The 144,179-nt window shown below is 44.5% G+C and overlaps 1 protein-coding gene across 1 annotated transcript; it reads right to left on the bottom strand.

The window, feature by feature from the left end:
* Positions 1-24,351: 24,351 nt before the first annotated feature.
* On the bottom strand, positions 24,352-120,253 carry LOC147730376 (serine racemase-like). Its single transcript, XM_086955182.1, has 9 exons — positions 120,140-120,253; positions 70,845-71,031; positions 69,904-70,027; positions 69,528-69,631; positions 39,561-39,680; positions 38,374-38,448; positions 28,537-28,746; positions 25,847-26,507; positions 24,352-24,770 (listed from the first exon to the last, which is right to left on the bottom strand). The coding sequence occupies exons 1-8, from the start codon at positions 120,148-120,150 to the stop codon at positions 26,307-26,309; spliced, it is 1,032 nt and encodes a 343-aa protein (XP_086811308.1). The 5' UTR covers positions 120,151-120,253; the 3' UTR covers positions 24,352-24,770; positions 25,847-26,306.
* Between the last annotated feature and the right edge of the window lie 23,926 nt (positions 120,254-144,179).

The raw sequence follows: 144,179 nt of genomic DNA, 5'->3' as shown, positions 1-144,179 counted from the left end.
CCTTCTTGCACGTCTCCAACACGGTCCTTCTTTCGTACACGTTCCTGTTCTAACTGGTTTCTAACCCACTCTTTTATACCCCACTTCCACCAATCTGAGTTCATTCATAGTCTCCAGTGTGCTCCCTTTCTGGTCCACACATCTTTCAACCAATCCATAACCACATTGCTGAGTCGGTTTAATCTACTGATCACTCAATTCATCCTAGTTTCCCTTTTACTAATTAGAAAATCTACTTCTACCAATCAGCATTTTCTGGTTTCCGAACCAGGTTTCCTCTGGTCCTCCTGTCCTCCAGCCAATCACGTTCCTTCTCACCAGCCCGGGGTGCCGCCTTCTGCCTGTCCTGCCTGACCTAAGGCATAAAGTTATTTCTCCGAAGGGTCAATCTCTCAATCACGTAATTCCAATCTAAATAACGCCTAGTTTCCATATTTCTAGTTCAAAATCTACTTCCACCAGTCAGCATTCAGACTATTTTCCAAATCAGGTACCCTCTCTGGTCCTCCTGTCCTCCAGCCAATAACGTTCATTCTCACCAGCCCGGGTTGCCGCGTTGCCTGCACAGTCATTTGACAATTACAGAATCTTCCTTTTTCAACTAATTCAGCCCGTGACAATGCATCACCCCCAAGTCATCCGCACAGTTTGTGGCATATTCTACACCACTGTAAACTCCTATCACTATGGGTGCACGGACCTTTTAAAAATCAAAGATTATATCACCATGAATTTCACGTAAATCGGCTGTATCCTTTCCTTATCTTAAACTTTCATTCAACCTGTTTGAAGACAGTACTTTGTGTTCCTCTCATCCTTCTTGTTCCAGCAGTTACCAACCATCGTACAGATCTTCACTATTCAACTTGATATACATAACCATAAACTATCAAAATCAACATGACCAACCCCCAGTAAAACACCATATCCGTGTTTACTACTAATCCTGTAATATAACTTCTTTTTTTTCTTCACACCACGTTAATTTTCCACTTAGAATTCCGTGCCATCCAACTCAAGTTGGCACCATATAGGACCAGGTTGGTTGATAGAGAGGGGGTGACTGTACCCAGATAGAAAAAATAGAAATCACAGAGATTCGCTTATTGACAGGAAGAATTGGAAAATGATGCTTATGCTGGGTAATGTTATTTGATACAGTGTTGAGAAGGAAGAAGGTATTGGAGTTGGAGTTGGAAGAAGAACATTCAAACGTACCAGACATGTAGGGATTAGTTGTTGCGAACATACATTCAAATTAATGAGGATTTTGGCAAATTTTACGGGGGAAAGAATCTGCAATTCCAGGAGTATATTTTGTTTGTGGACACAATGCTTATTTACAGTTACCTGCTGATTGGGAGAGTATTTGCTATTTAGCATTATTATTTCCTAAAATGTACCATGTGTATAGTATAGATGCATTAACAAGGACACCAGCACTCAGACACACAGGTAGTACAGAAATTGAAGTTTAATTAGTAGGAGACATATTTGGTGCAATCATTCCACCTGTAGGGGTCCTAATAAATGATGAAAAGATTAGGAAACTATCGACTGTTGTTCATAAACTGGCAACCAGTACTTCTGGAGTTCTATTAGTAGTAAACACTGAGCTTGTAGCAATTAGATCCATGGTTTTGCAAGATCACCTAGCTTTAGACATTTTACTCTCAGAAAACGGCAGAGTCTGCAAGATGCTCAAATTAATCCACTGTTGTTCATTCATATCTGATGTGAGTAAGAAAATAGAAGAAAAGTTGCAAAGAACATTTTAGAATTGAAACCTGAATTAGAAGAAATGGAAATACCTAGTAATTTAGAAAATATGGGAAAAGGAATTCATACAATTGGAAAACAAACGAAGGAGGAGGTATTTTGAAAGCTATACTAATTATAGGGCGCTGTTTATTATTTTTATTTGCTTTATTTACAGGCTGTAGGTATTACTCGCACAACAGAAAGGATAGAGAAAGAAATAAAATATTTGAAAAAGAATTACAACTAAATAATGATGATTACAGAAAGTCATTCAAAATCCAAAGTTTAAAACGATAACAACAAGATAATGAAAGTGGCCTTTGAGCACAACACATGTGCAATCAAGATAATGTGATGGTTAAGATAACCATCAGATGGGGGAATTGAAGAAGCTCAATCAATCAATCAATCAAGAAATTTGTATAGCGCGCTACTCACCCGGAGGGTCTCAAGGCGCTTTGGGGGAGGGGGGTCTGCTACTGCTCGAACAGCCAGGTCTTGAGTTGCTTCCTGAAGGAGAGGTGGTCTTGGGTCTGACGGAGGTGGATGGGGAGGGAGTTCCACGTCTTGGCTGCCAGGTAGGAGAAATATCTTCCTCCCATGGTGGCTCTTCGGATGCGTGGAATGGCGGCGAGGGCGTGGCTGGTCGATCGTAGCTGGCGGGTGGGAGTGTAGAAGGTCAGGCGGTCGTTGAGGTACCTGGGTCCCAGGTCGTGGAGCGCCTTGTGTGCGTGGATGAGGAGTCGGAACGTGATTCTCTTGTTGACGGGGAGCCAGTGCAGGGCTCTCAGGTGTCCGGAGATGTGGCTGTGGCGGGGGATGTCCAGGATGAGTCGTGCGGAGGCGTTCTGAGTCGTGCGGAAGCTAGCTAAGAAACAAATCTTTTGGAATAACAGCTATCTGTACATTGATTAACATAAACATTTAAAGTTAAAATGAGGTGCATTTAAATGTGCAAACTGCACTTTGCAAACATGGTTATTTGTTTAGGACGCAGAATCAAAAGATCAGATGTGGTTCAATCATATATATATATATATATATATATATATATATATATATATATATATATATATATATATACACACATACACATACATACATACATATACACATATACACATATATTCAAAGAACTCCGTTTCTTTCTCGTCTGAAATCCTCCAGAAAAACTAACACGGTCCCATGCAGGTAGTTTGCAAAGTCTTTAATATGCGTGCAACACAATCTCCGCCATGACGCGTTTCGGGCCCTATGAGCCCTTGATAACATAACGTTGTCTGGCAAGCCCCTCCCTATAAAGTGCAAATGCAGGTCACCTGACCACTGGGCCGAAGGACATAAACAACAGACTTCCGCCTAATTTCAGTTTTACTGTTTAGAAAGGTATTAACCACTTTAAAATGTTAAATATTTTAGAAAAAAACCTCTCAATAAAAAACACACCACTTCAACCAGTTCATAAAAATTACAAATGGGGGTGGGGTCGCACACTACTCACTCGCCGGCGGTGTCGCCCCTAAGGACTCTGGTAAATGTAGTAAAGTGTTCGCGATGCATCATCTTTCGATCTTCCGCTATCTTCGCTATCCCTGGACACGTGTTTCGGGGTATTACCCCTCATCAGCAGGGATAGGCCATGTACTGGGGTTGCCGATGGCTGCCAATATCTGTCAGGTATAGTACCACTCAGGCGCGTAGGTGCGGGATCCCAGGGCGGGATCCCAGGCTCGTCAGCCCGCTGCTCAAGGGAGCTTTAAAGTTACAAATGGGGGTGGGATCGCACACTACTCACACACCGGCGGTGTCGCCCCTAAGGACTCTGGTGAATGTAGTAAAGTGTTCGCGATGCATCATCTTTCGATCTTCTGCTATCTTCGCCATCCCTGGACACGTGTTTCGGGGAATTACCCCTCATCAGCAGGGATAGGCCGTGTACTGGGATTGCCGATGGCTGCCAATATCTGCCAGGTATAGTACCACTCGGGCGCGTAGGTGCGGGATCCCAGGCTCGTCAGCCCGCTGCTCAAGGGAGCTTTAAAGTTACAAATGGGGGTGGGGTCGCACACTACTCACACACCGGCGGTGTCGCCCCGAAGGACTCTGGTCAATGTAGTAAAGTGTTCGCGATGCATCATCTTTCGAACTTCTGCTATCGTCGATGTCTTCGCCATCCCTGGACATGTGTTTCGGGGTATTACCCCTCATCAGCAGGGATAGGCCGTGTACTGGGGTTGCCGATGGCTGCCAATATCTGCCAGGTATAGTACCACTCAGGCGCGTAGGTGCGGGATCCCAGGCTCGTCAGCCCACTGCTCAAGGGAGCTTTAAAGTTACAAATGGGGGTGGGGTCGCAACCTACTCACACACCGGCGGTGTCGCCCCTAAGGACTCTGGTGAATGTAGTAAAGTGTTCGCGATGCATCATCTTTCGATCTTCTGCTATCTTCGCTGTCTTCGCCATCCAGGACTCGTGTTTCGGGGTATTACCCCTCATCAGCAGGGATAGGCCGTGTACTGGGGTTGCCGATGGCTGCCAATATCTGCCAGGTATAGTACCACTCAGGCGCGTAGGTGCGGGATCCCAGGCTCGTCAGCCCGCTGCTCAAGGGAGCTTTAAAGTTACAAATGGGGGTGGGGTCGCACACTACTCACACACCGGCGGTGTCGCCCCTAAGGACTCTGGTCAATGTAGTAAAGTGTTCGTGATGCATCATCTTTCGATCTTCTGCTATCTTCGCCATCCCTGGACACGTGTTTCGGGGTATTACCCCTCATCAGCAGGGATAGGCCGTGTACTGGGGTTGCCGATGGCTGCCAATATCTGCCAGGTATAGTACCACTCAGGCGCGTAGGTGCGGGATCCCAGGCTCGTCAGCCCGCTGCTCAAGGGAGCTTTAAAGTTTCAAATGTGGGTTGGGTCGCACACTACTCACACACCGGCGGTGTCGCCCCTAAGGACTCTGGTGAATGTAGTAAAGTGTTCGCGATGCATCATCTTTCGATCTTCTGCTATCTTCGCTGTCATCGCCATCCCTGGACACGTGTTTCGGGGTATTACCCCTCATCAGCAGGGATAGGCCGTGTACTGGGGTTGCCGATGGCTGCCAATATCTGCCAGGTATAGTACCACTCAGGCGCGTAGGTGCGGGATCCCAGGCTCGTCAGCCCGCTGCTCAAGGGAGCTTTAAAGTTACAAATGGGGGTGGGGTCGCACACTACTCACACACCGGCGGTGTCGCCCCTAAGGACTCTGGTCAATGTAGTAAAGTGTTCGCGATGCATCATCTTTCGATCTTCTGCTATCTTCGCTGTCTTTGCCATCCCTGGACAGGGCTCCACAAATCCACTCGCCCGCTCGCAAATGCGAGTGAATTTTCTGCAGGTCGAGTCAGTTTCAAGGCCTACTTGACCGGCCTGGCGAGTGCCTCTGAGGTAGGTGCAGTAGCAAGTGGAAGGCTCTAGGTGGCAGCATTGCGGTGCAGGGTGCGGTGCGCGATGAAAGGCTTAGGGGGCAGCATAGCATGTATCATGCACGCGGGTGCGGTGCGCTGTGAAAGGCGTAGGGGGCATCATGCACGCATTGCCTATTGTTTGGGTGCCAGGGCCGTCAATCTTGTAGCGCGCGAAAGCGCTACCAATGACGGCCCTGGCCTGCCCCCGCGCTATGCTGCTTAAAGTGCAGCAGTGACGTAGCACGCCACCACGCGCTCGCCTCGGTGGAGTCGGGACTCGGAGACGTGCAGGGCGATTTTGGCAGAGCCTGAGGTGAGTCCGTTTTCACATTAAATTTCATTTTGGCCCGCCGACCGCAAAACTTATCTAATCGTGTCACTTTGATGAGCACAGCACATGCACAGATTGAGGCTTTCAACCCCTGTGTCATACGTTAGTCTACGGTTCCACATAACTTACTGCCACCACACCCTTGGTCACCAAGATCGCAGAGCTTGGTTACAGTAACCTAGGTTAGCAGCTCTCCTAAACATTCGGGTTGATGTGAAATAGATCTTCCTCCTCTGGCTTGATGTTGAAATGACCTTATCTGAACGCATGTTCTTGTTCTGAAGCTCAAACAAAGCTGGCTCGACCAGCTCCCTGAATAAACTTAGCCTGCACCACCTTGGGCACATACTACTTGCCAGACCCGTTCTTTCCACTTTGGAAATGCGCTGTATCAGGAAAAAATTAAGTATGGTTCTGCACTTCAGTGTGGTGGGTGTGATTTGTTAAAGTTTCGTTAATCGGCAAAGGTTGTACCTACTTTAAATCATGAACGCGTGCATGCCCTTAGGAGCTTCAGGTCCGACTTTGCAAGCTGCTTGTTCGTTGTAACCACGTGCACTGGGATAAAGTGTTTCAGAGGTTTGAGCTAGTCTACATGAGAATGCTTGCGACTCTGCTTTTTTCAGATTCAGAAGTTATTGGTCTTTACTTGTAACTGTGTTGTACCTCCTGGTGCATGACGAGCTGTTTCCAACCCACTAATAGCTAAAGTAGGGTGAAATCATCAGCCTAACTGGTTTAATAACCAAAGGTTAATACTAGTTTATGCTTAACAGTGATTGCTTTAGAAACGCGTTTGAGGTGTACTGGAGCGAATGGCTGTGCTGCACATTCATTGGGCAAAGCAGGCCACACATTGAAATTGGACTACACATAGCTGGGTGACTCTCATGGAAAAGAATGTGGAAGGCTGGCACTGGGTACTTTTTTTTTTTATGTCCAAAATTCAATAAAAGAAATTTGCAGACTGCTTTTTTAAAAATAGTTTTATTGCATAGTATTACAAATGCAGAAAAAAGGTTTAAAAAAAACCCCCAACAATTTTATACGTTAACGACTGCAGTTTCCATAAATAAGGACGACATTACATGACTGTAATTGTGGGCAGAGCACAGTGTAAGAACCCAGTGCTATCAAACCTGACCGAACATCGGAGTGTTTTATTAATTCATTCATAAGGAGTTTTGCACAGCGCTGACTACATTTACCCTGCAAGTGGCTTTCATACCCCCACAACAGATGTATTTACTGTTATGTTTAGCACGTATTTGCGCATACGTTCACCGTGCATTCTTTTCAGTCCGTGAGTGATTTATTAATGTAATTAGCAGCCTGTGCCTGCAAGTAGACTGCTCACCTCGGGCTCGGTGCGATAGTGGGCATTCAACCTAATGGCGGATGGAGATCTAAAATGTAATAATGAAAATGGACACTCCAGGCACCATTAATAATACCGAGGGAAACTTTTTTTTATTGTTTTGAAATGTGTATATCATTTTAAATTTCTTGTACTGGCAATTACTATTTACTCATTTGCGAGTAGTTTGGCATTTATAGGATATTAGGATATAGGATTTCTGGATATGTCGCCCTTTATCTGGTATCTTTCAAAAGGTGTGCCCGGCGTGTCTAGGAAGAATGGTCGTATCAAGTCTGGCAGGTTCATATTTTGCTGAAAATCCGACCATATCCAGTGGCCACATTATCTACATGTCAATATACTGCAATGTTTTTTATACACAGTGCTTGTGGATGCAATATTAATGATTATCATAGACTCCTCCACCCCATTCCATATATTTTTTTTGTTGAATTAAAGCTGTTGCTGCTAAGATCGTTGCACCCGTTATGCAGCAGGTATTTCTGGGGCAGTGACAAGAAGTGCCAGCCTGATATGTTGTTGTATTTAAAGTTTATAAGTAAGGTATTTTTTTCCCATGTATGTTTGCAGAAACCTTCCCCACAGCACTTTGATACACATACATAGGGAGGTAAATGGGTGAAATTTGGCGTTTATTTGGGTGGCCAACGTTTTCCTAGGTTGTTGGCGCTGCAAATGTTTTGAAAAAAGTCCATTATGCGATCAATTGTGGGTCGAGTGCATTGCTGTTAGGTCGAGTAGAAAAGTCTACTCACTCGACCTGCAGGTCAAGTGAGATTTTTTAGATTTGTAGAGCCCTGCTGGACACGTGTTTCGGGGTATTACCCCTCATCAGCCAGGGATAGGCCGTGTACTGGGGTTGCCGATAGCTGCCAATATCTGCCAGGTATAGTACCACTCAGGCGCGTAGGTGCGGGATCCCAGGCTCGTCAGCCCGCTGCTCAAGGGAGCTTTAAAGTTACAAATGGGGGTGGGGTCGCACACTACTCACACACCGGCGGTGTCGCCCCTAAGGACTCTGGTCAATGTAGTAAAGTGTTCGCGATGCATCATCTTTCGATCTTCTGCTATCTTCGCCATCCCTGGACACGTTTTTCGGGGTATTACCCCTCATCAGCAGGGATAGGCCGTGTAGTGGGGTTGCCAATGGCTGCCAATATCTGCCAGGTATAGTACCACTCAGGCGTGTAGGTGCGGGATCCCAGGCTCGTCAGCCCGCTGCTCAAGGGAGCTTTAAAGTTACAAATGGGGGTGGGGTTGCACACTACTCACACACCGGCGGTGTCGCCCCTAAGGACTCTGGTCAATGTAGTAAAGTGTTCGCGATGCATCATCTTTCGATCTTCTGCTATCTTCGCTGTCTTCGCCATCCCTGGACACGTGTTTCGGGGTATTACCCCTCATCAGCAGGGATAGGCCGTGTACTGGGGTTGCCAATGGCTGCCAATATCTGCCAGGTATAGTACCACTCAGGCGCGTAGGTGCGGGATCCCAGGCTCGTCAGCCCGCTGCTCAAGGGAGCTTTAAAGTTTCAAATGTGGGTTGGGTCGCACACTACTCACACACCGGCGGTGTCGCCCCTAAGGACTCTGGTCAATGTAGTAAAGTGTTCGCGATGCATCATCTTTCGATCTTCTGCTATCTTCGCTGTCTTCGCCATCCCTGGACACGTGTTTCGGGGAATTACCCCTCATCAGCAGGGATAGGCCGTGTACTGGGATTGCCGATGGCTGCCAATATCTGCCAAGTATAGTACCACTCGGGCGCGTAGGTGCGGGATCCCAGGCTCGTCAGCCCGCTGCTCAAGGGAGCTTTAAAGTTACAAATGGGGGTGGGGTCGCACACTACTCACACACCGGCGGTGTCGCCCCTAAGGACTCTGGTCAATGTAGTAAAGTGTTTGCGATGCATCATCTTTCGATCTTCTGCTATCTTCGCTGTCTTTGCCATCCCTGGACACGTGTTTCGGGGTATTACCCCTCATCAGCAGGGATAGGCCGTGTACTGGGGTTGCCGATGGCTGCCAATATCTGCCAGGTATAGTACCACTCAAGGGCGTAGGTGCGGGATCCCATGAGCAGTGGGCTGACTGGTGCAGACTGGCGAAAACAAGTCAGGAACTACTGCTTGGTAGCTAGGGCTTCATTAATAAAGCCACTACTGGCATCAGTGGTGATTTATTAATGCAAGATGTTTGGCACCAAACACATTAAGAATCAGTGAAGAGATCCTGGAGTTATGGCCAGCAGTAGGCGTGACTTACCTACCTTATGCAGTGAATAGGGGGCACGGCACACAGGGCTGTGTGCCATGCCGACTCTTTGGATTTCTCTGCACCAAGATACACAGCCTGCAATGGCAGTATGCATAGTCTTGGAGAAGGGTCCCTGGGGTGGCACAACCAGTACTGTAGCCTCAGAGGACCCTCTTCAGTACCCCTGCCTTAGGTACCAGGGGTACCTCTTACTAGGAACTTACAGGAGTAACTGAAGTTCTGCCAATTGTGGTGCATTTTTAGGGAAAGAACACTTGCACTGGGAACCTAGTCAGCAGGGATCGAGTACTCTTCAATCAAAGTTGCATCAAAAGCCAGGCAAAAAGTGGGTCGGCGGGTACTGCATCAAAAACCCTGTTTCCCACAGTAACCCTGTATTCCCCAATGAGGCTACTAGCCTTTCCACAGAAAAAAAAGAAATTTGTTTTTTTTTACTTTTAGGACACATTAAAATATATGTCCTACATTTTAATATACAGCACCCTGCCTTAGGACTAGATAAGCTTGCTGTGTGGGACTTATAAATATTAAAAAGGGAGGTCTGGACTTTGTCATTAGTTTAAATAGCAAAACCAGGTTAACAGTTTAAACTGCTCTTCCGGTCTGCATTAGAAAGCTGGGAGACATGTTTTACTTCGTGCCACTCAGGATGGCATAATAAGCGTTGCAGCCATTAGGGACAGCTTAATTTACAGGTTCTGGGTACAGCTGGTACCATATAAGTAAGTTAAGTTATGCCAATTGAATAGAAGCCAATCAATCGTTACACTTTAAAGGGTCAGAGCACTGGTACTGAGGTCTGGTTAGCAGGTCGAAACACCAGCAGCATCAGTTAAAACCTTTGGGGCTGATCATGCAAATAAAGAAGCATTTTCCTACAGATCTGCTAAGCACTGTACAAGGAGCAGCCTCTCGAACAACTGGAGGCTCATTCCACTAGTGCCTAGATTGCAAGTAGTGTACTGGCACAGAGAGTGACTATTCTTTACATTTACCAGGCTGTGACATTTGCAGCAGTGCACATGCTCACAAAGTACTACTGCCATGGCATCCAGGTCCAACTGGAAGGGCATTTCGCCTGTTCAGTCTTGCAGGACTTTTTGGTCTGAGTCCACTCTACAGACCTTGGGAGGTACTGCTTTGGTACCTTTTCTAAAGTTGAGGAATCTGAGGTTAGAAGTATCCATCAGAAGAACAGATTACTTACATTGGTTAACACTTTTTCTGGTGGATACTCTAACTGTTGATTCCTTGCTGCCTCCCACCGCCTCATTCTTCTGGAGTGGTATTTAAAAAGGTACAAAATTAGAGATCTGCACACAGGTGTCTTCTACTGTTTTGTGCTCTGCTTCCAAGGATGTCGAAAAAGAGTCCATCAAGAAATGGGTATTGCCTTGCAGAGGATCGCACCTATATGCGGCACCAGTGCCACTCCATCACTTCCAGGGCGGAACCGGGCCCCATTGGAGCCATACAACACCACCTAATGGTGCTAAGAAGCACAGCTGTGGAAACTTCCAGATCCTGTCTTGTGCCTGGAGAATATTCTAAAGGTCAGCAGTCTGTAGTTAAAGAGAGTATCCACCAGAAAGAGCATTAACAAAAATAAGTAACTTGTTTTTTCTGTGCACTTATTGGTTTTGAGTCTGGCGATACTGCTAGTACAATCCTGTGAAGCTGTCCAGACATCTTGCCCTTACTTACCAGGTAACATGGGATCCCATTATTTCCCACAGCAGGTTATAAAGGTGGGGTGGGCAAGCAAAGTAATTCAGTGGAGTTCAACAAGGGTAGAAGTTATACTTTCGATTTTCTGAAAACATTTCATGTGGCAGCACTAATTCAGGAGATCTAGAAGGGGCTCAGGTAAGACAGCCAATAGAGTGCTGCCACAAGCAAGCAAAGTCAGGATCAGCCTCTGAAATCATCCTCTCTAGGAGAAAGTTTTCATTCTGGAGAGCAGGGTTGGCTGCCAGGTGGCCTTTGTTTAGTGTGTGCACAGTGTCCAGAACCAAAGGTTGGTAGTGATGCGTCAGTCCTGGGATTTTTCACTATTGACGAGTCTAGAGGCCTCCAGTTTAATGCTATCTAGAAACACCTAGACATGTTGTTGTCTGCTGGCATAACCAACAAGACCAAACCCCCTCTAGGTCTTGTTCAGCTTGAGATAGAATTAGGCATCCAAACATCAGTGAATGTGAGGCAATTCCACAGTCAGATAATTTTGTGGCTTCACAAGAAGTCCAATTAGAGCTGGATGTTACCTGCATGATTCTGATGGTTTTGCCAGATGTCAGACTCACAGAAACACCGTTAATGACAGGTTGCAGTTCGGGGGTTGCAACAGGTTAGGAGGATGAGCTTGGATCTGGAGAAACCGTCTGAGCCCTTTTCTTTAAATAAGACTCAAGCCACCACCGAGCTATGCAGTTAAGGCCCATTTAGAGTGCCAGGGTCATGATGAGGGCTTGATGGCTGAGAGTGTCGCAATCTATAGAGAGATCAAGTGAAATGAGAAGACAAAGGTCACTGTTGCCTATGATATGAAGAGCATCGACATTCACATTTGTAATTCCTGCCTCCATTGGTTTAGGAGTCAATCTTATCCTGAAACTGGTTAGCATTGTTTTTTTCAATGGTCATCCTCAGAAATGTCAAGTGTGCGATTATGCATGGTTTAGGAAGTCAGAAGAATCCATGTTCTGCTTGGTCATGAGGCATGATCTGTTCCGCACCGAGGGCACCATAAAACGGTCCTTGCAAAAGGGACAGGTTGATGCTGTTTAATGGTGGTGTCTGTGCTCATCTGGATTCCCCGTTCTTCTTCTATTGACAAGATGCTATCATAGGATATGCACAGAATGCAATACTCCTTAGTACCAATCCTACTTTGAAATTAACATTGGAGCTTGAAGCCCTGGAGGAGGATGAACATTCACCCACCTACTGTGGCATGCTTCATCACTGGGTTCCTCGTCTAGCACTGGGAAACAGCCATCTGCACAAATGTATTCCCTTTGTTTTCTTAGTTGGTCTGGCTAATGATGAAGGGTGATGTATTTCTATTCTTTATGGAAACGCTGTCATTTGTGTTTCCATCAGACCTAAGGGGGAACATAGATTACGACGCGGTTTTTACACCGCAGTGCCTTTACCCCGCAGCTATTACAACGCAAGTCGTTACTACGACTTGCGCTGGATGGCGCTGTGAGATAAGGAATCTTGCAATTTTATATTCCAACACCTTCCCTACTGTTACGGGGACTGGTGTTGGCATATAAATTTATAAGATTCCTAAATCCACGCCCTACAACGCAAGTCGTTGTAACGACTTGCGTTGTAAGACTTGCGTGGTAAAGGCATGCGTTGTTACAACATGCGTTGTAACAACGTACATCCGACCTAAGTTCAGATTGTGTATGTGCTGGTCATAGTTATGTATATTTTCCTTTCCATATTGCAGGATTCAAATCAAGCAGGTCAGGTTACGCGCCCATCAACGTCTTGCCTGTCGACATGTTTCAGCGCTCATTGGTATCCCAGCCTGGGTCCTTCTTCAAGACAGTGGGTCTGAATGGATTCAGAGTATTAATGGTGAGATATAGTGGGTGTTACGTTCCAACAGCAGCTCTTGCTGGAATCAAATCTGCTTTACCTTCAGTCTAGAACAGAGAAACAGTGGTTCCTAATACTTCATTTCACGTGATTAAAGGTTCTATTATTACTCAAGACCTGGTATTTGGTATCCAGTGTACCCCAGCCCCTTGAAGAAACAGCACTTCTCTTTCAAATATGTTTATTTATCAATTTAAAACATATTAGGAAAAGATCATGCGGAAGGACACCAAAATAAATGTATATATATTTACATACTAGTTTTCTAATGCATACATATATGCCATATCTATTATACCGTAAATACCAATATTGTACAGGTAACTGAGTGTGGTCATGATAGCACAGTGCACAGGTGGGGTTGGAGAAATATATATAGACAGTACTTGTACAAACGGAGTACAGGCTGAATCAACTGAAATGCAGATCAGAGGGCAATAGTTCATCATCAAGACTCTTGTATGATTCTCTAGATTCAGTGTGGTGGGTTTAACATCTATTGTTGTTGAGATTGTGCCACTGCTGAAAGCATAGCAGGACTGCTAGACGGTGCACAGACAGGATATCGAGTACAAAATATTGAGTTGCTCAAATATCGAGTTGCAAATATCGTGGGTCAGAAATATCCACAGCAAGAATAACGATGTCAAGAATATTGAATAAAGGTAAGTAATATCGATTTAAAAAATATCGAAGTGTTCAATACCTTTTGCTAAAATAAAGTTGTTAAAAATATCGTTTTTTATTGTTATGTATTTTAGTATATATTTTATATGTATGTGATGTATGTTTTTGTGTATAAGAATTGTCTGTATTTTGTATATATATATTACGTTCTCAGTAGTAATAAAAAAAAAGATAGATATATTTTGCGCTTTTAGTTCTGTAGCGGATTGTGGGTTTATAGGGGGATAGGGTGGGAAGTAATTTAATAATATTACATTTATTTTAAAAAATTTCATTTGAATTTTGCGCTTTTAGTTCTGTAGTGGGTTGTGGGTTTATAGGGGAATAGGGTGGGAAGTAATTTAATTATATTACATATATTGATTAATTTTTATTTATTAACATTTCTTTGATTGATATTTTATAGTGTTAAATGTGTAAAGTAATGTATTATTAATCAATTAATATTTGGTTAATTCATTATTAATTAATTACCTGTTAATCAATTATGGTCATTGTGTAATTAATGTTTGATGTGTGTTGTGGTGTTTATAGGTGTAAATGGTGGGAAGTAATTATTTTTAATTTTGGAATTAATAATTTGTTGTTAATTCATTTTAATTAATTAATTTTTAATTCATTTTGGTAATTGTGTAATTCATTTGAGGTGTGTGTTGTGGTGTTTATAGGAGTAAAGGGTGGGAAGTAATTTATTTTCAATTGATGAATTAATAATTGGTTAATGAATTTAAATTAATTAATTGGTAATTAATTATGGTAATTGTGTAATTAATTTTAGGTGTGTGTTGTGGTGTTTATAAGTGTAAAGGGTGGTAAGTAATTTGTGTTTAATGAATTAATATATAGTTGTTAATTTCAATTTCAATTTCATATTCAGCTTTATTCGGTGCACGTAAAAACAACCATAAAAGCATATAATTCTGGCAAAACATACCTATGATACATCATAAATAAGATTATTATGAATGACAATTTATATAAAATAACAAATCTGGATACTAATACATGTACAATACATAAAATACACAATACTATTATATACTATTATCTAACAACCATAAGGATTGAAGGCAAATCGAGTTTTATGCTGACGGCTTTATAAAAGAAGGAAATAATTCATTCTGATTTTATGTGCCTGTGCTTATAAGTGCATATGTAAAGTGCACTATGCTGTAATGGTCTTTAGGCATTTCACTAGTCAATGTGGGAGATTGAGAACTTGTCATATTTTTACGGAACGGGTGTAAGGTGGTAATATCCAGAAATAAAATCATAAGTGCATGAGATTACATAAGTGCGAGTGCCTTATCTTGTTAGTATTAAATACAAGGGACCAACAATTTTCATCCACATTTTCATATTATAATACATCCAGATATGTATATTCCTTTCTTTTTCTGATTGCAAGTTGTAAATATCGGATTACAGAGTTTATGATTTTCGGATTTCCCAGACTACAAATAAAGTTAAAAGCTTGTTTATAGTTAAAAAGCATATTTGACAGAAAAAGGGGCTTCAAGATTAGTTTCCGGATATCTCTGTAAAAACTACAAAACAGAATAAAATGCAGAGTGGATTGAGGGGTTTTCCCGTCACACAGGCAATTTGGTAATTTATGATGCCACTTTTCCATTTTTTTTTTTGGTGAACCTTTATTCGTAGCAAATGTGAGTACAGGGATGGGCCTACAACCATCACGGCCGGCCGCTAGAAAAATCAAAACATTGCAAGCAATACGCATAGTGGCAACAATTCAGAGCACAGGATAATACAATAACAGTACAGAATTTGGAAGCGGACACAACAGCTCGGGTCAGGATATGAAAGGTTCCTTTACAAATAAGGAACTAAAAAGAACTGTCGTACAGTCTCACCCAGTCCCGCGATAGTGTACAAATCAGGATAATTGGAACAAGAGCTATATGAGGGGGGGCACCAGGGGAGAAAATATACATAACAGGAGAAGCGAAAGCACAGCCCCATCGTGCAACGAGTCTAAACCCCGCCCTCCAACTCCAAACACACCGCAAGGAACACGAGCAACGACGACAGTGAAAGAAAGGAAAGACTAAAGGGCCATAGAAACAAACACTAATCTACACCCACCCCGCAACCCCCCACCCTGCACACCCGCAAAAGGTCATGGCCTACCCCCCAGCCGCATGCGTGTCGCCCTAATAGAATCCGAAATATAGAAAGATAGAGAAAAGGAAGGAAAAAGAAACGGAGGAGGGCCCTCATCGCACCGCCCGGCCCCGCCCTTCACCCCAACACTACGGAAATCCCAAAAAGGAAACAATACCATTAGGAAGAACAACAAAACCCAGGCACAGGAACAATGAAATATCAATCAAAGATACCCACTACACCGTCTGTCAGTAATAAAGCAAATAGGTTGCAGGCCACCTCATCCCTGACCCTGTCTGGCAGTAATACTGCCTGAAGTCTTTTCATTAATCAATGTGAAGCACAATCTTGAAGGTCCAAACAGAATGAATGGGCCCGGACGGGGCAAAGCCATAAAAGAGCATAGTAAGCCAAAGTCATCCAAATATAGATAGAAAAGATCTGGCAACAACAACGCTGGTCCCGTGAGCTTCCAAAAGCAGGCACAAAAGAACAGCATCCAGGAGAGAAGAGTCAAACAGTCCGGCCACAGCTGCGACACACCCGGGCCAGTCCAAGAAGGAAAACAGCGCTCCACCCCCAGCCGCCAGTCGAACATGTGTCCCAAGGATATAGCCATACAAGCAATCAAGACGGTCCGCACGGGCACCGAAGCCCGGTCTCCAAGCGGCCCAAGGCATGCCCCGAGGATCCAAAACCCCCACCATGGAGGCAGCAACAAGTTCATCGGCCGATCCCTGAAGTAGAACCGTGGCCTCCATAGATGGCGAAACAGCAATGGCGTCCAGCCTTGCACCTAGGTCTTGGGCGTGACAATCAATAGTCTTGTGCAAAACTGTTAAGGCAGCCAACACGTCACGTAGTGTGAGCTCTGTCGTGCGTTGCGGGCATCTCGACTCCATCCCTGCAACAGCCGCCCGACCTGGACGTGAGCCGTGAAGAAGGGCACCAGCCGCCATCTTAAGCCAATCGGCGCCGTCCCTCTTCATATATTCAGGGACCAGGCCTCACTGTGAGGGCACCGCAGGATGCATCCCAAGGGCAAACGAACTGTGGGGCAGGTTCCGGAAAGGAGAGCCACCAAAAGGCTAAAGTCCCGCCGGGCCCCGGGGGTCGCCCACCTATATCAGGGCAATCTTTGGTTATGCCCGGGCAGCAAAGGTTGGGGAGGGGGCAGGAGTCAATCGCCCCCTCCGATCCCACGCCACCACACTGCCCCTCGAGGGTCTCCGTCGAGCAGTTCGGGTGTTCACCGCTGGCAGCGGTCTTTCATATCATCGGCCCCCACCGGCAAGGCTCCCCTCCGCCATCAACGGCCGTTGGTGCTGCAGCTGTGACCGGAGGCCCCGCCTAATCAACGCCCCGGGGATAATTCCCAGGATCGGCGGCACGTAGGAGCTCCGGAAGCGAACGGTAGGTGATTGTTTTCTTTCCTTAATCAAAGTATGCCTCCGTGGGCCAGGATATTCGGCAGGATAGACGTGTGGGGCGAAAGGACGCACGGAGCCGAGCCACTATGCGGCCATTTCGGATGCCTGCTTGGCTCCTCCCCCACTTTTCCATTTTTGGGAATGCTACTAAAAGATGTAATGTACTCATCCTTAGCCTGATCAGATAGAATCTATGTTGGATATTTCTCTCCAGCACAAGATATGGCTGTAGGGTCGTCATGAATGGGCGTTCACAGTAAGAAACAGCGCAGTTGTTAATTAATGTTAATTAATAGATAATTATTTGGGGTAATTTAAAAAACAATGTGTTATATTTACTATTAAAAGGGTTAAAGGGTGGGTATTAAATACATTTTAATTATTTAATTATTATTTGTTAATAGTAATTCTTTTTAATTTTAAAATACGTTTTAATTGTGTTTTATTATTTCATTGTTTAATTTAGTTTTGTGTTGTGGAAATTATTGTGTTAAAGTGTGTGTAGTAAATTAAAGTTTATAGTTTTTTTCATTACAAATATTTTTTAATTGATTATTAATTATGTTAAATATGTAAATACATGTAAAAAACATTTGAAGTGTTTTGTTATTGGTGTGGTGTTATAGGTTAGGAAATCAAATAAGTACATTTATTTTCTAATTAATTGTTTTGTTTGTAAACATTTTCTAGTTGAAAAGAAATAGTTGTGTAAATATATTTATTATTTTCTTATATATTAAGTTTTTGTAATATGTAATTCATATTATATGTGTTGTTTTTATATGTTTAATACATTTAATTTACATTTTTTTGTATTGTTTAATAATTATTATTGTTTTTATTTTTTAATATATTAAAATGTTTAAGTGTTTGAGTGTGGATAGTAACAAAATGTCTATGGTATACAACACTTTCCCTACTGTTACATTCACTTGAGTGGGAATAGTATTTTTACCCCTCTGCTAACCAGCACTTTCCCTACTGTTGCACTCATTGGAGTTGGAATAGTAATTTTTACATCACTGCTATCCAACACTTTCCCTACTGTTGCAGTCTCTGGAGTGGGAATAGTAATTTTTGCCCTTCCGCTATCTAACACTTTACCTACTGTTGCAATCACTGGAATTGGAATAGTAAATTCTACCCCTCTGCTATCCAGCAATTTCCCTACTGTTGTACTCACTGGAGTGGGAATAGTAATTTTTACCTCTACGTTATCCAACACTTATCCTACTGTTCCACTCAGTGGAGTGGGAATAGCAATTTTAACCCCTCCACTAGCCAACACTTTCCCTCCTGTTGATCTTACTGGAGTAGGAATAGTAAATTTTACCCATCCCCTATCCAACACTTTCCCTACTGTTGCACTCACTGGAGTGGGATTAGTATTTTTCCCTCTCTGCTATTTAACACTTTCCCTACTGTTGAACTCACTGTAGTGGGAATAATAATTTTTACCTCTCTGCTATCCAATACTTTCCCTACTGTTGCACTCACTGAAGTGGGAGTAGTATGTTTTACACCTCCGCTATCCAACACTTTCCCTACTGGATTTTATGTTACAGACCCCCTGGCCCTAGAACTACCTTCTGTCATGATCTACTTACACTCCTAGAGCCTTTTATTAGTAAACCCAACTTTACCCTTCTGGGGGATTTTAACTATCATTTGGAGAGAGATGATGACAACGATACCATATCTCTGATAGAGCAACTTTCCTCATGCGGGCTAAGCCAGTTGGTGAATGGTCCTACGCATCTCGCCGGACATACTCTAGACGTCATCTTTTCCAATGATACCAGACTATTGACAGGAACTCCTATCCCTCTGTCATAGTCTGATCACTGGGCAGTGCCATTCTTTCTCAATACGACTCCCTCCGGTCCAAATCAAGCTAATAGGAAGATATGGGACTTTAAGAGAAACTATAGCGAGATTTCAAATATCACCCTTGCCCCCTTCATTACAGATATAGGCTCTCCCCCCGACTCGAATGAAGGCGCTTTGAATCTATCAAACGGATTATCTAAGGCAATGGATGCCTTAGCACCCCTTAAAAAACACTATTCCGCCAGAAAGACCCCCTCATCGTCCTGGTTTTCGGAGCAACTAAGACTCCTACGGCAAAAATGTAGACAGAAGGAAAGAGCATGGTATGCCTGCCTCGACCCCCTGGGGAAGAGGCAACATAAGTCAGCATTAGGAGAATATAAAAAGGCTATAGATGAAGAAAAAAAGAACTATTTCAGCGAAATCACCACCTCGCTGAAATCGTCAAGGGATCTGTTTAAAATCATCAACACTCTGTCAACCCCTAAAGTCATTGACTCCATTGCTGAGTCACAGGAACTATGCGATAATATAGCAGACTTCTTTCATTCTAAAATTTCTGACATCTATCTATCCCTCAAAACTCTTAACAAGGAATTGGATATTAACAAGGCACTTCTGCCCTCACCCTCACTCCCCTTAAATAATGAGCCCTTGGAGCAGATTCATTCTGTTTTTCTAGCTTTCCCCTCCTAACTCAGAACGAACTAAGTATCCTTCTGGATGCTACTAAATCAAGTTCACCTCTAGATCCCTGCCCCTTAAAAATATTGAAGGCATGTAGAGAGGTAGCCCTCCCTCCCCTCCTAGAGGTTATGAATCAGGCCATCCTTGAAGGATCCTTTCCAACTCTATGGAAACTGGCAGTTGTTAGGCCGCTCCTGAAGAAGCCATCTCTGAACCCAGAAGTATTAAAGAACTTCCGACCCATATCCCTACTACCAGCCCCGGCCAAGATGCTGGAGACCCACTTAAATCGTCATCTGACTACATACCTAGAAAGCAATGGTCTCCTTGACATTTCCCAACATGGGTTTCGGGCTGCTCACAGCACCGAGTCAGCACTCACGGTTGTGACAAACAGCATCCGCTTGGAGGTTGATAGGGGACAGACCACGCTATTGGTACTCTTAGATCTTACAGCAGCATTCAACACCCTATCCCCTTCAATCTTGGTTGATCGGCTGAAGGGAATAGGAGTGAGGGGAAGCGCACTAAGTCTCCTGTCCTCTTTTCTTCATCAGAGACAGCAAAGGGTAAACTTGGTAGCTTTCTGTCCCCTTCTAAGGCCGTGCAATGTGGGGTTCCTCAGGGCTCCTCTTTGAGCCCTCTTATTTAACATCTAAGTAACCCCACTTGCTGAGGTAGTAAGATCTTTTGGGTATCAAATCCTGTCATATGCAGATGACACCCAGATTATCGTATCCACCACCCTACCTACCATAGAAGCTGCCTCCAAATTTAGAACTTGTATGGAGGCAGTATCAAATTGGATGGTGCGAAACTACCTAAAACTGAATGGGGAGAAGACGGAGGTTCTCATCTTTGGGGGAAGCCATGACATCTGGTCAGGGGACTGGTGGCTACCAGCCTTGGAAAATTGCCTTCATCCCACCAACTCGGATAGGAACCTTGGTGTTCTAATAGACCCAGCCCTCTCTTTTGACCCTCAGGTCAATAGAACAGTATCCACCTGCTGTAACATCTTTCGGATGCTTAAAAAGATTGCCCCATACTTGTCGCCTGATGCACGCAAGCAGTCAACTGTGGCCCTGGTTTCTTCCAGGTTAGATTACTGCAATGCGCTGTATGGGGGCATCAATAAGAAATCCCTCCATCGCCTTCAGACTGTTCAAAATGCTGCAGCTAGGATGGTCCTAAACTTACCTAGGCTTTCATCGGTAACCCAAGCCAGGAAGGATCTCCACTGGCTTCCTATACAAGCCAGGATCTCCTTTAAGATCATATGTCTTGCACATAAAGCTCTGTTCGGCGCTGGTTCGGAAGGCATAAAAACCCTCATCAGCCCCTATATCCCTAACAGAACGCTCCGGTCTTCCTCGAAAAATCTCCTCGCTGTCCCCAGATTTAAAAAGACTAGATGGGGTGGTCGACCCTTCTCCACTATTGCCCCGAAATTATGGAATAGTCTCCCACCTGAATTGTCTAGCCAACCCTCTCTGTCGATCTTCCGGAAGCTCTTGAAGACTTGGCTCTTTTCTCAGGCTTTCTAAACCTACTACTTGCTGTATCTGCCCTCTTGGCGCCTATTTCTCTGTGTAGTTATGCGCCTTGATGCCCCTCCGGGCTAAGTTTGCGCAATATAAGTCTTATTCCATTCCATTCCATTCCAACTCACTGGAGTGGGAATATTAATTTTTACCTCCCTGCTATCCAACACTTATCCTACTGTTGCATTCACTGGCGTTGGAATAGTAATTGTTACCTCTCCGCTATCCAACATTTTACCTACTGTTGCATTGACTGGAGTGGGAATAGTATTATTTCCCCTCCGCTATCCAACACTTTCCCTACTGTTGCAATCACTGGAGGGGGAACAGTAATTTTTACATTTCCACTATCCAACACTTATCCTACTGTTCCACTCAGTGGAGTGGGAATAGTAATTTTTACCCCCCTGCTATCCAACACTTTCCTTCCTGTTGATCTTACTGGAGTGGGGATAGTACATTATACCTCTCAACTATCTAACACTTTCCTTACTGTTGCACTCACTGGAGATGGGAATAGTATTTTTCCCCCTCTGCTATCTAACACTTTCCCTACTGTTGAACTCACTGTAGTGGGAATAATAATTTTTACCTCTCTGCTATCCAATACTTTCCCTACTGTTGCACTCACTGGAGTAGGAATAGTATTTTTTACCCCTCCGCTATCCAACACTTTCCCTGCTATTGAACTCACTGTAGTGGGAATAGTCATTTTTACCTCCCCGCTATCCAACACTTATCCTACTGTTGCATTCACTGTAGTTGGAATAGTAATGTATACCTCTCCGCTATCCAACATTTTACCTACTGTTGCATTGACTGGAGTGGAAATAGTAATATTTCCCCTCCGCTATCCAACACTTTCCCTACTGTTGCACTCACAGGAGTGGGAACAGTAATTTATACATTTCCACTATCCAACACTTATCCTACTGTTCCACTCAGTGGAGCGGGAATAGTCATTTTTACCCCTCTGCTATCCAACACTTTCCTTCCTGTTGATCTTACTGGAGTGGGGATAGTACATTATACCCCTCAGCTATCTAACACTTTCCCTACTGTTGCACTCACTGGAGTGGGAATAGTATTTTCCTCCTCTGCTATCTAACACTTTCCCTACTGTTGAACTCACTGTAGTAGGAATAATAATGTTTACCTCTCTGCTATCCAATACTTTCCCTACTGTTGCACTCACTGGAGTGTGAATAGTATTTTCTACCCCTCCGCTATCCAACACTTTCCCTACTGTTGAACTCACTGGAGTGGGAATAGTAATGTTTTCCCTTCCGCTATTCATCACTTTCCCTACTGTTGAACTCACTGGAGTGGGAATAGTCATTTTTACCTCTCCGCTATCAGACACTTATCCTACTGTTGAATTCACTGGAGTTGGAATAGTAATTTTTACCTCTCGGCTATCCAACATTTTCCCTACTGTTGCATTAACTGGAGTGGGAATAGTAATTCTTTCTCCTCCGCTATCCAACACTTGCCCTACTTTTGCTCTCACTGGAGTGGGAATAGTAATTTTTACCCCTCCGCTATCTAACACTTTCCCTACTGTTGCATTAACTGGAGTGTGAATAGTATTTTTTCCCCTCTGCTATCCAACACTTTCCCTACTGTTGCACTCACTGGAGTCAGAATAGTCATTTTTACCCCTCCGCTATCCAACACTTTCCTTACTGTTGAACTCACTGGAGTGGGAATAGTAATTTTTACCTCTCCGCTATCCAACTCTTATGTTACTGTGTAGTCAATGGAGTGGGAATAGTAATTTTTACCCCTCCGCTATCCAACATTTTCCCTAGTGTTGCACTCACTGGAGTAGCAATAGTAATTTGTTCCCCTCCACTATCCAACACTTTCCCTACTGTTGCTCTCACTGGAGGAATATTAGTAATTTTTACCCCTCCGCTATCCAACACTTTCCCTACTGTTGCACTCACAGGAGTGGGAACAGTAATTTATACATTTCCACTATCCAACACTTATCCTACTGTTCCACTCAGTGGAGTGGGAATAGTCATTTTTACCCCTCTGCTATCCAACACTTTCCTTCCTGTTGATCTTACTGGAGCGGGGATAGTACATTATACCCCTCAGCTATCTAACACTTTCCCTACTGTTGAACTCACTGTAGTGGGAATAATAATTTTTACCTCTCTGCTATCCAATACTTTCCCTACTGTTGCACTCACTGGAGTGGGAATAGTATTTTTTACCCCTCCGCTATCCGAAACTTTCCACTGGAGTGGGAATTGTTATTTTTACCTCTCCGCTATCAGACACTTATCCTACTGTTGCATTCACTGGAGTTGGAATAGTAATTTTTACCTTTCGGCTATCCAACATTTTCCCTACTGTTGCATTAACTGGAGTAGGAATAGTAATTTTTTCTCCTCCGCTATCCAACACTTGCCCTACTTTTGCTCTCACTGGAGTGGGAATAGAAATTTTTAGCCCTCCGCTATCTAACACTTTCCCTACTGTTGCATTAACTGGAGTGTGAATAGTATTTTTCCCCTCTGCTTTCCAACACTTTCCCTACTGTTGCACTCACTGGAGTAGGAATAGTCATTTTTACCCCTACGCTATCCAACACTTTCGTTACTGTTGAACTCACTGGAGTGGGAATAGTCATTTTTACCTCTCCGCTATCCAACTCTTATGTTACTGTGTAGTCACTGGAGTGGGAATAGTAATTTTTACCCCTCCGCTATCCAACACTTTCCCTACTGTTTCACTCACTGGAGATGGAATAGTAAATGTAATTATTTTGCTATCCAACACTTTTCCTACTGTTTTATTGATTGTATTGGACAATTTAAGTTTAAATAGTTTTCATAGTTCATGTTTTAATGTATTGTAGAATTTTTTAATGTTTTAAATTACTTATATATATTTTCGATTTTTGTAAAATATTAAAGTTTTAAAATAAATTAGAGATAATAGTTTATTGATAAAATGTATATATATGTATAAATTATTATGTTTGTGTGTTTATTTTTATTTAATTGAGTTTATTTGTAATATGTTGTAAACATGTATATTACATTTAATTTATTTTGCTAAAATTAATATTAAATATATATTTTATTTTATATATATTTTAAAATCGATAATTTTTACATCTATATGTTTAACTTCGATGTTTTTGATTCAATATGTTTGTGCTTACCTGTGTAGGTATGGGAGTCGATATTTTTGTTATCTATATATTTTTCTGATATCTTTTACATCAATGTTTTTTACATCAATATTCTATCACTGAACCCTACTAGGCATGGGCTCTTCCTCATTAGTTCTAAGCATACTATGACTCTAGCCATTGGGCCCTTTGCTGACCAAGTTACAGGGACTAGAGCCATGGCCTTTCCCATTAATGCTAAAAGTGTGACGTGGATGTCGGCTGTTGACCTGTGCAATAATTGCTAAGTGTTTTACAGGAACCCTAACTAGGAATTCTTCATCCATGACCATTGTCAGTGTGGCCGGAATCTAATGTAGAACCCATCTACACCACTACCAATCGCCATGATGGAGGAAAGTCCTTAAATTCTAGCCCCAATCTGTAACACTCAACCCATGTGAAGATAAAAATCCCTCTGGCGTACCAGCATGCTCCCATACAATGGGAAGTATAGCTCAGTTGTTGGATTCCAACCAGCCCGAGCACTGCAGGAACGTAGCAAGCACCAGTCACCTTTCCCTGCCCACTGACCACTCACAGGACAACCACTATGAGTAAGACCATGAACCTGAAAAGAGGGTGGTTTGAGGAGACACCAAGTCTGCCACCCTTGTGAATCACTAGGATACTGCTCCCTTCTTCCTCCACGCTTCTGCACCTGTAGGAAAGACAACCTTTTCATGTAAACATTTTCCACAGGGTAGGTCCCAGCCCCTTTTGACCATGCCCTGACACACACACATAAACAACCCCTCTTACCGGTTTACAGCGCAGGCTTTGCTTCGTGAAGGCACTTGTAAACACCAATGCAAGAGCACTGGAACGCTAAATCATAATGCAATGCTCTCAAAATAAAAACGGGAGCTCTTAATCAGTGTCCTTAGTGAAAGGGGAAAAAAGGACTTTTACAAGTACCAGAAAAAAACCCCGTCATGAAACTGGGATCGGAAGGGAACCGGGACTGTTTTCGCAAGGAGTGGAATCCCAAACAAACCCCAGCGTCGGAGGCACAGCTATCGCGGAGTGACCCAAAACGTCACGTCCGCGAACAACGACGTGAACAGGCTTCTAACCAAGACGCGCTGAACACAACCGCGGCTTCCTGACTTTCGGTAGCAAAAGCCTTCACTGACCGAAAAAGAAGACAACTAAAGGAAAGTGAACGGGAGCCCCCGGACACCCACCACCCCACTACGCTGGGTAGGGAAAGCAAGGGGAAATAAGGGAAACACCAACCCGGGACCCTACGCTAAAGTACCACAAGGAGGGGACAAGGACGGGAGAAGGGAACAGAATGAGTATTGCAAAAAGCAACAGGGTTTCTTCTCACGAGCCCGTGAAGAAGACGGGGAAAAAGGTTTCAATCGGCAAAATAGCGTTCTCGAACAGCAGCCAGCAACCGGAATCCAAATTTAGGCGATTTCAAGCAAAGAGTAAAGGTAGGACTACTCTTTTATCCTACAGGTCATTGATCATGTGATACCACGGCATGGTCACTGAGAAAGGACTAGCTGCCCAAAACCCTAACACCAGTCTCCTAATGCTGACTGCTCCTGCTTAAGCTGGGAGTGAGGCCTCAGCACGGATTAGGTACTTCCATGAAGCCCAAAACTTGAAATGTTTTGCATGCTTTATAAAGTGTTCGAAGGATAATTTATTTTAAAATCCTGTACGGAATGGATATAGTGAACTAACATGGTTTATGTCTCTAGTGATTGGTGATTCCTGACTTTTCTCTTTAAAGGGGGAGAAGATATCTTGTTTGGTGGGGACAATTACAGTGCATGAACGTTTGAAGGAGCTGTCTTGATACTAGTTGTAGTGGGCTCCGCTCTCATTACCAGGTGAAGAACAGAATCTGATTGGTGTTTCTTCATTACATTCCATGATTTGACATAGATGAGGGAGAATGTCTGATTGAAATCTACATTGCTTATTTTTAACTTTGCAATCATTGCCTGTATATCCTTATTTTATTCTTAAATGATTTTCAGGAAGAAGCTGTGTCTTCGGGGGTCTGAAGCCAGTCCAAGGCACCCATGTCTACGTTTCCTCCACAAAGCACCACACAGATGTTCTGCATCTCCCTAGAGAGGGCCTGGAAACGCTGTGAGAGCACAACTGCCACTCCAACACCCGCCGTGGGTTCGATAACCAGCTTCATCCGCTCCCACACCAGCTGGGTCGCCCGCTGTTGGGACAGAATAGCAAAGACAGCAATTGGTTAACACTCTAGCAGACACTACAATTTGAGACAGAGAACCCACAGAGATGGCGTTGAACACTTTTGGAAAGAAATTAATTCAGATATACTAGCATGGAGAGGAACCATATTAGTCATTACTGATGCTAGAAACTATCACATGACACATTGTGGACTAGCAAGTAAGAAATCAGAGAATAGAAAACAAAACAAATTAAATATTATTTTAAAGAAAACAGTGAGAACAAACCTAGGAAATGTGACATTATCTTCACTACTTCCATATCTCAAAAATTATTTTATTTAGATTATATCTGAGGTGAACAGTCCTTTGATTTAAACTATTAGAAGGAAAAGTTCCCTGATGACAACAAAATGTCTCAAGTTACAAGCTCACCACTGACTTCTGATGTGATTTACAGGTCATAAGTTTGAATTCCATTAAATCCTTTCATCCTTCCCAAGTGGATCCAGAGTGTGCCATCAAACTGGTTAAAGATAAAAGAGGCTGTATACAGGCTTATGGGCTCATTAGTATGCGCCCACCATACCCCTGGGGAATGGGACTGCCCGCAATGCTTGCGACGGTCCCGCACCAACAAGTAGAATTCGCCCGCCACAGTGGCGGGCGCATCCCGCATTTGTAACATTGGGCGCGCGGTGCTAAAAGCACTGCCCGCCGCAATGTCCAAATGCAAGTTGTGCGTTTCAATGCACAATGTGACAGGCACCGCGCGGTGCCTGCCACGTTGCACATTAAAATGCAGGGGGGTACCATAGGTACCCCCATGTGCACCCCCCACTCCCCAGAATCCCTGGGGGCCTGCTACGGGCCCCCATAGTTGAAGACTGCATGCCAACACTGACACGGAAAGGCATTCCACCAGCATGATGCTAATATGGATGGCGGTGCCTGCAGGGCACCGCCACCATATTCCTGGGCTTTTCCACCCGGTAGACAATCGGGCGGATTGCCTACCTGCGGAAAACCGGCGGGCGGTCTTCCCGTCCGCCGAGGTCCCCTCCGCCATGGAATTTATGTGCGGGTGGTGGTTTTTGGCGGGCGGATCGCCACCGCCATAAGGGTGGTGGCGATCTGCCCGCTATCTTAATGACCCCCCCTAGTATGGCAGAGGTGCAGTCATAAATGCTATAAAACACACATTATTACTAATCGTATTTGATAGGAACTGCCCTCATTACCAACAATGCATCTCAAGATGGTTTAGTGCAGAGGACACTTGAATTTCCTGTTTTGTGCAGTATATAACAAAGGACAGTTTTAAGGCCACATGTAAGTGTTTGGTTTATTACGGCATTGTCGGCTAGTTAGACATTGGCTTTAACTGTGTCCCACAAACACTAGAGAAGAGGCGCTATTTGGTTCTTGGAGTGGGGTGGGCAATTGCCAGTATCAAGCATGAAAAGAACTCAGCAACATGTTATAACTTGTGCTATTGCTTTGCATCCTTTCCCTTACTTACCTGTTCCCTGCTGCTCAGCCAGTATGACTATGATGTGTGTGGAATGCTGGAGTGCCTGATGTGGTTGACAGAGAGACAGTTGAAGTGTGTGGGCTGAGGAGCAATGATGCTGCTCCTGGTGGGGCTGAACTTCTTAACTTGTACTTACCATCTAAACCTGTAACTAAGCCTAATAGAACCCCTACTTATAACCTACTTCATGGCTACCTTTGGACTTCTTTTGGATTGAAACATAAGTATTTTCACAATTCTGTGAATTTTCTTGTTGACTGTTATGGGACAACTCCATGTTACAATTATGCTGACCAGTCTCTTTTAAAGCGATTGTTTCAAGTGTGCTTCTCATGAGTAGAAACACACTTAAACTGTCCTCTTTCAGCACAGCAACACAATTTTTTTGCTGCACTTCAGCCTCTACCACGTTGGTGCTGGTTTAAATATCACTGTTAAAATTCACCCAGGTGACAATATCTACCGCCCGGAGACAGAATCTCTTGACTCACATCGGCAAAGTTACATGACCCAGTCAATACCTTTATTTCCTCCTCACTAACTGTGAATACGTCATCCACCAGACTGCGGATTACGGGCCAGGTGCTAGCTCCAATGCTTGTCTTGATTGCATCAGCAATGGTTTCTGGGGGTGTCAGATTGGGGGTCAGTCTGTCGTTCAGCTTTGACTGGAAGCAGTCATCTGCGTTCTTGGGTTCAGCCGCGAACACCTTAACATCTGGCCTCAGGGCCTGTGGAAAGAATGTACTGGTGAGGATGTGAAAAAACACGAAATTATGGTAATGAGGGAAAAGCAATGAACACACACCCTCTGTTCATGAAGTGAACCCAACCAAAAGTAGAGGATAAGAGCTCTAACAGTGCCTCAGGGGCAAGTGCCACTGCCTTCTCACTGAAAACTGCCAGACACCTATAGGGGGCGCACGGGGCAAGCAGGGGCTACTGGGTCTCAAGCAAAGGGGTTGTGGTCATTTGTCTGTGCTGTACTCTGGCTCTGTAAAACAGGGCCAAGAACAACCCCTTCAGAACTTGACTCCCTTTGGTAGCGATGGCAGGCAGTCAATGGCTTCCAAGGCAGGTAGAGTGTGGGTGCTCGTGCTCAGGAATCAACTAACAAACAGCAGCGCAAAAAGTGATTATCCAACCCAGTGCTTTACTTTCAAGAAGAAAAATAGTTAAATGTACACTACAACCAGGGCTTTAAATGGGCGGTACTCACCGGTACTGAGCAGCGGCGCTTCTTATTTGTATCCCTTCAAGTACCGGCACTTCTCCCCACGCCAAGGAGAGCACTGGTACTATTGTCGGATATATTGTTCATTGCCATTTCTGCGGAGGCAGGGTGGCGCCTGCCTCTATCATACTCTGACAGCCAAAGTGCCCCTGTAGCCTTGTGCTGAGCCCCTGAGGAACCAGAACCGTTCATCAGCAGCTCAGTTGCATTATGTCTCTCACGTGTAGGTGTCGAGAATTTTACCTTCACACTGAGCTTGAGAGAGCAGTGTCAATATCATTCACTGCTCTGTCAATCACATTTACACTATGGTGTGCATTGTGCACACCCTGGAATCCAGGCGACCCACTGAGAGCGGCAATTAAGGAAGCCACGGGAGGTAAAGAGGTAAAAATATCCTTTACTCTGCGTGAGCCTTTTGTGTGAGTGTTTGCTTGTGAGTGTTTAACGGCTTGTGTTTGCGTTTATGTGTAAGGGAAAGAGGAATATATAGAGTCTGGAAAGTCTAAGAAGGTATTTTAAAGAAAGTGTGCGGACTGCTTTGTATGTGCATGTGTGCTCGGGCCTGTGTGAGTTTGTCCGCACACGAGAATTTGAGTATTTAAGCCCAATGCAAATAAATAATAATAATCAGAGCCACTGACTTTATGCGTTAGGGTTGATTAAATTATGCAACAACAAAAGGCAATTTATGCTGCGTAATGCAGAATAGTTCCTGATTGTATTACTTCATTACTTTGTAATTTGTATACTTGTTAACACTGTCTGGGCATAGGTTACCCTCCAGTTTAAACATAGCAATAAGCAACAGGAAGGTGAGAAGTCAACCAAAGGTCAACCAAAGGGCCTTCCACTGCGCAGCAGCATGCTGGTACGATTTTACTAACTTTTGAACTGTCTGAGGTAGAAACAATGTTAGTTTGTTAAAATCTGAAGATTATGCATCAGATGATGTGGCAAATGTGTCAGATCCATAATTTATGTGAAAAGGAATCGCATAATTCTACTTTCCTGACAAGAACAGTGTGGCATCAAGAAGCTGCACTAGATAAACAAGTACTGGCAAATGGTAACGCTAGTGCAATTGTTAATTCAAAAAAGATTATTGCACACAAAAAAAGAAAACATGCCTCCTATATGTGGTGAGCTTAAGCATCCTAAAATTAATTTAAATAGAAAAAGGATTTATCATTGCATATAATTTAGCAGTATCAGTGCGCCCTATCAGGCATTGGAATTAAAATAGTTTTTTGGTTGGGGGTGGGAGAAGTTTAATACAGCGCAAACTAGACTCCAAGGTATTAGAGCACTTTACATGAGCACCAGTTGAGTTACAGATGGACACATTAATTTTGTTGTGAGGCATAGGTAGATTTATTAATTTGCCCAGAATCACAGGATGTTAAGCATGCCTGTCGAGACTTGAACCTGGTTCTCCAGCTTCAAAGTCAACTGCTCTAGTTGTTTTGGTAACATTCTCTCCTCAACTGGTTTAGAACCCCTTTTTAGTTTTAATATACATCACATGGAAGTATGATTCTTATTAGTGCAAGGAAAAGCTACATTGGCCTTAATCACTGAAACCTGGATACCTATTTTAAACAAACACAGGCGCATATTATCAAGAATGGCGTAAAAATTATCACCGGTTTAGCGGCAGAAAACTGCTGCTAAATCGGCGACAATGGGCTTGATAATATGCCCTGGAGAATTCCAATAGAAGCCCATGTTCACACCAGAACATGGACTTCTATTGAAATTCTCAAAAAATGCATTAAAAGAGTGCCGTAGGTTGTGGACAGAGCGTCCACCCCCCCAAAATGCGGAGTGGGCGAGGCGCTTAGGACCCGGACTTGCATGATCCGTCAGGATGCCGGCCTCACGATTGGCAGGTGACCGGAAGTGCATCATCGCTGGGCACCGCCGTCAGGATGGCCTGGGTGGGGTATAAAGACCCTGTGCCCCTTTCTTACCTGGCCATCCCAGCGGCGTTGAGGACCGGCACCTGCAACCAAGACATGTCAGCAGGCAGAGAGACTTGCAGAATCCATCCTTTGTACTTAATGTGTTCTTTTAGGTTGTCTTTCACTGTAGACAATACGCCCCTGTTAAATCATCAATCTGAAAAGAAAATGTGGGTTGTGAGCTGAGATTCCTTCTGTGTCAGAAGACACCACAAGTCAGTCAGTCTTGAATATTTGAGGCCACAAACATATTTCAATGTGTTACGTAGGATAGGTAGAACTAGGACTTTAGAAGTTCCTAGATGGTCAGTGGCTTCAAGCAGAGGGTGGCAGATGCTAAGTATTCTAAAGTGTGGTAGCAGTAATGCATGAATAGTAATACTGTTCAAATAATGTAATGTCATCTTTAGGGATAACTGAGCTAAAATAATGAGATGTGCATAGTGTTACAAATCAATAAATCCGTATTTGTAAAGCGCAAACTACTCACCCTTACGGGTCTCAAGGCGCTGGGGGCTGATGTGGAAATTAAGTGAGCTATTGCCCAGAGTCACACGGTGCTGAGCTGAGCTGCCACTGGAACCAGGGATCGAACCGTGAGCCCTATGCTCTGAAGTCAGCTACCCTGGAGAATATTTAGCTACTCACCAACTAACGATGATGTAAGAAGACCAGGTGTGAGGGAGACATGATTACACATCTGCCTTAATGCTTGGCTGTATCATGCCTGGGCTGGGAAATTCATGACTCATAAAGAGGGATAGCTGAAAAGTTTGACATCCCCCTACCAGACGCTAAAAATGTTTGACATTAATTTGTTTCCGTACCGCTTAAAAACCAGGGACTAACACAGGTCCCACCCATCCCTGCGTCTACTATGCTCTGCACACCCGCTGCAGACCCAGAATGACAGTGCCCAAAGTAACATACTAAACTACCAACACCCAGAATACCACAGTGCTGAGATCTCTTTGCATATAATAAGAAATGAGGATGAGCCCTCTAAATGAGGATCGCTTCAAAACTATGGTGCTAAAGGAGGGACGATGCCCAGGTCTGTACAAATACGGTTTGGTGTTACCTGGTTTAAAGAGGTAGTCTAGGAGTGTGCATGTTGAAGCTGCTGTGACATGGTTTTCCCCGGCAACCTCCTTTTATGTAGTAAAGATAGGTGGAAGGAACATGGCCACTTAAATTACAGACCCCAAATGTATACATGTCAACATATAGGGAATACCTAAGAGTTATTAGAGAGATACATTTTAATTGTATTTACTGTTAGCTTTCTTGAGAATGAAGGAAAAAGGATGAGAAAGTTAAAATATAATTTAAAGCTAAAAGTCTTCCCTCTGTTTCACAAGTTTTTGCATGCATGCCATTATGAACTAAGTGCTATTCTTCGTGACCTCATCCTGATCTTTTCGTGGTCTGTGTTCTCTGTGAGAAACAAGGTTCCGAGCAAAGATCTGAAATTCCAGAGGCAAGGTCTAATAGGGCTGAACCAGGACCCCACATTACTAGTACAAGATAGTACAATGGTGGCCCAACATCACTCTGTGCTGGCCTAAATACAGCAACGGCTCATGATCAGACAAGGAAGTTTAAAAATCACAGTGTTGAGCAGTGTGAAAACATTTCTGGCCAAAGACCACACAGAATATGTCAAGATCACTTTAAGTGCAATGGCCTGCATACATATTTTAGTGGTTCATAACAGCAAAATGGCTATTAATTACTAAGCATGTGTTATGTCACATGTGCAGAGGGAATCTGCACATATGGGGAATTTGAGATTACTAACAAGGACAATGCAAATACAAAATGAATACACATCAGATGGAAGAAGTGCCATTGTATCCTATCTCACCCCTAGCCGCGCCCACTAGCCACACCCCTAACTCAATTTGATGAATACCTGCACTTATTTTTTTTCCATTTAAAGCACTGACTACAACTAAATACTACGCACACAATACAGGCAAGTGTCCTGGTGGCTGGCGTTGGCTGTGCCTTTACTCACTACATTCCCCCGTTTCCCTCCTTCTAGAACATGCGGTTCCCCCCAGGGAAAAAGTTATAGTGCGATTAGAGATTCCCACAAACCATCCGGCCACACCCCATTGTTATATTGAAAGTGTGCTCATCTCTCACACTTTAAAGTTTGTTCTCAATGAGTGATGTCACGCTTCCTGGTGCCTCCCGCGTTGCTAGGCAGCAACCCAAATTCATCCCGTGCCGCCTCTTTCCCACTTCTATGGAGGGCATGCGCACTGGTGACTGGTGAAGCTTCATCGGTGCTTCAGACACCTGCGCCGCTGTCACGTCTTCGGCAAGGTTGCTGCTGGCAGGCGGTGGCCTCCCTGGCAGGAGTACCTAGCTGTCTTTGCAGATGTGGGATCACCAGTGCTTTAAATGGGCCAGTACTTACCGGTACTGAGTACCGGCACTTCCAAATTTTTGGGCCGTCAGTACCGGCACTTCTCTGTATCCAGGGAGAGTACCGGTACCCTGATCGACGGCAGGCTCAGGTTAGGCATCTCCTCCAGGGCAGAGCTTCCGTGCAGCTAGTAAGTTAATGAGCTGTTAAGTAGCAGCCCTTCCGCCGAATTACTGCTGAAGATTCCAGAAGCACCCATTTCATTGTTCCAAAGCTGCAGGGGTTTGAGTGGGCATTTGTCGCACTGTGATTAACAGGGTAGGGTCTCTAGACAGACCCTGCACTGTCAATCAGGTGTGCAGCGACCATTCAGATGAAAATGCTTTATTTAGCCCCTTACCCCCACCCCTCCCTCAGGTGCGTGAAATGAGTTGGGGCCTCCAGTCACTAATCCAGTCCCATTTAGGTATGGCACTGGCCTTAGTAAAGTGAGTGGCAGCACAAGACAGTCCTCTTCCTCTGTCAGTTTTCTTTTCAAGTTTTTGTTCAGCACAGGAGCTGCTTCCCTTTACATGATAACAGCTACTGACCTGGGCAATTGGTTCATGGGTGTGAAGTTAGCCCTGCCCTTAGGGCAATGAATAGCAGGGAACCTGCAGCGCTCCAGGAAACTGGTGATGTATTTGGTTGGGGGAAGGACAAGGTGAACATAGAGAGGAAGGGGGAGGAAGAAACGTAAAGAAGTGAGATGACAGGTGGAGTTAGCATTGCCACCTTTTCAGATAAAAATGACAGATATTTGTTGAGTTCTGAAATCATAAATGGGTTTAGAAATGGTACTTTAACAAACATTTGTGTAAAGTCAAAACTCTGGTACATTTCTTGTTAACTTTATATATATATATGAGTGTATGTGTATATATGTGTGTGTGTGTATGTATATAAGTGTATAAATGTATGTATATGTACACACACACACATTATATATATATATATATATATATATATATATATATATATCGTGAACAAGGCAGCAGTGGCTGCTGAATCGCGTAGATGTTAACCTCGTTACAATAAAAGCACAAGAGTGTCTGAAATCTTACCTGGAGTGCCGGATGATTATTTGTTGAACTACGGATGGTCTTATACTCGATATATATATATATCTATATATATATCTATATATATATATATATATATATATATATATATATATATATATATATATACACACACACACAAATAATGAAATATAGCAGAACAAAATAGTGGCCAGGTGGCAAACTGAGGAGATGAGTACAGCATGGAGGGGAGAACTGGAGTCAAGTGGGGAAAAAACTGTGAGAAAATGTAAGAGACTTGTTGAGAGAGTAAGGCCGAAGTAGGAGTAAGAGAGACAGGAATCACGAGAGAAGGTTAGAGGCTGGGTAAAGATGAGAGGCAAGTGGAGGGGATATGTGGATGTAAAAATACGAAACCAGGAAGAGACAGGAAGAGCCTGGTCTTATGAAAGAGTGCAATGGCAGCTCTTTGAATGGGCCAGCACTCACAGGTACCGAGTACTGGCACTTTTTTTTTTATTACTAAGTACTGCACTTCTCTATTGTGAGGAGAGTACCGCTACGCATGAAAGGTAGGCGGATTGGCTGCAAGTGCTGGTGAGCACTAGGCTGTCAGCGTTGGAACCTATCTGACAGCCAAGGCCCACTGTATTCCTGAGCTGCAGCTGAACTATTCAGCATGGGCTTTTTTGCATGATGTCCCTGTGTTCACCATCACACTGTGTTTGACAGTGGAGGCCCCATTTAGACCCTGTGCTGTTAATCATATTCACACTATTATGTGGATTTGTGCAAACACAGGAAGGAGACAGCGACTTTTAAAAAAAGCCATGGGAGGTAAGGAGTTTAAAATGGCTTTAATCACACCCAAGACTGTGTGTGAGTGTTTGCATATGGCTGTGTGCTTGCCTGCTTGTGTGTGTCTGTACTTCTGTGACAGAAATAGGGAGAGAATTAGAACATGCTCAGGAGATATTTTAAGGGGACAGTGTGGAATGCTTTTGTGTACATGTGTGCTTGTTTCTTTCTGTGTGTGTGTGTGTGTGTGTGTGTGCGCACGCTTGAGAAGTTATAGTATTGTGCCAAAAAACAACAAATAACAGAATGGCATTAAGAAGCAGCAAATATTACAAAACAAGGAAATGTTAACATATCATCCTGTTTGGCTCACTTTTTTTCCATTTAAAGCACTGGGGATCACCCTCAACAGATGGGCAGGTGATCAGTGTTCGTGGCGGACCCGCAAGGGCAGTCTGGACATACCCATGTGCTGGACAACTTCAGGGGTAACAAGGTCAACCGCAGGCCCGCTTCTTATGGAATCACCTTGGGCCTGGCCAGGCTTTTTGTCTTTGGCACAGCAGCATATTTCAGACACAATTATCTTATCACCACAGTGTAGAAGGTCTAGCCGCATTTTTCACTGTTTCTGCCTGGAACTGCGAATGGAGAGCCTGGTACCTGCTGACGCTCAGAGTACTCAGTTCACTCCCCTCTTTCCTCCTCTTCTAGCAGACCCCTACCAACAGAGGGGTCGGGCTGCTCCTGGCTGTTGCTGGATAGACCCTCCTCTTGAGGGTTGGAAGGCTCCTTCACTCCCTCAGCAGGCATGCTGTCTTCTAGGCACTACAGGGCAGGAAAAAAGCGTCTTCCAGGAAGGATTAGACCTGTGTGTTGTCCCCTCACCTCTGCGAAGGTGGTTATCAGACAAAAACTAGCAGTGCTCTCAGGGCTCGAGTGGTACCACGCGGGTGGAGCGTCCCCCCACTTCTTTTAACTTATTTTACTGGGTGGACGCCGTCCCCCCTGCCCAAAAGCAGGACTGGACAATGATTGCGTTACTTACCGGACCGGCCGCCCCGTCGATCTCCCAACCTTGACGTACTTCGTGCATACGTTCACTCAGTTTCTTATTTCCTTTACAGAGTTTGCCAGTGAAGTGCAGTTCTGTTTTCTCGTCTTTCTTGGAACAAAATGGTTTCCCTTAAAAGGGGAATTGCAGCATTCCCTATGAGTGTTTTATTTTCCATTGATAGAAGTCTATGTTTTTAAACTTTCGTGACGTCATTTCCTGTTGTGACGTCACTTTCTGTCTTTGAGCGTCCCCCCACTTCTTTATTTAGGACTTGTGCCCTGAGTGCTCTGATTACTCTGCAGAACACTCCTTTCCTTGGTCATACAACACTCGCATCTGGAAAAACAGGTGGGTCAGGGGGTCCCACTTTTTTCAGTCATGGCAGCAACAGATGTGGATCTATAGTCTTCAATTGTATGACAGTTGATAAGAGTTCCGAACGGGATGCCCCAAATATATCTTACCTGGAGCCTCAAAAATCCTTAAGATAGCAGTGGATTTATGGTAGGGGGGGTGAGGGGGGGGGGGGTTCTACTGGGAAGCAAGTGTTATAGAATGTGGTCAGTGCGACGTGGATGTTGTACTGCATTTCTGGCTCTTCCAAGGTGGATTATCACAGAGCTAAGTTAGCAACAGTGGATTTCCAAAGACATATTTCCTTTGCAACATTTGGCCGGCAGAATCGGGGCAACCTCACACCCTTTATGCGTATAGGACTCTCTGGAAAAATAGTCCAAGAAAGGTGTGGCTTTCAGCAAATTTCAGTGCAAATGTATGAAGCCTCGTCAGGCGTATGTTGTCTCTCCGTCCCAGCAATGAAAGCTGTGACATCAGATTCCTAATAAGTTAGGAAGGAGAGATGGAGGACAGGACACCGGAGTTAGGAAAGATTCAAATGAAATTAGTGGAGATTCCAGTATTTTAATTGCAAGATCTTTCTTTTCAATCCACTTCAGTCATCCCCTTAGCATATTCCTTGACACACCATTGCATTTATGGAAAAATCACATAGAAAATGAGGTCCAGATTTATAAATATGTCGCACAATGCAATGCAGTAAAGCAACCCGCTGCATTGCCCGACAGGTGACGGCAGGAGTGCGCAATAACTATCTAGATATTGTGCAAACCTGCCCTTGCGCTCGCAAACTCAGACCGGTCTAACGCTCACATGGGCACCCTTGCGCTGTGGTGCAAGGGCACCTGCCTTACAGGCAGGATTGTTTTTGTGCAGGAATGGGTCCCTTCCATCCCACAAACAATCCTTTGAGGCCTGTTCCTCGTTCTCAGTGAAATGCAGCGCACTTAGAAAGAGGAAACAACGAGGAGAAATAAAGATATCTCTTATCGTTGCATCTCTATCGGGAACGAGTACAATTCTGATGCATTCCCACACGTGCCAGTGTTGGTAAACTGGGAATGCATCAGAATACATGGGTGAGAACACACACGCTCCACCCGTCTAACGCGGTCCCTGCGCAGTGCAATGTAAGGCAGAGGCTTGCGCTGCCTTGCATTGCACCAGATCTACCAGGCTGCGCACCTCTGCGTGGCACGGTAAATCGCACTCTAGGCTTTGCATCGGTATGAGTAGCGCAAGGGAGACACAAAACCTTGATTAATCCGGTCCTGGATGTGACTATGGTGAGGCAAGATCAGAGGCCACAGGAGGAGGGGCGCTCATACAAGGAGGGATCTTTTGAGAAGCTTTTCCAGTCCTGCCTCTTGTTCAATCATGTCTCAGCAGCTTGTGAAAGGGGGAGAGTGAGCACAGAGTACTTGAATCAACACAAAGGTAATGTTCTCTACTGTAACACAAGGTGGCAAAAGCAGATACTCAGTGTCTTGTAACAGTAAAGGATTCGTACCTTGACAGCAACTGCTATTCCAGCCAGCATTCCTCCTCCACCCACCGGAACCACAAGTGCATTCACTGCCGGCACCTGATGGAATGCAAAGGAACAGCTTGCTAAGAAGCCTAATGTGAGCAGCACAAAAGAAGATCACAGTGTTTTAGAGATTAGAGTGTAATAAGTGCTCTGTGTCTTAACATACATGTTGGAGAGCACTGTGAGGTCAGTCTGTGGTGTGAGCAATGCATCCCTTCTTACAACTCAAAGGTTGTAGGTTTAACAGAGTTCTGTGTGCCAGGGCAAATGGAGCACTGGTTTTGAAGAAGGAAGGTGGGGGGAGGAGAAGAAGGAAGGAAGGGGGGAGGAGGCGGAAGTAAGGAGGGAAGAAGGAAAGATGGGGGGAGGTTAAGATGAGGATGAAAAGGGAGGAGGAAAAGAAGAGAAAAAGAAAAGAGGAATGAAGGAGGGCAGGAGGTAGAAGGGAGGAGAGAGGAAGGGGGGAGGAAGGCGAAGGGTAAATGAATGAAAGTGAGGGAAGAGGAAGGGAGGACAGGTAAAAGTCAAAGTATATTTGATTTTACTTAATAAAAACCATAATAATGTATACAGTTCAATCATTAAAGTTACAAGTTCACTGAATATGTAAAACACTGATTTCTAACATTAAAAGCCATTTGGACAATTTCGTTTTAATCAGAACTAATTGCACATAAATTGGTAATACTGGTATATTAAAATATTCATATCCATCTAATCTTATATAAAGGTTTATCAATTCATTAAACCAATTCTTCCTGCTTTAAACATACTAAAGTGTGGTCATATTCGTGCAAAGTCCCCTCTTATCTTGGGTTAAGTAAAGATGAAGCAGTGCACATCCTGTTCCTTCTTTTTAAATGTGGTCACATAGTGACTCAATAAAGTGCAGAAAGATTTAGATTAAGTCACTCCATAGTAATACAAACTTGTCAGGTTAAAAATGTCTATAGCCAATTACAGCTGTGGTGATCAAATTGGGTTTGGTTGCCATTTGGGAATATATTCTAGTGTTTGACCCAAACCAAATTGGAAATGGAGGATAGGAAGAGGAAGGGAGGAAAGGAAAAGTAATGGAGGAAAGGAAGAGAAAGAAAGCAAGCAGGCAGTAAGAAGGGGGCAGAGGAGGAGGAGCAGCTTACTTTTACAAGCTAGTCTTACTGTACCTGCTGTAGTATCTCGAGGGCAAGTGAACCCTGTCCAGCTATTACTGCTGGGTCCTGGCTAGAGTGCACCAGGACCCCTCCTGTTTCTTGCACTTTGTTTGCTGCTGTGCGCGTTCTGGACTGTAGAAGGAAGAGCAGTCGGGCATTAATGAATTAATGAGCACTGTCTACAATCCAAGAGTGATTGGCAGTGAGTAGTACCTTCATGAGCTCAGGCTTTGACACCCACAGTGTAAATTCCCCGAGTAGGTACACCACTGTTTCATTTTATGCATCACACACAACATTTGCGTCTCACATACTACACAGAATAAGTGCAATTCACATAAAAAACACTGAAGCTCAAACTATTTAGTCGCAAACAGTAAAAAAATGTTTATGAAGGATAGGAGAGAGGTTAACATGCGGTATCCTTTCAAGAGTATCTCAGCCCTTTACAGCTTCTCAAGTGTCAAGTGCCATTTTGGGTAGTTTCCTTTTGCTTGTTGGCTTCTGCTTAATTGCATTTAAACCAATGTCATCCATCTTGAGGAGGGTTGGTGATGGTGTTATGGGAGTGATGAGACCAGAATGATATTAGTATATTTTTGTTGCTATTGGGATTAATCTCCCAATCGAATCTACACCACTGGTAGTAATTCTGGGGAATGTCCCCCCACTTGCACAAGGTACTCAGGAGGATTTTTCTCAACTTAAGAACAAGGTTACACATTGGTTATCGCGTAACACTCCTGTGGGGCCAATGGTGGAAAGTAACATCATCATGGTTCGCAGTGTTTGTTGGATAGGTAGTTCAAGGAAACCTAGCATTGCTGTTAATTTCAACAGCCCTCTCCTTGTGGGTAATATCCTAAGGAGTGTCTTCTATGAACAATCTCTTAGGGACTCTGGTATCCAGATTCTGCCTTTGTTTTTTTTTTTACAAGGCTGATCGTTCAAGGGGCTTTAATCCTGGTGTGCCCTATAACAGGGGGAATCAAAGACCATTTTTACCTATTGGGGTAGTCAATTCCAATCCTATGGGGGGGATGTCGAGCCTGGCTGGGCTCTGTGTTACCCCCCGGCTAGAGCTATCAAACAGATTTTCAGCCCTTTCAAGGTTGGATGAGTGTAATTGACTACTTATTAGCGCTGAGCCTACCCGAGTCTTTTGCAACCAATTAGAGCCCCCCTGCCCTAGTATTTGTAGTGCTGTGCCCTGTAGGATGGAGCTGACGGGGACATCTAATCCCCAGCAGATGGTGTCACCCCCAGTAGCACCATAGGGGGTGATTACCTCCTCAGTTGCCTATAATGTTTTGTCATGGATCTTAGCAGGTTTGGCAGAGAAATTCCAGGAGCCCTTGTGGGTGCAGTTCATCAGGAAATTCTCTGTTATTTGTTTGAAGGAGACATGGCAGGTCAACTGTGACCTATTTTTGGAGGGATATAAAGCTTTCTTTGTTCTTGCTTCCCCGTCAATTTGTGGTAGGGCTAGGGGTGGCTTGGTTATATTTATAGCACTGGCAGTGAACTGTAGGATCCAGCATTCTCCTACCTCGTATAGAGACTCTCAAGCTATTATTTTAAGGAGAGGTAATGATAGTATGGGTATTATAAATTTTTATAACGCGGTAAGCACTCAGGGGGATTGCAAGATTGTTCAGTTGTGCTGCCTTTTAAGGCAGTCTTGTGTTCCGGTGGCCAACAAACGTATGGTGGCAAGGGATTTTAATGTGCACCCATGTGTATGAGCGAGTTGGGGTGTGCTAGGATGTGGGGCTTTCATTTTGAGCATTCTGCCCAGGGGGAAGTACTCAATAACATGCTCAACGAGTTTGATTTGATATCATCTATGTCCCTTTCCGCTCCCCTTAGCAAACAGCCCGTCCCGTCATTTATAGGACGAGGGGACGGCTCTTTTATAGACCATATTCTGTTCTCAGCTGGGCTCCAGTCTAACTTTCAGGGTTCAGAATCATGGATAGTGTGCTCAGTGATCATAACCCCACCTGTGGGAACCTTGTAGGTCGGTTGCTGTCTAGTCGAGACAGGATGACAGCACCGGGCATGTTGAGACCTACAGATAGTAGGTGCCGTCTAAAGTGGTCCCAGGTCTCACCAGATTTATTCTATGCCAAGGTACAAGTGGTCTGTGCACCTGAAATTGCATCTTGTTTGTCTCCTTGCTCCCTACCGGGGGGTGTTCTTGAGGCCTTTGAGGGTATTATCAGCATGGTTGGGGCTCTGTTAAGCGCAGCCACCCATAGGATGGTATCACGTGACCCCAGATGGTTTGATTCTTGTTGATCTAGGGCTGGTAGAGATCTAAAGGAAGCCTTAAAAGTCACCCCGAGAGAGTAACTTTGATTCGTGCCCATCGCATTAAATATAAACAGTCACTGGCCACTCGTAAGGGAGAAATAAAAGAAGCAACATGGCAAGAACTGTTGGAGCCCAGTACTTTAGGTAGTAGCTCTAAGTTTTGGGGCATTATTAATCGTCCGCTATTCGAGAAGGACGGGTCTGGAGAACTAGACACTAATATAACAGAAGATGAATGGGTGTCTCATTTAAAGTCCATTTTTAAAAGTGTTACAGATCTCCAAAAAACACAACCTAAAGACCTTAACAAAATCCCTGTTACCTTCACACAGATTGAGGTGGAGAAAGGCATTTTAGGGCTGTCATGTCATGTAAATGTAGAACGAAAAAGATGCTGTAGTCGACGTTTCGGTTTGTGATGTCGATGAGACCGTCAGACCATCTTCAGGACAAGAGGTTGATGGAAATCCCTATACATCCATCAACCTCTTGTCCTAAAGATGGTCTGACGGTATCATCGCCGTCACAGACCGAAACATCGACTACAGCATCTTTTTCGTTCTACATTTATTGTTTTTGAAGAAATTGCTCATTAATTAATGTTGGCATCCTTTGTATAGATACTTGAAAAGATGTTCCCATAGAATTTGTGTAGGCTAATTTATGTGATCTCACAATCTATGTTTGGTTGTTCCAAATCCCCAATCCCTGACTTTTATTTATTAAATATATGTACATTTTGAAGTAGATTTTGTACCCCGTGTTCTATGTTCTAATGATTCATTCTTGTTTTCATTGAAGAAATTGATGATAGTTTCTAATTGCTGGTCACCACTAAACAGGGTGTAAACCTTAGATTTCTCTTTAAATAATTTTAAATAATTTTTAATAACAAAATCCCTTGTAGGCAAACTTCCTTTGTTTATCTTTATCGCCCAAAGCCTCCAAGGGTGTACTGGGTTACCCACTCGTTTCAGAAATTGGTTTTCAAGAAGGGCGATCGTAATAGCACTTTGTGCTATAGACCGATCTCTCATTGACCCCGTGGTAAAGGTTGTGGATGGGGTTTTATTGAACAGACTAGCTTCCTGGGTGAAAGAGAATAAAATCCTTGCAGATATACAATATGAGTTTTTGTCCAGGGCATTCTACCATAGCCCAATGCCTTAACCTGTACATGATCCTGTGGAAGTACACTGTCGCTCGCCAAGGTACGATCTACATGGCCTTCATGGATCTTTCCTCCGCTTTTGACTGTGTCAATTGGGGGAAACTGTGGCAATCCTTGAGGGTCATGGGGGTGGAGGCTAGCCTGGTAGCCTTCTTTAGGGACCTGCACAGGGATACCAAGGCCAATATTAGGTTTGCCCAGGATCTTCGGGTCTCAAAGGATTTCAAAATCGAAAGGGGAGTACGGCAGGGATTTATCCTGGCCCCATTTCTGTTTAATTTATACATTAATGACCTGGAAAAGCTTTTGGTAGAAACAGGGGACGACTTTCCTTATGCAGGGCGAAGAGGACTGCCCGTCCTGCTATATGCGGATGACACAGTCCTCTTAGCAAGGACGCCAAGGGGTCTCCAGATGCTTCTTGACACATTTAGGAATTTTATGGTGGATCGTGACCTAGCTGTTAATAATTCCAAATCAGATATCATGCAGGTCGTGATCCGCCCTAAGAAGCAGTACCCCTTTAAAGTGGCTGACGAGAAAGTACCTTTAACCCCGATTTTTTTATATATGGGTGTTTTATTAGATGACCACTTGAACTGGGGGGGCCTTATTCAGAGGAAAAGGGGCAACTCATAAGGGCAAATGCAGCTATTTTCTACTTTGCCGTAAAAAGGGGTAAGCGCCCTATTGCGGCCTTGTTGAAATTATACCAAGCCAAAAGTGTTGCTATTGCCAGTTTTGGGAGCAAGCTATGGGGCTATGCTGTAACTGAGGTTCTCCAGGTGGTGGAGAATAACTTTTTAAAACAACTCCTTGGGGTGCCTAGAGGATGTTCAAATTTGGTGGTACACGAAGAAACGGGGTTACCATTTATTTCTGACATTCTGGCCTTGCGCCCTCTGTTGTTTTGACTTATAACCTGGCTAAACAAAGATCTAGTTCTTAATCATCAAATTTTGCGAGAAGTTCTGAGCCTTGAACACTTGTTACGCATTCCATGGTTAAAGTATTTAAAGGGATGTTTCGAAGAGTTGGGGCGTCCAGATCTTTTTTTAAAGCCTGATTTTATCATGGTTGCGGATGTAGAATTTGTAAGGAAGTCTTTTTCCTCCCTTAAAAGCCCCAATAGAGATGGGTTCGAACTGTGCAAACCGAGCGTCCGTAAATTTGTGATGCTAAAACCGACGCCAACCACTGAACCATCCTGTGGCTGCGACAGTGTGTCTCCACAGGATTTGCTGCACTTTATTTTTTTCTGTAGATTTTATGGAGTGCCTCGTATGTTTTTTTTAACTCCTTTTTTAAAAAGGTTGAATTTTATACAGGTACACCCAGCTCTCTTTTACCTACAAATGTTGAAACCCGAATGTATTCCACTTGTTGTAGGCTTTTTGAAATCCTCGCTGAGATCTAGAAATTGTATAGAAAATGAATAACACCTCAATACCAGTAGGCAGCTCTTTATCCACTAGCTATGAATTTGTACGTCCAATTACTGGCAGCCTGTTATTTCCCACGCTTTTAATATTGATTCTGATGTATATATTTTTTCTGTATTTTATTGGTGTGTCTATTACCATTTATACCATGAATTGTATGTTATTATATTTTTAATGGTGCTGTATAACTTTTATGGTTTTTGTTTTTAAACCGAATAAAGTTTTCAGAAACTGAAACTGAAACCAATATAATTTGTAATTCATTTATTTTTCAGACTCAAAAACCACAATTTTATGCAATGGTAATAGGTTGCACGAAAAGAGCATAAAATTGTGCTTTTTGAGTCTAAAAAAATTAATGTATTACAAATGATATTGGTTACTCTGGCGCTTCTGTAATTCTGTGTTCTAAATTAACACATGCTTTCATAATATGCTTGTGATTGCAATACGATAGTGGTTTCTCCTAGGTATTCTATAGCAGTGTTGTAGATTTTTACATAACACAAGATCGATTAGAACAGTATTCAGTTTACGTTGAATTAGTCTTGGACCATTCTTACATTCCCGCATTATACCCAGGTCCGGTGATTATTGGGTTACCCCATTTTTTATATTGGTCAGTAACAAGAAAAGCAGTGCTTTGTACGTGCACACCTCCAGCCCTGGAGGGGCTGGTCTGACAAAATTGTCAGGGGTGCTTTGAATTCCCAGTCCAAGCTTCACATGCTTTGCGTTTTTAGGTCTCGTCTAGGCAGTGCTTGCGCAGTCTCTTGGAGACATGCTATATTCAGTATTGGTGAATGAAGCTCCGCCCACCCATCTTTGTAATTGGCTCCTGTCCCTGTACTTTTGAATCGTGACTCTACATAGGTCAATAGGCTTAGTAGTGGCGCCATCAGTTTGTAATTATTGCGCCTGTCGCTGCTCGCTCCCGCAAGGTAAATTCTCTGCATGTACTAGTACTCTTTAACTTTCGTGGCCGCGCTTGTCTTTCAGCACTTGTTCTATAAGCTACTGTGCTTGCTGGACTCGAGCGCAATCCTCAGGAGGTGCTTCTAGGAGCTGCAGTTAGTGCAGGGACAAACTGCATTTTTACAGATATTTTATTTAAATGATTATTTACTACAGGTAGCGCTCAGCAGAGTGTTTCTGGGGGTGCTCATAGCATGCAGTAAATGCAGATCACAATAGCAGGTTTCTTGAGAAAATAACTCTTAGATGCCACATGAATATGGGGCATATGTATGAAAAAACAATTTTGCGATTCTCAAATTGCGATTTTTAGAGAATAGCAATTAGAGAATCGCAAAATGCAATGTAAGTAGGATTTGCTAAAAAATTAGCGAATCCTATATATTCCTTATTTGCGAATCGCAAATTGAGATTCACAAATAAGGAATACCTTCCAATTCATTCCTATGGGCTAGGAGGCCCATAGGAATGAATGGGAAGACATTCTCAATTTGCGATTCTCAATTAGAGAATCGCAAATTTAGAATGCAATTTAAAGGGTGCCAAGGTGTCAATAGGACCCCTGAAATATGCATGTGTGCTCATGTGGCACACATACATGCCCTAATTGGCACTTTGAAAAATGCAAAAAGTGCATTTTTCAAAGAAATCGCAAATTATCACCAACTTGAAGTTGGTGATAATTTGCGATTCCTTAAGGACAAATTGCACTTTTTCTGTGCTTCTTACATTGCATTTAAGTAATCGCAAGTTGCGATTCCTTAAATGCAATAGCAAAATAGGGAATGGCCAATTTTGCGAGGCAGTTTTTCTTTCATACATACCACAAAGCCCAATTGCAATCGCAAACACCAAAATTCTGTGAATTTCGGCGTTTGCAATCGCAATTTGAAATGGTACATATGGCCCTATGTTTCTTGAGCAGGTTGGCCACCGACATAACAGGAATCAGTCCTCGAAGGATACAGCATCTCTCTCTCCTGTGAGCATTACATAAAAGCTGTTAGTGTCTGTCATTTCATTCATTTGAATTCTTTATTCGATGATTAAAAATCACCATAAAAGTACAAACAGTCATTATACATTAAATTCATCCCTTTAAAAACAATCAGTCAAGTTGGCATGTAACCCAATGTGAATACAGCAACAAAATCCCAGTAAAATAAGTAAACATTATGATCCATTAAAACCAATCACTGAGTTCTAATCATCATCGCCCCCTCTCCTGTAGTTACTCTTAGTCGTACAGCTACTTTAATAAAATTAATTATACAGCACAATGTTAGTTGGTCCGAAGCTTGTTGTAAAAAAATCAAGGCCTCTTTTGCGCATTTGATATTTGATCTTTTTAAAATATCTGCCAAAAATCTACGTCTAGGTTCTGAATAAAACGAACATATTAATACAAAATGAAGGGAATCCTGCGGAGACTTATTGTCGCAGCCGCAGGTTCCCCTCCGCTCAATAGTGGGTAAGTACGCTAGTGGTGATCCAAATAAATAAGGTAAAAAATTGAGCCTAAAACGGGTCATAAAAAACCTTTCCTGTGCGTTATGTAGCAAATATAAATAGGGTTCCATTCCTTCTGTTATCTTTACAAGGTTGTATGCACCCACCGTGATTTTAGCCATTTCTTGTTCTGCTCTTTGTTCGGCTCTGAGCGCAAAGAACGCTTTTTTAACAGTTGTCTTGTGCTGAGGGATGATCGCAGTTGGGCCATTAAAGGGATTCCCTAGGCCTAAAGTTGCCAATACTGATTTTACGTAACTGAACCACGGGATTCGCGACCATTTTTCTCTGCCCAAACAATCCTTCAGTATTTCCCTGCTTAGGATCGCCTCTTGGTTTGTCCAGAGCTTTAGCCAGGCTAGAATTGGCTTAACCTTTATCGAATCTTCGAGATAGACGATCCCTAACTCCCTGTGTGCTATTGAAGCAGTTACGCTATGTGGGACTTTCAGGACGGATCGTAGATGTTTATTCTCCTCCCGCTGAAGATGACAGACATTAGCAAAGCCCCACACCTCTGCCCCATAGGTAACTTTAGAGCAACATATTGAGTTATATAGGATCATTACCTGTTCGATACACCATCTCCCCAACCTTCGACCATAACCGGCTATTGCTCCATTGGCCGTGATCAATTTACGACAACGATCCTCTATCAGGGCGTTAAAATGTAGTAACCCATCAAACAAAATGCCTAGATATGAGAATGACTTAACCTTCTCAACCTTATGACTCCCTATTGTAAAAATAAATTTCTTAGAGGTTTTTTTTCCCGCAGTTAAAACGTAAGATTTACTCAAATTAACAGAAAGGTCTAATGAACCCATAAAGGAAACAAAACCATCAATTAAAATCTGTAGACTCTTTGGTGTGCGCCGGAGTAGGACCGCGTCATCTGCGTAAAGTAACACAGGAACATGGCGTGACCCTACTCGTGGACAGTCGGCTCCCAACTGTAAAAGATGCTGTTCAAGGTTGTTAATATAAAGAGAAAATAAAAAAGGCGCCAAGATACAACCCTGACGGATCCCACTATTACATTGGAAGGAGTCTGTGCATTCCCCTTGGATATTATACCTAACTTGTGCAGATGTGTTGCTATGCAATTCCCTTAATATGTTAATGAGACCATGCTCTATCCCCAAGGTGATCATCATGTTCCAGAGATTGCCTCTGTTAACATGATCAAAGGCAGCTGCCAGATCCATGAACCCCAAATAGATGGATTCTTCACTAGCCATGGTGTATTTAGCTACTAGCATATAAAGGTTCAAGCATTGGTCACTCGTAGAGCGACCCCTCCTGAAACTGTACTGCACGTCTGAGATGATATTATTTGTTTCTGTCCACTCAGACAGCCGGTTTAGTATCCCCCTTCCCAGGATTTTAGCGGAAACGTCGATTAGTGAGATGGGGCGATAACATTGTGGGTCGTCCCTGTTGCCCTTATTAAAAATGGGGACGATGGTGGCAGTGGACCATGAAGGCGGTAAGCCACAACGGGTTGCAATGTTAATGATTCTCGTCAATATAGGGGCCCATAATTCCACTGAACTAAGAAACAGGTCAGGCGGAATTCCATCTGGGCCAGGCGCTTTATTTTTTGATAGCCCCTCAATCTCAACCATAATTTCCTTTAAGGAGAAAACTACAGGCTGACCTTGAGCTGTATTCCCTGTATCGTACTGGGTGTCTGTCTCATGGTTATATAGGCCCCTATAGTGGGTAATCCACATATCAGGCGTGATGTTCGTTCCTATTTTGGGGGCACAGTCATCCTGGAATGTAGGTCTGTTTATAATTTTCCAGAATTCAGTCATGTCCCTCTTTTCCCCAGCTTCTCTCAGGTCCGCCCAACCTTCTGCTTGTAAAACCTTTTTCCTCCTGCTCAACTCGTTTTTATATTTTTTCCTGCAGGACGCAACCCGAGTAGCATCCCTGGGCTTTGCTTTAATGCTATCTTTGAGATCCCTCAGGGCTTTGGAGCAGTCTCGGTCGAACCATCGCGGCTGACTATCAGTCTCTTTTGCTGGGGCTCTAGACCTTAGCAACCCATCCACCAGGTATACTATTTGCTCAAATGCTGTGAGTAATTGCCTCCCTTCTATTCTCTCATCCAAGCACGCCTCAATGAGTGTTTTCCCCTTGTCAATGAGTGATTCGTAAAACCTTTCCCCATTGATCTTAGACCACCTTAGGCGTCTGCCCTGGTCAGTAACCTTCTCAGTAACCGCTACAAGCTTTTCCCTTGTTGGGGCGGGCTGGTATAATATGTCCAACGTCAAGGGGTTGTGGTCACTAAACGGGTTCCATTCTATGCCTACCCTAGAGACTCTATTTATAATAGTCCTTGAGATGATGATATAGTCGATATACGAAGAGCATCCTCTCCCCTTGAAGGTAGGTGGCAGGGACTCTTCCTTTAACATAGGCACCATATCTAAGGTGTGGACCAGATCCTGGTTTAATAAAAATTGTGTTAAAGCCTCACCTTCTTCGGTGTGCTCAAAATGAGCCCCGTTGTCCTTTGGGCATCGCGACCATATTGAGTCTATTGGAAAAAGAGCTGGGCAAAGATGACAGTTGAAATCCCCTACAATTATACTATTTGGGGTATGAGTTTTAGTTTTACGGGTGGGGGCATGGCAAAATCTATACTCCAATTCCCATATCAAAGCATTACATCCCCCTCCTGCAACATTGTTATACACGTTCAGTATTGTCAGATTAAATCCTTTAACCATGAGCTGCACCTCTTGGATATCATGAGAGTGGCAATCAATAGTTGACCATGTACCAGGGAGGTTCAAATCCACATATACAGCTAGCCCACCCATTGCCTTGCCTGATCTAGATTTCCTTGCTGGAACAAAAAAACATTTATATCCCTGTAAATGTAAAGAGTGGTTGTCAACAGCCCAGGTTTCCTGTAGACAGAATATGGGGAATTGGTGTATAAACTGGCACCATTCTTCATTACTAATTTTTGCGGCCAAGCCAGCAATGTTCCAAGACACCATTCTAACTGCCTCGTTGGCCACCTTGGCCCTAGTGTCACCCCTACCTAAAGTAAGTATGTTGGCTAGTTGCCCCTTATCTATGCTCATACTAACATGCACTGGTTTTTAGGGATCTTTAAGCTTTGAGGGGGAAACATAGTGCCAGTCTATGAAAGTAAATATACGAGCCAAGCAGACTGCAATAGTGCAACCCTGTTGTGTACATATAGTGAAATCCTGAGAGGACCTCTCCTGAAGCGGCTAGCGGAAGTGAAGACTTCATAACATTCAATTCTCAGCCTCTCCATAGCGCCAACACCTGATACTCCACCTTGAACGTGCTAAAAGCTTAAATTCAGATAGAGCGCTTGAAAGAGTTAAACCCTGTGGTCATTCACTCCTGGGTCGTGCCTTGCGAGCGGAGAGGGGGCCATGGATTGTTGCTGATCTAATCTTTTCACTTCACACGTCCCTTCAGGCCCTATTTTCCCCTAAAGCTGTGCTTGCTTTGGGGTGGTGGGCAGGGCTCAAGTCGGCGTACCACAGGTTGGACAGCGTCCCCCCACTTATTTTACTGGGAGCTCGATAACTGGAGCAAATGGAGCCGCACATTAACTCTTTGGTCTCTCTGGGGCGAGATCGGAGCTCATTCAGAACACTGCTCACGCGCTGGCTTCTCTGATGCAATCGCATCTAAGGGGTGAGCTAGGGGAGGCAAGGAGTCTGATGGTGCAAGCCACCTTTTGTGATGTCACTTCCTGTCATGACGTCAGCGTCCCCCCACTTCTTTTTTTAGGACTAGTGCCCTGGTGGTGGGACTGTGTGTGGGGGCAGGGAAAGGGGGGTATAGGCGCCGAGGGAATAAAAAGTCACCTTTTATTGTTATCTCTGCCTTTCAGTAGTTTTTGTTTGCATTCTATATACACAGTCGAATAAGTGCTGAATAGTTTGGAGAATACAATCAGCTCAAAATGTTAAACTGTTAGAAAGAAAAACCTGAAAAACGTATTACACAAAACACATCTAAACTTCACATTACTCGTATGTTTGTGACAAGAAAACATCTGAATTCCTGTTCTGTATTCCTGTCTAGGCTACGCACGTACAGGCTTGTAACTGCAGACAGAATTTTAACAAGCATTTGCAATGCAATATGTCTCGCATTTACGCAAGTTTAAGCTATTGGCATTGTAAAAGACAATGCCTATTAGTTTTGTTTTTTAACCCCTTTGCTATGGGGGTTATTCCCTGCTGTGCTGGGGGGGAGGAGGGCGCGAACAGTGCCCCGGTGCTGATGACGAGCTCAGCTCGTCATCAGCCACAGTGCTCGTGTGCTGATGACGAGCTGAGCTCGTCACGGCCACGCCCGTTTCTTAGAACGCTAGCACAGCAGAGGAATTAGCCCCGCGTGTGAGCGTTCTAACGGCCATGACGAGCTCAGCTCGTCATCAGCACATGAACACCGTGGCTGAGCTCGTCATCAGCATTGGAGGGGTTAAAACATAAATTAAAGGGATTGTAATTTACAATGCCAATAGCTTAAACTCACGTGAATGCGAGACCTATTGCATTGCAAATGCTTGTTTTAAATGTCTCTGGTGATGTCGGGGGTCACGGCTTGAGTCGAAGTAAAGAGCTCAAGAGACATGATGAGAAGGAAGAGGCCATCCTCTGCTTTTTCGATATTGTGTATCTGTTAGTAAGCTCCAAAAGTTGGGCATTTCTATCATCCGAACCATGGTGAGTCCTCTAAGCACGTCACATTCCATACTTTTCTTTGTGCTCACCAACAGCTCTATTTTCCAGACTCAACAGGCTTTAAAATGTATACCAATTTCATGTTTGCGTTTTTTTTAGAAGATCGGATTTAGCAAACAGTTGTTTTTAATAAGAAGCATTAGATTACGGCTCGGCAACTATTTATAAATAACAATTAGGTGGCCGCAAATTTTTTTTATTGCCTGCAGGTAATTTCTTCTATAATGTGAGTAGATGAGGTGCTTGTTTTTTAGGTTGAGCCTAGAACAGTGCATGCACTGTGGCTCGACTTATGGTAAAGGGGATCTCGAAAGTGCTACCCAGGCGTTTGCTGGCTGGCTACAAGCTTGAGTGCATGTGTGCGTGCACGTGCGGCCATCTGCCTTTCCTGCCTTTCCTTTGTTGTCATGGGTAATTAAACGCCTCACTCCGGGCACCCTTTCATGTCCGGCGAGCAGGGAATTGCTTTCCGTACTTTTTCCTTTCACCTCACACATATTAATAGATTCGGTCATGGAAACAAGAACACCGCGACGAGATAAAGATTGTCATTATAAAAGAACGCATGCGGACCATTAGCAAACATTTGTTTGTTATAGCATTCAAGATGTTTTCTTTTAGAATGTTCGAGATGTATTCTGCATGTGATGTCACCATGTCTTTTAGCTCCGGCAGTGGCACTAAAGTCTTTGAATTAGGGAATTTCCATCTAGACGTCATTTTTGTTGCACACTTAAATTATTCTTCCATGTGTGCACACGTCTGTGGCTCTGGCACACTCTTTCCCAACATCACATCATTGCTGTCATTCTACCACCACCCTGTGGCCTGTATGGTTACTTTGCTTTGAGTCCTCTGTGTGGTTGCATCCGCCATGAATAAGAGTTCCAAGAGTAATTCTACAGACGTGAGACCCATTGGTATTTGCTGAATGACGTAGTGTCTGTCTCCTCATTCCACGATGGGCATCCTAAATACAACTGCTCAAGATATACTCTATGAGTTAGAGCTGCCATCTTTGAAACAGGGGAAACAAATTTTGAACCCTGGCTTGGGCACAACCTCCTGTCAATCTGGAAAAAGCGCATAATCTCTCTGTGCACAGTAAGAAAATAAAATGTGTAATGTAAATTATTTATATTGTAAAGCGCTCTAATGTCCTTTGGCCAGGCTTACAGCAAAAAAAAAACAAAAAAAAAAAAAAAAAAAAAAAAATATATATATATATATATATATATATATATATATATATATATATATTTTTTTTTTTCAGTTGCAATATCATTTAAGTTGTAGTGTACTAGTGTCCATTGACCTTAAAACAATCTTCGATGACCGCCATCCACAGACTTATTTTTAAGTAATTCCCTCACCTCATGCTATTTGCTGTTAAGATGATCATTCCGCCTCCTATGGAGCTCTTGTGTTGAAATGTATGAGGGACTATATATAATATATGAAAAGTGCAATCATTCACCATAGATTTAATTCTGTATCTTATAGATGCATTGTATGCCCCCTAAAAAAGAAAAGTGATTGCTGGTAAACATCCCTATTCCCTTGAGTTTATCGTAATTTAGGGAGTGTGAGTGCTAATGTGGGCTGGAGCCAATTTAGCCTGAAGGAGTTAATCACGGAACTAAACTGCGAGCGGTGTGGGTTGTTTGTAGATGAAATTTTGTCCTGATTCCGTTCTCTTAATCTTTTTTCTAACTGTACTCCCTAATCCCCCCTGTTGTGCCCGCCTCCCCATCATCCTTGCTCGCGGTCCTCCGCTCCCTTGTTTTTCTCCCTCCATATTTGTTTGCTTGTCTGTCGAACCTTTCCACTTAATAATTTATCATATATTAAAGATCGTGAATTTTAATTCAACTGCCAGAAATGTCAAATGTAGCAAATATTTGTGTTGCCAAGATGCTTTTTGAGCACTGCTTAGGTTACCTTTGTTCATTGTATGCCTTTGGCATGTGTACACATTTTAAGTTTAACAGTGTACAGGCGACACAAACGTTACTGTTTCCTTATTTGTTTATCCGTACACGTGTACCGGAATTCTGGAATGGGCACACACTTGTGGAATGGCACTGTGGCTGTGTTGTATTATGCCCCAAATAATGGTGGCACGCGGTAATAGAGAAGAAGGCAGAGATCACTAGTTTGCTTTACCAGAAACGTGATCCTTTAACGTGATCTCGTAAAAGTTCGGGCATTGGAGAAAAAATAAATATTAGTGAATTTAAAGGATGTAGAAGTTTGTATCCCTGGTTCTCAATTAACCCTTGTCCATTACTCTTTGATGTTTATTCCCCCAACTCCCTGGTCACAGCACCTGCACTTTGCAAGTTTAAAGAGTTGTGCTGGTCTGTTTGTCATAATTGTGCAATCTGGGTGGCCCTTTCTTTTGGCTACAGTAATTGGCACTGTTAATATCCTACAGCAAATAGCGCACTCCCTAATACTGAACTTATGTCGGAAGAACTCATGACCAAAGCATGAAATCCTGTGCTGAGTGCATGAAGTCAGGCCGGTCCTCAGTAAGAACCGGTGTGAACTTGTTTTTGAGCAAGTCTGTATTTATCTAAAGAACTATCATCACATTCCTTAAATCCGTAAAAGAAATATTGATATCATTTTTCTCTGTTTTGTTTGTTATGGTTGGGATGACTTAGACATTTGTTTGGCACCCAACTTGCGCCTAAGGAGGGCAGGTACCCACTTGCTTTTTCTATTCCGTGGCAAATCTTTAGTCTGAATGGACCATTTCATTTGGTAGCAAATCCCCCTGTGTTTCTTTTAGTCATACTGAATGCATTGCAGTGCTGGAAATGGAAAAAGTATATTCCGAGAGACCATAAAGTGAGGTCATGCTGTGGCAGTGGGAAAGGGGTGGAGTCACGAGAGTTGGAGGAGCCATAAAAAGCTTAGTCTGACAGTTAATTTATATGTTATTTTAAACTCTGTGGTAAATAAATTGCCAATAAACATAAATGTGACAATTAATCTGTTCTGGCTTAATTAGACGCAAAGAGGCTTCATTTTAAAGTATCTTATCAGGTTAAGAAACCTGCTGTATCGATCTTTGTGTGTGACGATTGATAGTCAGATAACTGTGGTGGTTAACACACTTGCTGGAGATATCTGTGTTATGTCCAGTCACAGCTTTGACTCATAATGGAGCATAAAGGGTTGGTTAATGGGTGTAAAAATTATTTTTTCTCAGTCTTTCGTTATTCGGGGGCTACTAAAAAGGGCTCCTTTGGGCAGTGATATACAGCCAGATTCATGAAGGTAAAATCGGCTCGCAAATGGCCAGAATCTGCGAATCTGGCCCTTTGCGAGCGCTTTTATTGCATTTCGGATTCATCATTCCAAATGCAATATTCTTAAAATCTGAAATCGCTAAATTGCGAGGAATTGCATTTAAGGAATCTCTATTTGAGATTCCTTAAGTGCAATTCATAAACCATTTTAGAATTGCGAATTCGCAATTTTTGGCCGCTATTTACCGCGAAGTCTGACTTCGTGGTAAATAGCGAAAACTTAGAAAAATGCTCTTTAGTGCATTTTTCTAAGTTGGATGTTACACACACACATGTCCAACACCAGTGTAAATCACCATTTCAGGGGTGCTACAGGGTGCCCTTCGGACACCCTGGCACCCTTGAAATCGCTTCCTTTTTTGCGATTCGCTAATTGCTAATCGCAAATAAGGATTGACTCCCCATTCATTCCCATGGACCTTTGGCCCATAGGAATGAATGGGGAGTCATTCCTTATTTGCGATTAGCAATTAGCGAATCGCAAATAAGGAAGATGTAGAAATCGCTATAAATTTTGCGATTTCTACATGCATCCCATTTTGCGAGTCTTAATTAGCGATTCCGTAATAATCGCTATTAAGGACTCGCAAAAGAGGAGCATGATGAATCTGGGGGTTAGTCTTATAAGTACAGACAATCCCAATAAATGTGTTACATTTGTGTTTCCTCAACCATGCAGTCTTAAAATGTAATGCCTACCAGTATGGATGATATGGGATTCTTACACATTGTAACGCTCATTGTATTGTGTAACACCCTATATTGGGATGAGTAGTGCTACAAAAATGAAATGTAAAATACATTAATATGTGCTATTTAAATCAGTATTCGTGTAATGACTCATACAGGCAAATACACGTAACATTTACAGTGCATGCACATCTCTTCCATACAGCGGTTGAAGCATTGGCATAGCCAATAGGTCTCGCCTTTTGGACCTTATAAGTGTTTCACCATGCAACAGTTAATGTTGTTGCACCAGGGATATTGTGCTGCATAACTAAATACTTAAAATGTCCCAAAAGGTAAACCTATTGGTCTTTTGCTAGGCTCCATGGGGCTGCGAGAGGGCAGTCTTGATCGCTCCGGGCCGGCAGGGCAGCATGCTCAGTCGTGGACTTTTCTCTTTTAGCACTTTTTCTCATCTCTTTCTCCTCTTTTTGTATTTTTATTTAGCACTGTTTCTTATCTCTCCCACCATCTCCCCTTCACTGGCTGCCCACTCGCCCCTTCACTCTTCCTCTCCCTCCACTCTCTCCTCCCCTCCCACTTTTAAGAACCCATATCATGCTCTAGTTTACTTTGTCTGCCATTTATTTTCTTTTGTTATTATTTCTCAGCACCCCTGCCAATGGTTAATTATAAAGTCAAACTGAAAGGCACATTTCATGCCTGCGGAGGGAGAGTATCGCATAAAAAAGCTGCTTTAAATCCATTCTGTGCACCATAGTGAAGCCAACAAACAGATCAAAACGTGCCTAACAAAAATGAACATGTCCTTGTGTAACGCTACTGGTGCTATGTAAAGCGCTCTGATACCAGATACCTTCGGGTCAAGTTCGCGCTTTATAAAACTCTGTAAAAAAAAAAAAAAAAAGATCATTAAGCACTCGCCCAGCCCCCTCTAAACACACTGGAGTGCCGCAGCTTACAGACCATTATGCATTCCTGCTCTGCAGGCTGCATGTCATGAGACTCGCCTTTGGCGCAGGTCACAAGGCAAAAGAAAATAAATTCTAGTTTACCTACTTTATTGTGCTAGTTAATTATTTGGCAGGCTTCCTTAACTAATAAGCTAGATCGTGACGAAAAACAGCTTTAAGTTCTTATGATTCATTTAGGGCGGTCTAAAATGCTATGCTTCTTTTGTCTGTGTGTGTAGAGTTTCTATCTGTTTATTTTATTCTACCCATGGTATAAACCTGCATAAAACTTGTAAAAAAATATAAACTGTTGTGAGTAGCTATGTACAGCAGTGCACATGTAAAGCAATTTGGCAGCACTTTGGCAAAGGCATCTCAACCTACACCCCTTCCTTGCTTCTTGGATTTTCTTTTATTGTTTATGCTACTGCTGGGATATTTTTTACAAAAAACAATGCTAAGAAACATTGTTATTTGCAATCACGTTACTTCTAACTTTTACTAATGCGAGACCAATTGCATTGCAAATGATTGTTTGTTTTGCTGTGCTGACTTTTCACTGCAGAACAGACCAACAGTTTGCAGATGCCTTCAGGGCTTGATTGAGATTCGCTGCAGCCAGCTGGTATATGAGTAAAAATCAGCTTTCACACCTGACCACACCATCCACTATTTAGAAACACTTCAAGAAACAGGAAACTTTAATTCTGGTAACCTTTTCTTTCCAGGCTGTTTTACCAAGACTTTTTAGTCAGTGCAGCTGGCTGTGAAGGCCGACTCCCCACCTACTCTGCCTTGTGTTTCTTGTATTAGGAGTGCACTCTGCTGACCTCCATGGGGTTGTTTCTGTTATGAGCAAGACCCTTCATGTTAACGTCTGAGAATGAAATCCACCCTCATCGCTCATGGGTCGTTCATAAGCTCAACACAACTCTGGTTATTGTACATTTTACAATCTTATTCGTTCAAAGCTCTTTCTTTGCACAGCATTTCATATGAAAAGGTTTGTCTCAAATTCTATGTCAGGACAGGAGGCTCCGATTATGCTTTCTCATTTCTTTAATGAAATGCTCAGCAGCCAATAAAAACAATCAAAAAACTACATTTCCCATGAACACTAGGGAATGACCATAGAGATTATGCTATAAAAGGTCCAAACACTAGTCCTTCTTCCTCTTTCTTTGCTGCTCCGCAGCCAGTTAAGTCTCTTTACCTTTATTCTGCTACTTTTGCTGATATTGCTGTGTTGCTATCGTTATTCATACACTTGCTTTGTATTGCGCTGCTTTGTTGCTTGTGCGCGGTGTTTGTGTATGTTTTTTCTGCACTCCGGCTCCGCCTGTTGTGTGTGCCGGTGTTTTCTTTCGTCCGTTGGCGGTGTGTCTTCTTGGGAGCGTGTGTTCGCCTCCCTGCGCCTGGCCGCTTGTGCCCGGTTGCTGTAGTGGAGCGGGAGCAGGGGTCGTCGGCTCGCACGGAGAGCGCGAGCGCTCTCGAGCCGGTGTTTACAGTGGCAGCAGCGTCGCGCATGCGCGCTGCGTTATTTCCAGCTTGAGGTTCTGTTTCTCCTCACGCCGGTTAAGTGAAGGACCGCATTGACAGCGCTCACGCCCACAGCCCTGAACTCTCGACCCCGTTCGACGCCGGAGCACAGGAAGGTGCTTTGGTAGTTATTTGGTGTGCATAGGCTCTGCCTAGAGTGATTTTTGATCGGCATGCTTGTCTCCCTCCACATTTAATTTATTTTTCTTGAGTTTAAACTCGCATTAGCCTGCTTTGGGGTTGTCACTCCCCCTTCATTGTATCTTTGATACTCCATATCTGTGCCAGTCATCTTGTGGGCTCTGAATATCTGCATTCCAGTGCAATGGCGGATTATTATGACGCAGATGATGACTGTTTCTATAATGATGAAGAGGATGACACTCTTGAATATACTCTGGTGGAAGAATTGGATAAAGGTGTGCAGTTTTCTGTTAATAAGGCGCTTGTTCGTGCTATCAATCCCCTAAAGCACCATTTGAACCAGTATGCTATGCAGCAAGGTTGGTTGCCTCCTTCCCAGAAGTCCACCAAATCACCACATAATCCTCATAAGTCTGACTTTCAGAGGCTAGCGAAGACTTTGGCTACTGAGGCGTCTAAGTCTTCAGCGTCACGTTTTGCGGAGGAGTCATAACATGCTCAGGCCTCTTCTGGTCAGGACTCTCCCCCTCCCAAGAAGCGTCTCCGCAAGGAGCATTTTGTTGACGCCCCTGAGCGTCCTTCCCTGCTAAATTTTGAGCCGGAGGACATTGTCCACCCAAACTCATCATCGTGGTTGCCCGCTCCGGCAGTGGCCGCTTATATTGAGGCACATATTCGTCAGCCATTTGAGGCGTCAGTTCGGGCCAGGCTCCGTTCCGAATGCCCGAGACCTGACCTTGCTGATCACCTGGCCGAGACTCCGGAGGTGGACCCGATGATGGTCACCTACCTCAAGAAATATTCAAAAGATCCTAAGAAGGGCCTGGACCGTTCCTGGAGGTCCTGCCAGGATAAGTTGCTGGACATGCTTGGTCCCCTTTCCAAAATTCTGGATCTCGGCTTCAAAGCTAAAGAAGCTTCAGCTCTCGTGGACCCAGACGAGCTCATTGAGTGGGCGCAGAGGGCTGTCTGCCAGCTGGGAAATGTGAATTGCGCCGTTTCTGCGGAAAGGCGTAGATCCATTTTGCTCAAGTTGGATCCCAAATTGCCAGAATTGGCGACTTCAGAATCAGGTCCAGAGGCGCAGGGCCTCTTGTTTGGTCAACCATTTTTAAAAGAACTGACAAAATTTGTATCCGCCTTCAGCGGCATTGACAAGGCACAGGCGTCCTTGCGCCGGGCCATGCGTCCGGTTTTTGCCAAGGCCGGACGACAACGGGGACGCTCGTTCGGCCGTGGGTCGCAGCAGCAGTCCCAAAGAGGAGCCTCACAGCAGCGTGGTGGACAATATGACACGGGATACTCCACTCGTGCAAATTTCTATCCCTCCCGCAAAGGAAAGGGTCAGTACGGAAAAGGTCGATCAGGTGGACAACAAGGCCACTACCAAGATTCCGGCGCTACAGGTGAGCCTAATTCAAGCTTGCGATGTGATGTTGGGGGGCAGGGTGCAATTTTTCCTAAACAATTGGCGTATGATCTCCAACGATGCATGGGTGCTAGAAACCGTTCAGGGTTTCAAAATAGAGTTCTATCACCCATTGCATCAGACCCGTCTTCCCCCACCTTTGCCTTTTTCCCGTCGCGCGCAAGCTTGTCTCTCAGAGGAAATCGAATTTCTCCTCCAGAAGGGAGCGATTGTTCCTACCGTCCGTCATCCGAAGGGCTTTGTCAGCTCAGTCTTTCTGGTCGAGAAGAAAGGAGGCGGGTCTCGCCTAGTTCTCAACCTGAAACACTTCAACAGCGGGGTAGTGTACAGACACTTCAAGATGGAGGGCATCCATCTTTTACGGGATCTCCTTCGGGAGGGAGATTGGATGGTACGTCTGGACCTGAAAGACGCATATCTTTCGATCCCGATTTACAAGCCCCATCGTCGATTTCTACAATTCCAGTGGCAGGGGCGTTGGTACGAGTATCAGGTTCTCCCGTTCGGCCTTTCGTCGGCACCATGGTGCTTCACGAAACTACTGAGACCAGTTGTGGAACATCTTCGGTCGCGGGGGTCAGATTGATCATATATCTGGACGACATTCTCCTTATGGCGGATTGTCCTTTCAGGCTTCTGCAACATCTGAAGTGGTCCATCGAACTCTTGCAGTCTCTAGGTTTTCTGGTCAACGTTCAGAAATCGGTTTTGGTCCCCACTCAATCTATAGATTTTCTGGGCTTTCTGATAGACTCGGTGACTTGCCAACTTCTCTTGCCCGGTCAGAAGCTGCGCTACATCAGGAGGGAATTGACGTCAGTTATTTCCAAACAGACTGTGTCGTTGAGGTCATTAGCACGTGTGGCAGGTCTTCTAGCGTCCTCCATTCAGGCGATCTTTCCCGGTCCTCTACATTACAGGGCGATGCAACGCCTGAAGATTCAGCATCTCCGAAAAGGCCTCCGTTATTCGGATCAGATTCCTCTCTCAGAGGAAGTGCGGGGGAGATGCAGTGGTGGCTGGACCACATGGAGGCCAGGAACGGTCGAGCCCTGTTCGGTTCGTCTCCGGAACTGGTGGTCGAATCCGATGCCAGTCAGTGGGGTTGGGGAGCCCGTTGCGGGTCTGTCTCGACGGGGAGCCGTTGGTCACCCCAGGAGTTGTCTCTCCACATAAATTGTCTGGAACTCCTAGCGGGTTTCTTTGCGATAAAGTGTTTTTCTCCCCTTCAGACGAGTTGTTGCATTCTTCTCCGGATGGACAATGTGTCCGCAGTCCGCTATGTCAACAAGCTGGGCGGGATTCGGTCCAAGGTGTTGGCGGAGATAGCCAAGGATTTTTGGCATTTTTGTCTGCAGCGGAAGATCACGGTTATTGCAGAATATCTTCCGGGTCGCAACAATCAGGTTGCGGATTGGCACTCCAGACATCTTCGGGATTTCAGCGACTGGAGGCTTCACCCTCGAGTCTTCCGTGCCATTCTTCGGCAGTGGGGCCAGTGTCACCTGGATCTGTTTGCCTCTCGCCTCAACGCGCAACTTCCCCGGTTTTACAGTTGGAGACCGGATCCCTTGGCTCTGGCCACGGATGCTTTTCTTCAACAGTGACCATCGGCTCTTTGTTATGCGTTTCCCCCATTCATGATGCTTCCCAGGGTGCTTGCTTACACCAAACGGTTTCGAGCGGAGCTGATTCTGATTGCTCCTCTGTGGAGGGCTCAGGCGTGGTTCCCGGTTCTCCTAGAGATGTCTTGCGAACCTCCACTCCTTCTTCCCCTGAAGTGGAATCTGTTGCTGGATCCTCTCGGAGATCCGCATCCCCTCATTCTGTCCGGCTCTCTCCAATTGCTGGCATGGCGAATCTCGGGGATCGTTGGACGCTCCCGGGCATTTCTAGCGACGCTGCCAAATTCATTAGTAATGCCTGGTCTCCCAATACTCACAAACGATATCGAGGGGCTTGGAAGCGCTGGTGTGATTGGTGTGTTCAACGGGAAGTTGATCCCGTTTCAGCGGATGTCAGTCTAATCATTAATTTTTTGACTTCCTAGGCCACCTCCGGTCTGGCCTATCGGACAGTTAATAGTTTTCGTTCCGCTATTTCTGCTGGCCACGTCCAGATTGATGGCAAACCTGCTGATGAACATCATTTACTTTCCAAGTTGCTTAAGGGGATTCGTCGAGCGAAACCTCCCACTCCTAAATATGTATCTTTATGGGATGTTTCTGTTGTCCTGAGGTTTTTGGAAGCTTGGCCTTCTAATCTTTTGTTGTCTCGTAAGCAGTTATCTGCCAAATTGACCATGTTATTGTGTCTAGTATCTTGCAAACGAGTTTCTGATATCCGCGCTTTGGACCTTGCTGGTCGCAGTTTCACCCCTGAGGGTGTTACGTTTACTCTCTCTAGGAGGACTAAGTCTAATACTTCCTCCATTACGTATCCTTCTTTTCCTGACTATCCCAATCTTTGTGTTGTCCAGTGTTTGAAGGATTATGAGGTGAGTACCGCTTCTTTGCGTACGGACATGCAAGGTCAATTGTTGATTGCCTTGCAGAAGCCTTTTCGCCCTGTGGCACCGGCTACTTTGGCTCGCTGGGTGCGTTGGCTAATGTCCGAGGCGGGCATTGATGTTTCTGTGTTTGGGGCACATTCTGCAAGAGGGGCAATGGCCTCTAAGGCTTTTTCCATGGGTGTCACTCTATTCGATATTATGAAAGCTGCAGATTGGTCTTCAGACTCTGTTTTCAAACAGTTTTATTATAAGCCTATTGTTAGTGTTGCTTCTGTTGTGGTGGATAAGCTTTAAGCAAGCATAATCGGAGCCTCCTGTCCTGACATAGAATTCAAAATTTGCAAACATTCGTGACAAGAATTTTCAATTCTATTAAGGACTAGGAGGCGAGGATTATCCCACCCTTTTTATGACTCTGTTGCATGGTTATGTACTGTATAATGATTGCCTACTGATACAGGTCTATTTCTCCTTGTTTTTTTCCCCCCCTGACTTGCTTTGATTTTTTCTCCATTATTTGGATGTTACGGCTCTGTATCTTTTTCAGGTTCAGACCAGAAATGAGGTTGTTCATCTTCTTCGAGAGTCTCCTGTGTTTCCTAGTTCACGGACCCAGGGTTCCTCGATCTTCTGCTTCAAGATCCTTTAAATTTCTGCAGCGTGTTTGGAACTGTTTTTGTTGATTTACTTGGGATTGTTTTTCGATATGGAACTGTTTCCACAAAGAAAGAGGAAGAAGGACTAGTGTTTGGACCTTTTATAGCATAATCTCTATGGTCATTCCCTAGTGTTCATGGGAAATGTAGTTTTTTGATTGTTTTTATTGGCTGCTGAGCATTTCATTAAAGAAATGAGAAAGCATAATCCTCGCCTCCTAGTCCTTAATAGAATTGAAAATTCTTGTCACGAATGTTTGCAAATTTTGAATTATTGCTGTAATGTGATATGGCTGCTGATGGCGTGCTGTTTGTCTGCTGCCCGTGGGCTTCGGTTCAGTTGATCGCTGGGGGCATTGACGGAAAACTGCCTTCTGGTGCAGCTGCACAGCAAGGTTAGTGGGATATGGCCTGCGGAGGTGATCAGGCCATTCAGTTAATCAGATCATTTACATAAACGAAATCTCTCGACCGAGTGGCCAGGACACTTCTTTTGGGCGGTACTAGGTGTTTAAATGATGACAATGGACTCAGTATTTCAGCTGCTTATGCATCTTTCCAGGAAGGATGGGTCATTTTTAGCGGCCGGTTGTGCTGTCAGCATTCCAGCCCTATATCTACATCTTCCAGGAGGGTGATGCATGTCTTATTTGGTGATTGTTAGCTCAGCATTTCAGTATTATATGCATGCCTTCCAGGAGGGTGTAACATATTTCAATTAGTACTAGTTGGCTCAGCATTTCAGCTTTCTGTGTACATCTGTGATCTGTGTTAACTCATAATTGTACCCCACGCTCCCCCTTTGCTCGCATTGCCCACAAAGTAACAAAGACCCCACAGGACTCACCAATCGGGTGAATCTAGCGCCGCCTCACTCCCGACCGCCATTTTGGGTGTGCCTTTTGCCACACCTTATTTAAAGATCAGTATGCAGGCGTGCAGCGCATGCGCGCAGCGTCGCGCCGGAGGAGCGCCAGAGGAAAGCCCGTCTGTGCCCGTCCGTGCTCCGGACGGGCTTAGGGCCAAGACCGCTGCTTATTGTAGGTATTCCAAGGACGAGCTATTGGCCATAGGTAAGAGTGTAGAGGGAATATCTCAAAATACTCTACCACAGTCCGCTGTAATGCTGGATTGTGGGCTGATCAATAGTAGATCCCGAGTAAAACATCACCTGGAAGTATCAGAGTTGCTAAATGACATGGACCTAGATGCCCTATTCATCACGGAGACGTGGACTACTGTGGACACCTCTGTTGAGCTGGGCTCGTCATGCCCTGAGGGGTACAAGCTATTTCATAAACCTAGGCCACTGGGAAGAGGAGGAGGGCTTGGAGTGATCTATAAAGATAAGTGGGACTTCTCCCCTCTACAGATCGATCGGGTGGTGGGCGTAGAGATACTGGGGTTCTCCCTGCAAGAACCAAAAGGTAGGATCCTGACTGGATTGATATGTTACAGACCACCTGGTGCGGATACACAATACCAGGCGCTGTTCGACACCATTGCTGCCCTTGCCTTGTCCCACTCCAGAATGTTGATCCTGGGAGATTTTAATCTATGGGACAATGGGTCCCTTGGGAGCCACCTGAGGGATCTGAAGGACAACTGTGGAAACTGGGGTCTTGATCAGCTGGTACAGAAACCAACCCATTCAGGGGGACATATCCTAGATATGGTCTTCGCCAACCAGACTGAGACTAGGATGGTTGATATCCTACCTCAGCACTGGACCGACCACTCCTTAATCCACTTCCAGATCTCCATACCCACTGAGGGAAACGGAAGTGAGCGCCCGGTGACTTATAGGAAGGGACGGAATTGGTCAAAATTACCAAAGGATAAAACAAAGCCTATTTTTATGAGCAACGTTTCCTATGATCCAGAGGAATCGGTAGACCTGAACTATCAAAAGTATTGTAATCACATCATAAAGTCCCTGGATAGACTTGCCCCTCTGAAAAATATAAAGAATAAGAGGAAACCATCTGCTCCCTGGTTTAATGAGGAGCTGAAATCCCTACGCAATGCACGCCGACAGGCAGAAAAGAAATGGCGTAGATGCTATTCAGAGCTGGATAAAAAATTGTTGAAAGTGGAACAGGCAAAATATAAAGGAGCTATTGCCAAAGCTAAGGCACTCTTCTGTGCCACTACTATTCTTCAGTCCCCTAACAGTACTAAAACCCTTTTTAATATCATAAGGGATCTCTCACATCCCACCTGTACGAGTAATAAGGTGGTTGCTACTCAAGAACTATGTGATGTGATTGCGATCTATTTTGAGGAAAAGATTGCTAAAATTGTGGGGGGGCTGAAGGAGGAAAGGGACAGCTGCAAAAATGCAGTGGCACAGACAGAAGAAGAGGAACCTCTACCAATATTGTCATCACTGGAAAACTTCACCCCTCTTACAGAGGAGCTCTTTTTCAGTCTGGCCCAGAATGTGTCATCTGGGTCACCTCTAGACCCCCTTCCGCACAGGATCTGGAAGGAATATGGGCCAGAGCTGTTCCCCTGGATGCATCAGATTTGTCGCCAATATCTTGAGGAAGGCATAGTGCCGGAAGCATGGAAGCAGGCAGTGGTTACCCCCTGCTTAAAAAGCCTTCGCTGGACCCTACTATTCCGGCACATTTTAGGCCCATATCCCTCCTGCCCTACCCGATAAAAATTATGGAAAAGGTGGTCAGTAGGTCCCTGTCAGGATATCTGGAAGACAACTGCCTATTGGACAAGGACCAATTTGGCTTCCGCCCAGGCCATGGAACAGAAACTGCATTGGCAACCATGTTGGACACCCTTCGAATGCGAGCCGACAATGGCAACTCCTCAGTCCTGGTGCTGTTGGACATGTCGGCCGCATTCGACACGGTTAGCCATGCAGTTCTGCTAAGTAGGCTGGAAAAACTGGGCGTGAAGGGCAAGGCCTTGAGGTGGATACAATCCTACCTGACAGGTAGACAACAGGTGGTGACCCTAGCACCCTTTTCATCTCCCAAGTCCCTGGTCAGTACCTCAGGGCTCCTCGATCAGCCCTATTCTTTTTAATCTTTATCTGCAGCCCCTGATACCCATGATTAAATCCTTCGGTATAGATGTGATAAACTACGCCGATGATACACAACTGGTGTTCTCCTTAGAAGGAAGACAGGCGGTGACCATGGAGACCTTTCAGAAATGCATGAGCAGGGTCTCCAGGTGGCTGACAATAAACTCCCTTCAATTTAATGAGGAGAAGACAGAGGTTGTCTACTGCTCGTCAGCTAAACTGAGTCAACAACCTTCCCATGAGATCAGGCTTGCGCCGGGTGCTGAACCTTGTATCCCAGTCAAGACCGTGCGCAATCTAGGGGTACTGTTTGATGCGGATCTCCAAATGACCTCTCAGACCAATAAAACCATCAGTGTCTGCTTTGGACTGTTGAAAGCGCTCAGACAGATTTTGCCCCTTCTGCCTGATGAGTCTAGACCGCTAGTAGTTAGGAGTGTGATCCTGGCCAGACTGGACTACTGTAACTCTCTATATCTAGGGGCCCCCTTGTACATCCTACAGGGGCTCCAGAGGATCCAGTCTATAGCGGCCAAGCTGGCACTTAAAAGACCTCGCAGTTCCTCCACTACGTTGGCGCTAAGAGATCTACATTGGAGTAGAGTTGCTTTTAAGTCCCTATGTATTGTGTACAGAGCCCTGCACAACACGGGACCGATCCCTCTACAGGAAAGGCTCTCCTGGTATAGGCCTTCCAGGTCCCTGCGCTCCTCTAGCCAGGGTCTGGGGGGCTTTGGACTGTTGAAAGCGCTCAGACAGATTTTGCCCCTTCTGCCTGATGAGTCTAGACCGCTAGTAGTTAGGAGTGTGATCCTGGCCAGACTGGACTACTGTAACTCTCTATATCTAGGGGCCCCCTTATACATCCTACAGGGGCTCCAGAAGGTCCAGTCTATAGCGGCCAAGCTGGCACTTAAAAGACCTTGCAGTTCCTCCACTACGTTGGCGCTAAGAGATCTACATTGGAGTAGAGTTGCTTTTAAGTCCCTATGTATTGTGTACAGAGCCCTGCACAACACGGGACCGATCCCTCTACAGGAAAGGCTCTCCTGGTATAGGCCTTCCAGGTCCCTGCGCTCCTCTAGCCAGAGTCTGGCAGCTACTACCAGGATCAGGAGATCGAGGATGGGAGGCAGAGCTTTCTGCATCTCCGCTTCCAGGCTGTGGAACGAGCTTCCCCAGAACATCAGACAAATTGACACCCTACTGGGTTTCAGAAAGAGCCTGAAAACATGGCTGTTCGCCAAAGTCTAATCCCAGTGACTCTATTTAATAGCTCCGGCGGCTGTTCTATATGTCATGACAGCTAGTGTATTGTTGTACCATCTGACAACTTCCTGTTTGGGCGCCAGGATACCCATAGGGTGACAGTTGGGCGTTACAAATAATAAATACAATACAATACAATACAATACAATACAATACATCTATTCCCTCTGCCCCCCCCCTGAAAAATACATGTTAATATAAATCTTGCGTGTTTATACAGTGTGGAAAAAACTAAGATTAGGAACTTTGGGTGCATTTACAGTGATGCCTCTATTCTACAGCAACTTGAGGCATATCAGGGCGACATTAAACTGTTAGCTTTGCACCTTTTATCTGCTGCTGCACTGTGTATCTTTTGGCACACTGCTTTATTTCTGTTAATGATCCACCTTCCATCAGTTGGACTTTGCATCTGTTAGCACAACACCGTGTATCTTATTAGCGCATCACGTTGCATCTCTTAGTGCTCTTGCTTATCCCATTCCACCTGCCCCCTCTCCTATGTTGATGCCTCCACTACCCCTCTCCCAACAGAAAACAAGCATTGGCGTAGGCAATAGGTCTCGAATTTGGGCCCTTATAAGAGTTTAGTCATGCAGCACATAGCCCAAAAATAATAATTTTAAAATAAGAGCGTGGGTGGGACTAGGGGTCAGCAACTGGAATGGGAAGTGATCAGCAGCGGGCGTCTGAGAGAGGAAATCCATGGGAAGAGGGTGGGAGCATTGTGCACAAGTGACAGCATGCACAGGTGAACGCGGGCTCACTACATTCAGTGGTGACAGAAGACTCACTACAGCAGCGTGTAGCATTGAAAGCGAGAGTTGCACTGCTCGTACAGGTGCGAAGCCTTGGACAGGAAGTGCCGGGCACTGAAAGCTTGGCAATATAAAATTCCCGCACAACTGATCGCACAATGACACAAGGCACTGCTACAGCCAATGCCCACATTGGCCACCCCAATAAAAACAATGCAGTTTACACTCTCCCAGTGGGTCAATGATATGCAGTGCAACTTGTGACAATACAAGCCAATTTCGCGATCCCCCCTCTGAAAGATACTCGTCCTAGTCTCAACTTTAGTTCCTACCGATGGTACAGTGGGGGTACTCTAGTCCAGAGAGGTACGGCGCGTACCTAATGACGTCAACGCGACAGGTTGTGAGGCGTCTTTCAGCCGTTGCCATCTTGTAAGGGACATGCTTCCCGTTTCCACAGTGGGTGGGTCAGGCAGAACGACTTGTTAATGCAGCCCCTCAAAAGCAAGACTCATATAGTTCCAGGGCTCAGTGGTGGCAATTCGGGCTGCTTCTTGGCTTATCCAATGTGATCGCAGATTCAAACTATTAGCCCAGAACCCTGCCTTTAACTCTGCGGGAGCAGTGTTCATGCACAATAAAACATCCCATTCCAAAATGGCACCTCCATATGCAGAGCCTGCGTCCCTATAAGAACAGCACTGCCCGACACTGGTCGCTTATTAGTGCGGGGCAGCATGTGCACCGTGGACTCATGTTATAATTAACTTGCCGCTGCACTATATGGCCAACGGTTGCACCAAAATGACGATTGGCTGTCTAAGCGCATGCGCTCAGTTGGTCAACCATGAGAGTACTAGTAGCAGCCGCGGTTGGTTGAGGAGTACCTGCCGGGCGGTTACGTGGGGAGGGGGAGGGGCAGGGTGGGGGGGTAGTAATCTATGGATTATGGAGGTTTACAGGTAAGTAAACATATTAATAAATTAAACGAATTTCGTTGCGCACACTGCATTGCATTTGGGGATAGTACGTTTTCCCTACCTTTTTTCCATTCTAAACAGCAGCAATGCTGCTGTATAACATAGCAGAAAGACATTAACAAAGCCAAAAGCCCTCGCATAGACGCAATCTATTGGCTTTATCAATGCTTGTAGTTTTATGAAACCAAATTGACCAAGTGTCAAAGTAGGGCTGATCTTAAGAGAGAGAACTGTGGTTGTAAAATGCATAGCACTGCCTACTCTACAAAAAGGATAGTTAACTTGACAACAAGCATCGTTTACCAAAAGCCACCACTGACTACAAACATACTTACAGTAAGCAATTGTGGTACAGTCTGTGAATTGGTGGATGGATGCAGAGGACTACAGGGCTTGGCAAGTTAAAGCTGACAAGTCAATGATTACAAAGAATAATTGTACTTATTTTGATGGCATATGACACACAACCCAGTACTCGTACACAAAAATGCCTATTGCTTTGTCAGCTACCTCATCGTTTGGCTCGCATTCCACCACCTGCGCTCCGTAACCCAAGATTGCCGCCTTCTTACAGGATGGTGCTGTGCTTGGAACCACGACGTATGCAGGAATCCCTAGAATGGAAAAGGCCAGTAAATCAACTATGAATTATGACAGATATTTGCATCTGATACGGACTGCCATGTCCTTCTAGCATAGCCTTTCCCTGCAGATAGTGTGCCCCCATGCTCATCTGATGCACCTATGCCCACGTCAGCTGCAACAGTATAAACTATAGAATTCAGTGCTTCCTTTGTATTTACAATAATTCTTCTCCTCTCTACAGCTGCTCTGTTTACACTTCTCTTGTCCATGTAAATTATTTTAAAGATGCACGTGGTCCAACCTGACATTTTTGCTGCCAGGGCAAGAGCCTGTCCGTGGTTCCCGCTGCTGTGAGTCACAACAGCCTTTGGCTTTCCTTCCTCTCCAGCAGAAATACTTCTAACTGCATTCAAAGCCCCTCGGATCTGGAAAAAACAAAGTACAATAACATTTGGGAGTGCAAATATATCTGCTTCTACCAGTGCTACCAAAATGAGATAAAGGAATAGAGAAGACCAGTGGGCGCAGAAATGAATGGAACCAGGGCTCAGGAGATGAACAGCAGGGCACTTGCAGAGGCTTATTATAGGGAAGGGGAGTGGTGTACAGATGAAGTGTCCAGAGTGGACTGGGGCAGAGCTAATGGAGACAGGCGCAGGTAAGGGGGGCCAGGATTCGGGAATAGGTAAAAGAGACCAGAGTACAGAAACACTTTCAAATGTTTTTAGGATAGGTGAATGGGCGGGGTAAAATGCCCAGGGTAGATTGCCTAGTCCTGCTCGCTTTTCAAAGGCACTGGCCTATTAAGAAAAACCTCTACTTAGGTGTTTGGTGATTCGTGGTTAAGGTATATGCCAGAAGGTGATGATGCTAGGGTAACTGTCAGGGGTCGAACCTTGGTGCCAGAGATGGTAAGCCTTGCATCTTTTTTATGACAGGCACTCACACTTGAGTCCCCCTTTATCTTATATTGATGCCAGAACCTGTCTTTTTTTATACCAGGGAAGGTCCTCTGAGAATCCTTGTGTAGAGCAAGGCCTGTCCCCTATTTGTTTTCGTTTGGATTCAGAGCTTGTTCTCCTTGATTCCTACCCAGAGTCCCAAGTCTGTCTATCTTGTGTCTTTGCTGTCATGGTTGTTTGGACTGACTTTGTTGCAAGAGCATTACTTCCGTTAGTCGCAATGTCAATGCTGCTGTTCTTGAGTCTTCCTTTGCTTGTGCCTAACCTCCTCAATGCTTACCTTGAATGATCCTGTCTTCTGGAAGATTTCACACTTGAAGAAGAGGTTGCGGCCTGTGGTCCGATTCAGACTAGAGCTGGTCAAAACTGGGGTCAATTGAACCTTGTCCTTGAGATATGTGTGAGCTTCTTCCACATCCTTAAGTGAGATGCAAAACGGGGAGTCCATATTCATGTGGTAGGTAGAGCTAAAAAGGGAAAATAGAGCTTATTTATTTCAGGTGCTTAACAGAGTTCGGCAATGCCACCTTTGCTGCCAGTTTATAGCACTAGCCTGCTGGGAGGACAAAGGGTCATGTTCAAGCATTTGCCAAAACAACGGTGTCTGGTCCCTGCACAGAAGGAAGATTGGTCTGGATTGGACTGGCTGGGGGCACATGCTGTGTTGGAAATTCGCTTTGTAAGCTAACCAAATGCCTGGAAGCTGGAGTAGAGGTTTTACTCACAGCTTGGGGTGGTTCGAGCATGAGAAAGTGCAACACGATGGTTCAAGAAGATGGCTGGGGTGCTGCGTGAGTCATTGATCCCTTTCATTTTTAATCGGGATTATTTTCATGAGCTAGTGGCTTCCCTTCAATACTCTGCAAAAGCCATATTCAATTAAAAGATGCATAACACATTGTCAATGACTGACACCGTGCAAACATATTGATTCCAAGGTGGAGGGTTCTATAAAAGACTATGGCAAGCACTAGCAAAGTGTAGGAAGTTAGCGCTGTATATACTATACCAAAGTAAGATACAGTGTGCACAGAGTCCAGTGGAATCCCAAAGGTAGGCAGAGGTAAAAGTAGATAATACCGTACTCTCTATTTGTCATAGTGTGGGCGAGAATTAAGGCTTTATCAGAGGATAGTGTTAAGCATTTATTGTACAAACTCAGGCAGGAAATGATGTCACACACTCAAACACTGACCAATATGTTTGTATAAAAATATTATTTGGTTATTTTATTTCTAGAACCAAGCCAGGCCTGTTGCAAGTAAGTGAAATAATACTTTGCAAGGTTTATGCAGTGAATTACAGTTGAATGCAGGTACAAATGCAGTTGGTTGATTTACAGGTAATTTGTAATCAACAAGAGAGAGAGGGTTATTGGAGAGAAAACACTCTTGGTCCCCCAAATATGTAGTATAAACAATGGAAGAGTGTGACTACTAAGAATTCAAGAAAGGGAGCTTAGGGATAGATGTATAAATATGTTTAGATGTATATAGAAGGCCCTCACTCACCAACCTGGTTGGTGACATGCTTCATCAGCGGGCCCCACCGGGAAAGACCGTGTGCCTCCCCGATGTGCTTCGACGCCAGAGTTGCTGCGGAGTTTTTTTTGTGTTTTGTGAAGGGTGAAAATGTGATTTATTTACAAATGTCTTGATTGTGTCACAAAAAATATTTTTTATTGGGTGGCCAATCAAACATATTAAAAACAAGGTGTGGGAAGGGTGCCAAATTGATTGTTTGGCTGCTTCCTCTTAAGTGGGGTCAACATCTTTCTGCCATCGTGGTGTTAGTTACCTGGCATTCATCAGGACCTAAGTGTTGTACCTCGGCGGTATGAGTGCGCTAAGGCCAACACTGACCTGAGGACGTGAAAGTGAAAAAATGAAAAAGTGTAATTAGAAGAAAAAAACAGGGGTTACCCTCTAATTTACTGGTAAGTCAACAGTTCAACATTACTTTTCATTAACTTTATAGATTACTGTGCATGTTACTTCTTGGATTACTTTTTAAGTTACTTTTGCTAATCAGTGTGATATGCCTCAATATCACACTGAGAGATTCCCTAGACAAAAGGTAAGTAATTCAGGTTTTACACATATGCAGTTTTTCTAGGTTCCATACAAACCAGCTCCACCCTTAGAAGACTTTTCAAAGAAAAGCAGTCAATGCAATCCTACGTGAGGAAATGAAGTTATCGGTTTACAGGTAAGTACTTGTTGGTGGGAGTTGGGTTTCTGGGGTTAGAACCTGTGTTCCCCCAGGGTCAAGGATGCACTCTCAAAGCACCCTCAGCAGCACTGGGGCAGCCAGGTGCAGAGTGCTGAGGCCCAATGTTATCCAATGAGAGATAGGGAGCCTCAGTTGGTGGCTGCTCACGAGCAGGCCACAAGGTTGTGGGAGCAAAGCACCTGGACTTAAGCTTAAGCTCAGGGCAAAGGGGGAACCGAGTTAGCACACAAGGTGCACCCACAGTGGCCATGGGGAGTTCGGGTGCAGGGTGCTGTCTTGGCGTCGGATGCCCTGTTGTTTTCAATGAGGTTTACCTGTTTTGGATTTTGGCTGCAGGCCCGGTCCAGAAAGTCTTCCCGGAGGAACCAATAACTGGACAGGTAAGTTGGAGGGCGCAGGTACACGTAAGTGCACCTCAGGTTCTTTTCTCCGGGGCGCGTGGGGGATGGATTCAGGGGTGTCTTTCGAGGTCGGATTTCAGCTAACTGGGCCACTTGCGGTTGGTGGGGGGCCTCATGCAGAGGCTGCAGGCAACGTCAGGGAGTCCTGGAGGGGTCAACCAATGGTGGACTTAGATTCTGGAGCGCTGGGGGACCTCACTGGGACTGGTGGGCCACTCGGACTCGGGCCCTAGGCGTCAGGTGCAGTGTTGGTTCCAGGCACCGGGTTTCTTTGTCCTCAGCAGGCTTAGAGTCTTTCTTGGTTGTTTCTTTTAAACAGTGCCGCTGTTCACAGGAGGTCCAGTCTTTGTGGAAGGCAGACAGTCCCCCCAGGGGTCCTGGTGGTCGCTGGCTGCAGGACAAGGTGACTTTTGGTGCAAGATCTCTGGAAACTGAAGACGGGCCAAGTCAGTTGTTCTCTGCGGTCTCCACTGCTGGGCATCTTCTTTCATCCTTCTTCTTCGTAGGTTGCGGAAATCTGTCTTCTTGGTTCAGGGAAGCCCCCTAAATACTGTATTTAGGGGGCGTTTTAGGGGTGTTTTAGGGATCTGGAGGTCACTAACCAATGGGCTACTGAACTTAGGGTGACTACACTCTTGGTGTGTGACCCCACATGGGGGAGTTGGCACAATCCCTTATACTGATTGGAGAGTGTTGGCTATCTGCAAGATGGCGGGCACTGAAGAGTGGACTTCATCTCATTTCCCCCACCTGAGGGGTGGAGTTGGTAGATGTGGGAACACCTTCTGGGCTGTTCTAATGTTGTCTGCCTGTCTTCTCACTGGAAAGGAGGGGAGACAGGAAGGGGGCCTGCTCTTGATAGCAGGAAAGGCTGGGGGGGGGTCATGTTACAAAGGCGGCAAGGCCTTTGAAGCTCCCCTGCCACAGATGGCTCTTCCTGACTTGGGGTAGGTGTGAACACCTCCGCTCAGGAAAAGCTTTGTTTCTGAGCTCAGCAAGCGAAGGCTCCCATCCCAGGGGTCCAGAAACTTGACTTATCTTGTGGACCTCCTTGCTTCTGCAGAGCCGCAGATCTCCCCTCCTTGACCAGTGAACTGGCCGACTGACAGGACAGGGAGGCTCTCGGAAACAATCATGGCTCTGCTCACCATTAGCCTACTCAGAGCCTGGAGCAGTTGTTGTGTTACTAGAGGGGCTGATGCCGGCCACCTCACTCTTGCCGTAACTCCAACACTTCTATCGGACAATGCTAGCCCCTAGTATATCACTGTGAGCCTTAAATAAAATAGTGAAGCCAGACACCACAAGGCATAGAGATTGATGGCTTCCTCATAAGATGAAGTTAGTAGTATCATATCTTTCCTTGTAAAGCGCTCTGATACTCTAACGGGTCATGTTTGCGCTATATAAAACTTCAAATAAATAAATAAGTAGTGAGACAGTATGCAGTGCACTAAGTCAGTGCACTAGACACCCTCGGCCGAGTGTGTGTCTCAATTAATGTGTATCAATTGTTAATTGTAAATTAATTGGCAGTGCATGATCATGCCGCTGCCTGCGGTCAGTGGGTGCTGGTCTTACAGTGTGTGTCACATTACAACAGTTAATCTAAAGTGGCACTATTTCTGGATGCTCAAATGGGTGTAATTTATGAATATTTAAATGATTCTCTCATCTTCATTGCTTGATTTTACCCACGAGAAAATGTCACTCATAGTCCTTGAAATGTGACTCATAAGTACACTAAATTATGGGAATGTCACATATCGCACCTTGGCAGCTATGTGTAATTTAAAAGAGAAACTTTGCCTACTTTATGTGAAAAGCTAACTGTCCCGGGATGGTTAATTCCGAGAGCTGAAATGCTTCAGCAGCTGCAGCGGGAGGCAGGGAGTCTTCTCTGCTATGAACCCGAAAGCGAACGAACAGACTGTCTGTTCATTAGCTTTCAGTTTCATAGCAGAGGAGACTTCCTGCCTCCCACTGAAGATGAAGCATTTCAGCTCTTGGAATTTGCTTTCTTTCAAAATTACAAAAGTATGGGCATGTCATGCCCCATTAATTGGTAAATAATGAAAGGTGAGATCTTAGGATGGAGGGCCCACCCGCCTGAGATGGCGTCGGGGCGGGCCCCACAGATTGAAGAACTCTGCCTTGGAGATTATACGATATGACTTACGTAACACGGGTGATCATGTCTCATGTACAGATGACTTAACAAAGAAAGAAAACCCTTGCTCTGGGAGAGGGTGGGTAGAAAACCATAACACAGAGGAAAGACAATGCACCTGGGATACTACCTTTTCCTAAAGACAACAGTGGTCACTGGCTGTTTACTGTTGCGTTTAGGTGATCTACATCACAGGCCTTGGCTTATTCGCTTGGTTCTGCTTACCAAAATATATAGTTCTAACTATAGTTAAGCCAAGCCATGGTAGAGAGAGCATCATTAATGTCTTCCCAGTTGTGAAGAGAGTGACTTCCGTCACAGTAACAGTCCTTACGCCAATGCCAGTGAAGTCAATGAAAAATCTCAGGATTGTAATTGATGAGGAACCCTTTTTCGTTTTACAGATCACCAAAGTTACCTCTTGTGCTTCTAAAAATTCTTCATACTATTGTACCATTCCTAGCGGAAAATACACATAATCTTATCTTCCAAGCTGTGGCAAGCTCTAGGCTTGACTTGGCAAACACTTTGTATTTGAGCTACCAGCTTATGAAGCTGATACAAATTGCTGCAGCCTGGCTCTTACTCAATTTTCCACAGTACGGACCCCATTTGACCTAAGGCAGACCAAACATTGACTCCCTGTTCAGCAATGTATTCTTTTCAAAAGACCATGTTGTTATTTTAAGGCTCTCCAAAACATGGGTCCGGCTTTTTAGAGACAACCTTTTCCTGGTAGTTCCCTAAGCCAATTATCACTGATTTCAAGCTAGATAAACAAAAAGGTTTTTAACAAAAGATAAAAATAGAAAAAAAATAACTTTTAGCTACCCTGTCAGCCTGAACTGTCAGAAGGCTAATTAGCACACCTCTTTGCCTGTTCTCCTAGCCTGAGCTCGGCCTTGAATATGTGTGAAGAAGGTGTAAAGTGCCTCCCTGGAGAAAACAATAGGCTGACCTGAATGGGCTCCTCCACACTCCACAGAATGTGCAGAGCAGGAGCTGTGGGCAATGTTTTTTACACTTCATCATGAAAATGCCCTGGCAAATGCCATTTTGGGCCTGTTTGCAGTAAATCAATCCCAATCTATTTTACCCCATTGGTTACGACATTCATAGAAATCATTCCCCCCACTAAATAGGGGCAGACATAAATGCAGAACTTCCAGGCACCCACTTCAGAACACTCTCTGGACCTGCAGTAGATCAGAAGAGGACTGGACCTGCTTGTATCTGAGTGGAGCCCTGAAGGATTGGACCTGCTCCCTCTTGTACTCAAGACTAAGAAGCTGGTTGACCTCCTGTGTGCCTACATGGAGACCACAACCTGCAAGACACCTTTTCCTGGTACATCGCAGCTGACCAGTGAGTTATGGTTAGTCTTTTCTTTATGTTATCTTTAGCATAGAAAGTAGATATTAGGAATGTTAGAACCGAAGACTGTGTGATGTTCTAGGGTGGGTGGTTATTCTGGAGCTGTTGGTGGTATTCTTAAGAAGCCAATAACGTGTCTGGAATCGCTGTTTCTGGTGCATCTATCAAGATAAACTAGAGGCAACTGGACTGGGGCTGGACCCTTCTGTTGCCCTCTACCGGACATGCTGTGAGTCTCAAAGTGTCTTCCCTGAGGTCCTGGAGGGGTGTTAGAAGTGTTTGCCTGCGGTTGATTCAGTCTTAAAAGACTAAATCAGAAGGAAAATCTTTGACTGTGACAAACCTGGTTGGTGTACTCAACACACACTCCATCGCCAAAAACTGAGCTTAGGTCCTGCTCTACTGAGCTTAGGTCCTGCTTAGAAATTTCTTTGGGCTATTTCAACTCATAGCTTTAAAAATTGATATCTCCAGATCCCCTTGTTGGATTTTTGTCCTTTTGATGTAATTTTGTTAATTAAATATTGCTCTATTTTTTTTATTTGGTTTGGGCATTTTATAGTTTTGCATTTTGATTTATTTGCTGTTTTACTACTTCATACATACTTTACATGCTGCCCTAAATTAAGCCTCTATGCTCTGTGCCATAGCTACCAGGGGGTTGAACACAGGTTATTTGAGTGAATTTGAGAATTCACTCTGACAAGGGTTGTGATTATTCCTTGAGGTGGAAAGTCACCCACCCCAAATAATAATTACACTTTTTACAACTTGGAACTGAAACAAATGTTCAACCTATTTGCTGCCCGGCAGCAGTCTAGTGTGTAGATGTAATGGACTCTAAGCGAAGTGGCATCTCCAGGGTCAGTTAAGTATACCTTCTGCCACAAATGGAGGCTGAGTGAGTGCAGCAGCCTGAACTGCATCAATCCCCCATCTCAATAAATACCTCGGTCTGGGCTTTCATGCAACACTTGGAAAGAGATAAAAGATGAGCAACATATAGTATGCTCTTAAGTCAAACCTGGAAAAAATATACCTGTTGCTGTGCTTTTACATATGTGCTAAGAAGGGTGGAGAGTAACAGGGATGTGGATGTGAGCATGGGCATAGGAAGTGTGGGGGAAGCAAGGGGTATATCTCCCCCAGATTTTGGAGTAGGGGGTACACGGGGGACAAAAGATGGAGGCAAGGGGGGCAAAATAATTTCCCATCTCCCTTCTGTGATTCTAAGGGCAATTAGCGCGCGAAAGTGCTATTTATAATGGCCCTGCACTTGACCTGTGACCTTCCTCCAGTTACTGGTGATCGTGTGAATCAGCTTGGGCTGCTGCAGCTTGAGGTGCTGTGAGCTGGGCTGGGCACTGTCTAGAGTAGACTGTTGTCTCCGGCCACCCCAGAGTTTTTCATAGGTCTTTAAAGACCATTGACATCTCTTTGGAACTGGTTAAGGAGGCTTTATTTGTTCAATGGTTCCAGTACCCGTTGGTTCCCACTCTGCCTATTGACTAACCTTACATGTGCATTTTATTTTTACTGTCACAGTGGGAGAATGAATTGAGTGAATAGGCCACCTTTCCAAAAGAAAAATACTGCCCATTTGTTGTTGTTTAAAGAGTCTGCAAAGGCCTATCTTTTAAACTACATAGGGCTGTAAATACAATGGCATCCATTCAATTGTAACATGACTTTTCTGTCTTTGTTTCCTTCTGTTTAATTAAACAAACTGAACATATTAGTCATGGATCTTTAATGCAGACCTAGAACACATTTGAAAGTGCTTTCTATTTGTATTTTCCGTTTGAAGTATGCATAAATAAGTGCTAAAAGTACAGGCTTTATGTGATTTTGCTTATTTTTGTACTGGCTGGGACATCAAAATACCTGTTGTGCCAGTAGAAATCTGACCAGCTGGCATCCCTATTCGGGAGACTGAAAATCTATCTGTTGCAGGATCAGCACATTATTTATTTCCTCAACCCTCCATCCCTGATTGATGCCATAATTGTGATAGGTTTTTTTGTTGTTTTTTTAAACTTTATTTATCATTTTTGCAAAACATACAGAGGTATCTTCTTGTGTGGTCCATCCAACACAACAATACGTAGCAATTGGATAGGAGCGATGATAATACATCATACAGAGCATCAATACCAGTAATGATGTACATTTACATGGGGTCTTATCCAGCAAGGGTATATCGCATCCAGCAGCGTTCATATTGCAGGTTGACCATATACACAACCTGGAAGGAAAAGGCAACATTGCAAGACAACTATTAAGCAGTAGAGTAAATATTCTGACACAGGCGTTATCCATGAAAAAGATGTAATATTTCCCACAACCCACCATATAGCATCCTCACAGTGCCATGATAGAAACCAAGAAGTAAAGGCCAAGGCAGCGCGGCCTCTTACACCCCAACTTCAGACCCTGGGGAATTAGCATGCAGCGACCCCACCGAGTCCGTCTCCGCAGTGCTCATCAGGTAAGTTTTTAGTGGTCCCCATATGTCCCTAGGCCTACTAGCCAACGGTTGTGTTTCAGCATAGACGGCAGTTTGCTCTTGACAATAGATGACATCGTTGAGCCAGTCCTTAAACTTTGGGGCTCTCCCCCGTCCCCACCGGCACGCCACTCGCCTTTTAGCCAATAGGAGGGTAAGATCTAGGAACTTTCTGTATGGCTTAGGTATTTTGCATAGTATAATCTAACAGCAGAATCAGTGGATCAATCTGCACAGTGACCCCCACCATGACCTCCAAGGCCTCATGCACCTGCGTCCAGTAGGCCCACACAGAAGGACACTCCCACGCCAGTTGCAGAAAACCAGCTCCCGCCCCGTTACAGCGTTCGCATCTATCATTTTCAGAGAGTTGAAATCTATATTTCTTAGCCGGCGTGTAATACAGCCTCTGCAGAAATCTATAATGAATAATCTTGAGTCTACAACTAGCAGATATATTGGCCATGATCCCACAACAATAGCTCCATTGCGCATCAGTGACCTCCCTACCCAGATCTTTGCCCCAACGTAAACGAGCGGACCCCTCAACCCCCTGTCTCTGCACCCGCACACTGCCATAAATCCCAGATACCAAATGTAGCCCGTCCGCTGAACCCAGCATAAAGTGCAGCAGGGATAAGCTCTTAGGCTCTCGCGGAAAGTCTGGCAAAATGTCCAGCAGTCCTTGACGCAACCATACATAATAAAAAATCTCGAGCCGAGTGGGACGAATATCTCTAAAACACAGATCCATGGTTCGAAATTGCCCTTCCAGGAACAAGTCCCCCCAGGTAGCTATCTGGAGGCGCCGACATAAAATCTGGAACCCCTTCTCCTGTAGCAACACCAGTTCAGGATGATAGGTCAGTGGCAGTCACGCCGAATAGAGCAATGTGAATTGTAATATTTTCGCTATCCGTCTCCAAGCGTCTATCGTGCATGTGACTGTCGTAGGCGGAGTCTGCACAGCCGCAACTGGGCCATGTATGAGACCACTCAAGGGAAGAGGATGCGCCACCCAGCCCTCCGCTGCCAATTGAGGCATACAAGGCGTGGGTACCATCCAATGATAGGCATAGCGAGCCTGAGCACTCATATAGTAAACCTCAATGTCTGGGAGGTCAAATCCTCCTTTATCATAAGGGTGCGCTGGGACCGACCATTTAAGCCACGGCTGTTTTCCACCCCAGAATAGGCGAATCAATTTCATTCGCAAGGTCTTTGAAAAAAAGGCGCCTGGATAGTAGGGGATGTTTAAAAAGAGATATAAAAACGTGGTAATATCACCATCTTGATGAGCGAGGCCCTACCCGCCATAGATAAGGGAAAGGAGATCCAACGGGTAACCGTGGAAGTCAATTTAGGGATGGCAGTACCATAGTTAAGGCGAAGCGTCTCGCCCCTATTTCTAGACACCTGCATGCCCAAATAACGAAGGTCAGAATGGCACCATTCTAGGGGGAAATCCAGAGGAAATTCCGGAACTGCAGGCGTGAGAGCGAAGAATTACAATTTACCCCAATTGATTTGCACCCCAGACAATCTACCAAACACCACAAATTCGTGCAGCAGAGGGTTTAGATCTTGTTGCGGGTCGGTGACATAAAGCGTCAGATTGTCGGCATATAGGGAAATCGCAATTTGATGCTGAAAACATTTAAACGCACCAGCGGGATGAAGCTGGCGCAACCGACACGCAAGGGGTTCTATTGTAGTAGCAAAAAGGAGAGGAAAGAGCGGGCACACTTGCCTGGTGCCCCGCATTATTGTGAGCGAGGGGGACAGATGACCATTCACTAGAACTCTAGCGGTGGGTTGTGTATATAACAGTTGCACCCAAGATATAAAAAGTTTGGGGAAACCAAGGTTTGTGCAAAACGGTAAATAAATATTTCCATTCAACCGAATCAAATGCCTTTGAGGCATCTAAAAAAACGCAGCAACCGGAAACTCAAGAGCCACTGTCTGGATTAGGGAGAACACAGTCCGCAGATTGTGTGCAGTAGACCTGCCAGGGACGAATCCGGCCTGGTCCGGAAGTATGATTTTTGTCATCAAGAGGGATAGATGTGTGGCCAGTACTTTAGCTAAGATCTTCGCACCACAGTTAATCAGTGAGAGCGGGTGATACGAGTCGCAAGCTTTGGAATCTTTCCCGGGTTTTAAAAGGGAGGCAATCACTACTTCTCGCATCGAGCAAGGCAGAAGCCCCATCTCTAGCGACTCCTCGAACACCTCTCGGAGTACCAGGGCCATAATATCAATGTAGCATTTGTAAAATTCAGCGGGGAGCCCATCCAGCCCGGAGCCTTCCCATTTTTGAGGGACATTATCGCCTCCCTGATAACGTCCAATTCGAACGGAGCGCTGAGAAACGTCTATGTACATCACTCAGCCAGCATAGGGCGACATCCCCAAGGAAGTCCTCAAACCTCCCCTCCCCCACAATCTGCGTAGTGTACAATTGGCTGTAATGTGATGCAAATATATCCAGGATTCCCGCTGTGTCTTGACATGTCCCTCCCTCCGGCGTGTTAATTTCTAAGATAGAGTTAATGAAAAGTGAATTCCTAGTGACCTCCGCTAACGCCTTACCCGGTCTCTCACCTTCACAGTACCTACGTGCCTTCCAGTGGCGCCCCCGAAACATAGCCTCTCTCGCCGCTGTCCTCATACTCTGACAGCTTAACCCTAAAATCCAGGGGTGCCTGCCCCGCCTCCCCACGCACAATGAAGGCCTCCAATCCTTTCAGTTCCCGGTCCATAGCACGCATCCTCCTATGTATATCTCGTAAAACATCAAAGCTCTTGGAGATGCAATAGCCTCGGACCGTAACTTTAAATGCCTCCCACACAACTTCGACACTGTCAACAGACCCCTTGTTGCGGGGAAAGAACGCCGCATTTTCCTCCCCTAGCTCCATCTTGAACACCTCATCCAACAGTGCGTTAGGTTGCAGCCGCCACTGTGGCCGAGGACTATCCCACCCTGGCATACACAACTGCACTAACACAGGACTGTGATCAGAATATGTTCTGGCTAAATGTTCAGCTCTCAGGAGACCCGTACTTAACCCCTGGGATAGCAGACAATAATCAAGGCGTGCCCAGGTGCCTGTATAAGACGTGAAGTGTGTGCCCTCCTTACGAAGTGGATAGAGAAATCTCCAACTATCAATCAACCCGCTTTCCTCCACAATACCCTGCAAAGCGTCTTTAGACCGGCTTTTGTAGTGTGCAGCCCCATCCGCCCTATCCTGTGCAGGTATCAGAGCAAAATTAAAATCTCCCCCTCATATAATGTGCATAGAGCCAATGTTCACAATCCTACCACACAATGTCGTAACAAATTCAGGTGTATCAACATTAAGTGCATAACAATTCACAAAAGTAACAGTGTCAGTCCCCAAGCGACCCCACACAATGACATAGCGCCCAGCAGGATTGAGGACCTCACCCAGAACCATAAATTGCGTCGATTTTTTAATCAATATGGCCGTACCTCTCGCATATGAAGAGTAGGAGGAGAACAATCGAATATCCGCCCACCTGCTCGCAAATGTATTGTGAGAGTGTGGAGACACGTGTGTCTCCTGAAACAGCTATACTGAAGGATGAGGCGAGTTTTCGCCTCACACCAGATGCACAGCGATGTGTCGCCACCATGGCTCCAAATTCAACTTTTTAACCATCAGTTAATCCATTTTATAAAATTTTCTCCATATTTTGACTCATGCTTTCTGTTATGTTAATTCACTGTTCCACTTGTAGGGTACATTCAGCTATTTCCCAAGTTTCTCATGCAAAACTGTGCCCATCCGAGCCTCTAGTTAAAACACGACCGATGCCAAGGTTCGTTCCAGACAGTGTTTATTAAAACCCAATGCATTTTGGGCGGGATACGCCCTTCGTCAGGGGACACAAAATAAGTCGTGACGATCCTCACCACCCGAAGACTAGCACCAAGAGTAGGAGGAGAACAATCGAATATCCGCCCACCTGCTCGCAAATGTATTGTGAGAGTGTGGAGACACGTGTGTCTCCTGAAACAGCACAATATGCACCTGGTGTCTTTCCAAATATGCAATGATCTTCCTGCCTTTCCTAGCATCAGTGAGCCCTCAGATATTCCAGGACATAATCCTTAAAGAGGAGTCATTCCCTGCCCCCGTCATCCTGCATCATGTGCTGTATAACTGTGCCCTGTAGTATAGTTAAGTACATTTCTGTCTCTCCACAGCATTATTTGCAACTGGACCACACTCAACAAACGCCTCCTCTGCATAAAATACCCCATCCCAACTCCACCACCCCCCACCCACTGGAGTATCCCAATCATGCCAGCAATGTACCACCCCACCCCTTCCCCCCAAACATAAACAAACCATGGTGAAATAGGGGTTCTCCTATTGGGTTGTCCCTCCAGGTGATGCAGGTAAACTTTGCTCCAAGTCTGGGAACCTCCAGCTCTTAGTAGTCCCCAGTACTATCAAGGGTGTCCGGTGATAACATACAAAGGACTACTGTCCCCATACCTAGCTAAGCAAATAATTCAGCGATAACAGGCAATAGACATTTTAAGGCGGCAAACTTTGCAATACTTTACAGTCTTGAAGTGTCAGGCAGTTCTTCCGCAGTCACCACACCAACATGCGTACATCCACACTAATCAAGTTCCAGCACTTCTATACTGCGGTTGTTCATTCCACATCCAACTGTGGCGCCTCCTCCGGCTCATCTTGATCATTCGGGACAGACTTACGTCTTCTCAACGTCTTCAGAAACTTCTCCACCGATTGTGGCGTGGTGTGAATAGTTTGTATCCCTTGGTGGGTGATACGTAGGCGTGCTGGGCACAATAGGGCATAATCCACCTGTTCCTGGCGCAGCTTCTGCTTCGCCCCGTTGAACTTGCGTCTCTCCTCTTGCACCCGAGCCGTAAAGTCTGGGAAGATAGTAAAAGGGACCCCATCGTAATGAAGCTGTTTCTTTTCTCTCGCCACCTTCAGAACCGCATCGCAATCTCGATAATTGAGAAGGCGAGCAATAATGAGGGTGGTCCCCGGAGGCGGCTGCGGGCCAAGCGATCTATGCGCCCTCTCTACTATGAATTGGGCTGAGAGGGCCCCCACAGCAGTGACTGCCGTCAGTAGTTTCTGGACATACTTCTCCAAGCGCTCCGTGTTGGTGCTTTCAGGGATGCCTAAAATTCAGACATTGTTACGGTGGCTGCGGGCCTCGATGTCCTCGTTCTTGGCATCAATGATGCGCATTAGCTTGTCCATTTGCGTCACCGCCTTTTTTTAGTTGCTCCGCAACATCTTCGGAGTCAGAGATACATTGTTCAGCTTCTCTGAGCCGGGTGTCGTGAGTGTCCAGCTTGTGGGCGATATTATCCATGCGAATTGTAAGCGTATCAACCTTATCCGCTATCGTCGCGAAGCCTTGCCTCATTTCAGTGAGTATGGTGTGCAGTTCGCTGCCTGAACCAGAGGTCTTAGCACCCGACAACTCCACCACCCTGGTCTCGTCCTCCTCAGGCATTTTCTTGGGGGTTCTTTTTGCCTCAAAAGTGAGGCGGGGTTGCCTAGAGTCCTGGCGGCCCATGCTGCACCAACCCGGGGAGCCCCACCCAAGGCCGAATCTCTGTATATGAGCTACACACAAGCGCGGCAGCAAGACAGGTAGCTACAAAGCTAAGTATAATGATGGAGTCCCCCAGCAAGAAGCAGGTAGTACGAGTGCCAACCAGGATAGTCCAGGTGCCACTGCACCTACGCTGCTCACCGGTGGGCTTAGAAGTGGGGGATCTTTGCTGTCCGCACACCCATCAATAGTACTGTAAAGCAAACGTAGGTTGTGGGGCCAACTGTATCACTTGTATCCCCTCAGGTCCCACTCACGGGGCAGAGCGTCCTCAAAACTCCGTGCTGCAGCGATGAGAACGTGTCTATCCAAGCACTCCGGGGCAATATGAATGCAGTGGTACCCCAAGCAGTCTCCTCCGCCAACCCATACAGGCGAACCAAACCATGAAATGCCACTGGAAATCAATCTGCTCCCGGACGAAGTGAACCACTTGCACTGACAGCTCTGTGCCCTATGACCCCATTTGCAGATGCGACAGTCACATTGAGCGCCAATCTCCTTGTATTCACGGAGCTGCTGGCGAATGCTCAGTTTAATCAGCCACCATGCAAGCCGCCATTTTGTAGAGCTCCCGGGGACAAGAGGCCTGCATCTAATCTCCCATGAATGCAAGGAGCCCTCCGATGGAGTATCGCGATTCAGCCTGCATCGACCATCAGCTAGAGCTGCCTCACCTCGAGCGGACAAGCACTCACAGTCAGCCGTGATGCGCCCAATGCCGGGGTCGTATCTGCCGCGAAATGGCTCCTCCGCACTCCCGGTGCCGGATCAGTCAGCAGTGCACACCACTATCGCGCTATCGAGGTAGGGCAGGCTCATCCAGACTCCACTGTAGAGCGTGCAGCCCGCTCTATCACTCCACCAGTCACCTCATATGCAGGGTAATTGACCGTGAGCCATCACTCTCCGATTCCGGCTCGGTCTCCGCCAGCCGCCACAATGGCCGCCACTATGATAGTTCAGCAGGCACTGACCCAAAGCACCCCCAATCCACCATCTTACTTCTTGGCTAAGGGCAGCCGCCACACGCGATGATTTCGTAGGGGGGGACGCACTGGAGCCCCACAGTGCCGTCCCTGGCCGCATCAGTCGTCCGCCGTTCATGTCTCGTGTCCTGGTTAGCCCTCAACACTATGTGGCCTATTCAGCACTCGAAGGCCGCAGCATTCGCGTAACTGCCTGCGCCCGCTCTGAGCTCCACAACAGCGCCAGGGTCTCCCTGCAAGCCTGTTGCAGTCAGCGGGAGCTGTCCCAAGCGCCACACCATAACAGTCGGATGCAGTCTGTGGGCACCACGATGGCCTAGACGGACCAACACAGCAGTGTTTGCCTATAAATAGGAACGTAGATCAGGATAAATGCAGAATAATTAACCGGACAACGGGAGCCTCATAGAATCGCGGCCATTCCGCTCGTGCGCCACCTAGCGCCCCCATATAATAGTAATAGGTTAACATATCTGAATCCCTGCACCAGCCATCAATACAATGCTGAATTACTCTGGGTGTCTAGGGGCCAGATGTAGGTAGAACTTATTTACCGATCCTTAATTACCGAATTTTACCGATTCGGTAATTAAGAATCGGTAAATAAGAAGGGGGGGTATGTAGGAACATCCAGATGTTCCATTTACCGAATCGGTAATTATCTGTATTTACCGATTCGGTAAATACCGACCGGTAATGCTCCATTCATTCCTATGGGCTTTGAAGCCCATAGGAATGAATGGGGCATTACCGGTTGGTATTTACCGAATCGGTAAATACCGATTTTGACAAGGGTGCAGGGGGTGTCACTTTGACACCCTCTAGCACCCCCAAAAAAGGTTCGGGGGCCATGTGGCAGGCATTACTGCCCTAAGGGCAGGTCTGTCTGTCATATGGCACAGGTGTGCATGCACACATGTGCATGCACACCGGAATCGGTATTTTACCATCAAATATATTTGATGGTAAAATACCGATTCGGTAAGGGTTGTGGGACTCAGAAGAGCCCCACCTACATATCAATTTTACCGAATCTGTAAAAATACTGATTCGGTATTTTACAGAATCGGTAAATTTACCGATCGGTAAATTTACCGATTCTGTAAAATACAGGGCCCTACATCTCAAATTGCATTTACCGGTCGGTAACGGCCGAATTCGGCCGTTACCGACCGGTAAATGCCTACCTACATCTGGCCCTAGGCGTATAAGAGATGTGAATGACCTAATTGGCTGACATCCTGCATTCAGACAACTAACTCCTCATTCTCATCACCCACCCTTCACTTTCATGCTCATCATGTACTCCCAGTGATCACACTACTCACCATGCAGTCATGTCATTCACCCTCCTCTTTCCATGCACTCACATGAGCACACCGCTAACCCTGAACGCATGAGACTGCATTCACTTGTAACTTTCAGCACACACCCTACACTCACAGCGACCACACTGCACTCATATCCCTCACCATGAACTCACACCGTTCTCCCTCCACTTATCCTGCAGTCACATCAGCAGACCTCTCACCCTGCACTCATAGTAATCACACTGCACTCACACCACTCACCCTGCACTCATAGTAATCACACTGCACGCATACCACTCACCATGCTTTTCATCCTGTACCTACACGAACACACCACTCACTCTGCACTCATGTGACACTTCACTCACCTGTCACTCTGACTGTTCACTATGCAATCTCACTCAAACAAGCACATTTATCACAATGCATTAATTCCTCCCACCCTGCACTTTCTTCTACTTCAAAACTCGTATATCACATCACTCACCCTGAAGTCACTCTTCTCACCCTACTCTCACACTGTCACATCGCTCAGTGTGCACTCACATAGGCACTCCTGTCACTCTCACATTTCACTCTTCACACACATCTCCACGCACATCTTCACTCACATGGGCACAGCCCTCACTCTGCACACACACCAACCAAACAAGGACCGCGCTCACCCTGGAGTCACACAACACACCCTCCACCACACGGACAAACCTCTCAGCCTGTATTCATACAGGCTCTCTGATCATCCTGCCTGCACACAGGGACAAGGGACAGGGACAGGCACTCACCCTGCATTTACACCACTCACACCATACTGCACTCTCTCCTCTCTCTGCACGCACTCTTCTCACCTGGCACTCACATGGGATCCTCTCACACTGCATTCGCGCAGCTCACCTTACACTCACTTTGGTACATTTTTCACCCTACACTCACACCACTCATTCTCATTAACTCACACTATTCACCATCTCCCAGCACTTGCATGAGCACACCTCTTACTCTCCACATATAAAGATTACACAACTCTCATGAATCTACACATATTTCTACAAACGCATCCACAGAATACTAACTCTTTTCAAGAGGGGAAAGTGGACGAAGAATGTGGAATGGCACAAGGAGGGAGAGTAAGGCTGCAGATTTGGGATATGGTGCTAGAGTGAGGATCGTGCGACACCTTCAGCCATTCCTGGCTTTCTATTTGCTACAATGCTTTACTCACAGACACAGTGTATTTTACATTGCAAGTTGGGTCTCAAAAATTCAAAAGTGTTACTGGACAAAATTAATGATTGCCGAAGAAGTCGAGCATTTTATAAGGTCAGTTGGATGCTGTAATATTACATGTTAGAAAGTGGATTCGTTCATTTTCAATACTGTCGCTGCTTGATCCACACGTGGAAGCAAATATAAGCCCCTTGCAGCTATTTTAAGGAAGTGCACCTTTCATTCACATCATACATGTAACAAACATTGAAAAGGCAATATATAATTATTTTTGAATAGCGTATAGGGAATATGATTTTTATTACGTTTCACTAAAAGGCAAAGCGGGTATAGCAGAAGCAACAGGGCAAGCTTTTCTAACAAAAACAAACAAACTGACTAATGGAAGTGTGAGTGGCAGTGTCTGAGTACAAAGGTACAAAAGAGTGAAAGAGCTATAGTGAGAATGTGCGTGTCATTGCATGTGTGTTATGCATTCAGGTGTGCTATTGGTCTGGCATACTGGAGGTTATTATTGCCTTATGGACAAGGGCACTCACAGCATATAAATGGGGGATGTTATCTATGGCAAACTGTAGACCCTGACATGCTACTATGAAGACACCATCATTGGTTGAGGGGGCTCGAGCTGTCTAGCTGAGAAGGCCGCTAACCCAGTCCTACTCAGCGTAAGAGACACAGAACATGAACCACCACACCTGTCCGATGATGCATATAATTCTTAGCATATGGGGTGGTTCCGTAGCAAAATGTTGGACTGATGTTTGAGGTAACTCTTTTCATAATATTTCCGGTACTTATTTTATAGGGGGTATCAATGGCAAAATGCTGCACTTGTATACCAGAAATTATTTTTAAAGTTACCCATGAATGTGGCTGAAGTATCCATGATACATTTCTGGCACTGTCATATTGAATGGACTCCTGGCATAAGGAGCTCACCCATGAAAAAAATAGGACTGTGGTATAGTGGAAGTTATTTCTGACTTAAGACATTTGAAAAACATCAGAACTACTCCTAAGAAAAGTCCAACTTCCCTGGTGCAACTTGAAAATGCTTGAATATTTCATTAATGCCCTATAAGGGTCGGCATTTAAGAAATTGGACCCCAAAACTTCTAAAACATTCTCAGGAGAGAAGTCTACACTCCCTTAAATCATCTACAAGAAATCTTTTTTAAAAATGTTCTTGCTGTAAATTGGGGGAAGTATTACACCCCACCACTTGCATAGATCTTTATCCTCATATAATGGCTATGAGGTTAGCACTGATAATATTTCTGGAAATGCTGGGAACAGGACTGGCTTTAGGGCGGTGCAGCCGCAAGTAGCGTTGACTTTGGTAGAGGTCGATTTGTTCAAAAATAATTTTTGGTTTAAAAGCACATGAACTTCCTTGTGCAGCAGGCAAAAATAAAAAGGTCAAGATAACTCTGGTGATTAATGTTCCTACTAATGAGAGTTCAGAATTTTGTCTAGTGGAAGTTTTGGCACATCATAAATAGCATGGCGAGCCTATGTGCCTGCTGCAAAAAACGTGTACCATGCATATCACAGAACTGAGTGTGAGTGAACTATGAGTAGCACTATAACAAAATATACATGATTTTTCCACATTTGGTCTACTTACTTTATGAATATAAATAACAATAAAGCATACTTTCAAACTGTGACTACATGCCTACCTTTCTAAAAAAGTATGCAATTGTATTCATTTAAGTGGTGTACAGTCTCATGCAATGGGCAATTTGTATATGGTCACTGGGAAGTGCACAAGGTTGTCCCTGAGTCTCCGAGAAATTTAGTGTCTCCTACTCCCCTGGATGTGAGGGGCAAGCAGTGAATGACGGAAGTACAGTAAGAAAATACATGCACTCCTATGGACTGTTTAACCAAAAAGATCAAAGTGGCTCCCCAGAAGTTTACATGCAAACATTTTAGAAGAGAACAGTGGGAGATTTAATCAAAATAACCAGCAGACTGTATTTAGCCCCATTGATTTCGATTGACACAGAGGCAATTTCAGGTGAGAGACAGCTCAAATAAAGCCAATACATGGCATAAAAAATCGAGTATCCCGCCTGAATCTGGTCTATTGGCATGTATATAAAAGTAAGGAGCGATACAAGTCAGCCAATCAAAAGCATGGTAAAATGACTCTGTTTCCGGGCAGGGCCAAACGCAAGATGCAGAAGGCAGCACATCGAATAAAAAGGAAGCAAATTAGAGTGACAATAAAGCTAACCAACATCAAGCAATAGGTGGGCTGTACGCCCACTTTAAGTTCAAAATAGGTATTTTGCCTAAAAGAGAGAAAGATGGATGGAGAAGGAGGGTGGGGAACGATTACCCTGACATTAGGTAACTAAATGAAGATCAAAACATTCTAATTTAAAACAGCAAAGTATTTTTTACCTGAATGCAGTACACTTTTTTTGTATACTACATGTACAACATACACAAATGCTAAACAGCTAATTTTATTTTGGAAATCTAATATTTCTAAAATAAACGAACCTTGGAACGGTTGAAGTTGTTGTACTATACACTTCTGGAGCCACACATTCCAAATCATTGCATTAGGTTGTGTACACATACCGTTCTGTACCAGAGATTTTTTTGTACTCAAGTCAATAACCAAAGGAGTTACTCATGTTTCCACAAACGTCTGAACTTGATAACAATATAAGGATCAAAGTCCAACAAAATATTTTAAAAAACAAAAGCGCTTTGTCTTACGTAATGCTTACATGCACTGAACGAGCCATAACATTTGTGAACTGGTGTTAAACTTTGTCCACCCTCTGTAGCATGAGGCTGTACAACCCTTCTGTTTTTAGGTCTCGCCTGGCCTTGCAGCGCAAAGGGTTGCTCTGGGCGAGAGATATTATAAAAAAATAGATTTGAGAAGGGGACTTGAAGCCCCCCCCCTCATTTCCATTGGCTGGCGTCACCGTTTATGCAAAACGGTGGCCTGCCATTGGAAATTAGGTTTTTTTGTTGACGCCCTTTCGCCTCCGATCTGGACTGGGTCGCCTGCTTTGCTGCTGTTGCAAAGCCATTTCTTATCTTTATGGGTGCAATATGTTTTCACTCAGCCCCGAGTTTGTTTTTGCATGGCGCTTTTATTTAAAATGAAAGTGCAAATATAAACAAGCGGCTGAGTGAAAACAGATGGCCAGCGCTTGTTGTTTTTACCACACGAGCCCCTTCCCCACACCCTGGGCTCCTGTCAGGGAGGAAGGGGGCTCTATCAGGAGAGCCCCCCTCTCTAGTCTCTATTGTGTGAACTCCCTCTCCCCGCAGCTGCGCAGCACAAATAGGCGGGAAGGCGCAGAGCCAGTGTGGGTCTGTCAGGAGTCCCTGACCCAGAAAAGCGAGGTCCAGCGCCTCAAGGCTCTCCATCTGAATGACAATGGCTGTAAGGGAGGGAGGGAGGGAAGAGCGGCCACCGGCACAAGCTCCACAACCCTTAGCCACTGTGCAAAGAGCGGAGGAAGCTGATTAAGTTAAAACCTTATTTATTAGGTTAGTATAAAAGGACCCACAGGTGTACAAGCTCAGGCGTACTGTCAGATCAGCGCCAACCGCTTTTCTGACAATCAAACCTGAGCTCCCACACGAACACGTTCCACATTACATACATAACATTCTGTGTGATGTAAAACAATGCTATTCCCTTAATGCTGTACATATTAATCCTAAAATGAGAAACTACAATGAAAATAAAAGAAACACATATACCACACACTGCATGCGCCTTGCATGTGTAGCATGCAACACCACAGACCAGGCCCCAGGAGTGCGACATGCACATGCATGTAACACCACAGACCCAGCGCGAGGAATGCAATATGCATGTAACACCACAGACAAGTGTAAAAGATGAAAAATTAGTTGGCCCTTTCTTGAACGAAAATATTAAATTGAACCGTAGTTTATATTAATTTCTGTCTTTAACCTGCTTGCAATCAAAATGAGCCCACTAGTCATAATGAAATGTTGCTCCATGGTGCACAGCTGGTGCACAGAGGGTTAAATTAAGTTGTCTGAAATTCAGCTGAAACCAGAAAAGAATGGCAAGTGAACATGTACGTGCCCATTCTGCTGTAGCTCCAAGTTGTTTAATGATTCACTAGCTTTTCACCTATGTACAGAGCCAGTTCAGTCAGTTCAGCGAGCCCTTTCTAGGAATCGCTCGCTGACCTAGGATGTGACAAGTTTGGCCTGCCCTTGCCCAGTTAAGTGAAGAGGCAAAGTGTTTGCTCAGCACAGATAGCAAGTGCGTCATTTGTGTGGGAAAGCAGAAAACACGGGCCTCTGCTGATAGTAGATCAACATTGCACATTGACATTTCAAGATAACCGGCCAAGGCAAGGCTGAAAGTCAGGAGGTGGTGGTTTAAAGATTAACCTGTAGCTGCATGGTCAGATGCGTCGCAAATAATGTAAAATGTGAACGTAGACATATTTCTGAAATGCACCTTGATACTGTAATGTACACGTGGACCTAATTCTAGCATGGTCATACCATGATGTAATAGTTAATTAATAACATGCCAAGAGTCTGTGAACGTATATAAAGACTGATTTCTTTCTGTAACGCCAGATCACTTTGCACTCCTGCAAATTGTCTCAGCTGCAGCTTTATTGGCAATAAAGCCACTTTCTTTTGAAACCTTGTATGTGCCCTTCTTCTTGTCCCTATTAATACATTTTATGCTTTTACAGATGGTGCCGTGACTCGACAAGAACTGATGGTCTCTGCAGGGGATAAAGAACTGCTGTCTTTGGATTCTTCAGGAGCCTTCCTGTCTCGGTGTATTCTGCGCAGCTACTGAGAGGACTTGTTTCCTGACACGCCCAGACGACAAGGCTCCCGTTGATAAGCCTTTGACAAAAGACACCACCAGCTTCCTTTGAGCCATCAGGTGATTTTGCCACAGCTAAGAAGGGTGCACACAACGGCATACAACTGGTCTGATGATCAGGTAGGCAGTGCTTAACTGCACTGAACTCAATTTTATCAATTGAATAGTGTTTTTCTAAAATACATCAGAAGGTACATACTGAGATTCATTAGGGGTCTCTAGGGGAGGTTTGAGGGCGCCTTTAAGATAGGTGCCTGAGGAGGACTGTCCAACCTGTGAAAGATCATAAGGATCCCAAGGACAGGAGAGGGACCGTGGGTGGTCGCCATTAGACAGAGCATGCTTCTGAAAGACGTCTAAAAAATAAAAATACATATGCATATTGTTGAAATAGGTCGTACAACTGTATCTTGCAAAAGTGTTGAAATATAGTATAAAAAAGTGTGTAAAATAGTGTACAATAGTGTATTTTAAGTGCACTTTAAAAAAAAAGGAAATAAAAAGTGATAAAAGAGGAAAAATAATAAAATTAGTAACTAAATAAAATTCAAAATGCTTAGCAAACTATTTTTGAGCACAGCTAAAGGCCGCAGGGCACTCAACCAACACCTCCTCGTGGCACACCAGCATGGTACGTGTCACGGAAAAAAGGGTACCATACAGCTATTCATCTAGATCAATGGACTCATTATACCAGGAAAAATCCTGATTTACAGTGGCCAGAATATGGGACATTCGATAGAGCTAAAATGCTTTATTTAGAAGATTGTTTAAGGGAACGTGAAAAGAAAGGGAAGAAAGTACGTTTATTACAATGGGATGCATTTCATGCATGGAGGTCATACGCCGCTAACAGATGGCCAGGGGAACCTAGGACAACGAAAGGGAAAGCTTTGGCACATGATAGGGAGAAGGCAAAAGAAAGATGTGTAACAAGTTGTAGGGAAAAAGAAATGGAAATAGACAAATGCCTTACAGTTCACAAGCCAATACCAGATGTATACCCCACTCTACCTAATGCTCCCTTAGAACAGGAACATACTGAAGATCCTGTAATAGAGGCATTATTAACAACTCCACCACCATACAGCCCGCAAAGAATGCAGGCTTCATCAACATCACACACACATACACCACAAGTTACATTACAAATTAGTAAAACAACACCTATACAACTAGAACATACGCCTCTTTCTGGTAGACAAGGGTTACGGATGAAAATATCAGAAAAAGAACAGAAACTGATACACGAGTGGGTGATGGAGGTTATGAAAAATGGTACTTCTACATGGCGTGGTGCAAAAAGTCGCTTCCCCCCTGATTTCACGCCTGCACTTCAACGCAGTGCTTTGGATAAATTGGACAAGAAAAGTTACAGCTGGTTTAAAGAATGGGACAAACATTGGCCTGAGGAAGACAGCTACCCCCAACCTGACAGATTGTCCCGTGCTCATAACAGCACAATATCAGCAGCAATAGACGATATAGGGGCAACAAGCACAGAAATATTAGATGCTGTCCAGATATTAGCTGAATGGATAGATACATGTGTACAAAAATTAAAAAAAGTTAGGAGGAGGAAGCTAGTACTCTTTCTCCTACTCACAACTTCCCATTACGAGAAGTACCAGGAAGTCAGGAAGGGAAGCCCACTATTAAAGTTCACACACCATGGTCAAATGTTGAATTACATAGATTTGCACTTCAGTTTCCAGATATTAGACAAGAAAGAGAAGAATGGTATAGACAGACAGAAATAATACTACGAGTTGGCACTCTAACACTAGATGACATTGAACAAATGTTTTCTATAATATTGCCACCAGACATTTGGGGAAAAATAAGGAGAGAGGATGATGAATTTTTAAAAATAAAATGGGAAGATATAACTTCAGTAACAAGGAAAGGAGGAGATGATATATCAGATGATATTAGAGACTTACCAGCAAAAATAATGGCTAAAGTAAATACACTGGTACCCAGAAAACAAATAGACTGGTCAAAATTAAATGCATGCATTCAAGACACTGAAGAAACAGTATCAGGGTTTTTCGCTAGAATACAGAAAGTCTTCACAGCTTCAAGTGGTTTAGATACTGAAAAAGAAGCAACACAAAGCGCACTTGTCTCCTGTTTTGTAAATAATTTAAAACCTTCCATTAAAAAAGGGATTCTAGAGTACAACCCTACTTGGTCATGCAAACCCCTAACGGAAGTTTTACAATTGGCACAGTATTACGAAATGCTAGGTAAAAAGGAGTTGGAAAGTAAAAATAACAAATTAAAAGAGTTAAAAACTAAAGTTTTGGTTCAGCAGGCAAACCAGTATAGCGGCAGAGGACAAAGAAGCAGGGGTAGAGGAAGAGGCCGTGGGGGCCCACACAGGTCATTTTCTACTCCCCCTACACAGCATACCACCACAAATGAACAAGCACACACACAAGGATGCTTTAATTGTGGGGGTCATGATCACTGGAGAGCTCAATGCCCACACCCCGTCAAGCAGTCACAAAGAGGGGGTGGGATGGGAAGATCAAGAGGCCGGGGAAGGAGCATGGGAAGAGCTGGCTATCAACAGCAAGGACGTGACTCACAACATGGCCCTACAGAGTATCCCCCCAACACAAATTTCTTTGATAATGAACAAATTCCAAAAATGCAGGTGCATCACCCTTATGATGGAATATATCAGGAAGGGCCCCAAGGGGAATGGGACTATTATGCACAATAGGGGGGCCCGAGAGAGTTAATACAGAGGATGGTAATCCCTGTAGATCCCACTGGACCATATGTGAGGGGTAAGATTAAAGGTACACCTGTGGAATTACTAATAGATACAGGGGCCACCAATTCCTCCTTGACCAAGAAAAGGTTTCCAGATGTTCCTCTCTCGGGAAAAATAAATAAGTCAGTGGGATTCACCAACATACTTGTAACAAGCCCAATTTCAGCACCCTTGAAATACAGTATAGGCCCAATTCAGGACACACATTCATTCCTTATATCAGACAAATGTGCATTTAATTTGTTGGGATTGGACTTGCTAAAAAAGATGAATGCCACTATTAAGTGCACTGCAGACGGAGTTTTCTTGGAAGTAGATGGACCAATGACAGAGGAAATGGGCAACTGTTTCCTATCAATAGGAATACAAAATATTGCCGCACAAATAATGGATCAGATAGATTCAAGGATATGGGCAAAACACAAAAATGACACAGGGAAAATGAACATCACACCTGTAACAATTACAGTCAAACAGAATGTAAAATTACCAAGAATACCACAGTACAAAATAGCTCCAGAGGGTCTAAAGGGATTGCAGGATATAATAGCTGACTTACTAAAAGAAGGGATTGTTAAAGAAATATCAGGCAGTCCTTGTAACAGCCCTATTCTTCCGGTCTTAAAGAAGAGCGATGGAAATACTAATGAAAAAAGTTACAGATTCATAGTTGATCTAAGAGAAATTAATAAAATAGTGGTGCCACAGTTCCCAGTTGTCCCAAATGTAGTATCAATATTGTCAACACTGTCAACAGAAATGGCATATTTTTCTGTAGTGGATTTGAAGAATGCCTTCTTCTCAATTCCAGTAGATGAGAGTAGCATGTACCTCTTTTCATTCTCTCTAGGCGGGAGAACTTTCTGCTTCTGTAGGGTCCCTCAAGGGTTCACAGAAAGCCCGAGCATTTACAACCAGGCCTTAAAGAGAGAACTAGATACATTCAATTTATCACCTAACTCTGTGCTAATTGAATATATAGACGACCTGCTGCTTGGTAGCATCTCTGAGGCACAATGTACAACTGACACAATTAATTTGCTAAATTTCTTAGCTGAACGTGGTCACAAAGTTTCACCAGAAAAGATACAATTTGTTCAACAGGAAGTATCCTACCTAGGGCACATCCTTTCGAAAGGGCAGAGAAGATTGGATGATAAACACATTAAATTGATTCTACAGACACCAGTGCCACGCACCCAAAAACAGGTGCGAGCCTTTTTAGGCATGGCCAGTTATTGTCGACATTGGATTGCTAACTTCTCCTTGATTTCAAAACCCTTATTGGCCCTGACCCACAAGGACACGCCCGAACCCCTTCAGTGGTTGCCAGAACATGAACAAAGCTTCCTTGCCATTCGGCAAGCTCTCTGCTCTGCTCCTGCTTTAGGCCTACCAGACTATTCTAAGTCTTTACAACTCTATGTTCATGAGTCTGACGGGAGTGCTCTTGGGGTTCTATGCCAGCAGTTTGGTGACCACAAAAGACCATGCGCATATTTCTCTGCCACCTTGGATACTGTAGCCAAGGCTTTACCTTCCTGTATACGTTCTGTTGCAGCAACTGCCTTAGCACTACAACGTGCAGAAAGCATAATAATGGGACATGAAGTTGATGTCTATGTTCCACATGCCGTAGAGCTGATACTAAATAAGACACGTACGCAGCACCTCACAAATGCCAGGCTCACACAGTATGAGATCTGTTTATTTGCAGCACATGTGACACTTCACAAATGCAATGTGCCTAACCCTGCCACTCTGTTACCTATTCCCACTGATGATCTAGTGGACTCAGACCTTGATTGTATTTTGTTAACTGAGGAGCAAACAAAAGGGAGAATTGACATGACAGATATACCCTATGCAGATGCAGAGGGAGAATTGTGGGTGGATGGTTCCTGCCTTAGAACAGAGGATGGAAATACATCAGCAGCCTATGCAGTTGTAACAAATAAAACTGTAGTTGAGTCCTGTAAGATACCTGAGTTGTCTGCACAAGCAGCAGAACTTGTGGCACTCACACGAGCTTGTGAATTATCTGAAGGAAGGTGTGTTAACATATATACAGACAGCCAATATGCCTTTAATGTGGCACATTCCTTTGGAAGACTCTGGAAGGAAAGAGGTTTCATTACCTCACAAGGCACAAAGATACAGCACGGAGTGCTTATCACCAAATTACTTAACTCCCTGGCACTTCCAAAGAAATTGGCCATAGTTAAATGCAGCGCTCACAAGAAAGTTACAGACAAGGTAGGCCAGGGAAATGCATTTGCTGACATAACAGCAAAACAGACAGCAAGAAATAATTCAGCACTAGTACTAACGGTCCAAATATTACCTGATGAAGTGAAGTCACTAGATCTAACAAGTGATGGTATAAGACTAATGCAACAAGGAGCAACAGCAGAAGAACAGATGGGTTGGTCAAAGGACAGGTCATTTGTTCAAGGATTTTGGATGAATGACGCCAAGGATAAATATATGTTACCAGACAGGATGGTCTACTCTATGTGTTTGGCCATGCATGGCCCGGCACATATATGCAGGGATGCGATTGTAAATTGCATGGACAAATTCTGGGTGAACAAGAACATAAGAAAAATAGCACAGGAGATATGTCAAACATGTATGGTATGTGCACAGTACAATGTGGGTAAGACTACTCCAGTACCCAAAGGCCACTTTCAGAAAGCAACAATGCCATTTGAAGCCCTGCAAATAGACTATGTGGAGATGCCCCCTACAAATAAGTATAGGTATATCCTGGTGGTGGTGTGCATGTATTCAAAATGGATAGAGGCATATCCGGTGAAACACAATGATGCCATCTCAACAGCCTAGTGCCTGATAAAGGAGCTGATCCCACGTTTTGGGGTCCCAAAAACAATATTTTCAGACAATGGCAGTCACTTCTGTAATGAACTAATAAAGCTGACATGCAAAGCCTTGGGAATACAGCAGAAGCTTCACTGCGCCTATCATCCAGAGGCCGCTGGTGCAGGGGAAAGAAAAAATGGCGTGCTTAAGGCCAAGATAGCAAAAATATGTGCTGACACAAAATTGACCTGGATGGATGCCTTACCTATTGCCCTAATGAGCATGAGGAGCACACCAGATGCCAAGACCAAACTCAGTGCACATGAAATAATCACTGGGTTGCCAATGGTAGCTTGGGGAGTTCCAGACAAAAATGCTCTGCCTATGATGACGAATGAACTGTTGAATGATTACTGCATGTCACTTACACGTACTCTTGCTTCTATCAACCAGCACGTGAAGGGAGCCCTTCCAGAGCCGCTGCAGGTCGAGGGGCACAAGTTCAAGCCCGGTGACTGGGTGCTCATCAAAGCATTCCAGAGGTCCAACTGTCCCCAAGCTCGCTGGAAGGGACCGCAGCAGGTACTGCTCGCCACAAAGACAGCAGTGAAGTGCACCAACAACAAATCTTGGATTCACGCCAGCCACGTCAAGAGGGCACTTCCTGAGACTGCATCCAGCCAAGACCCAGGTCAGCAGCACATGCCAACACCAGAACTGATCAAAGAAGAAAAAAGGTACAATTTGAGGTCTACAAAGAAGAAGGAGATGAAATGTCAGTAATTCTGGTACCTGATCTTCTGCAGGAAATAGATGAAGTACTACTATTAGATATTATCCTAACAGATATTTTGACAACAATTTTTGACTTTGAGAATAGCAGTGAAGAAGACAACGAAGACGCACTCAGTTACCTTGAGGAAGTATTTAATCAGCTAGAATACCAACTAATGCGAGATTTAAATAGTATAGCATTACAAGAAGCCTTGAATAGAGTACTTGCCGACTGAGAAAATACAACTAGGGTATATTGCACACTACCACCAGGAATAACAGCCTGTCTGCATAACAGGAAGAGACTACAACAATTCATCAGGGAAGTTCTTAGTAAAAAGTGGGCCAGTACAACGTTGAGTAGATGAACTGATCCAGGAGGTATTTGCGAGTCCTCCTGTAACTGCATAGTGCCCGTGCCACTGCAGCAATTAGTAGATGAACTGATCCAGAAGGTATTTGCGGGTCCTTCTGTCACTGCGAGCACCCGTGCTGCTGCAGCAACCAGCAAAGGACTTGAACTGATCCAGAAGGAATTTGCGGGTCCTTCTGTCACTGCGAGCACCCGTGCTGCTGCAGCAACCAGCAAAGGACTTTTTCTAGATCATCAGGACAGCCAGCTTCAGAAAGATACATTTGGGGTGAGGTATAGTGGACACTCCTGTAAAAGTAAATGTGGCTGCACTAACAATTGATATTCATGATGAAAGGGTCGTGTCTTACAAGAATTACATGCATATCTTTGGGAGGAGAGAAGTACCAAAAAATACTCAGAGACCATCTGAAATATTAACGAATAGCTGTTCGCAATATATTCTATACTACAGCCTCACCTTATATGTGTTTATGCTTTTTGTGTGTTTAGCTTATATTATAGTAATTATAGTTATTATATTAAAGATTCATAGTGATAATTCACAACATAGTGTCATCAATAGCACTACATCCAATTAAAGAAAGTATAAGAATAGAAAAGTATGGATAGGGAAAATACAGTTCTAAAAATGAAGAGAAAATGGTACAAGTCTAAAATGTGCATATCTGGGGTGATATTCTGTCTGTTATTATTAGCATTAATTACTGTATATCTATTAGATTTGTTCTATCCCATGGAAAAGTTGATCCCAACACCAACAACACCTGCTACAATGCCTGCATACACTTTGTCACCTGAAGAAATAGCCCACAGAGAAGATATGCACCACAATTCCTTTGTGACTTTGTTGCATCATACCAATAAGATATTAACAAGGGGAGATTGCTGGATATGTTTGCAATTCCCAGCTTCTGTAGACCAAAGTTTGCCCCTGGTTCAAGTCCCACTACCGTTTGCAGCATCCTGTTATGCCATTTACATAACAATAGTAAAAATAGAACTGATAGCTGTTTTGCAGAATTTAAAGAAAAGTACTGCTGGTGCAGGGACAACTATGGCCCCACCTGCAGGAACATTATATAACAAATATATGGCAGATATTCTGACACTAGGGAACTGCACTCCGCTCTTTCCAAATAAGAATACGAGCATTAGGATAGCAGGCCCATCAAAAGAGGCAAATAAGAATATACCATTTTTGAAGTTAAAATTAAGAAAACACAACGCAATAGGGAGTATATGTATTAAGAGTAATGGGACCTATCAGGTGGGCAATAGTACAAATTGTAACATGACATTTGAAATGACGGCCGGAAATATTAGCATTCCACTCTACGTAGGTGACTCAATTTATTTCATTTGTGGAGAGAAGGCTTATACATGGCTTCCAACAAATTGGGGTGGTTGTTGTCACCTAGGTTTTGTATTACCTGCTATAGCAATAAAAGACACAAAAGAAGTACGAAGGGACATGCAAAGACATGCACCACGGCGAGGCAGGAGAAGTGTGGATCAAAGAGATACAGCATCACAGATAGCGGGTGACATATTTAAAGGAGTGATACCATGGATTAGTCCAGCTATCAACTCCAGGGATATACGTAGATTATCCAGGCTACTAGAAGCAACAATAAATGAAACAACAAGTATACTTGAAAATATTACAGTAGAGCTTCAAGCTGTGAGATTAGTTTAGTTACAAAATAGAATGATTCTCGACATGATGCTAGCAGAAAGGGGAGGAGTCTGTGCAATTATAGGGGCGTCCTGTTGCACCTATGTCCCGGACTCCTCTGTTACTGTCAGGGAAGCAATAAAAAGATTGCATCATATAGGTATAGAAGCACATCAGGATTCTGGTACATGGGATATAGGAGGTTCACTTTGGAGTTGGTTGACCGCATGGGGTTGGAAGATAGGAATGGTGTTCATAACAATTTTCCTACTAATAATAGGCTGTTGTCTATTAATTAACTGCCTGCCAATGTGCTGTCAACTATTGGGACAGCTGACAAAATGCCAAGTGAGGAAATTAAAGGAAAAAGAAAGAATGCTGATGCAAACAGTCACTACTGAGTTAATGAACATAGACATTTCTGACAATGATAAGAATGAACAATATCATTATTAAATTGTGATATGCTGCGTGATGAAATTATTTTAAACTGAGGTTCAAAGGGTCGGTTTGTAAAAGATGAAAAATTAGTTGGCCCTTTGTTGAATGAAAATATTAAATTGAACCGTAGTTTATATTAATTTCTGTCTTTAACCTGCTTGCAATCAAAATGAGCCCACTAGTCATAATGAAATGTTGCTCCATGGAGCACAGCTGGTGCACAGAGGGTTAAATTAAGTTGTCTGAAATTCAGCTGAAACCAGAAAAAAATGGCAAGTGAACATGTACGTGCCCATTCTGCTGTAGCTCCAAGTTGTTTAATGATTCACTAGCTTTTCACCTATGTACAGAGCCAGTTCAGTCAGTTCAGCGAGCCCTTTCTAGGAATCGCTCGCTGACCTAGGACGTGACAAGTTTGGCCTGCCCTTGCCCGGTTAAGTGAAGAGGCAAAGTGTTTGCTCAGCACAGATAGCAAGTGCGTCATTTGTGTGGGAAAGCAGAAAACACGGGCCTCTGCTGATAGTAGATCAACAATGCACATTGACATTTCAAGATAACCGTCCAAGGCAAGGCTGAAAGTCACGAGGTGGTGGTTTAAAGATTAACCTGTAGCTGCATGGTTAGATGCGTCGCAAATAATGTAAAATGTGAACGTAGACATATTTCTGAAATGCACCTTGATACTGTAATGTACACGTGGACCTAATTCTAGCATGGTCATACCATGATGTAATAGTTAATTAATAACATGCCAAGAGTCTGTGAACGTATATAAAGACTGATTTCTTTCTGTAACGCCAGATCACTTTGCACTCCTGCAAATTGTCTCAGCTGCAGCTTTATTGGCAATAAAGCCACTTTCTTTTGAAACCTTGTATGTGGCCTTCTTCTTGTCCCTATTAATAAATTTTATGCTTTTACACAAGGCGCGATGAGTGTGACATACATGTAACACCCAGGGACAAGTCCTAAAAAAAGAAGTGGGGGACGCTGACGTCATGACAGGAAGTGACGTCACGAAAGGTGGCTTGCACCATCAGACTCATTGCCTCCCCTCGCTCACTCTTTAGATGCGATTGCATCAGAGAAGCCGGCCCGTTAGCAGCTTTCTGAATCAGCTCCGATCTCGCCCCAGAGAGGCCAGAGTGAATGTGTGGCTCCATTTGGTCCAGTTATCGCGCTTCCGGTACAATAAGTGGGGGGACGCCGTCCACCCGCGTGGTACCCCGACTCGAGCCCTGGTAACACCACAGAACAGGCATGAGGAGTGTGACATGCATGTAACACCACAGACCAGGCGCGAGGAGTGCAACATGCATTTAACACCCAGTGCTTAATTAGTTAAAAAAAATAATTTAAATGTGCCAGGGCCCTTGTCAGGAGGCCACCAGAGTTTGCTCCACACATTGCCACTGTACTAACACAATTACTAACTAGCACTTGCAGTGCAATAGGTCATGCATTTACGTGAGTTTAAGCTACTGACATTGTAAATGACAATGTTTTTTTTTTCCTGTTTTTAAAACATAAATAAAAGTCATTGTTATTTACAATGCCAATGGCTTAAACTCACGTAAATGCGAGACCTATTGCATTGCAAATACTTGTTATACTATCGCAACGAGGCATGAAACACAGCAAATGGGGACCGTAAAACACAACGTACAGTTTGTGAACCTCAATTCAATTAAAACCACCTAAACTCGCGGATGTTGCCTGATGATTTTAGTGATCGATGAGTGCTGCATGTGTCCATGTGCAACTGTATATTTACATATTCAAATAGGTTACTTTGGACGATATTTTACCACAAATAGCAAGGACATTATATGTGCAGTTCAGATATAGCACCCTACCCTTGCGGGCTTTTACCACGAAATGGGCTGGGCTGGGCAGTCCGAACGCGGGTGCCCAGCGTGCAACAATCAAGAGGAGTCTGAACTTCATATTTTATTTTTCTGCCCCGGGTACCAAGCAGCAAGGCGGTGTTGGCTTACACAACTCTGCCGGAACTTGGGGTTTGTGCATTGTAGGGAGGCTTTTAGAGTTCTAAAGTACAACACCTCCAAGCCCATTGTTTTTGCTGTTTCTCGATTTTTAAATACAATGTGGCGAAGGAGATGGGTTTTCCTTGACAAGGAAAAACAATTAAAAATTGCCAATCAGTCCGCACTATTATTAGAAATGCCTTACATGTGATCATTACATTGCCTGATAACGGGATACAGCTTTTTAAAGTTTTTATATTGAATGTGTTTTTTAATATAATCTTGCAGTTAATTATTTATTGAAATATTGCTGCTATCTAGTGTGCATTGAGCATAATTACACTAAATGAATTGATTTGCTCCTGGTATCTATCGCCATGCACTGTGTTCCCCCCCTCCCACTCTGCTACGTCCATATTGTACTGTCCCAGCGAATTTGCTATGTTCTCATGTTTGGCAACCATTTTCTCTTGAATTTGATGTCTTTATATTTTTCGGGTTGCTAATTTTTATACTGTTTGTTCTTTTGTTCTTGTATACTTTTATGGTCCTAGCGACTGAAATAAAGGTTTTTTTGAACTGGAACTGAACTTGAACTGGTTACTTTGGGAGAAGGACTTTCTGGGGAGTCCCACAAAATGAAGTCCTGGCTGGTAGCTCCAGAAGGTGAACACTCTACAGTAAACAAAATTTATGCGCAAAAGTTTAGACTTCCTGATTAAAAAAATATATTCAGAAGAAACTTTAACAGTCTGTTTTTTTAGGTCTCACCTACGCAGCGTGCAAGCGCTGCTTAGGAGGGGACCTTTGGCAATCGCTCAGGACTTTTGCTTAACCGCGCGCATGTTTTCCATTGGTTTGTATTGCCACTCGTGCACTTTTGGCGTTTCCCTTGCGGGAGCGAGCAGCCGCACCATCTGTTTGCATTTATCGTGCCTGGCGCTGCTCGCTCCCGCAAGGTAAAGGCTGTCTATGGACTTCCTGCCGTACTCCACTGAAATTCCTTTGAGTGGTGCCCTCAGGATACATCCAGTATCCTGTTACTAATGATTTTACAACTTTCGGCTTTCATTGCTTGTTAGGTAAGAAAGAAAGGGAAAAAAATAGACGAAGTGCATTGGGCTAAAAGTATGCTGCAGAAACCACACTCCAATTCTCCCATTTGTTTGATTGTTTGTGACCCACTTAGCTTGCTTGCTAACAAAAACAAGCTCTGCAGAGTTAAAACCCAAGTGCAGCAGGCGCACCTAGCAGCAAAATAGAGAAACTGACGCCAGCAGTAAATTGCAAGAATTAATGTAGCATTCCCCCTTTTCTGCACACAAGCACGAGAAACATAAGCACCCTGTTTGTATACGTAATGCTCCGGGGGGAGGCGATAAATCCACCACAATCAACAATCTTCCATGGCCAGTTCCTCCAAACTAGATCCAGTTACGATAGATTAGTCAAAGAGAGCAGTTATTTGGTCCCCTATTGTAAATAAGGTTACTGACGTGATAAGATGCGACAAGCTGAGTAATATGGGTCAGCATTATGAATAATATGTGGGCAGTAACACGGCAGGTGGCAGAAGTACAGCACGCTCTATCAAACTACATGGAGTCATGCAATGCTTCTCTGCAGTCGCGGTGGCAGAAAGGCTACATAAAATAATGAATCAAAGATTAAATACACAAGTCTGCGAAAAACGCAAACTGTACCCACCACATCCGTGGACGTCAAGAGCCACTGGGTGACAATTGCTTCCACGTTCAGTTCAATAAGCTCCATTGGGCATATGGCCTGCCCATAAAACCACTGCCGTAAAACATGCAAACATAATTTTACTGACTGCGGTTTATTATCATACCATCAAAAAGGAGCTATAGAGGGAAGAAAAGGAACCAGGTCGCCCTCCACTCACAAATCATCAAGACACCAAAACCTGGTTTCTAAGGCACCTTCTTGTAGGTTTAATACTTTAAAACGTATGCATATGACCATTAATTTCTAAGTTTCATGCACTCCTCTTATTTCTTTTTATGAGGTTGCCGCAAAACGTTTTCCGCCTTATATTAAAAAAACTATTTTTACAACTGACAGTCTCCTAAGTGTTGAATGCAAAGTCCATTTAACTCAACTCTGTGAACATTAAAAACCAGAGTGATATCCTGATTCAGCAGGAAAAGATTTGTTTAGAAAAAATAGTAAAAATACAAAATGACCCTTCACATGCGCACCACCAATGGGGTAACTGGTTGGTACTCACCAGTTGTGCCCACTTTTATCATCATTGGTGGTCATTTTGTTCAAAAGCAAAAGAAAAAGTGTCCAAAAAAGGGGGAAGAAGGTTATAGGTGCAGTGAAGTGAAGTGAACAGGTCACATCCCACGATATGACCAGAATGTGATTAAAATTGACCCAAACACTTCTAGTATTCACTTTATTATTTACTGAGTGTATTTTATCAAATCAAATGGACAGGTCGCTATTCATGCATACCTTTTCCACTGCCAACACGTTCCTTTGCCACCTTAATTCTAGGCAAATTCTTCAGAGTCAAACACTTAGCCGAAGCACCAGTATTGGACACACCGTTATAGAAGACCTCAATTAGCCTCTGTCTCGCGTACCAACTTTTACTTGTTGATTCGCTGCCTGTGTGTGCCCACGAGCGCAACCACCAACTACCCCTTCCACACCGCCCGATTGGCGCCTCTATCCCTGGCGTGCCGCCCCAGGTAGCTAATGACTCCTGTGCTTACCTGGTAGTGGAAATCAACTTGAGACTCATAGTATATTGCAGAGCAACTTTTTCTATTGTTGAATGGCACCAACCCATTATTTCTAGGTGCGGCACCCTGTAGTACCTGAAGTCGCAACTCCCCTTGCCCCACCAGATGTGAAGGAACATCCAATGGATCCATCGAAGGCTCCACCCCATCCTCCTTATCTTAAAAATCCTCCTGGCCAGTCCCAGTTCTCTCCTTATCCAAGAGTGCTGCTCTGCGAGGCATGTAGTATTCAGTGTGTAGAGATGAAACACACCCACAACATGCCCCCCGCTTTTTATAGGTCGGTTGGTCAGCCGTCACTAATTTCATAGTGTTGGTTGGTGTATAGTTCACATTTGTTCCGCCTTGTTGGTGTTTTGTTCCCTCTCTGGCGTTCGCCCCTGCAACAGGGATCCTCTCGAAATGGGCCATATGTTTTCTGCAGGTGCACTACTTTTTCTTGCCGTCCTCTCCTCCCCGCTGGCTGGCATACGGCGCAGCTTGTTCTAATGGCTGCCCTTTCTAAATGCTCACACCCTGCAGCAGCTCAAGAGGCTCGCCTTCTACGGATCGATCAGAGCTCTTTATTTTATTAAAAAACACAGGCACAAGCCTCATTGAGCGCTTTAATATGAGCAGGGAAATTCAGGACCAGACTAGCCTGCAGACAGTTCCTGCGCCTCCTTTGTTGCCTCTCGGCTCTGTGGCGCAGCCACTGGAAGGTATGTGGATATCTAGGACCCCCTGAAAATTATTACAATTCCTGGGATAGGGTAAACATGTGAAAGAGAATAAAATTCCCAGGTAATTTTAAACGAATACAATGTAAGAAATGAGTTTAAAAAAAATTTCAAATTAAAAATGAGTGTTTTTTAATTATTTAAGTGAATACATTTATATTTTAAAATCATCATCAATTTGTTTTGTGACATATCATCAAAACCTTGGTTAAAACAAGCATTTGCAATGCAATAGGTCTCGCATTAGGAAAGTTTGAGCTATTGGTCTTGTAAATGACAATTTTTTTTATTTATGTGTTGTTTTTGAAAATAGCTAAATTATAGCTTTGTAGTTTACAATGCCAATAGTTATAACTTTCGCAAATGTGACACCTATAGCATTTGTAAAACAACATATTTTGTATTTACGTGACTTAGATGTATTGATATTACAAATAACAATGCCTTTTAATTTTTTTAAATAATTAATACTTAAATAAAGGTGATTGTAATTTATAATGGCAATAGCTTAAACTTTTGTAAATAACTTTTGTGAAGATTATGTTCAGTGTATTTTATTGTGACGAAAATCCAAGAACAGAAGTGAAATATTAACATCTTTTTGTGATATTTGTAATAAAGCTTGAAACATTGAGAGAACATATTTGAACCAGTGATGCTGTGGTGGTGCTGAGTGATGCTGTGGTTGCGTTGAGTGATGCAGTGGTTGCACTGAATGATGCTGTGGTTGCGCTGAGTGATGCTGTGGTTGCGCTGAGTGATGCTGTGGTTGTACTGAGTGGTGCTGTGGTGGGGCTGAGTGATGCTGTGGTGGTGCTGAGTGGTGCTGTGGTGGTGCTGAGCGGTGCTGTGGTGGTGCTGTCGTGGTGCTGTGGTGATGCTGAGTGATAATGTGGTGGTGCTGAGTGATAATGTGGTGGTGCTGAGTGATAATGTGGTGGTGCTGAGTGGTGCTGTGGTGGTGCTGAATGATGCTGTGGTGGTGCAGAGTGGTGCTGTGGTGGTGCTGAGTGATAATGTGGGGGTGCTGAGTGATAATGTGGTGGTGCTGAGCGGTGCTGCTGAGTGATGTTGTGGTGGTGCTGTGGTGGTGCTGGGTGGTGCTGAGTGATAATGTGGTAGTGCTGAGTGATGCTGGGGTAGCGCTGAGGGATGATGTGGTGATGCAGAGGGCAGAAAGGCACAAAAAACGAGTCTAACAGAGGGCAGAAAAACAAGGGAAAAATGAGTCTAACAGAGGGCAGAAGGGCACAACAAGTAGAGACGTCAGGGAAGCATAGATGAAGCAAAGATGAAGCATGCGGAAAGCAGACAAGAAGGAGAGCGAGGATGCTGTAGCAGTCCTGGTGAAAAGGGATGTGGGGTGGGGAGGGCAGTGGGGAAAGTGAGAAGGGGAGGTTGTGTTGTGTTTAATTCCCGTGCGCCGGATGAATAAACGCCATCAGCAGATGCTCTGTGATGCGCACAGAGCCCCATCCCCACAGGGGAGGACGCGGGAAACCTACTGCACTCGCCCATCAGCAGTGGCGGAGTGAGGGACAGGTGGGAAAAGGCAGAACAAAGACGTGAACTGTAAAGACACTGGTCTAGAACCACCCAATAGTGCCCTAGTCTGAACCCTCACAACGCGAGCAAGCCCAGCTTCGGCAATGTGCTGTGGTACTCGTGGCTACCTCTGAACCCTTTTCACCCAAGGCTCCTTCTCTGTTCAGACTCAGTGAGGACTGGCCAGGTAAGGAGCCCCCTCTGAAATGGCCGCCTTTATTAGCAAGGCTATAAGACAGCACGTTGTTGCACGCTATCTCCGGTACTCATGGCAGTACTCCCTTACTAAAAGAATGGAAATGCGCAGTGCGACACCTCCCCGAAAAGAGGATTACACGATAATCACTCCCTCTCCCAAGACGTGTGAGGTTGTTCTCTTCCCTCCCGACTCCTCAAGTCTTGCTCTTTTCCCCGAGTAAAAGCGCGAGCGCCTGTCTCTTTAACAGGATGCAGGAGCTCACGCCGCACGCTTCCTCTCCTGTGCCTGTGGGAGAAGCATGGGAGAGAGGGGATGAGAGAAGAGCATCTGGCTGAGGGGGGAACGGAATGAGGTAAGGGTCGGGGGAGGCGGCGAAGGACACTGAGCTAGAGAAAATGAATGAGGAGAGGAGTTGAGTGAGGGAATAGAGTGAAAGGGGGAGAGGCGCGCAAGAAGAAAACAAGGCAACTGGAGAAAAGAATTACAGGGGGAAATGAGGAAACAGAGGGTTGCGGGAAGAAAAGTAAAAATTGAGAGAAAAGGGGAATGTGTAAGACAAAGGGCAGATAGTGGTGAGAAGGGATGGGTCTGGAAGAGAGTGGATGTAGCGAGAGAGAGGGATTGGCGTTGGGGGGGCTGGAACAGAAATGGATTTAGAAAGAGTAAAAGACGGGGGAGATTGGGAAATGGTGAACTTGGAAAAGTGGAGGGGAGAGAGGGTAAATGGGCGCTAATGTTAGGACATGCACAGAAGGAACAAGTGAGAATAAAGCAAGGAGTGTAAACATAGAAATAAGTAAGGGGAGTGAAAAACAGAGGCAGAATGATATCCGATATATATAGATATGCCTGATATGAGAAGGATGGATATGTGCACAGAATGAACCAGAAGTGAAGGCAGGAGAGGACTAACGGATGGCAGATAAAACGCATGTGTTAAATATTGAAAGATGAGAAATCTCGAAAGTGTGGGCGAGGGAGAAGAGCGCCGAAAAGACAAACAAGAGGGTCGACGGAAGGGGGAAGAATGAACACGAAAATTAGTCAGAAAGGGAGCGATTGAAAGACTTAAAAAGGGGAGGGAAAGTAAAGAAGAGATAACGAGGGAGAGATGGCGTGAGAAGAGAGGGGGTAGACGGAGAGAGTGGCAGGATGAAAGGCAAAACCGGGGAGTAAAACTTTGAACGAAATAGCTAAAGAAGAAGGGCGGGATGAAACATAGTCAGAAGCAAAAAGAAAAAGGAAAAAAAAACAGGGGCGCCGGGAAACAAGGTGGAGGAAGAGAAACAAGGGATTGAGACAGAAGAGAAGCAGCGGACAAGTGGCATACATGATCCATCAGGGGCGATGCAGATGGTAAAGAAATGGAGGGCAGAGGAGAGTAAAAAGAGGATAGATATAGGAGAAAGCGAGGAGAAAAATGAAATAAAATTAGAGCGTGATTGTGGGCCTGATAAATGAAGGAGGAAGAAACAGTAAAGGAGAGCGTACATTACGTTGCAGGTACTGCTTAATAAATGTGCGCGTGAGGCGCTGAACCGCCGGTCATTAAAATGTGTGCGTAAGAGGCACTATGAAGAACAGCACAGGACAGTTAGCAAGTTCATTTACAAAATACTGAAAGAGGGAAACGGGCGCATACTAAAAAGCAGAGACGAACAGACAGGTATGACTAATAGACAGACAAAGGTGCGGAAATGTTAACAATGGGATAAGACTGGTAGGAGATGAAAGGCAAGAATAAAACAAGCTCTTGGCATTGCTGTGGGGAGGGGGGAGGAGAAATGCGAGACACGGCCTGGCGGCCGTGAAAACTGTGAAGCAGGGGGCGGGGGAGCGGATCCCTTTGAAGTGAAGCTCTCGGAGGCAGGCTCATGGAGCAAATGGTAAGCGCGTGCACGAGCACATGCACTCAACGTAATCCGCCTGGTGGTTTCAGAGCTTGGTTTGCCCTCAATACTCTCGTCCTATTATCGCGTGCGCGATTAATAGGACGAGACCTAAACATATACAGAATTCACAATTATATATGGTGGGAATGGTGTCTTCGATGCGCGTTTCAGCACTGGGGCGTGCCTTCATTAGGAAGTTACCACCAAAAAAATGGTATTTACGCTTGTAAAAGTAGGTCGATATTGTTACATTCGTTTGATTAAAAGGCCATGATAAGGCTACGTAATACTCTAAATTGTTATATCCTCGAACATTGGATGGCTTCGATATGAAAGCGTTTTTCTTGCGGTTGATTTCAGAGGAAGTGGAGTATTCCGGTATATATAGGATGTTCGACTACTGTGGGACACTGTTGCCTCCTAGTAGTCCAAAACACGCAATACTAATTTTTTGTACTGGCAGGCCTCGTATGTGACTCTGTTGCATTAATTCGTATTCATTACGTTCTAGATATGTTTGTAGCTGCGCTCGATAGGGCGTCTCGTGGCTCACTGGTTAATTGTGGCTTTCTGTGGGGCGAAAGGCACCTCCTACATGCCATGGACTCCGAGCAGGATATAGCTTTGATAACGTTGAAACCTTATGATATGTCACAAAACAAATTGATGATGATTTTAAAATATAAATGTATTCACTTAAATAATTAAAAACCACTCATTTTTAATTTCGCAGCCACTGGAAGGGGCAGAGGTGGAGCCGGGGTCGCTGTATCTCCTTTGCAGCTCCCTTCTGCTAATCTCTTCATTAACTTTCCAGAGGCAGACCGGCTGGCTGATACAATCTTGGTTACTCAGCTAGTCCGTTTCATTTTGCAACATTTCTTCTGTCAGCCTGTTAATTCTTAAATGCCTTAACAGGCTGACAAAAGAAATGTTGCAAAATGAAACGGACTCACTGAGTAACCAAGAAACGTCTCGGCCAGTCGGTCCAACTCTGGAAAGTTTTTAAGGCAGTTCTAATCACGGTGCCTCAGGCAGAACTCGGAACTTGCAAAGTAATCATCTGCTGAGTGCAGGAAGCACGAGTCATCCACAGAGCACTGTCAGGGAAGCTGTAAACAGCAGTTGACAAAAAGAAACATTCTTAATTCGGTGCGGGACTATAAGTATCAATACAATCTCACAGGTTCCTTTCCACACTGACCAGTTTACCTCCATTTTTTCTACAAATTACATCCTAACACTATTCATACTAGTGGTAAATGTAAACTCGTATATCTTCAGTTTATTTTTTTTTTACTTAGAAGATCCCATAGGCGAAACTTATTGGCTATGCCAATGCTTGTCTTCATTATCTCGTGAGACCACCTTCAAACATGCATGTGAGTTCAAGATGTGCGCTGTACAAAAGCCTCTTATGTTTGATTTAAGAGACAAGATTGCTTCTTGCATATGACTAATCAAGGAAGATGGTGTACATGTGACAACTCACTTGCCTCTTAGTTCACCAGTGCCATTGTTTTTTTTTATCAAAAAAGTTATTGAGTTTTTTAATTTGTAGCTGTGAATAAATTACATCATGTATACATGTGATCATCGGCATCCTTCAAATCTAAGGTTTACCAAGTTCTTTTTTAACAGTGAGAAGTACAATAGTATTATCCTCTATAGTATCCATTGGTGCATAGTGATCGCTTATACAATAACAGCGGAAAAGACTTCGACAGATGTCACTAGTGGCATTGTTATCATGGGAAGGGGCATGAACGTTTTTAAGTTTCTAATTTAAAAATATCATTATCAATAAATCCGATGTACTACGACGAAATGGTTCTGCATGTTAACAGAATACACTTTTATTTTTTTAAACATTTTGAAGACATTTTATTTTATTTGTATGTTATCTACATGTGAAATATTTTCAGGGTTGAGCTCTTGCACTGGCTTTGAGAGCCAGGCCAGACCTCAACAATAACTCTTAAACTTTAACTGGTAGGAGAAGGGCAGGAAAAACACATTGTGATGTTGTCTTTGAGGCCTTAGCTCTAGGACATCGGCGGTAGCTGAAGAATGCTGCATCACTGGGTTCTGGAGCTGCAAGGCCAGGGCTATGGCACACAAGGGGGCGGGGGGGTTGTATGCAATGCATTTTAGTCCTATGGGCACTACTTGGGTTGAGTAATGAGGGCTGGATCCATCAAAGGCAGCGCCAAGAAGCCGAATAAGTGACGCTCGGCCTAGGTATTTTAGAAACTCGTCCTCAAGGATATTGGAAACAATGGTCCGAATTGCCTAATCTGTCACAAATTGGCTGAATTTTAAAATGGCTTGGGGATTAAATTGCATGGTGGCTACAGCTTTGTGTATCAGGCACATTTCAGGGTAAAATGCTGGTAAGATAACGCTGGTGGTTAATGTGGTGGCTGCAGAGATACATGTACATTCTGTGGTCAAGGGTTTGACTCCTAAAATAACTGAGAGGGTTAATGTGCCAGCAATGTGCAAGCATAGATCATCGCAGATTTTGTATTTAATCAAAGAGAGCTCAGTGGGTTAATGCTCATGTTGAAGAGCTCCTTGTGTGCCTGCTTCAACCCGCTTTGCAGGTTTAAGTCAAGGAGAAACATACTGGTAATTCATTTACTATTCATAGAGCTGCAGAAGCTGTGTATTAAATTCATGTTGCAACTAGAATGGGGAAAAGAAAAAGGTCTGAAGCTGCACTTCTTCCTCTACTAAATAGTAAATGCATATGCTAGGCTCTCTGCAATTATTTTAGGCCTGGCCTAGATACCCTTAACTGTTTAACCAGTTTCATGTTTTGTAAAAAAGTGCATACATTAGTAGAAAGGCTTTGGCTCAGCCCTGTTCTCTGTTTGGCCTCCTCTGCTGTTAACCACATTTTGCATCCACGGTCCACAGCATACAGCATGGACGATTGTCCCAATGTATCCACTGGCACTGTGAACAGCCACCTGAAGTGCAGTTCCGTGCCAAGGCCAGTGTGTCTGGACTGCTAGGCCACTCCTTTAATTTTGTATTCACCATTTTGATCAAGTTGTATGTGTTTTCCAAATCAATGTAAAAAACATAAAGTTTTGCTTGCCAATGCCAGTCCTAGTGGTTTCTCTTTCTTTCAGGTCAAGCCTTGACAGCGCATGCGCTGTGTGCAAGATCTGTAGTAATCTATAAAACCACGCTATTCCCGCCTCCTGCTTACTATTGGTCAATTCCATTGTTCTTCTTCTTTCCTGTCTCGTTCGTGCAGCCAGAGCTCATTTCCTGCGAGGGCTCAGGAGCACCGGTAAAGTACAGTGGGCTTACGCTCCCCGTTGTTATCTCCTGTGTGAAATAACTTTTTCATTATCTTTATTGATGCTTTTGGCATCGCTGCTTTCCCAGTTTTGAATCCCCTTTGCGTTATAAACCCTCCCCCCACCCTGCGAGCAGTAACAGCCCATGCAGCAGTCGTCTTTTGGCACGTCACTGCTTGTTAGAATTAGTATCCTTGGTGTTAGGGGGTAAGCAATGCAATGTAGCAGTTAATGATATTCCAGTTCAATGTTCAAGAAAAATGGAAGGTGCACTCGTAGAAAGTAGACACGCAAGCAGTGATTCCAAAAAGTGCTTCTTTTTATTCCATCAATCTTTAAAAACCGGCACACAGCCAATGTGTTTCATTCCCAGTTGTGCCAAAAGGGAACTTCGTCAGAGTTCTTAAGTAATTCTCCAATAAGTGCAGGAAAATAGGTTGGTAAGACCAACGACGTCCAAAGGGACTCGGTGTGCATGGACCACTGTAGATGAAGCTATCTTCTACGAGTGCACCTTCCATTTTTCTTGAACATTGAGACTGTGATTTACACCTCTGGATGACGGGTGTAAGAAGTGTGTTGCACCATTTTACTACTGACTGTACATGTTGATTGGTTGAGCTGGACACTGGTCTGTCGTTTGTTCTTTTTTTGTATATTACGGTTCAATGAAAACATCTATGGTGGAAATTACATCTCAGTAGCAGCAATGCTTCAGGGTGGAACACAATGCCTGCCTGTTTGACTGGGATGCATATGCTCCCAAATCTGAAACTATATACTGAGAACATAAGTTTCAACTTTTTTATTGGCCCACTTTTCTGTTAATGCCTTAAGTTGCCTCTCAATTTGTTAAATAGTCTTATGATTGTATGCGTTCAACTTTCATTGAATCACATAAGCTCGAGTGAAACGTGTGTAGAGATGAACAAATTAGTTAGACTGGGGTCTGTATAATTCATTTTTATTTAGAATAGTTGGCTTTTAGTGTGTTCATGAAGAGTGTGGGGTGTGTGTATTCAGAGGCGTGTGTGTGTATCTTCAATAGAATGATTTCAAGTGACAATACAGTACTTCCTTTCATAGGGTTCTATGACTTTAAGACAAACATGATCTTTCCTCTACAGAGTCTTGGTTCATGTAACTGCTGGTATGTTAAAAGTCCAAAATAGGCAGTTCTAAAACACTGTTCTGCACCGATTACAATGAAATTGTCACGTTTTTTTATTCTTTTGATCTGTCTGATTTTTTAGGTCTTGGGCACAGATCAGTGTAGCCTTGTGTTGGAAAGGTGTATTGCTTCCAATACATAGCACATATATTTAAAGTGGGATTTTGCTTACAGTTGATGGCTTTCTTGCCTATCTCACATGTTTGTTATAGAGTCGATTACTTCCTTCCATGTTCCTCTTTTTTCCTGTCGAGTACCATTTTGGTCTCATAGTGTTGTGACTGGAAATGTATTCTCTCTCTGCTCACTTGACAGGCCTCTTTTTTTATGTACCATTTATCACTCCGTGGGAATGTATGTGTTCCTTGCTCTCTATCTCCTACGTGTTCTTTATTCCCTGGATTCGTTCTTAATTTACACCTTCCCCCCACATCCCACTTTCCATCCTGCTTCCCAATTTACATTTTTAGGTCGAGCCTGCGTAGGCTGCGCATGCGCAGTCTCGCTGGCAAAATCTCATGATCTTAAGGAGCTCAGCTTTCACTAGTGGGCTTTAAGCCCCGCCCCTCTTTCCCATTGGCCGTGGTCACCGTTTATGCTGGGTACACTTTTCTCTTTTATAGACGGCCCACTTGGATGAGCTCGTCTGACTTCCTTCTGCCGCAAAAGGTTTTTTTTATCTTTATGGGGCCAAACACATAGCCACATAAAGATAACAAATATTTTGCTAAGGGAGGAAGTCAGACGAGCCCGTCCAAGGGGGCCATCTGACAAAGAGAAAAGTTACTTAGCCTGGCTGTGTAACCGCACTTTACTGTCCTCAAAGAAGTGATTTAATTGTTCTGCAATGGGGAAACCTCACTGCAGGACTCTAGAGCCGGACCCGCACTGCAGGGCTGCCCAGTGTCCCGCCACACAGCAGTATACCAATATACCACAACAGCACTGCACAGAATGGCTATTGTGAAACACTGCACAACGCTGCACCAGATGCCATAATCACTACATTAGTGCAGCCACACTCACTGTTGACTTGCGACAAGTGAACATTGTGCACCTCTTTCCTCACGGCATTAGAGCAATGCACACTACGGCCTCATTTACAGCACTGCATATTGACCCTCACTGCAGGAATGCAGACTGGGTATCATGACTGCACTTGTTACTATACAGTACAGTGACCTTTTCTGGCAGCAGTGAAATGAGTCCCTCCCATTCCAGCGCTGCGAAGAACGAGCTTCTCATGGGATTACACAATCCAGCCCTCTGCGTAGCGCTGCACAGTGAACCTCATTACAGCACTGCATACTCTATCTTTGTACAGTGCCCGTGACAGGAGCACTGTCTATGCCTCTATGGTGACACTCCGTAATCTATTGCACTGCTCCATCGCTAAAACGTGATTAAATATATTTTTCTTTCCACTTTTCGGCGTAAGGACGTAAAAAGCCTAAATAGCAAAATACCCATTGCATTCGGCCAAAACCCCTCACCAAACCAAGACCTGATGGAACTGAGAAGACCTTGCAGATAGCTCAGAGGGGCTGGGCCAGTGCTGCTGAAGTAGCGCCTATATCTTGATAGAAACTTTGCACAGTGTTTCAATTTCTCAGACTAGAATTCTCAAAGACTAAAGGGGCACCGAACGCTCCCCCCTCACCTCCCGCCGCAGAACTCATGTGTGAGACGAGAACTTTGGGCCAGGTGCAAGGGAGTCAAATACCACTAAAGGATGGCACACTGCCATAAGTTGTGAGGGCCGTGGGCCCTGATGTCAAGGAGTCCAGGAATATCTAAGTGGGCCACACTGCTGAGTTCACGAGATGGGCAAACAGCTTGTACGTGTGTGTGTTAATGGGGTTAGGGAGCCAGTGACGTCAGAAAACGAAAGAAGGGCAAACTGACTGAATGCGAGTGTGTGTGTGGCTGGGGTGAGCATCAAGGTTTCTAGAAGGTGCGCACTGCTGAAACACAGGAGAATGTGGACAGGCACAACTGGTGTCTGTGTGGTGAGGTGGGCAGGAGATCCGGGCAGTCGGGGTTGGGGAAGGGGCGGTGAGGACTACGCGGAACAGGAAAGAGAGATCCACTGTGATGACATTGTCTAAATGTAGCACGCGCCTTATCAACCTAGACCAGTGCAGTGAATCCCTGGTGCTTCCCACACGTGTGGGGGCTGGTTGTTGACCCCTGACCCCATCATAGGTAGTTTAGGCTGCCTTTAGAAACAGGTGTGGGTGGGGAGGCAGAGGGTGAAAGGAGGATGCAGCTGAAATGCAGAGCAGGTGGAGGAGGGGAGGGATGCTGTACTCTGATACCCTGAGAGAGAGAGCGCAAGAGGCTGGAGAGTGAAACAGGTGTATACCCTACTACACACTCTACTCCCTACTGCACTCTATTCCCTACTACACACTCTATTACCTACTACACACTCTACAATCCACTCCCTCCTACACACTCTACTCCCTACTACATACTCTACTCCATACACTCTACTCCCTACTACACACTCTACTTTCTACTACACACTCTACACTCTACTCCCTACTGCACACTCTACTCCCTACTGCACACTCTATTCCCCACTACACACTCTACTCCCTACTATACACTCTACTCCCTACTATGCCCTACGACGCTCTATTCCCTACTACACTGTACTCCCCACTGTACTCCCTACTACACACTCTACACTCTACTCCCTTTTACACTCTATTCCCTACTACACACTCTACTCACTACTTCACACTCTACTCCCTACTACACACTCTACTCCCTACTTCACACTCTACTCCCTACTACACACTCTACTCCCTACTACACACTCTACTCCCCACTACACACTCTACTCCCTACTACACTCTATTCCCTGCTACACACTCTATTCCCTAGTACACATTCTACACTCCACTCCCTACTACACACTCTACTCCCTACTACACATTCTACTCCCTACTACATACTCTACTCCCCACTACACACTCTACTCCCTACTACACACTCTATTTCCTACTACACACTCTACAATCCACTCCCTACTACACACTCTACTCCCTACTACACACTATACTCCCTACTACACACTCTGCTTCCTACTTCACACTCTATTCCACACTATAAACTCTCTACTACCTACTACACACTCTACTCCCTACTACACAATGTACTCCCTACTACACACTGTACTCCCTACTACGCACTCTACTCCCTACTACACACTCTACTTCCTACTACACACTCTACTCCCTACTACATTATGAGCCATCCATCACACATCATTCACCTATCTGAGTCAGCACATTGTTGCTCCGCTACTGCCGGATGAATTAGAGCTGGGGGGGGGGGGGGGGGTGGGCGGGAGTCATTGCAGCCTCTGTTCTCCCCTAATTACGGCGCAAGTAGCCTGTTGTAAACTTTTCGCTGCCTTACTGCCGTCATCCAAATGGTCTATTTGTATCACTTACCTGTGTGACATAACAACCTGTACATTTGCAATTTTTTTTCCTGTTTGTATCTTTTATGTAACTCATGTAATTCTAAATCCTTATGTATCGCAACTGGTTCTTTTGTAAAGCGCTCTGACACCTTCGGGTAATGTTCGCGCTATAGAAAATCGCATTAAATAAAAAATAAAAACTTCGCCGCCTGTGGGTGGCCACGAGCGCGCCACCCAGTGTTTCTCCCACATTGCCGGACTGGTGCCTCTATCCCCCGCCCGCCAGCAAATAACTCCTGCCATTGTAGGAATTGCCAACCCATGACTTTCTGGTTGCTGCGCCCTGGAGTGCCTGGCGCCGAAACTCTTCTGCCCCGTCCCTTCTCAGATGTGTGGGAACGCCCAATGGTTCCTGACCGGCCCCAATCCATCCTTCTCTTCAAAAACCTCCTTCCGGGCAGCCTCGCTCCCCTCCACTACCTGGTAATTAGATCCTTTGCTGCCTCTTCTTTAACCTGCCGAAATGGGGACCCCTTGTCCCTCCCTCTTCTCTCACGCGCTTTGTCTCCCTCTAACCCGTCCCCGATGCAGAAAGATATTGCCACCCCTCCCCCAGGACATATTCCTTCTTCGTTGTACTCTGAGATTAAATCATCTGCCCATGATCATAGGATGTTGAGCCACGCCTAGATTCAAACTTCCCTCTCCCGTTCCAAGTTCGGCAGCTCCGAGCCTAGGGCCACCTCGCTTCCCCCGCCATTGACTACTGTCGTCTTGAGTAGCAATTTAGCAACGCCACCTGATCGCCTGGCTAGTAAGGACACATTTGCCGAGCCCCCCCCCCCCCCCCCCCCCCCCCCCTGTAATGTGTTACTCTTGCTCGGCGTTCTGTGTGCGCAGGAGCTCAATAATGCAGTTCAAGGTTATGCTTTGCTTACGGCCCGAGCATGGCGCGGATGCTGGCTGGGTGTTAAGCATCGTTCGACACCGCCCCCACCAGTTCACAAGCAGAGCACTGGAAGAAGGTGCCGAACTCCTTCCCCCGAGCTGGCGAAGAGCTCTCCCCGTGGCTGGCACTGGCAGCAAACAAAATGTCCAACAGTGAGTACTCTTCAGAGAGTCCGATGCGCAGGGGATGTCGCCAAATCCCCCGCTGCACTGTCAGGAACCCATGTCCTTAGCACTTGACCAACGCCTCAGGTCCCTCCGAACCACGGGCGCGGCCCTGCCATGAAAGCGCCTAGGGCCTTGCACCACGCGCTCCTCACTCGCTTGACAAGGAGACGTCACGCACACTGCACGCGCCCTTCAACTCGCTTGAAAGACTCCCGCCCCAAGTGGGATGCCAGTGTCCTGTGCCACCCGGCACCGACCAGATGCCCCCAAGCCATGCACTGCCACAAGGCACTACCTTCCCGCCTAACCTACTATCCCTCCTAAAGCTTTACGGCCCCCCTCGCACTCACCTCACACAGTGCTCCTGCCTCTCGCCTCTGTAATAGTCCCAAGAGAAAGAGTGTCAAGTGACACGCGCCTGAGTTTAAATACCTACCACTCCCCAGCCAAATTCCTTTGCCTACATTTTGGCTGGCTGAACCGTAGTGTCCTAATGATGTGCTGCCTAGTAACTTCCCTGTTGTGTACGCTCCCCTTTACCCCAGCCGTTTGCAACACAGATCCAACTCCCAGGGGTTGGCCTTCGGTCCAGCCACATCCCCTCCCCTCCGGGGGACGAACCAAGGGGCAGAGCTACAGGTGTTCCGTCGTTTGCAGCTGTCCGTCTGCATGTGCACGCACACTATGCTCTTTGTTTTATATACAGGTATTTTAAGCTTCCCGGTATTCTGCGGTTTTAGTGCGCATGTGCACAAATGCCACCATTGCCTACGTAACGTTTGTTCTTGTGCTGGAGTGTCTGCCATTTATTGCAGTATTATACCTCTACTTGTACTTTGTACGCTTTTGTAACCTGCACACATATCACCTTTTCCTCCTGTAATGTACCGATTGCTACCTCATGTATTTTGGTTGCTCACTATTGTCACCTTTGATTCATGTTACGTAACGTTTGCTTTTGTAATTTGTTCACTTGTAATTTTTCTCCTCATGTATCATTGCTGTTCCTATTGTGAAGCGCTCTGACACCTTCCGGTAAAGTCCACGCTATATAAAATCGCATAAATTAATAAATAAAAATAATTTGTCATTCAATTTGAAGCTCCTGTGGCAGCGTTACCACTAACAGTTATTGTGGAGAGATAACCAGTTTGTGCAAGGAGTGTGCCACAGCGGCAGGCTACACGGGCCAGGCCCGGGCTTTGAACCATTGAGAAGCCCAGCAAGAGATATTTAGGGTGACCAGGCGACCTGTCCTGGACTGACCCGGTTTTTCACCAGCTGTCCTGGCAGATTTCAGGAAATGTAGCTCCTCTCCCGGTTTTTAGACAGGGTCGACAGAAAACGGCAGGAGGTGCTTTTTGAAAGCACAACAAAGATTACCAGTTGTTTCAAGAAAGCAATTTAATTAACAGGCAAGCTTCTGCGTTAAAAAAATGCATTTTATATATGTTCTAACTGCCTGTTCTATAATTCTCTGCTGCTGAGTGCTGTCACTCTGGGCGCTCGTTTGAAGTAAAACTGTAGTCCTACTTTTATTTAAGGGAAATGTCCCTGTTTTTGGCTTTACAATTCCGGTCACCCTAGCACTATGTAACTTGTGGTTTATTGTGAAGCTCTTCGACAGCGTTACCCTGGTCATGAAGAGCCTTAGTTAGGGATGGAGACAGTGGGTGATCGGCAATCAATCAATCAATCAATCAAGCAATCAATCAAGGGTTTATAGAGCACGCTACTCACCCGTGAGGGTCTCAAGGCGCTGCCCCTACTTTTTTTTTTAAAGTTAAATAGAATGCGTTATCCTGTCACTTTATGCATCTAATTGCGCTCACTACCTGCTTGTCGGCAGGCCGTTGTAGATTTAGGCCTCTGGGGCTGGGCAGGGAGTCCAGTAGCTCGCAAGCCCCTGGAAGCACTCAGTCTGGTGGAGAACAGGCATGGTGGTAATGGCGTGGGAGCGCCATGTTCAGGAGGCCTACCCAGAGCAGTGTGCAGTTCACGGCCACCCCAATTAGGGTGACCAACTAGCATGGGTACAAATTCAGGACAAAAGGTCAAAATGCAGGACAAAACTTTGGGACAAAATGTAACTTTTAGAGACACTTCAGAGGAGATCGCGCAACAATATGTAAGTAAATATACAATCAACATAATTGCAAGTCAAAATAAGTTTATATTAGGTATTAGGTAAACAAAAGCTCTAACTTGTACAAATGCGTAGCTGCTTGCATATGCTTGTTTTTTAAAAGTAACTCAACAATGTTACTTCCATCTAATTTGTTAAATGTTTTTTCCCTTGCCTTCAGTGGAAGTGGAAGAGGTATGGCACAGTGGCCAGGGTGCCTGATTCCGGATCACAGGGTTCACGGTTCAATCACTGGCAGCAGGTTAGCCCAGCACCATGTGACTCTGGGCAATAGCTCGCTTAATCTTTGCCACGGGCCCCAGCGCCGGGACACCTCTCCGGAGGTAGCTGTGCCCTTTACAAATGCTGGCATTTAATTTTCATTTCACTTCAGGCCCACCACATGCCTTATTTGTCCAGACTGGCCCATTGTCATTCTGTATGCCACAATCAGCCAGCCTGCAGAAGGACAATGGGTCCATCACAGTCTGTGAGAGGCTGGAGATAGGCTGCTCTTGAGCACAAAGGAGTGCAGGGCAGCCCCAGCAGGGAGTTCTCAGAAAACGGAGGAATTTCAAGGGTGGGCAGTGCAGGTCACTGTTACACCCAAAATTAAGGACAAAAGGGGTCCTTAAGAGGAATCGTCACAGACAATGGACATGACTTTCAATTCACGGATGGTCCGTGAAATTTACAAACGGTTGGTCCCCCTAACCAAAATGGAAGGCGTCTATCAGTGCCTCGGTGGGCCGCCGCAGTGCGCTGTGTAGTTGCTGCTGTGGAGAAGCAGGAGTCGGCAAACCGAGGTGAAGGCAGGTGAGGTAGACTGTTAAGTGCGTAGGGGAAAGGGGCTCGTCGGTCTCTGCATGTCCCCATTGCAGTGTTGGCAAGGATATAGGTGACCCAAATGATCACAGTATACCAGGTGTGCTGTTTATTCTCTGCTACGCTCGGCTGGAAGGTCTTTTTATTCACAAACTTTACGTAGCATGGCCATAACACGGCCTCCTGTAAACAGGTGAAACTGGTGTCCTCCCCAGTGCCCCCTATTCCACTCGGCCACTCCCCTACGACACTACAGGGCTAATCTTAAACTCTCCTTCAAATGGACATAACACTCTTTCACCCCTCCTTTTTTATTTTAAAAATGCGCTCCAGAAAGACTGAAATAGCTAAGGCCTATAGACAAGGCTAAGCCATCCCTGGCAGTTCGAGGACAGGTTGGTCAGGACTGAGAGGAAAAAAGGACTGTCTTTTCCTTCTTGCCCAGATCAGAGAATGACAGTCTTACCTCTGCTCAGCCTCTGGCAGCGGCCTCCCCCTTAGTCCCTCTCTTTCTGTCTCTCTCTTCACTTAGTGAAAACACTGACTCTCACCCTCTATTTACTCTCCATTCCTTCATTTGCCCCCCTGTGAAATGAAACCCAATAAGAAAAACACTTTTACTGGAAATGTTGTCTTTTTCTGACATTTTTGAATTCCCAAAGTGCAGCCTCGAGACTGAGAAAAACAAGCATTTGCAATGCAATCGGTCTCGCCTTTGGGACCTTACATGTATTTAGCTATGCAGCACATTAACCTGGGTGCTGGAACATCTACTGTTCTTTAACATGAAGGAAACACAAACATATACCACCACATCACACAGTGTCACAATCACCCCAATGCACACTGCCTCATTATCATACACTAACATTGCCAAAACTGAAGTGCCATTGTAGATACACCACATAATCCTGCAATAACATAAAATTCCCTCATGCACACACACACCCACAACCATAAGCACAAACACACAGGCCCACACACTCGCAGACACACACACTGGGTGGGATTAAACTGCGGATATATGTGATGTGCTTTGTAGGTGAGTGATGCTTTCACTCCTGAGCCTCTTTTTGTACCTGTTTGGTCCATTAGTGTTACTTTAAGGCTTGTGGGGTCCCCGGCAAGACATACTTTAAGAAGCCCTGTTACAGAAAAACGTAGCATTTGATTACCAATTTTCTGCTAACTGAGGCCCCGTGACTCCAAACAATATTGAATAATATGTTACAGGCAGTGAAGAAGACTGGTAGTATAGAGAAAAAAACTCCACTTTGCCAGGGGGCCCTCTGTTAGGTGGGGACCACCAGCAATTGGCCACCAGCTCTTGCCTTAAAAAGTCTCTGGGCAGTGGTGTGCAGTCTTTACTGTTTGGTGTGTGCGGGCAATAGTGCTGATGTTGCCACCAGTCCTCGTAATTGTTGTTTAAGCTAGGAAAACTTGCACCGGTGTTGCCCAGGATGTACAGTGGTAAGTGATAATGACGTATGGTTAAAAAAATAGTAAAGAAAAGGCGTCATGAGTGGTGTGGTCAATGCATATTTCTCCATGTTCTGGTTCTTATGGTGCTATTATGCAAGATATTGTTGTTGTATTATATTCGGGCATATATCCGCAATTTGTTCCCATAACTGGCCTAAGTAAATCCCTCATTCTCGATGGCATCATTTCTGACGAGCAATGAGGCGCAAAACAGAAACGATAATTCATCGCAGTAGCTTTCTGGTGCTGACTCTGTCCTGCGTACTGCAGCAGTGATTCACGAAAACACAAAGCAACGAAATTGCCAATTGCTCGTCTGTTAGTGCACAAGGAACGCAAACTGGGTCTGGCAGGTGCATGATTAAAGTGACGCCTTGAATTCCCACTGATTACCTCTTAAAGGTTCTTAAACCAGTTATTACAAAGAAATCTGGATGTGTACCCAATCTCATACATATACTGCCTGGCGCGCATAAACACAGTAATTATCATGTCATAAACTTGAAGTGCAAAACAAATATTTCTCATAACGTAAAAAGTTTTAAAAAGAGAACAATCAGAGAAAACATGCTGTTCAAAACAAAATACGAGTGTTGCCATTAACAGAAATTGCAAGCTAAGGACGTACATAACAAAATACCTTTAAAGATGGTGTCCAATCTGTTACCCAATCAAAGGAACGCAACTCAGTTGGAAAGGAGGCTGTTATGCTCACTGCTCAGTGAGATAGATTTACTAAGCATTTATGATAGTACATATCAGGAGAAAGGCCATTTGTTTAACAATAGGAGAGCACCATGCACATTTTCCGAAGTGCAGTCCGACGTGCACAACACATCCACTTAATTTGTGGATTTGCTATTCGCATTTGCCGGACCCTTACATGGCAACTGCTTACGACACGGCCTGAGGCTGCTCCGTGTTCTACATGAGTCTGCACTGCCTTCGAGCTGGGATAATAAAGACAACACGTAATGCTTGAGACTTTGTTGTCAGAGCTGATACTATACAATTTCCTAACTATAACAAGCACGCGAGAAGGCATGGATGGGGTGGGTGGTGGGGGGGGGCGGTCGGGCACGGGAAGAAAGTAGTGCCGGCCAACAGGCGAAGTAAAGGGCCAATAGCCATGAAAGGACACAAATTACGACATGGCCGTCATAGGGAGGGACTAACAAGCCTAAAACCAATCAGAAGGCAGCATGAAGACAAAAGCCAATGAAAAAGATGGGCGGAGAGTGGGCTGAGCTTACACAAAGCTTCCCTGCTATACTGAACACTGCATGCCTCGCAAAGCGAGCAACGCATGCGCTGCAGCACTAGGCGAGACCTAAAAATGGGCAAAAATAAAAAAAATTAAATACAGCAAGCCAGAGTGGTCGCAAAGTGGCCTTTTAATGTGATCTGTATCAGCTGTTTTCCTTACTTTAGTTTATAAAATGTGTACAGCTGCACTGTGTTCAGCGATGTGGTCTTATTAAACCATACTGCTGTCACGTTCTTATCTTTTCAGGCAAAAATACTCATTGATTTCTGAATAATGTAAATGCATTAAGTTCACCATGTTTTTCCTGCATACATTTCACATGCTTTACTTAATCTTGCATTCACTATATTTGTTTGCTATTTCGAGGATGTTGTTACTTTTTTTCAGGCAGCATATTACTTACTCTTGTCTAGTGCATAATTTGAATTGAGTCGTATCCAGGTGTTTATAGCAGGGCACAATAGGGTTGTAGCTGAAAGACTGTGGGGAGAGGATGTGGCACTATAGCCAGAGCTGTTGAATTTGGAATTGAGGAATCATGGTTCAACCTTCATGACCAGACCACTCTCCAGGCGGAGGACATTTCCATGCTAGACCTTAGAGGGCCCCACTAGACTTTAGGGTCCACCTGCTGGTACTATGACAGCAGGGTTTCTAACAGTGGCAAGTGTGGGTTAACCATGAAGGGCTGTCCACTACAAACAATACTGGAGTTCACCTCCAGTCTTCCGGGCAATCCTACGAAGCAGCATACCCTAGAGCAACAGTGACTGTCACTGAGGTTACAGGACCATTAAGGCCAGTTCGCCTCACCCATTGGTATCCCCTTTGGCATTGTTTCAGTGCAACTCACCAGGGATTGTCAATGCAGGACTTGTCGCACACCAAACTAAGTTTGCAAGCTTCACGCTTCAGGCACAAGCCCTTTTAACTAATTGGTCAAGCGGGAAGCCAGGAAAAAATCCTAGGTTTTCTGAATTTACATTGCTCATTCAGCCACTGGATGAGCACCTCATGCCCTCTTATAGTGTACATCAAAGGTTAATGTTAATAATTTGTTTTCTTAAATTTGTGGCACTTTAGTTTACAGCGTGGGTGACAGCCAGAAGCCACATGGAAGCTCCGATTTTTTGGCCTCAAGGGGACCTCACGCGGCACGAGAGTCAGGCATCTGGCTTGAGCCATTAGTGGCTTGCTAACATTTTAGTTTGATCTCACACCACCTGCACTCAGTGGGAACATGGATACTGCCAAAGAGGTTTTTGGCTTTGCTGCCTGTGCCAAAATGGGGAAAAGTAGGTCAGGAAATCAGATTTTATAAGGAACACTCATCTGGAACAGTCTGGTGTGTACTGGATGCAGTGAACTGAAGATACTGGTCCTGCCACTGTGGGAGAGATCACATCGACCCCCCTGCAGTTATGTGGTGTGCCGATATGATTCATTGCTTCACTAAATTCTTGGTCCTTGAAATGTTTGTAGATTGTTCAGTATTTAAAGCCATCTTTGTCTTTGCTCTAAATTCCCCACTTTTCCTTTTGATTAAGACTCCCAGCCATTGCCATGCCTGTTTATTTATTATTTGTCCTGTACCTGACAAATGGGAGCATTTTGATGTTGTTACCATGTTTAGTGCTCCTGTACCCAGGGGGTTGGGACACAGGACGGGACCGTGGCCTGTTGTAAACAGATTGGCCATGTGTTTTTTTAAATAGAAAACTCTGGAGAAGGGCGCCTGGTAAGTAGAGGCCTGGGGAGGAGGGATGTGACATGTCAGTCATTGGAAAATTTTTACCTGCTTTTTTTAGGTTGTTCAATACTCTAGTGATTCGGTTGCACACAGAATTTTATTGAGCGGTTGCCTTGCATCAATGCACTTGTCTTTCTGTCTGTGCATTAAAAAAGCCTTAGAATGTGTCCATAATTGTTTCCAGAGGCAAACATGTATTCCTGAATCAGACTGCATGACCCAGTGTATAATAATTGTGTAGCTCTTCAGTCCCTGGCGGCACAACACCCAGGTTAATGTGCTTCACTGCTAAACACTTATGCTGGCTACTCTACGGAGTCAGCCTTACTCTATTCCACTTAATGTCTGAGACAAATAGTGGACGATGGAGAGACAGCAGCGTTGGTGTTATTAGATCTTAGCGCAGCTTTTGACACCGTGCTGCACACAACGCTGCTGTCTCGGCTCTCTGACATGGGAGTGGCGGGACAGGCTCTGGCCTGGATAAAATCTTTTCTGGCCGATAGGAGCTTTCAGATGCACTGCTCACCCTTCAAGTCCTCCCTTAGAAAGGCAAGCCACGGGGTTCCCCAGGGATCGAGTCTGAGTCCCACCTTGTTTAATATCTATATGGAACCCCTGGCTCGCCTAGTGGAAGGATTTGGGGTGGGCATTGTAAGCTATGCTGATGACACCCAACTAATGTTCAAGCTTACGCCCAACCACAGAGAAGATGCCACTAATTTTTCCAACTGTCTGCTATCAGTGGCATCTTGGATGAACAGCAACTGTCTGTGCCTGAATAGCGCCAAAACAGAATTGCTGGTGGTAGGGAAAGCCGTATCTGCATGTGGTGGCCAACGGAATTAGGCAGCCCACCTAGTCCTGTGGATTCAGTGCGCAATCTGGGCGTAATGCTGGACTCAGATCTTTCGTACAAATCTCATGTCAGTAAAGTGACAGCCAGGTGCTTCAGCATTCTGAAAGTCCTGCGTAAGGTTCTAGATCTCCTTCCAATTGATGCCAGAAAGACTATTGTCCACGCCTTGGTGACCCCCATCTTGATTATGGGAACGCTCTACTTCTCGGACTGAGCAAAAAAGGCCTCCACCAACTGCAGTGCGTGCAGAACGCTGCTGCCCACCTCGTGCTCAATCTCCCTCGCAGAGCATCTGGGACGAACGCTCTTGATAAACTCCACTGGCTCCCTGTCAAGGAGCGAATCAAATTCAAAGCCCTCTGCTTTGCGCATCGTATTGCCCAGGGCAAAGGCCCAAACTACTTAAAAAATCTCCTCGCCATGCATCGTCCCGGGAGAAACCTGAGATCCTCTGGTGCAATGTTGTTCAAACTACCTGGAATCATCAGAGCGAGGATGGGAGGTTGTTCATTTAGATACCTGGCCTCCAGGGGTTGGAATGAATTTCCCCTCAACCTTCTCATGGAACCTTCTGAGGCCAGGTTCCGTGCAAAACTTAAGACGCTCCTTTTTCCCTCCGTGTAATCTTCTGTTGGCTTCTCCTTTCTGTTGATCCCCTCTTCTGCCTCTGGCGATTTTAGCAGTATTTAGCGCGGGGACACACTGTTTTCTGTGTAGCCAGGCGCTTTAAAAATGGTTTTATTATTATTATTATTATTATTATTATTATTATTATTATAGGCTTTCCAACATGGAAAGCATGTCGGAAAGCGGGGTTGGGTATCCTTAGCAGGGCACCCTTGTCCTTGCGGCCTCCGATCTTGAGGTGCCTGCCATGGAGTGCAGGAATGAACACAATCTCCTATTTCTCTTTTGGATTTTGTGTTACAGCAGTAACACAAGCGCCCATAGATAAATGGGAGAATGTGACTGCACATGGTGCGGTCTCATCATAATAGCAGTGTTGGGTGGACTCCAGTCCTCCGACATCGTAATTGTGCCCCTAGTAATTAGTACTCGGGTATTAAAAGTAATACCTGGGTATTAATAGAATTTCATCTCCTGTTACCCTAATATGTCTTGCACTCCGTCCCTATAGGTATTACAGTTGGTTTTCAAAAAATGTACGTTTAACTATTTTAAATTTAAAAGTACAGTTAAAAGCCTACTAATTAGGGGAAACAACACTTACAACGCAACTTTTACAACGCACTACCTTTACAACGAAACTTTTACAACGCAACATCCATTACAACGCATGCCATTACAACGCAACCATTACAACGCATGTCCCTACAACGCATACCACTACAACGCATGTCATTACAACGTAGTCATTACAACGCATACCATTACAACGCATACCTATACTATCCAACACTTACCCTACTGTTGCGCCCCCCTGGAGTTAGAATAGTAATTTTTACCCCTACACTATCCAACACTTACCCTACTGTTGCACCCCCTGGAGTTAGAATAGTAATTTTTACCCCTACACTATCCAATACTTACCATACATGCAATGTAATGGTATGTGTTGTAATGGTATGCGTTGTAAATGTAGTATGCGATGTAGTGGAATGCTTTGTAAAGGTAGTTTCAAAGAATTGGTTGTAATGGCATGCGTTGTAATGGAATGCATTGTAATGAATGTTGCGGTGTAAAAAATGCGTTGTAAAGGTATGCGTTGTAAAAGTATGCGTTGTAACGACATACATCCATTAATTAGTACACCAATATTTTGTATTAATAAAAAATCATCCCCACTTGTACCCCTATTACATTGTTCCTGTCCCTAAAGGTGAGTTTTACATTAGTTCAAAAATATTTAATTATATGGATAAAATAAGGTATATGGGGGGGTGACATCAACATAAAGGCTCAGGGTTTCCAACAAAATAAAGAGAGGAAAAAAACCTAAAAGCATTGATTACTCAAAAGGCCCCAAAATAACTCCCATGGGAGTAGTGGTACCCAGTTCCAGTCTAATCTAAAAATGGGTTCCTTAACCATAAGGCAGGGATGGTTTTATCCCAATGTACAGAGTGCTACAAATATGGGCTCAACAAGGGCGAATGCAAATGTCCCATAAGGGCACACCCCTCTACCTGTGGGTAGACACCTGGGTTATCGAGTGTAGTGCTCGGTAAGGAGGTAGTGCCAGTTACTTTTGGGGGACAGGCAGAGGTGACCCTAGTTACCTTGCATGATAGAGAAATAGCACCAGCAGCCCACATGCCTTTAAATGCTTCCAGATTTAGGAAGTGGGTCACCATTAACGGGTGGAGGCTCTGTGAGACACAGAAGCCAACATGAAAATTGTCAAGTGTTAGCTGTTATCCACAGAGCCGGTCCTAACAACACATTCCACCACGTCCTAATCGCTGGCTGCCGCGCGAAACATCTACCAGTGTCTCTGGTTCCCTTTGAGGGGGGGGAGCATCTTAGGTTCGCAGGTCAATGTAGTCAACATACAGTTTCACAGTATTGGAAGAGGAGTTCGCCTAACGGCTAGGGCGGTCGACCTTGTATCTGAGGAACTGGGTTCGAGTCTCGGCAATGACGCTGGACATCCTGTGATTCTGGGCAAATCACTTAATCTCCCTCTGCCTAACAAACATGAATGCGTCCTCATGTAATGCATCTGGTGCTATGTAAAGTGCTCTATACCCGGTTCGGGTCAAGTTCGCGCTATATAAAACTCTGTAAATAAATAAATAAATATGAGCTAAGTCATGCAATAGTGTACCTAGTGGTGACGCTTACGGTGGATGGGGACATGGGCTTGCCATTAAAGCTAAGCATGGATGAAAAGTTGATAAAAAGCTGAAATGCTCCAAGCTTCACTGGGTTGATGCAGGTGATCTCCAAGCATGTGATCTACACGTTTGAGTCCGTTTCGCGCCAGGATACTCCTGCATAGTTGTGCGCGTTATAAGTCTCTTATAACAGAACATAACATAACATCTAGCAGATCAGAGAGTGCCAAACCTAATTAAATTTAACTTCTATGCGAGGAAAGTTGTGGGAAAGTTGTTGCATCCCCATCACATCCCATGGGCGGTGAAACATTAAGCAAATGGGAGGGAAGTTATCTTTTTTTAACCATATTAATATCAGCTGTGCAGCATTTAGTATGTAACTAATAAGCTTTCAGTCAGAGTCGGTCATCGCTTCCAGGCAAGGTGTTGCACACCAAGTATTACTGTGAGGTAAGAGGCAGGGAATTGATTCCCTATGGTGACCTTTGTCCAGGATCGCTTTTCAATATGTGGTAATGAGGTTGCAGGAACACCGGAGGTGGTAAGTATATCCCACTACTAGTATGCACTAATGGCAGAGGGAAGATGTGGAGGAATATATGCTGGACAAGTAACCAGGTGTATAATACCATTGAGCTATGATCGGGCAGTAATACCAATGGCGGCTTTTCCACCCTTGGGATTACGAAGTTGGGTTTCGGCATCCTTTCTGTGCCGGCCTTTCCAAAACAGAAAGGCTGTCTGAATTTGACTTTAGGGGCCTGTAGAAGTCAATAATGACGTAACAACTGTAGTGTTAGCAGGAGAGAGTAATTTATTTGTCAACCCTCATCAGCTTCCCGAAAGTAATGGTCTCCCAGAGAACCCGAAGAGCATGATGTACACGCATTCCACATTCCAATACGAGATAGCCTGGAAGTGGTACAAAAGGGGGTGGTGATGGATGGAGCATCTGAACCAATCAAACACTCACACCAAGTCAACTCTGCCACCCCAATTCAGACATGGCCATGTTTGAACTGGGGTGGCAGAGTGGGCTAAAGAACGATGATGGATTAAACCCAGATCTGTTGACTGGGTGTGAGTGTTTGATTGGTTCAGATGCTCCGTCCATCACCACCCCCTTTTGTACCCCTTTGTTCACCATAAGTTGGCAGGGTAAGCTCAGACGTGAGTCCCTTGCTCACTTTGCCACTGGATTCAAGCAAGCCGGGCTGAAGACGGCTGAAATGCCAGAAACCGGTCCTCGAAAGCTTGGCATGGCTTGGCAGGCATGGCTTGGCAGTTCAGGCTGGACTGTTCCCATGAGGCACAGGGTCAGATTGATTTGCGCATGGCCATGTCTGAACTGGGGCGGCAGAGTGGGCTAAAGAACGGTGATGGATTAAACCCAGGTCTGTTGACTGGGTGTGAGTGTTTGATTGGTTCAGATGCTCCGTCCATCCCCACCCCCTTTTGTACCACTCAACAGCTTCTTGGACAGGGACAGCATTCTGAAAAGACCATTGAATGCACTCTACCAGTGTTTGGTTCATTTTTTCCACCAAACCATTTGCTTGTGAATGATAAAGAGCAATACGTTTGTGTACCATAGCATTCTTCTCCAGAAAATCTCTCATCTCACTGGAAATAAACTGAACACTATTATCCGAAACCATTTCTTTAGGTAATCCCTCCCGAAGGAAGATTTTTTTAAGAGACTTTAAAACAAAACCAGTGTTGGGTTCCTCCATGAAATCTACTTCCCACCACTTGCTAAAGTAGTCAACAATGACTAAAGCAAACATGTATTTGCGTGGTAACATGTTAAACAGACCAATAAAATCAATCACAATTTTAAACCATGGCTCTTCAGGTAAACTACAGGTGTGTAAAGGAAGAGTGGTGAGTTTAAAACTCTTGTCATTGTTGGCACAAATGACACACCTTTCAATTTTGTTAATTATGTCAGTGTCCATTGTTGGCCACCAGTAATCTTCTCTAATTTTCCTTTTGGTTATTGTTTTCCCCAAATGACCCTCTTGTCCATTTTCAATAATTCTTTGCCTCAAACTGAAAGCAGGAACAAATATGTCACCTCTCAACAAAATCCCATTCTTCTGAACATGTAGTTCATCAGCAATTTTTGCGTATACCTGCAAGTTCACAGGCAAAGTACGTTCCCTCTGCCAACCATCAATGACAAATCTTTTAACTATAACAAGATCTCATCATCTTCCATACCCAACTTCCATTGTTCTTCACTGATAGCTTGTCCTTGGCACACATCCACAGCTGCTATCAAACACTCATCAGAATCCTCATCACAATCGTCGGAATTTATATCAACAGAAATGAGAGAACGTGATAAATAGTCTGCTCTTACATTCTTCCCACCTGGGATGTACTCAATTTTAAGGTCATATTGTAATAACTTGGCACTCAATCTAGAGATTCTTGGGGTATGGTCTCTGATAACAGTACCAGATAAAATGTTCACCAAAGGTTTGTGATCAGTTTGCAACACAAACCTCCTTCCCCAAATGAAACACCTAAATCTCTCCACCGCCCAACAACATGCTAAAAGTTCTTTCTCAATTACATAATATATTTTTTCATTGTCTCTCAGTGACCTTGAAGCGAAACCTAAGGTGACTTCCTTTCCATGTTTGTTTATCTGAGACAAAGTCGCACCCAAACCCATGTTGCTTGCATCGACTGTGATGATACATTGTTTCGAAGGCTTAAAAGGTGATGGAACCCCTGGAGAGCTAATCTCTTTCTTGAGATTGTCAAATTCCTCTTGACACACAGCAGACCAGGTAAAAACCTTTTTAAGCAACTCCCTCAAATTGACAGTTTTTGCTGAAAGATTTTCAACAAATTTTGCATAAAATTCACAAACTCCTAAAAATGATGAGACATGTTCTCTGGTTGTGGGACACGGTGCATTGGTGATGGCATCAACTAAACAAGGTCTTAGTGATATTCCTTTTTCTGATATGACATGTCCAAGATACTCTATACTTTCCTTAGCAAATTCAATTTTTTTAGATTTACAACAATACCAGCCTTTAGGAGTTTCTGTAGAACCTGCTCCATTAACTCATCATGTTGCATTAGGTATTTTCCTGCCACCAAAATGTAATTTTGAAATGTTACAGCTTCCTTTTATGGCACTCAAAACATTCTCCAACACACGTTGAAAAACTGAAGCGGCGGAAGCCAATCCGAAAGGCATTCTATTGAATTGAAAAGTCCCAATGGGAGAGACAAAAGTTGTGCAGTGTTTGCAAGATTCATCAAGTACCACCTGATGGGAGGCAGAAGACAAATCTATTTTACTAAATATTTTTGCACCAGAAAGTGTAGAATCAAGGTCATCGATGCGTGGTAGAGGATGTGAGTCTACCCAAATCACTTTATTAACCCCTTGTATGCTCATGACGAGCTCAGCTCGTCATGGCATACACCTCTCGGGTGCTCATGACAAGCTGAGCTCGTCATGGACCGTGGAACGCTCAGGTGCTGGGAGAATTCCCCTGCTGTGCTGAGCGTTCCACAGGATCCAATGCACCTGTGACGAGCTCAGCTCATCATGAGCACCCGAGAGGTGTATGCCATGAGCATGCGGGTGCTGTGCACGCCCCCTTCCCCCCCAGCACAGCAGGGGAATAATGCAAGCAGCGAAGGGGTTAAGACTTCTAAGGTCCACACAGATTCTAAGTTGGCCATTTTTTTTCCTTGCGATGACCAAAGGAGATAACCAAAGAGATGACTCAAGTGGTTCTATAACGTTATCCTCACACATTTTCTAGAGAATTTGTGACAATTCATCTCGTACACTAAAAGGGACAATTCTCAGTTTATGTTTAACTGGGTTGTTACCACTTTGTTCTTTGATCATGTGTTTAAATCTGGAAATCCTTCCCAACTTCTCACTAAATAATATTTATATTTGTTGATCCATTTTACTCCCTTGGTTTCTGGATCCACATGTTCATTAAGAGGATGATCTGCAACCAAAGAAACTTGGATGTTTCTCTCTGGTCTGAGAGTCATTCCGAATAATCCTTGGTGGTACCATCCAAGGATATTCAGCCCCTTCTTTGGTTTTTAAAACAAAAAGGTTTTATTAGGACATCAAAACACACAAAAAAGATAAGAACAATACAACAAATACAGTAAGAAAAAATGCGGTGTCTAATGTCTCAATTTTACGCTTTACCCCTCCCACCCCCCCACCCCGGTGGATCCAACCTTCTAGGAAGAATGGATGAAAGAAAAAAAAAAAAAAAGTCAGCCACTTGAGCTGTCCGCTAATCCTTGCTTAGCCAATTAACTTTTCCCCTTCCCGCCTCCCTCTTCTTCTGTGCACGGAGATCTCCCAATTGTACATAGATAAAAATTTGTTAAACCAGACATGTTCTGAAGGAGGATCTGGATCTAGCCATGCCGTGGCAACACACAGACGAAATACAGCCATTGCAATAAACATCATTTTCCTAATCGGCTTCTGCCATAGCTTGATTAGTGATCCCCAACATTATAACCTGAGGAGTCAGTGAAACTAAATAACCCAAAATAGATTCCAATTGACATTCAAGTTTGAACAAAACTTGAGAGAGATCAGGACAAGTAGCAAACATTTGTGTGCTATCTGCATCCAGCAACCCACACCGTGAACAGTGTATCCCAGAAGTACCCCCCATCGGTGAATATGTGCCTGAGTTACATAAAGATTACACCAGGTCTTAAAATATTGCACCTGCGAATTGGCTGAAATGCACTCCGTTTGACTGAGCAGCAGGGAGTCCTCACACTCCCCTGTCCAGCTTGTAGGCTTGTTTGCCATCTATCAAAGGATTTGGCAAGGTCATCTCCCATTCTCACATTGATTAATTTATATACCACAGAGGTCAAAGGATGGTTACTCCTGATCAAATCTAATAACGGGATTCGATTCCGATTAAAACATTTTGTTGCCAAGAAATCCCGGATTTGTAAATACTTAAAGAAATCTCTGTTCTCGATGCCAAATCTTTCTTTAATAACGTCAAAAGAGAGCAATTTGGTACTACATATAACATCCCCTACATACTTGATCCCTCTTTCTGACCATCTTCTCAAATTAACATCGCTAAGGATTCCCGGACTTAGAGGATTATTAACTAGGGGAGAATACAGGTGGAACCGCCCAATCTCAAATCTTTTCCTAACTGCAATCCAAACTTTATAAGCACCAAGCAAAACCTTAAATGTAACCCTCTTGGAGTATGCAAAGTCTATCTGCCGCATTAGGAGACCCCCCGCTTCTTCCCCATAGATTAATTGGTAAATTGATATTTCGGGACCTCTTGAATTGCCCTGTTCACCAGCACCCCAATATGTTTCAGCGTGATTGCCCAGTAATATATTTGAAAGTTGGGGACAGAACATCCTCCCTGATCTCTTGGCAATGTCATATATCTAAGTGCCCGTCTTGGGCGCTGCCCATCCCATAAGAACCACAACACTGCCTGGTCAAAATTCTGAAACCACAGCTTACTAAATTCCAAAGGGATAGCTCTGAGGTAACATAACATTTTTGAGAGGAAAATCATTTTGCATCTGCCGATTAATGTCAAATGAAGATTATTCATTTTGCAGGAGTCAGATTTTATATTGCATAATAATGGTTGAAGATTCAGCTCTACAATAGCTTCAGGGTCAGAACTTATCTCAACACCCAAATACCTGGAATTAGGAACCACTTGCTGGTCTGTTAATACAACCTTATCATTAATTACAATTTGCGTCTTGCTATCATTCAAGTGATAACCGGAGATCATACCAAATTGTGAAGTTACAATATCTATTTCTTCTAATGCCTGATGTGGTGCAGAAGTAGTAATGGCTAGCATACCCGTATCCTGGATCAATCTTATTAAAGGGTCTATGTAGACAGCGAATAACAAAGGAGAACAGGGGCACCCTTGTCTAGTGCCTCGCATTATATTGATGTCTTCCGACTGTATTCCCATCAGTGCTATTTTGGCTATTGGATCCTTATACATACTTTGGACTGCTCTTAAGAAACCCTCCCCAATCCCGTAGTGCTTCATGGCTGCCCATAAAAAAGGCCAAGAGACCCTTTCAAAAGTCTTTTCAGCATCTAATAAAATGGAAGCCATAGTGTCTCCTGTAACCTTGGTGTAGTCAAAAAGACTTATTGTCCTACGTATGTGATCTATAGTTTCCCAACCAGGAACGAAGCTGTGTTGCTGAGGAGAGACCATTTTTTTGATTACTGATGACAATCTGTTCGCTAGGATCTTGGAGTAAATCTTGACATCGTTGTTTATCAATGTAATGGGCCGATAGGCACCTAGATCTGTAGTCTGCTTTCCTTTCTTTAAGAATATACTTATCTTAGCATACCTCCAAGAGACAGGTGGAGGTTCCCCACTCTGTATCAGGTGAAACATTTCAAGCATAATCGGTGCCAACTGTATTCGGAAAGTTTTATAGAATTGCCTAGAAGAAAATCTGGCCCGACCGCTTTTCCAGATGGTACAGAATCTAGGGCACTAACAATCTCTCCTAAATTGATCAGAGTATCCAGCATTTCACGATCTTCAGATGCCAGATGATCCAATTTAACCGTATCAAGGTAGCTAGTGATTTCACCCTGCAACCTGGGTATATCTCTAACATTTTCAGAATATAATTTCTGATAAAATTTTCTAGAAAGCAACTCGAATTGCACTTGGGGCGGTCACTAGACCAATATCAGGATCATTAATTCTGGCGTTGCGGGTTTGTGCTTCTTTCTCCCTTACTCGCACAGCAAGAGTATGCCCCACCTTTTCATTACTTTCATCAAGTTTCATTTGCCACGTGAGATACTTTCCCGCAGCCTTAGAGAAAGAGATCTCCGTTATAGCAGATCTTGCAAATAAAATTCTGGTTTGAGCCATTTCAATGTCCCCTCCTTCTGATATTGTATTAACCAAATTTAGCTCAGCTTTAGTCAACGCCTGTTACACCTCTCTTAGCTTATTTCTTTCTTTCTTCTGTGCCTCCCAGCCAAATTGCGTAGTCTCTCCCCCAAAAATACCTGCCTTTAGGGTATCCCAGACATTCTGAACATTAGTACTGCCCAGATTCTCATTCAAGAATCTGGTTATCCACATGGCCATGTGGTCTATACATAAATTGTCGCTCAGTAATGCCCTATTAAAGGTCCGGCTAGAGACACATTTTTGGTATTTGATATTTACTTCCAATACTAAAGGGTTGTGGTTGGACATTACCCTGGGAAACTTCTCAATTTTACTGCCCTGTACCAAACTTTGAGAGATTAAAAAATAATCCAATCTTGAGTGAGATTGGTGCGGAGCAGAGTAATGGGTAAAACTGGGATCTTGGCCATGAGTCGATGCCCAAATGTCCACCAGCCCATGCAATTCCTTTAACTGGCTGAGGGATCTATATACTTTTGGCTTGTGGCTTTGATATATTATTTCCGGATGATTAGATATTGTACAGCCAAGATTGATATTAAAATCCCCATACAGTATAACTGGCACCGGCCAACTCTCAGCCAGTTATACAGCTCAGGGTCGTCAAATACCGGACCATAAACAGAGCACAATGTAAACAAATTGTTATCGATTGAGCACTGCGTAATTACCCATCTGCCATATTTATCAAAAGTGGAGCGAGAAAAGTTTGCAATGCCCCGACGAGCAAAGATTGACACCCCCCTTTTCTTAACCTCCTGTTTAGACCATAAGATCAGCTGAAACCCATCCAACTCTATAACCTTGTTTCTACTAGCTAGGATGTGTGTCTCCTGGAGGCAGATAATATTGCCTTCAGGTTTCGGACATCTTCTTTTATCCTACGGCGTTTCACTGGGTCGTTAAATCCACAAATATTAATAGTGGCTATCCTAACACATCCCATAGCTTATAGTACATACACCAAAAGACAATGACCCGTGACTTCAAAGAAGAAAGACACATTTCTAGAAACCCCCAAGAGACTCCTTTAGTCCTTCCCTTAAAATGGACCTCCCACCCCACACCCATAACTAAGGCAGAAAAGGTCCTTACACCCTTGTGATGCCTCCCACGTTGATGCTCCCCTGTCGCTCCCCGAACTACTGAAAGAAAAAAAACTCCAGAGGAGCCTAGCCCTGCCTTCCCCCCCATTGCCACCCACATTTACATTCAATACTATATGGAACAGTCTTATACATTTGTCCCTTTTCCCCTTTTCTCAATGAGTAGCATGTCCTCTACCCAAGCCCCCCCTACTGAAACAAATGGAAAAAGAAGACAGAGAGAAAGAAAAAAGAGAAAAAAAGGTAATCACAATAAGAGAGAACCCCATAGCCCAAAATTGTCAAACACAACAATGGCTTGCCTAGTCTCCAGCTATCTCCTTTAAATAATTCCCCGCCTGGATCTCAGAGGTAAAAACCCTAACCTGCTCCCGATGTATAACTTTCAGCCGAGCGGGGTTCATCAGGTAAACTGGTAAACTGACCGAGGTGATGACTTTTGGCAACCTCTCACCGGAATGGTCATCCTTCTAGTGGCCCACCCCCCACTCCGGTTGCCAAAGTCAGAAACCTCAGTATCTTGTTCGACGAGAGGTTGCTATTTAAACACCACGTGAATTCGGTGGTCTCATCGTCCTTCTACACCCTAAAAAAGATTAAAAAATTGCTGCCTTTTCTCCCCCCAGGGGCCGGGAAAACTCTGATCACCACCCTCGTATTCTCCAAGTTGGACTACAGAAATGCCCTCTTCCTTGGCACTCAAGGACAGACCCTAACTAAACTTCAAACGGTGCAAAATGCAGCGGCCAGAATTCTGCTAAACATTCCCAGCCGCCGCCCGACCTCCCTGGCCATACGTCATCTACATTGGCTTAGAGTCAGGAGTCGGATAAAGTTCAAGGCACTATGCATTGCATATAAAGCCATTCACGGCTCTGGACCTAGGTTTCTCAGAGAGGCCTTTTCGGATCTACGTGCCTCAAAGATCCCTTCGTTCGGCAAATACTCACCTCCTCCCTGTCCCACGTACCAGAACCACCAGCTGGGGAGACAGACGCTTCTTAGTGGCAACCCCCAGACTGTGGAATTCTCTTCCGTTGTTTATCAAAACCAGTCCCACTCTTATCATTTTCCGTAAACTCCTGAAAACCTGGTTATTTAATCAATGATCTGTTTGTTAGCTTTCCGCCTTAGGAAGTCTGATATGCGCCGAGACACCCTCGGGTAGTTGTGCGCAATAAAAATCTCAAAAACATAAACATAAACATAGACTTTACACTCAAGTTTCTGAAAACGGGGAGATCAGCTGTCTAAGACGCCATCGTCTCTCTACAGTTGTGTGACAAAAGTCTGGTCACACAAAAAATGTCTGTCCTTCTGCTACTTTCTTAGCATCCGGGCGGACATTTTCAAATATTGCTTGTTGCAATAAAAAATTCTCAAAAAATATCAGGATTGCCCTTGGCTTTGATTCCGGGCCGGAATTGCTCTTTACAATTAATGGAAATCTATGAACCCATTGTCTTTCAGTCTCCCAGTTCCAGTGTGAAAGTTCTGGGAAGGCATATTTAAAGAGCCTGAGTACAAAGCCACGTATATCCCAGCCTTCGGCTTTCTCTTCAATGCCCAGCAGGCTCAGATTGTTTCTACGCTGTCTATTTTCAGACTCTTCGAGTTTCCACAATAGGTCCATCATTCTGGCATCATTAGCGGATGTTTTTTGCTCGGTACTTTCCAGCCCAGCCTCTAATCCTACTTCCCGATCTTCCAGAGCAGTTGTTCGTGCAATGACTTCAGTACAAGCTCTCGTGGTCTTGCGGATAGGCCCCTGTATCTTCTTTGTTGCCAATTGCGCTCTTTTATGCTCCTGGTGAGCCTCGACTTGCATTTCTTTGAGAGTTGCATAGATTAGGGACATTGAGGGAGCCTGTTCACTCTTGGTTCCTAAAACACAAAGGTTTTCTTCCTGAAATCCAGGTTCAACACCCCCCTCACTTCCAGGGTTAGTAGCAGAATAGTCCCACTGGAGATGGGTATTAAGATCCGAATGTACACTCTCATGCCTGCAACCTGTGTGCTTTTTCCTCCTAGAAGCTTTTCTAAGCATATCAGCAGTTGTAGGAGCGCTATCCGTATCGCTATCGTCAGCCAAAACATCTATGTCTGTATTCTCCAACTCGCTACCAACAACAGAGTCTGACTCTTCCGCCATGGAGAAGAAAGTCTCTCCATCCGGGGTACCAGGTACTTTGTCCCTTCCTTCTTGTTCCTTACTAAGCGTATTATGAGAGTTAGAGTCAACCCCCAAGCCCACCTAAAGTTCTACCCTGGCTGGTGGCTCCGATAACATGGCAGCATGAGAATCCACAGATATAATGAACACACCGCCAGTCCCAGGTACAAGAAACAGTAGGGGAGTTGCTGGGGGGAGCAGTAGAAGTAGCAGAAGAAATAGCAGATGAAGTAGCATATGAAACTATGGTAGAGACAGAGGCCGTGCTTCTCAGCTGAACTGGAGTTCTCTCCAGGTGAGGCTTAGACTGGTAGCTCGGTTTCCCACTTACCGGCTTGCCAGACAACATCCCGGGTTTAATCAGGGTTTTTTTCCTTGCTCCCCCGTCAAGCGGGGCTCGCTCTGTATCAGGAGTTCTACCCCTTTCCACAGTTTTCTCCGCCTTCTTCACATCCCCTTGCTCGGAGATGGGGGCAGCTTCAGGGTCCTTCGCTGACATTTGTTTCTTGGCGGCAGCATTCACCTTTGAACTCGCTGCTCTGTCTTTCGGAGCCACTCTACGAGGCGGCATCTCCTTCCAGCTGGCGTGCTTCCTCAGCGGCTTGCCGGCGATCCATGCACGCCGCAGCCCCAGCAGCTGACACGCTCGACTCTGCGGAACCCGGAGGCGGAGTTCCGTCAAGCGGTGCCAGATCTTACAGAGTCTGCGAAGAATCACCCAGGGATCTCGGGGTCAAGTGGAGGCAGGTATGACCCGGGTTGCAAGGGTCGGGGTTAGCAGGCTGCTAGTTCCTCATAAAGCATTCGATAAACAGAGCGGTCGGAGAGCAACATCCGCGCAGCTCACTCAGCAGCCATCTTGCCTCCCAGCGGCCGAGCCCCTTCTTTGCTATGTACATGTCCCGAAAATTATTTTCTCTTTAAATTTCAGATGGCCTTCAAAGTAACCTGTTAGTTCAATCTTTCTCCCATCATATGTAAAAGGATTTCTATCTGGAGGAAATAATGGCTTATCATTCCACGTTTTCTTGAACAGATCATCAGTGACCATGGTCATCCTGGCCCCTGAATCAATTAACAAGCTCACAGGTTTTCCATCTACTATAATATTCTCATATGGATCAACACAATCCATTTTGTCACTTTGTACAACCACTATCAAATCCCTTTCAAATTGTTCATTTACAGACTCATAACTAATTTAATTTTCAATAACCGAATTAACTTTGATATTTCCTTTAAGCGTTTGGCAAACTTTAGTGAAATGCCCTATTTTATTGCACAACTTGCATTTTACATACAAAGCCGGACAATGACGTCCAATGAAACCAGGTCTTGTTTTACCGCACCTAAAACAAATATTCTTTTGATTGAAAAAATGATCATTTTCTTCTTTTCTTTTAACAACATACTTGGTAGGCCCCTTTTGTGCTTGACTAATGCTTTCTTTGGTATTTTCTTTAACCACTGACACCCCACTTTCAGTTTTCTTTGTTAACTCTTTAGACGATTTACGTGAAATTTCTATACTTTTGACTATATCTATTGTTTCTTTGAGTGTAGGATTTTTTTAATGTTAATAACTTTTCTTGAACTTTCTTATCCCAATATCTGACTACAATCTGATCTCTAACAAGTTGAGACGTAAAGTTTTGAAACTCACATTCAGCTGCTAGTGTACGCAAAGCAGCTACATAAGTAACAATAGATTCATCCTGTTGCTGCTCCCTATTGAAAAACTTGTGTCTGTTTACAATTAAACTGCGTAGAATATCAAACTGTTTTTCAAATTTTTTGACAGCTAATTGTTATTCATCAGTATCTTCATCATCCTTTCTCACCTCATACGGTGGAAGGTGCTCATAAACTGACTGTCCTTCAAAACCTAAACTATGTTCTAATAAGAATGGTTTTCTTTCCGGACAATATCTGTTGCCACCAATAGCACCCAGATACTTTTGTAAAAGCTCTATACCAAGAACACCATGGAATAGGGGGATCCCCTGGAACTTGGAGAAAATTTGGAGGAGCATTAATACTTTGCATGTTAATTCACACCTTACAATGTTTAAAAATAACAACAATCTAAATTACTGCACCAGATAATGAGAAAACATTTAAAAAAAGAAAGGTGAATTAATCAAACACATAAAGAATTGTTTTAAAGACATAATACATTGATAAAAGACCTGTGCATATTACAGTGCTAAATTTGTGTTGATATGGAAATGTGGATTTGTGCATATCAAAGTTTTGCGTTCTTGAATAGTGAATTTCTTTGAAGTGGTGAAACTTGGTTGGAAACTTGACACACAATTGGAAATGTGTGTGTGTTACAGTTGAAAAACGATGTGGCTTTAAAAACTATATATATATTGTTAGAACCGGGGTCTCTAGTTGGCAGGAGTATGTACCCCAGTCCAAGTAGAAACCACCGCTTAAGACCTGGTAGCTTGGCGCAGAGCAGCAAAGGCGTAACTTCAGAGATAAT

This window comes from Lissotriton vulgaris, chromosome 2_1 (assembly GCF_964263255.1).
Source record: "Lissotriton vulgaris chromosome 2_1, aLisVul1.2, whole genome shotgun sequence".
NCBI lineage: Eukaryota > Metazoa > Chordata > Amphibia > Caudata > Salamandridae > Lissotriton > Lissotriton vulgaris.
The sequence above is the reverse complement of the archived record's forward strand: the minus strand, read 5'-3'. Positions and strand labels throughout refer to the sequence as shown.

Bases quoted from the DNA above. Each gene is read 5' to 3' on its own strand.
- LOC147730376 (XM_086955182.1), bottom strand. The intron at 69,632-69,903 runs GTTGGACCACGT...TTTCCATTCTAG, and splicing joins CCTGGCAGCAAAAATGTCAG to GGATTCCTGCATACGTCGTG. The intron at 28,747-38,373 runs GTACGAATCCTT...TTCTTTCCACAG, and splicing joins GAATAGCAGTTGCTGTCAAG to GCCCTGAGGCCAGATGTTAA.